General features: G+C 37.5%; 5 protein-coding genes across 7 annotated transcripts; 3 read left to right on the top strand and 2 right to left on the bottom strand.

Annotated features, from left to right (window-relative positions):
- The first annotated feature begins 5,043 nt into the window (after nucleotides 1-5,043).
- On the top strand, nucleotides 5,044-8,443 carry CHIL (Chalcone-flavanone isomerase family protein). The gene is made up of 5 exons (XM_090000381.1): nucleotides 5,044-5,108; nucleotides 5,293-5,376; nucleotides 5,736-5,894; nucleotides 6,738-6,964; nucleotides 8,135-8,443. Coding segments are annotated over exons 1-5 (633 nt in total). The 5' UTR covers nucleotides 5,044-5,107; the 3' UTR covers nucleotides 8,297-8,443.
- Nucleotides 8,444-32,511: 24,068 nt separating this feature from the next.
- LOC149844191 (RING-H2 finger protein ATL74-like) lies at nucleotides 32,512-33,621 on the bottom strand. The gene has a single exon (XM_090002086.1). The coding sequence runs from the start codon at nucleotides 33,360-33,362 to the stop codon at nucleotides 32,805-32,807; it is 558 nt and encodes a 185-aa protein (XP_089858212.1). The 5' UTR covers nucleotides 33,363-33,621; the 3' UTR covers nucleotides 32,512-32,804.
- Nucleotides 33,622-40,843: 7,222 nt separating this feature from the next.
- On the top strand, nucleotides 40,844-91,380 carry LOC149844190 (transcription factor RF2b-like). 3 transcript variants are annotated; one of them, XM_090000389.1, is made up of 4 exons: nucleotides 40,844-41,399; nucleotides 42,934-43,066; nucleotides 43,680-43,764; nucleotides 90,569-91,380. In XM_090000389.1, exons 1-4 carry the CDS (start codon nucleotides 40,855-40,857, stop codon nucleotides 90,916-90,918), a joined length of 1,113 nt encoding a protein of 370 aa, XP_089856515.1. In that variant the 5' UTR covers nucleotides 40,844-40,854; the 3' UTR covers nucleotides 90,919-91,380. The 3 variants fall into 3 exon arrangements, with proteins under 3 accessions (XP_089856515.1, XP_089856517.1, XP_089856516.1); XM_090000391.1 differs by lacking the exon at nucleotides 90,569-91,380 and adding an exon at nucleotides 76,384-76,595 and having other exon boundaries at nucleotides 40,850-41,399; XM_090000390.1 differs by lacking the exon at nucleotides 42,934-43,066 and having other exon boundaries at nucleotides 40,850-41,399; nucleotides 43,637-43,764.
- Nucleotides 91,381-92,821: 1,441 nt separating this feature from the next.
- LOC149844189 (non-specific lipid-transfer protein-like) lies at nucleotides 92,822-94,175 on the bottom strand. Its single transcript, XM_090000388.1, has 2 exons — nucleotides 93,787-94,175; nucleotides 92,822-93,023 (listed from the first exon to the last, which is right to left on the bottom strand). The coding sequence occupies exons 1-2, from the start codon at nucleotides 94,149-94,151 to the stop codon at nucleotides 93,014-93,016; spliced, it is 375 nt and encodes a 124-aa protein (XP_089856514.1). The 5' UTR covers nucleotides 94,152-94,175; the 3' UTR covers nucleotides 92,822-93,013.
- Nucleotides 94,176-114,536: 20,361 nt separating this feature from the next.
- LOC149844188 (uncharacterized) lies at nucleotides 114,537-142,693 on the top strand. Its single transcript, XM_090000387.1, has 7 exons — nucleotides 114,537-114,739; nucleotides 116,719-116,799; nucleotides 116,914-116,979; nucleotides 141,047-141,109; nucleotides 141,233-141,299; nucleotides 141,369-141,481; nucleotides 142,370-142,693. The coding sequence occupies exons 1-7, from the start codon at nucleotides 114,554-114,556 to the stop codon at nucleotides 142,508-142,510; spliced, it is 717 nt and encodes a 238-aa protein (XP_089856513.1). The 5' UTR covers nucleotides 114,537-114,553; the 3' UTR covers nucleotides 142,511-142,693.
- Nucleotides 142,694-144,179: the final 1,486 nt, after the last annotated feature.

Below are 144,179 nucleotides of genomic sequence, written 5' to 3'. Positions count from 1 at the left end.
TTTCTTTTTTTAACAGTCATGGTCAGGTAAAAAATGATGAAGATATCAAGCATTAAATTCAATCCATTAACATCCCTATAAAAATGTCACATATTTTTACGATATTTTAGATATACCACGGATACTTGAGAGTCTCACGTTGTGAGAGGCGTACGCCTCAGTACCTGAGGCGTACGCCTCAGTACCTGAGGCGTATGCCTCAGAGGCGAAGCCCAGGCTCAATGCCTTGCTTCGCCTCATCGCATTTAACAACCTTGCCTAAAATCCACAACTGAACCGTTTCACTTATCTCAAACAACAAAAAATGGATTTGCTAAAACCACAAATTTTAGGGATTTCATAACTGTTTCTTTAGCTGCCACAGACTAGCAGTTTCCAAACAGGGGCGTAATGTTGTAAAAATGTAGTGTCGGTATGGGGTTGCCTTAAACATTCTCTAGTAAATGGTATTGAAGTATGGTATTAGGTTTGCAAACTCTACTTGAAGGTAACGTTTTGACAATAAAATTACTTCTGAAGTCGACGCTCAGCATAGGCCGTAGGGGTGAGAGTCCTAGCCTGAAATTTTCTCCCTAAAGGGTTGATCTTTGATATACCTGCCACCAGGCTCTGAATTTCTCTGTAACTAAATCAACACAAAAAAAAAATATAACCACTCCCAAACAACAACAGGTATTTGGAATTGCTCCCAAAATGCAGAGGGTGTTGGGGAAGCCATGACACACCTGTAATTCAAGGCTTCTAAATAGACTAGAGGCTCAGCCAGGCTCTGTTCAAGGTTTCCTTGTCAGCTATATCCCAAGCTAGAGGAAACAGGTTTATCTTGTCTAATCTCATATTTTTCTCATCTCTTTTTTTTTGTAGTTAAGTCGGGGTTAGCCAGACCTCTACCATTTATATAATTGGGATTGGAACTTGCAACGTCCCAACACCAGGTGACGTTCCCTACCTGCTCCTACCAGACAAGCGGAGTCCTGTTGGTAATGTCTTTATATTTTTCATTGACAATGTTCCAGGTCAGAGCCTCACTATAAACTTAGTATCAAGCCCATACGCAGCAGGTTATATGTTCCCCCCGGAACATGCAGGTGTGTGTTCTCGGGTCTGAATGAGCGCCACGTATGTAAGCACGTAGGGCTCGTTTTTCCGTGTGTGTCAACATGACTTAGCATCGGAGTCCGGTTTGTTTGCAAAAGACTTAAGTACTCTTTCCCGCCATTAGTGTCATGAAATGATGTTTCGAGTAAAGGACAAAAATGTTCTTCCATCAAAAAAGAAAAAGGGTTAAAATCATCATTGTTTTCGCCCTAAGGAGTAAATTCCTCTGCTTTAACAGGAGCTCCTCGCAATATGTCGCCCTAAACTTTCTGTCTCACCCTTTGACGGTGTACCATTTGCTGTAACAGGAGCTCCCTTTGAACAACCACTCAAAGGTTTTCTTGGTCTGGTCATACAAAAAGTGTTGCCTAATATGCAACTCCGTGAGTGATAGTTCACTCCGACAAACTGCGCAAATGACCATTGTTCTGTATTAATCTTCACTGTCGTATATAAAATAAGCACATCATTGAAGCATTCATAATCTACTATTGACTTTGAATCTGCCAAAAACATATTCACAGCATACCCATCTTCATCCAGTTGCATTGCACTAAAGAAACCAGGGGCAATGTTTGATTTTTTCTGTAGGTAATCAACCAAAGAACATATTCATCAATTCTTCATATTTTCTGACATCTTCCTTCTCAAGTGGTTTCTTAGATTCATAGGTGTGAATGGTACATTCTCGCAACCACCTTCTACATGCGCGCACAAATTGTATGTTATACTTGGTGCAATGCCGACGTTATCAACTATTTCAGTAATTACAGCTTGCGCTTCAGTTACTTTATGACGTGACCTTAACATAGGAGTCATAAATGAAACAGCTAATTCATGATTATGATCATTGATTAAAGTATAAACTATATATTTCCCATTTGAAAGTTTTCTTAACACCATTCTCGCTTGACAACCACAACTTGAATCTGGCTTGTGCCTTGTTGGATTTTCACTTGACTTCTTCCAACCTTGCTTAGAACAAACATATGCCTTTCTCACTACGATACTCTGTGCATTTTTTGCCCAAGAATACCATCTAACACTGAAGCCAAGTTTTAAGGCATAATCATTGTAAAATTTGTATGCAACTTTCTTATTATTAAACTGCATTCCCGCTACGAAAACATAGTCAAGTGTACTATCATGTAGACTTGAGGTGCCTGCACCTTTGTCAAGTGGACTGTCATGACCGTCTACCTCATTATCGAATTGTGTTTCGTCTACTGGAATATTCAAGTCAAGAGTGAATCCAATGCTTGCACCCTTCTAATCATGTGCATCATTAGTGCACATATTCAATTCTTCAGGTGCGTAGATAGTACAAATGTTCGTTGCTCCATGACTTCCCAATGATTGAGATACATCATCTTCACTATAACTAGTTGATCTGCTCAACACTGTCATGAGCAAAATATCAATTTGTGTCACATACGTTTACTACGATTTATTCAAGATGCATATAACAATGGCTACCGATTAGTTAAGCAAGTCAAAGAAACGATTGAATGAATCATGATATCAAAGATTCAATATAATAGCTTATAAATCAATATTAACAAACAAAACTATATCTCACAAATCGACACTAGAAAATACATAATATCTTACAAATCGATATATGACAATTCAGCATAATATATTACAAATCGGTATACGATAATTCTGCATAATATCATATAAATCGATATACGATAATTCAACATAATATATTATAAATCGATATTAACAACTAGTTATCATATCTCACAAATTGATACTAGAAAACACATAATAACTTATAAATCGATATACGATAATTCAACATAATATATTATAAATCGATATTAACAAACAAAACAATATCTCACAAATTGACACTAGAAAATATATAATGTCTTACAAATCGATATACGATAATTCAGCATAATATATTACAAATCGATAGTAACAAACAAAATAATATCTCATAAATCGACACTAGAAAACACATAATATCTTACAAATCGATATACGACAATTCAGTATAATATATTACAAATCGATATTAACAAACAAAATAATATCTCACAAATCGATAATAGAAAACACATAATATCTTACAAATTGATATACGGGAATTCAGCATAATATATTACAAATCAATATTAACAAACAAAATAATATCTCATAAATCGATAATAGAAAACACGTAATATCTTACAAATCGATCTACGATAATTCAACATAATATATTACAAATCGATATTAACAAACAAAATAATATCTCACAAATCGATACTGGAAAATACATAATATCTTACAAATAGATATGCGGTAATTCAACATAATATATTACAAATCCATATTAACAAACAAAACAATATCTCACAAATTGACACTAGAAAACACATAATATCTTACAAATTGATATACAACAATTCAACATAATATATTACAAATCGATATCAACAAACAAAACAATATCTCATAAATCGATACTCGAAAATACATAATATCTTACAAATCGATGTACGGCAATTTAGTGTAATATATTACAGATCGATATTAACAAACAAAATAATATCTCACAAATCGATATACATATTACTACAACCGCGATTTGGTTACATATACTGAGTGAATGGACAATACCGGATGGGGTAGAGACTCTTGCTCGCATCTGTAACCAAGCATTCTTGTCAAGAGATCCCACCGCCTTACAAATATCTTCAAGTTTCCAACCGTCGAAACGATAAAATCTACCTGCAATAACAAAACAACGCCTTAATGACACTCACGATGACATACGTTCTTCAACAATAGCATGATAGCATGGAAAGGTACTCACCACGCTTTAACGGCACTTGTTGGAATGTTTGTGCATCATTGTTTTTTTCCATACTGCCTAACGAAAACGAAGAAGAAGATAAGACTGTAAAAAGAGATGGCCGACAAATCCCCCTTTGACGCCCACCAATGATCGAACCAGTCATTCGATTTATAGTTATCTCCACGAGGTAGGAACGAACCAGGAAAAGTTTTCTATCTAACACAAGGCAGGAACGAGAAGGCGGCCATGTGTTGTAGCACAAGCTAAAAACAAAGACGGAACGTGCAAATCTATATACGAGGAGTGGGAGGACATTTTCGTCCAACACATATCTATCTTACGGGAGGACATTTTCATCAAAAGCATATCTACCTTTTTTATATGTTATTTTATTATAAAGTCATCGTGGGCAACATTGGCATATGAATTATCGCGGGTCCCAAGATATTCATCCGTACACACCGGAACATGCGAATTTGTGTTCCGGGGAGAACATACAACACCCTCCCCAAGCCCATAATGCCTTTACTGAGTGTAGATTGTCATACCTGGATCAGAATAATCATTTTAAACAATTTTATCAGATTCACCAGAGTTTTGGCATGGTGACTATCAAGTCAGTTTGGCACTTGCTATCCTGTAAAGTTTGCTGCCCCAACCCCAAAAAACTTTAAGCCGGGTCGGATCTCGTTGAGCTCATCATCCCCACATCACTTGTAGTTTCCAAGTGAGCCGCATTAGAAGAGGGAGTATCAGTCGATCAGATGTAATGTAATTGCATACTTTTAGTGTGCTGCTGCACCTGATCTTCACTCTCCATCTTTGAGATACAGCCTGTCAGCTGTGGGGCGCACCAGCAGATGGTGGGTGATCAGGTGCAGTAGCATGCCAAAAGTGTGCAATCACATTGCACCTGATCTTCCCTGTATGTGACAGTGGCATTCCTCAAAACCTACATGTAAGAGGAGGGTAGATAAGAAAATGTGCAATCTACCGGTCAAAAAGTTTAGACAAAAACAGGTGGATCACAAGGTGCCACAACTACTCACAAAGAGTTTGTTGTTCAAAACTAAGCCCCATAAATGAACCTACCCCAACTTAACTCACGCCCCCAGCTACCATGGTAGTTCCATATAAGTCCCCATGCATGAGCATAGTACCCATTAATTCCCAAGAAACATTTCAACCAAGTTCCTCAAATTCAGTGGGAAGCCACAAAGTAAGCTTCTTGATGAACATGTTTGAGGTTTTTTTTTTTAATCTTTCTTTCTTTGGTTATGCTTTGTGAGCCATTGTTTGTGGTGCCATTACTTCTATGGTTGATTCAGTGGCTCCCATTTTGAAACCACCTTAGAAATATATATGGTTGTTTTCTTATTTGATTTGTTTTCATTTACATGCAGTGGGTACAGAGATGGTCATGGTGGATGAAATTCCTTTTCCTCCTGAGATCATAACATCCAAACCCTTGTCATTGCTTGGGCATGGTAAGAGAGACTCATAATTCGAAGGGGAATGGCAACAAGTCCTTTATTCTTAGCTTACCAATTAATGTTCAACCTGACAGATCACTTTTATCACTATGCATTATAAGGCTGTGAGGAACCATGTTTCCCTGGAAAATGAATTCCTCCAAATCTGGTCTAATTGAGGGCTACCATCTTGGTGGAATTGTACCTCAGTGCTCGTTGGATCATCTGCTGGGTTTGAGAAAAAAAATCATAATTTTAGACCAATAATCACCCACTCTACATGGCTTCAAGTGCACTCATTGGCATAGGAACTTGGTTTGCATCACATTCAAGATATGGTGACTCGCTTGGTGTTGATAATGAATTTGCTGCAGGCATCACAGACATTGAAATCCACTTCCTGCAGATAAAGTTCACAGCCATTGGGGTGTACCTTGACCCTACCGAGGTTGTGACCCACCTGCAGGCTTGGAAGGGCAAGTCAGGTGCTGAACTGGCTGCAGATGACTCCCTCTTTGAAGCCCTGGTCTCAGGTGAGTGATGGTCGAAAGGTCATATCGTCAGATTTTTTACATGTAACCAGATTCGGATATCCATCAGTTTTGGTAGCATCAGATCTGATTTTGGCTTACCAAATCCGACTAAGCTGAGTTAGATTCCGTCAGATATCAAATAAAATCCGATCCTTAGGCATCTCTGGTCCCGATGAACCATCTCTCTTGAGATGGATGGGAGTCATTGAGTGAATGGCACAGCCAGCATTTTAATTGCTCTAATCACGTGTCCAGCTGTCTTGGTATGGGCGGTGCAATAAAAACGAAGCATTATATTACTGATTTTCACAGGGACACGGCCCTGACAAGGACCTTTTTTTTATAGTTTTAATAATATTTTCAACAATAAATATACCTTCCATTCCGTTAGGGGTAGGGGTTAAATATTAGGTACTAATGACAGTACCACACTATTTAGTAGTTTGTTGCAGGTGTTATCTGCTTAATTGGACTCTAATGATATGATTGTCAGCTTTCTTTTCTTAGTAGAAACTTGCTTTGGATCGAGCTGTTTCAACATAAAATCTATTTTTTTTGTATCATGAAATTTTGGTACATTTTCTGCCATTAATTAAAAAAAAACTGTTTAAACATAAAAAAATTATAACCTAAAGCGTGCTTATTCTTTTCATTAAACAAACTATATAGATAAATCTGCAGGATTTGATGTATGAAGCACTCGAGTGTTGACAACTTTGGTATTTACCAATAGGCCATGCTATATCATGCAAACTTACCAATAAGAAGATCATCATCTAAAAATATTAGCGCCCTTATATCTTATTTAATCTGATTTTGCATTGCATTTATTTGTTTTTACAGCTAAAGCGGAGAAATTCTTGAGGGTTGTTGTAATAAAAGAGTTAAAGGGAGCGCAGTATGGTGTTCAGTTGGAAAGTGCAGTGAGGGATAGGTTGGCTGCAATTGATAAGTATGAAGAAGAAGAAGAAGAAGCCCTCGAGAAGGTGGTAGAGTTTTTCCAGGGAAAATATCTTAAGAAAAATTCAGTCATCACCTTCTTTTTTCCTTCCTCATCCAACACTGCAGAGGCAAGTATCAAAAATCAAGTATTCATATCAATGTTACACTGTGGTTCTAGGAAAATCCAGAGCTTCCTTGGATTTCAAATCTTCTATCAGTAATAGAAACACTGAAAATCCAGGAAAAACTGGATCTGTGAAAGTATCCAAGTAAAATCCAACAAGGAATTTGTGTTTCTTTACATAATTAAATATGATTAGAAGAGCCCTTTGCTTTAAATTATGATGAACCCGCATTGTGGAGTTTTAACTGGAAGTGAAAAATGGGTGGATATGGGCCATTTTCTACAACAAAGCAATGGGTCCCAGTACATTTCCAGGATGCTAAGGGAATTCCCTCTCATAAACAGAGAGTAATTGCCAGCAACTAACATGACCTTGAGCTAATAATTTGAAAAAGTGTTATTCACCAAAAAAAAACTGGCTTTTCTTTATAATTCAAATTCATACTAAAAAACTTATAGTTCAAAATAATACCTAGTTTTAGAGAAATGTGTAGCTTCCGGACCATTTATCTCCCATACCATCTTAAACTTGTGTTTATTGTTTAATCCAAACCTATAGATGTGTTTATCACTGTTTATTCACTAAAAACTATGCTTTTGACTGAATCAAGTTAACAAGAATTGATGATTTTTAGTTAGTCAAGTTTTTGGTGCAATATGATCCGTTTATTTCTTAAGTTAAAAACGTATCTAGAACATGAAAAATGTTCAAACCGATACATGTTTTCTACTAAATAAACCACACATATCACATCTATGAGTTTAAATTACGCAAAAAACACATGCAAGTATCTTTTCTAAATGCATCTAGAACAGTCTAGGAGATAAATGGTCCGGAAGCTGCACATTACTCCATACTGCTATTTTTATTCTACCCATAGTTGATAGTTAATAAATTAAAAAAAATACCAGTTTAACTCTCATAAAATGTTATCTTTGCCAAGTTTACCCCATCTCTCTCTCTCTCTCTCTCTCTATATATATATATATATATATATATATATGTGTGTGTGTGTGTGTGTGTGTGTGTGTGTGTGTGTGAGAGAGAGAGAGAGAGAGAGACTTTTTTCTTAAGGGTAAAATCATGAATTTATGAGAAAATAGGACAGGCCAACTAACCCTTAATTATGGGATATGATTGATATAGTGTCAGTTGACTTGTGGCTAAATGCAGATTGGGTTTTCAACCGAGGGGAAAGAGGAAGTGAAAATGAAAGTGGAAAACGAGAATGTTGCAGGAGTGATCAAGGCGTGGTACTTGGGAGGGAGCAGGGCAGTGTCTGCCACAACTGTGGCTTCTTTGGCTGATGGCTTGGCAAAACTACTAGCTCAGTGAACATGTTGATCTCTATTTTTGTTACTCATGCTGTTACCATGTGAACCTTGTCATGCTAACGTCTGGGGTAATAACCAGATGCGGACTTTATTTGATCGGAATTAGCTGCTATGTATGGCGTTTTAAGAAGCATTACTTTCTTTCTAACTCTTGGCACCTAGCTTTATGCACACAAGCAAGTGTTATCATGTTTTAGCAACAAGAGCCATGAAGATGAATGTTGCCGTACGATGATGACGGCTAACTAAGGTGGACGCCCACAAGGGCTCGCATTTCCGGCTAGGAGCAACCCTGGTTTGTCACCTGACATGAAATGACCATAGTTCAAAACCGAGACATGGTCAGTGTTCGGCGGGGGTGGTTGGGCAGAACACTTATATCAGTCTTCTGTCCAAAACACTGTACTTGCTTCCTTCAAAACCCTTAGGAGGTATCCTGTGATGTATGGTCGTAGCTGGGTGTACTCTTCAGTGGACTGGGGCGACCTCAAGGGTTCTAACAACTGGAGGCCTGACAATGTGGGGTTGTTGATGAGGGAATTCTCACAGATCAAGTGAACTGCCAAATCACTTTTACAAAAGTGATTTAGAATCAGCAACGATCGGTGAAGATGTGAAATTACTTTCTTAATGTGATTTGACAGATCACTTGATCTACTCTCCCCTCCACACATCAGAAAAGATGAAAGGATGGATGACCTTTTTGGAAGATATCTGTCATCCAAGTGTCACAAATCTCATTCTCCAGAAAATGTTGGAGGGGAGGGGGTGGGTGGGGAGGGGGTGGGTGGGGATCTCATGATACATTGAAATTCTATTTTTCCTTTGTAACCTTAGAAAAACGTTGGCATATATATAATATAAAATATATATGCAAAAATATAAAGGAAATATAAATAGTATACAAAATATTACAAGTGTTTTATTGTGTTACTATGGCACTAAAAATTTAATTGATGTGTGATATTTGACAATAATGTCATATCTGCTTTTGAAAATATCATGACAAAATCGTTCTATTTTGAAAATATATATCACTGACATTTGTTACATGGCCTTAAACCTGTCTACCAACTACAGAAGACATCAAACTCAATCCTTTATCATTCTTTCGTTGAGTTGCAAAATTGTGGTTCAGTATCTTCAGTTGGCACTAATGCAGGAAATGCTTCAAGGGAGATTAAATGCTGATATTATTCGACAAGATGGCACTAGATGGAGAACAAGACTGTCTCAACTCAATCATTAAAGAAAGTTATTCATAATTGAAATCTTTTTGAAAAGTGGGAACCTTATGTTTGCAACTTGTGAGGGCTTTAACCTATCATTAAAAAAAGATAGGCTTTAACCTCCCTTGTGGGAAGACCAAAATGATGATTTCCCAAGAATATTGAAGCATTTCAATCTATGTGATCTTATATTGATGGTTAGGCTAAGCTCTAAGAAAGAAGATAGAATATCAAGTTCTTAGGCATCCAAAATATTGGAAAAATGAGCATGAACATTGCTTTATACTGTTAAGATTCTGATTAAAATGCAACAAAACGTGGATATCATTTGTCATGCATCCTAGATAACATATAACTTTTTAAGAAAACAGATTCAGCAACTAACATCAACAATTTGCCACTTTTTTATCTTTACAAAGCCAACGGCAATTCCCCATAACTGATTTAATTGAGATCAGGTGCAATGTGATTGCACACACTTTGAGTGTGCTGCTGCACTTGATCACCCACCATCTGATGTTGGGCCCCACAACTGACAGGCTATATCCTAAAGATGGAGGGTGATCAGGTGCAGCAACACACTAAAAGTGTGCAATCACATTGCACCTGATCCTCCCTCACTGACTTCATGATGCGATACAATGGGTGATCTAATGCGGGTGTCAAACAGATAAGCATCCCATATGATGCAATAAAGACCTTTCAGATCACGTATAACATGAGGTCATACTTAATTAATACCTATCTTATAAGTTGCTGTAACTGTTGGTTTTATCTCCTATTATTAAGGGTTTTTTTTGTACATCGATTGTATATAAATACTTCTTCATAATCAATACAGATGTGAATTCAATTCCCATGTAAATCTAATTTCACATGGTATCAGAGTTGAAGCCTATCGTCTGTGCAAACGAGCCTTTGTGATCGTCGGTTGAAGACCCTCATTGTTTGTTCTGCAACACCATTGTCTCTGTTGCATTTCACATTGTTGGCATCTCTTGCCAGTCATCGTCTGTTCTGCAGCACCACAACAGAACACACCTTTGGCCGAGTTTGTGTCGATCCCCTCTCTAATGACACTGTCGATCCTCACCGTTGGTCAAATATTTTTTTTCTGATGATCCATTTTTTCACCCTGTTGCACTACCACAGGAGCACTGTCCAGAGATCTGCGTTTTTTTTATCATACTTGGCATCATAGTAGCAGAGATACCAAGCAAGAAATCCACGCCTTCTACATCCCTATATCAACTTTACCATTTAGATAATTCGGCCATGGTTATTGTATCCACCCCTCTCATGGGTGACAACTAGTCTACCTGGAAATGAGCAATGAGAATGGCGTTGAACACAAAAAATAAACTTGCTTTCGTAAATGGCTCATTACCGTAGCCGGAACCTTCCTCGACCGAGTATCCTCTGTGGAATCGATGCAATTATATGCTACTATCATGGATTCTCAATGTCATTTCTAAGGATATCACAAATAGTATTATCTATGCGGATCTTGCAAGTGAAGCATGAAAAGATCTTGCAGAATAATTTTTTTGAGGTAACTCTACTCGTATTTATCAACTTAAAAAATTAATATGTGATCTACGCCAAGACCAATCTCCTTTGACCACATATTTTAAAAACTTAAAAACCTACAGGGAGAAATTAAGCTCACATTCTATAATCCCAACCTGCACATGTGGTGCATTTAAGGAGTACAATGAATGCCAATAGAGGAAGAAAGTATTTGAATTTCTCATGAGCCTTAATGAATCCCTCTCTAGGATTCATAGTAATATTTTAGCCATGGATTCTTTGCCCAATGAGAGTCGTGTTTACTCGTTGGTAAGCCAAGAGAAGACTCAACGACTCTTGACGCCATCCACAAATGTTGTCTCCAACTCGACCGCATTAATAGCCAAAGGCATTGGCCAACGCACTGGTCACCAAATTGATAATTGAAGCGTTGGGAGAGGTTGCAAACGCCCATGATGTGATTATTGTGAGATGCTTTGTCATGTTAAGGCTCTATATTATAGCCTTGTAGGCTATTCGACAAGCCATCCCAAAAGTCAGACTCAAGTGAATAGTAAGATAAATATTGTCAATGATAAAGTAGATGCCAATGAAGAAACCAGTGCAACCACACATTTCACCAACTCAAACCATGGGACGTCTGCATTAGCACAACTAAATATGGATCAACTTAAACAGATAGCTGAGTGGATTAATTCAGACTCTAAACTGGCTTCTGCCAATCTTGCAGATAACACATCATATTCTCATTCATTTTTCTCTTTGTCCCATGCTTCTTGGATTATCGATACAGGAGCATCAGATCATATGACTCCTCATTTAAATTCATTATTTGATGTTCAGTTTATGTTTAAAGAAAAAACTGTTAGATTACCCAAATGATCAGACCATATGGATAGCCTATTTCGGGAAAACTCAACTATCACCAGACCTAATCCTCAATAATGTTCTTCATGTTCCTCATTTTTATTATAATTTATTATCCATCAAAAAACTAAATGAATTATTGAATTGTGTTGTCATGTTTTTCCCCTCATTCTGTATTTTTTAGGACCATTCAACGAAGAGGCTCATTGGAGCAGGTAAGCTTTGTGATGGACTCTACCATTTTGACCCTCTCTTTTAACTTAGTTGTGCCTTTCATGGTACCAAATTATCGGATAATCAAATTTGGCTTATGATACTTGCACATCCCTCTTATGTTTGAATCATACATTTGTCTAAAGAACTTGGTGAATTGTCTTCTTATTTTAATTATTTATGTGATGTATGTCATCGAGCTAAACAAACTCGATTTCATATTCCATTCAATTCTAATAGTAGCAGTGAATTGTTCTCTCTTGTGCATTGTGATACATGGGGATCATACAAAACACTAAAACACACAAATGCATATTTTTTTCACTCTTGTAGATGATTTCTCAAGATGTACATGGGTTTTTCTTATACGATATAAGTCAGAAACTTTCTCTTTTTTTTGACAAAATTCTTTGTCATTGTCAAAAAGCAATATAAAAGCCAAGTACAATGCATTCAATCTAACAACGATGCCGAATTTCTGTCACAATATATGCACAAATGTTTTCACCAAAATGGGATTGATCACCAACGGTCATGCGTGAGAACTCCTCAAAAAAATGGCAAGGTGAAACAAAAGCACTGTTGTTTCCTTGAGGTTGCACGAGTTTTACGTTTCCAAGCCAATTTATCTATAGAATTTTAGGAAAATTGTATTCTCTTAGCTACATATTTGATCAATCACATCCCTACCTATATTTTACACAACCAAACTCTTAATGAAGTTCTTTTCAAAAGAAAATCACACTGTGATCATTTACTAGTATTTGGATGTTTGTGTTATGCTTCAAATTTAAGTTCTATTCGTGACAAATTTTCTTCAAGGTCCCAAAAATGTATTTTTATTGGATATCCTTACAATAAGCGAGGATACCATCTTTATGATATGGACACTCATGAAATTCTTAACGGTCGAGATATCTTATATTACGAAAATGAATTTCCTTTTATTACCCAACCTCAATACGAGCCTACTCACATGACATTTGTCATACTTAAACCCATTAAGGATATATTCACCAATCTTGCACCCATTGTTGTCGATGATCATAATGACCAACCATCATCACCAACCCCACACATATCTGTAAAACCCTATCCCATTGCACACCCAATAGCTCACGCTCCATATGCGCATACACATACCTCCCCAACTCTTATTTTCAACACCCACCATTCTACCAGAGTTTGCACCCACCCCTCCTACTTACTCGACTATATATGTTTCTTAGCCATGGTACCAAAGCAAATCTTACCCATGCCTCCTGATCATGCTTCTTCAGGTAATCCCTACCCCATCCAAAATTCTCTTTCTCTCTCTAATTTTTTTTTTGCGGAAGCAAGAGTATGCGTGTGCACAAACACGAGAGCAAAGAGACAAAGATGCAAAAAGCTTCTTTATAAATACTTGAAAGCAAAGTACATCAAGAGGGGAAGAGAGGGTCCGAATACACGGGGTTCTTAAGCCGTAAGGCATTGTGGGGCACTCAAGAGTGCCAAAGAGGTATATACATCAAAGCAAAAAGGTGAAAAGCCTGGCAGTCCGGAACACGCTCCCCCACCTAAGTTGGCACCGTCCTCGACACCAATTGCTCATGGTAGTCTTCTACAAGTTGTCGATGTTGAAACATGTTGTTGGCCTTCTCCCAGGTGACTTCACATTATGGCAATCCCTTCCACTGCACTAAGTACTTTTTGACTTCCCCTAGATAGTTGTTGGAATGGTTGAGAATGACTTCTGGTTCTTTGACTGTTGAGGGTGCTCGCTATGGGATCAGAGCACGTTGAGGCATGCTCCGTTGAGGGTCTCCTTTATCTTCATGGAACGACTTCAGGTTACATATGTGGAATACAGAATGCACTTGAAAGTTTGCTAGCAAGTCCAACCGGTATGCCAAGTTTCTTATGCGTTTGATAATGGTGAAGGGACCATCATACTTGCGGATAAGGTCTTGGTGGTGGCTCTGAAAGATAGTTGTGCGGTTGGGAAAGAGCTTGGCCAACACCTTGTCTCCAACATGAAATTTTGTTGGACGACGCTTCTCATCTGCCCATTTCTTCATGCGCTTGGTCACCTTGTTTAGATATGCCTTCGCCAACTCTGTTTGATCTTGTCAGTTCCTGACGAACTGGTATGCATAAGGTGCTTTGCCACATCTTCGCGTAGCAAGAGAGTGCGGAGTTTGCGGTTGTTGTCCGGTTGTGACTTCAAATCGACTGTGACCGGATGACTCGCTCGTTTGAAGGTTTTAGCAGAATTGAGCCGCATCAAGTAAATCAACACAATCCCTTTGGTTGGCACTGATAAAGTGTCGCAGGTATTCCTCCAGCATGTCATTTATTCTCTCTATTTGTCCATCAGTTTGGGGGTGAAAACTTATGCTGAAATGCAAGTTTGTCTCCATTAAGTGAAACACTTCTCACCAAAACTTGTCAGTGAAATGTGCATCACGATCGCTAACGATGCTCTTCAGAATTCCCTAATGCTTGATTACATTCCGCACAAACAACTTTGTCGTATCTGCAACTGAGCAGGTGGCAGAGGCAGGCACTGTAATAACCTTAATTTTTAGGTTTTTATTTAAATATATTATGATATATATTTCATAACAATGTGATTTGGGCCCGGGATCCAAGTCGCGGATCCGGGGCCCATAAAGGGATAATTATGCCTAAATATTTGCGTTATACTAAAATAATATTAAGATTAGTAATAAAAGAGAAATATACATAAATACATATGTATATATATAGCAAATTCGAGGATCCATAGTTGGATCCACTTGGATCCAACTTACGGATCCATATTGATGGGGGTTTAAAATTTTATGTTTAGTGTGAAATTAAAATTTTATAAATTTTTTTTTTACCTATCCGAGGATCCACAGTTGGATCCATTCGGATCCAACTTGTGGATCCATGTAGTTTGGGGCCGGGTTATGGGTCCCGGGTTCAGACCCGAGCCCCACCCCCATGACAACCCTTTTAAAGAAAGGGGCAACCCGATAAGGGTTGCCTGTTAGGTCTTCAGCAAAGCAAGAAAGGGGCAAGAGGGGGGGGGGGTCGGCATTAAAAAGGGAGGTGGAAGAGGGGGTCTCACCCTCTTCCCTCATCTTTCTTTTCTCCCTTCCCTCATCTCTCGCCCTCGATCTCTCTCTCCCTCTATCTCTCTCTCTGTCGAGTTGGGTGAGAGGAGGTCGTCGGTGAGCTGCGGCAGCCCACATCCACCATCGCCGACCTCCAACGAGTTTCCTTTGTCACGGCATTAAGAGGAGCATCACCAGCCGACCCTCTGCTTTGCGTTCCCAGCCTCCGATCGCCGGAAAAACTTAAAAGGTATGGGCTCTCTCTCTTGAAATCGGGTGAGAAAGGGGGTATAAACTGGATCTTATGTAAAAAAAAAAAATGGGAAATCTCATTTTGATATTCTGTGGTTTTTGGCTTTCGGTGGGACGAATCACAAGGAGTTAAAGTGCGAGTTTTTCACATGCTAATATTTCACATGCTTGAAGGATTTATTTTCAGCAAGCAAGGGAAGTTTCAGCTCGAATGGGTTTAGGGTTTCAGGATGGCTTTTTGAAACCATTAAGAATCGGGTTCCTGGGTGTAAAACTGATTTTTAAATTCGATCGGTGATTTAATATGAGTTGGGTATCACTTGTTTTGTTGGGAGTTCATGATTAGGTTATGAATACATTGATCTTTCTTGTTGTATGATGTCCAAATTTGTGGATTTACCCTGATTCCAATTTAAAGCTATTCAGATTTTTTAGCATGTCTCAATATACTTGTATGGGTTCACGATTTGAGGTGGTTCAACATACTAAAATTTTATTTGTTTGTTCACCTGTTAGTTTGAATCCCTTGTGCATAATGGACTTAGGGTACGTATGAGTAAGGTCTGCCAAGAATGTGAAGTAATAGGATGCACGCATGGTAGGATCTTGTTATGACAGGATATACTGATTCTTTTTATCTCATGTATTCGGTACCAAGCTCTTTACCCAGCAGGGTGATCTGTGGTTTTGGTAATGGAGCGATTGTTGTCATAATCTCTCTACCCTAGCAAGCTACAGTGATTGTTTCATCTAGATATGCAGGTTTATCATACTTAATGAGCATCCGTAGGATTTAAATTATGCCTTCTTGCTAATACCTTCATTTTATTGTTTAAGATGCATACAGATCTATTTATCATCTTCATATAAGGGGTTCTCCAGTAGGTGTTACTTAACACAAGCATGTAATTAAATTGATTCTTAACTTTTGTCTATGGCTATATACATTGACGTGGAGTTTTGAGGGGAGTTTTGAGGGGGCGACGGTGTCATGGAAGTAGTCATTCATTGTGTCCTTAATGATCTGGCGTACATTATCACCGGAAAGAATAGGTTGTTGCTTGGATCTTATGTCGGCGGAAGAAGTCTGTGAGCCGTAACTGAAAGAAGCAATAACTGGTGAAGTGTTCAGATTACTCCCAAACCCGAACACGCGACCTTTTTTGGGTTCACCTGTTGCAGTCACCCATGCTGCAGGATCAAATGATGGATGTTGAGTAGCGTCATTGCCATATCGCTCTACCATCTGTTGCTCATATGCTTCCTACAAAATAATGTTTAAAGTATGCATTAATAATTAATAATAACACTATGATAACTTGCATATTGCAATGATTATTAATAGAATAAATGCATATTGTTGTCGTTCTCACCTTCTCTGATACAAAGACTCCCGTGGTTTTACGTTTATATGTTTCAACAAACACATCCTTATATGGTACAATGTCTCCTTTTTCTGCTTCCTGCAAAGTTAAATAACAAAAGATTTAGTTCACAAGTTTGCAACAATACTTATAAAATTAATATTATATATTGATGAGTTAGCATTTTCTTCAGGTGGCTCCCAAATGTCTTAGATTCACCTGTGTCTAGATGGGCTTCGGGCATTTTCGCTCGATTTTGTACAGCCTTCACAGAGCGATTTCGAAATGCATCTCCCACCCACTTATTGCACATTTCATCCCAATAATCTCTCCTGATAGTAATAGGGCCATGGCCCTTCCACTGTAGTGGATCATCTATTACGCCAGATGATTTTTTTGCTGCAGTCTTCATATTGTGCAGCATATCTGCAAATCGATTGGCAGCCACTTTCTGCCACATCTTTCTTGCATCATTTTCTTCCACCATAGTTGCGAAGTGATTCGAAGCCTACAAATATTTTCAGAAAGTTAGTAGACATTACTTAAAAAAATTAAATATGAAACACATTAACTATGATGAACAACTGTATACCGTGAATGAGGACCACAATCTGTCTAACACATCCTTTGGGTACTCTTTCCATTGAGCAACCGGTCCTGGTAGATGTTGAATAAGTGAATTTCTAATCTTCCGTACTACTTATTGTGGCGCAAACCTCGTGCTGCACATGAATTGGTACACAGTAAATATCAATATAAAATATTTATAAGAAATGCAATAATTGAAAACGAAATACTTACGGTCGATTATCGATATACACTATTCGAATGAGTCTTCTTGTGCCAGACTAAGAAGACCCTGCTTTTTGTGTTGACTCATGACTTGTGTGACCAACTGGTGTAGGTGGGTCGTGTACAGGCGAAACATCATTTGTAAAAAAATACGTTAGAAATTCTCAGAATGCGCATTTGAACTAATCAAGCATCAAATTAGTTAAATGATATACCTATCACAGGAGCCCGTGAAGATGAAGGCTGGGTCTGGCTACTACTGGATGAGCGACCACTGTAACCTCCACGAACCATATTTTAACAAATAACATATGTCATACAATACATTCAAATAATTCACATCAAGTATTACAATACATTCAAGTCATTCGCATCAAGTATTACAATAATTCAAATCATTCGCATCAAGTATTGTAATACATTCAAATGATTCACAACAAGTATTACAATACATTTAAATCATTCATAGCAGGTACTACAATGCATTCAAGTCATTCACATCAAGCATTGCAATGCATTCAAATCATTCGCATCAAGTATTACAATGCATTCAAATAATTCAAATCATTCACATCAAGTATTGCAATGCATTCGAATAATTCGTATCAAGTATTAAAATACATTCAAATCATTCACATCAAGTATTACATTGCATTCAAATAATTCGTATCAAGTATTACAATACATTCAAATAAAATTTTTAATCATTCACATCAAGTATTGCAATACAACTCATTCATTCGCATCAAGTATTACAATACATTCAAATAATTCAAATCATTCACATCAAGTATGCCAATGCATTCGAATCATTCGTATCAAGTATTACAATACATTCAAATAATTCAAATCATTTACATCAAGTATTGCAATACAACTCATTCATTCGCATCAAGTATTACAATACATTCAAATAATTCAAATCATTCACATCAAGTATTACAATGCATTCGAATAATTTGCATCAAGTATTACAATACATTCAAATAAAATTTTTAATCATTCACATCAAGTATTACAATACAACTCATTCATTCGCATCAAATATTACAATACATTCAAATCATTCACATTAAGTATTGCAATGAATTTAAATAGAAGTTTGTATTACAAGATTTTGCATACTAGCTTGAGAATTTTTTCTCGTCACTTGTTTGACTTTCTTCTTCTTTTTCTTCTTCTTCTTCTTCTTCATTGTTTGCCCATCCACTTGGTACATCATTTGGATCACATTCCTCTATGGATGTTTTATCGGCCAATGGAGATATGAAATGCATATCATGCGCAACATCGTGACCATAAGCGAAGTCATAGACATCATTTGATTGATAGTAATCGTTGTCTTCAGCTAACTCACCTTCCTGTAACTGATCATACTGAGGGTATAGTTTGGACTTCACCTTGCAAACTGTCCATCGTTTATTTCTATTTGACTTTTTTATACTCGGATATGAAGTATAATAAACTTGTTGAGCTTGCAAGGCTAATATGAATGGTTCATATGTTCCAAACCTGGATTTATGATTCACTTCTACAATGCCTGAAGCTTTGTCGAGTCTTGTTGCAGTTTGATCAAACCAATGACACTTGAATAAAGTTACCCTGTTATTTATGCCTAAGTAAGTCAACTTCATTATTTCCTCTATAACACCGTAGTAATCATGTTCATTTTCACCGTTGCTGCTACCGCTGATTTGTTTATACCATAATCATTTGTATGGAATCGATAACCATTTACAATGTACCCATTATAGCATTGCACAACTTTGGTCGGACCATTTTCTAAATCACATATTTCTTGATCTTTAACATCACCATGGCGGACCTACGCACAGACATAAACAATGATTGTGATCACGATCAATTAAGTACCTTAGTGTTGTTTATAAGTACAAAATTTATGTTAGCTTCTTTACCAACTGTTTCAACCACTCCACAAACTTAGTTTCACGTTCTTTTTGTACTTCTGCATCAGTGAGATGTGAAACTTCTCTTTGCAACTTCAAATCAAATCGTCTGCAAATCACAAATACTTATATTACCGAGCCATGTATCCACATATAGAACATAAAAGGATTTATAATTGTGTTGCGTCTACATATACTTACTCGAAGTATGGGTCGATCGCTGAGCAATTAAAAAGAATATAGATGTATGTCGTGTCTTGCTCTCGATCTGTCAAGCGCCTTGATCGGCAACTACCAAATGCATGCCCAAGTGGTTGAAATATCGATAGCTTGTCAGCTATAGTTACTTGTTCTCCATCATTGTTACGAGGCGGGCATGTGTAACGTGTTGGAATATGAGGTTCGAAGTACATAGATGAGAAATTTGAAATCTCTTCTAAAGTGTACGCCTCACAAATAGAGCCTTCTACTATTGCTTTATTACGAAACTTTTTTTTGAGGTCGAACATGCATCTGACAAAAATATACATTTCAAATTTTAAATATATGTCATTAAAGAGACAAATATAAAAAAATATATATCTTTCAAATGGGTACATTCATCGATATTACACAGGGCCACCAACCCTTAGTTCATATGGCAGATGTATGATCAAATGTTTCATAACATCGAAAAATGCTGGCGGAAATATCTTTTCTAGCAGACAATGAGTGGTGATGACAGAGTCTTCGAGATTCTTTACATCTGATACTACGACCTCCGATGTGCACAATGTTCTAAAAAATTCACTCAACTCAGACAATACCCCCCATATAGGTTTGTCTAACATATCATGGAATGCTAGGGGTATCAATCGTTGCATAAAGATATGACAATCATGGCTCTTCAACCCATATAATTGTCCATCGTCAATCTTCACAGCCCGAGCAATGTTAGAGACATATCTATCTGGAAATCTCAATTGTCTCAACCATTGACATACATGTTTTATTTGATCAGGTCCGAGCACGTACTTTGCCTTTGGTTTTAGTATTTTGCCATTATACTCTTTGAGTTCCAATTTTGGTCTTTTACATATTAATTTTAAATTCATACGGACCTTTGAATTATCCTTCATTTTTCCTTTAACATTCATTATTGTATTGAACACATTATCAAACACATTTTTCTCCACATGCATCACATCCAAATTATGTCGTATCAATAGGGTCGACCAATATGGTAGTTCCCAAAAAATAGATTTCTTCGTCCAATTGTGATCCTTCCCAAAACCACGGAAGGGTGTAGGACTGCGGGCATCTGTTAATACATCTGGAAAGTATCGCAATCTTCTTAGAATCTCTATGCCAGACAATCTTGAGGATGGACCTTCCATTTCAGTTGTGTCTGCTTTAAACGCATTCTTTTGTCGTCGGAATAGATAATCGTTGGGTAGAAATCGACGATGGCACTCAAACCAGCGAGGCTTCCTTCCATGCCTCAATCTAAAAGCTTTGCAATCCTCCATGCAGTACGAACATACCAACCTCCCATGTGTGCTCCAACCAGATAACATACCATATGCAAGGAAGTCACTGATTTTCCATAGAACAACGACCTTCATGTTGAAATTTTGTTTTTTGTGGGCATCATACATGGTAACACTGTCATCCCATAGTACTTTTAGTTCATCAATCAATGGCCTTAAATATACATCAAGATTTTGGTCAGGTGAGGTCGGACCAGGGATCAACAGAGACAAAAAAAAATTTGGATGTTTCATACACAAGCTTGGTGGAAGGTTGTATGGAGTTACAAATACTGGCCAGCATGAGTATGAAGTTGATCTACCCCCAAATGGATTAAATTCATCTGTACATAGATCGAGTCTAACATTTTGCACTTCCATTGCGAAGTTCTGATGAGTACGATCAAAGTGCTTCCAAGCTTCAGCATCAACAGGATGTGCGATCTTGTTTTCATCGTGTCGAACTTTATTTGCATGACATCTCATGTGTTTAGCTGTCCTTGAAGACATATACAATCACTGCAATCTAGGAGTGATAGGAAAGTAGCAGAGCGACTTGTATGAAACTTCCTTTGATCTCGTGCTATCATTGCCTCTTGTCTTTGGCTTGAATCGAGGATGCCCACATGACGGGCATGATATGTTGTTGTTCTACTCCTTGAAATACAACATTCAGTGATTTGGACAAGCATCAATCTTTTTGTAACCCATACCTAGACCGTTGACCATAACTTTCGCACGATAGAAATTTTGTGACAATTTCTCATCTTTAGGCAACATACTCTTCACAATCATGCACAAATGGTCAAAATATGATTGACTCAAATTATACTTAGACTTCAAATTCATTAGTTGAAGAACTGCAGACAAGATAGTGTGACTCTCGCAACCGTTCCAAAGTGGCTTATCAGCATCTCTAAGTAAATCATAAAATCTACTAGCTGCATCGTTTGTAGATTCTTCATCTACGACAGTTCTTACATCACTAGAACTCATAGCAGAACCCAGTTCTATTTCTGCGGCATCAAATATCAAATTCGTATATGGATTATTGTGCACCACATTCACCCGTGCATCAAAATCGTTTCTAAATTCTTCTCCATGAAACGTCTAGTTCTGATAATCACTCACAAAACCCTTCCTATATAGGTGATGTCTAACGCTATGAGGTTCTACAAATCGATTGTTCTTACAAATCTTGCAGGGACACCTAATCTGACCTCTGGGATCCACTGTACTGACACTTGCCATTGCAAATTCAATAAAATTGTCAACACCATTTATATATTCATGCGATAACTCATTGTCCACTATCCTACGGTACATCCACTCACGGTTTGCAGTCATTTTCTTATGATGTTACAAATAATAGCCTAACGAATTAAAAGAGAACAATCAGAATGCTACGATGAAGAAAATATCAAATTTAGCATGCAATATATGATGTCATACAATAACAAGAATTTTGATGCATGCATTGATAACTTAATATTTTCATGTGCAAACTATTAATGACACGATACAATCATTTGAAACATGCTTTCATTATACAATTTCACATGGAAGTCATAATCAAATTGAAAGTAACTACATGCAAGCATGGATACAATTACATCAAACATTGCAATACATCGTAATCATTCATATCAAACAAATGGCAAACATGTACCTGCAGCAAACACACTTCAATATCTCACTAACTACTACCATGCCTAGCATGGACTCCGTACTCTAAAAATAAGAACACTTCAATATTCATACATTAAAATCATGCTCAGCATGATCTCCGAACTCCAACAAAGCAACCCTAAATATCAACAACTAAGTGAGTGTGTGAACAATAAAGTGTTACATCTAACAAATTAAATCACATGTGATACGCTTGCATCACTTACTCACCACGGGTATTTACCCGATTTGCATTATTTTTGTCACTTACTTACCACAGGTGGCTGAGCACGAGTTGGTTCTGTTAAAAAATCTGCACAAAAAAATGTTTTAAAATGAAGTCACCACGAAAAAAAAAGGTTGTTCCGGCAAGGAGTCAACTCCCCTACTGTTCCGGCAGGGGGTCGACCCCGTTACGGAACATAGGGGGTTAATTGACCCCCTGTTCGGGCAGGGGGTCGACCCCCAGCCTTTCCGCCAGTGAGTCGACCCCCTGCCAGAACAGCAGGGGGTCGACCTCCTGCCTGAGCAGGCAGAGGGTTAACCCCCTGCCGGAAAGGCAGGGGGTCGACCCCCTGCCAAAAATCGTGAGGGGGGGTCCTTTACCTGTATCCGGGTGGTGGGGCCTGCGGACAGCGGGAGTGGGACCTGCGAACGGCGAACGACAAATGGCGGGAGCGGCGAACGGTAGGAGCGACGAACGGCGGGAGCAGCGAAAGAAGAAAAGGAAAAGTTGTTTGGGATTAGGGTTATTCGAAACTTAGCGACGGAATTAATCCGTCGCTAAGCCAACGTAAATCAAATTTATGAAACGAGCGACGAACTATATTCAGTCGCCAAGTCCGTCGCTAAGTAGCGATGGACTAGATTTTGTCGCAAACGTCGTCGCCAAATGGTGTGGTCGTAACGACAAAATAGTATGTCACACAATCCGTCGCTAAGTAGCGACAGACTGGGCGACGGACTATATTCTGTCGCTATTTTTGTAAGCTTCATTAATTATAGCGACGGATGTTTGTCGCTCGTTAATCTGTCGCTAACTAGCGACGAAATATTTCCGTCGCTAAAGTCCGTCGCTAACAATGTATTTTCTTGTAGTGATGTTGCTTTATCGAGTCGTTGTATACCACTATGTCGTTGAAGTACACTATGACAAACTTGTCAAGGTACGGGTAGAAGATCTTATTCATTAAGGTCGAAAAGGTAGCGGGCGCGTTCGTCAAGCCAAAGAGCATGACAAGGAATTTAAATGCCCTATATCACGTTACACAGGTGGTTTTTGGCTCATCCCCTTCTGCAACTCTGACTTGCCAGTAGCCAGATCTCAAATCCAACTTAGAGAAGATTTTCGCCTTTCCAAGCTGATCAAACAAGTCCGCGATCAAAGAAAGTGGATACTTATTCTTTATCGCCATTTTTTTCAGTGCCCTATAGTCAACGCACAACCGCTTTGACCCATCGTGCTTCGCTTGAAACAACACAGGCACTCCAAAGGGAGCTTTGGATGGTTGGATGATCCATGCTTCGAGCATATCATCCAGTTTTTTGCGTAATTCCTGCAGCTCAGAAATTGTCATGCGATAAGGAGTCATTGCGGGTGGTCGTGCACCCGGTACCAGTTTAATCTGATGGTCTACCTCACACCTCGAAGGAAGCTTCTTTGGCATCTTGACGGGCATAACATTGTCAAACTCCTTCAATATTGGCGCTAAGGCCTCTAGGACACCCGCGACTTCTTTTTCCTCGTCCGTAGCATGAATTATGACAAGAAAACCCTCATCACCGCTTTTCATGCCTCTCTTCAATTGGAGCGCTCACAAGGCTTCTTTGATATCGCAGTAACCATGCAAAGTTGATTCTCACTCTCAAAGCTGACAACGTTGAGGCGAGGCATCGACACTGCCTTGCTGCTTCTCAAGAATTCTATTCTGAGGATGACCTTGAAATCATCCATATGTGTGATTGATAACGCGATCCTCCCCAACCAGTTGTGGATTCACACTGGTGCATCATGGACAACATCGTAGATGGCCTTGGCCTTCGAATTAACCGCTTTTATGTGGCTCTCTTTCCATTCTCACTGTAGTCCCAATTGTTCTCCTTTTTCACGCAAAATAAAATTATGTGTGCCCCCTGTGTCTATCAATGCCTTGGTGAGTCTTTTGTTGAGCAGAAGTTCCAAATATATCAGTTCTTTACATATGCTCGATTATGTAGCAGTTGTCACCTTCACCGCATTCATCATTTGCATTGCGCCAACTGTTGGCGTTTCTACAGGTTGATCATCTTCCTCACCCTGGACGACATTCACAGCTCGGGGTGCGCGATTATCTTCATTCCCTTGACCACGATTTCTGTTGGGACATGTATCCTGCCAATGATCCCCGTGGCAGATACGACAGTCACGATGACGGTAATTGTCGCTCTGAAAGTTATTTTGATTTTGATTATTGTTTTGGCCATCCTATCGGCCAGCATTCTGTCCCTGGTCTTTCCTTCGGTTGTCCCTTCGATTGTTGTGATCATTTTCTTGTTGTCTGTCTTGAAATGCAGGGTCATTTCTGTCAAGATCAGTAAGTTTCTCTGCAACCACAAGTGCCTCAACTAGCGTTGCAGGGTCATGCCGAATGAGCTCTTGGTTTTCCCATCCTTGCAACCCGTTGTCAAAATAGAACAACCGATCATGATCATTCATTCTCTCAACTTTCAACATTATCAAAGAGAATGCCTTGACATAGTCATGCACTGACCCTGTCTATTTCAATGCTGGCAACCTTTTGCAAGTCATTTTCTCTTGATTTTTAGGTAGAAAGTAGTCTCACAATTTCTTTTGGAGGTCCCACGAGACTATACCAACCAAACCCCGTCGAACATCACTCAGTCGATGTCTCTACCAAAGAGTCACTTCATCTACAAAGTACATTATTGCAGTCTGCAACTTATCTGCACCGTCCTCTATTCTCGCAGCTTCTAAAAACAGGTTCATCTTGTAAATAAAATTCTTGAAATCCTTTGAGTCTCGTGTGCCTTTATACTTTGCGGGTTCAAGTAGTCTGTAACATGGTCTATCCACGTATATCGTAATGCCGCCAGCTGAGGCAGTCCTCAGCTGCCGCTCCAACTGTTCATTCTTTCGTCGAACAACATCCAATTCAGCAGCCATGATGTTGAACCGACCCAACAAATCATCAAATCTAGTGGCAAAGTCCTCCACCGAGTAATTAAGTTTAGTAGCATGACTTTCTACTGAGTCTTTCACTCCCTCTACTGCTGTTTTGATCTTAGTGTTGAGATCCTTAAAAGCCATACAAGTCCCATTAACCAACTTCTTCATGTTTGTCACTGTCACTGTCAGCTCTGCAACATCACGCGAGATGGCTGACACTTGATCATCGTCCATGAAATCTTCTTCAGCAGGAACCATGCTGCTTGAAGGAGTCATGGCATTCTTCTTTGGTGTCATTATCACTACTAATGTTGACAAGGCTCTGATACCAACTTGTCATGGACTTAGAAGCAAAGTCTCTCGCGACATAGCTTTGGGCAATCACAAACATCGAAGGTAGGTCTTTTTGCGCACAAGCAACGCATAACACATGCGCACGAGCAAAAGCAAGAGTACATGTATGCACAAACACAAAGAGTGTAAAGAGACAAGGATGCAAAAAGCTTCTTTATAAATACTTGAAAGCAAAGTACATCAAGAAGGGAAGAGAGGGTCCGAATACATGGGGTTCTTAATCCGTAAGGCCTTGTGGGGCACTCAAGAGTGCCAAAGAGGTATATACATCAAAGCAAAAAGGTAAAAAGCATGGCGGTCCGGAACAGGCAGACCCCTACCAGTTAAACAATGATACCATTGGAATTTGAACTTGCAACGTCCCAACACAAGCTGACGTGCAATAGCTGCTCCTACCAGACAAGCGAAACCCCGTTGTAGGTACCTCATTTGATTTTAAATGAATATTCAATGAGATGCAAGGGAATAAACCCTTCCAAGTAATACAATGTTTTAGTCTGCAAGTTAATGAAATATAATAACAAGGCCCTAATGTTTAACTTTGTCAAATAACTTATGGCCATCAGTCATGAAGATGTCAACGTTAGTTTTTTGGGTGTTGGGGTAGTTGTTCTTAGGTAATCAGCCAACCCTAACGTGATGTAGAAGCAGCTACAACTTTATAATCAACCCTGGTAGGTTCTAGAACCTGAAAAAGTTAAGTCTAATTACCCTGTCCTTAACCATAATATGTCCCCTCAAAGAAAGAATAAAATGGTGTCATGCAACTCAAAAAAAGAATTTTTTGTGACCCACAAGTGGTGCTTTTCGGCTTATTCTTTCCACCAAGCATACAATACTTTTTTAACTTTCCAATGGATGAACTCCCAATCCTTTTAGGGCATGCCAAAAGGTACTTATGATGATGGTCCGTGGTATATGTGCAACCTCGATCAACACCCTGCACTAGGTGAGACTTAGCAACTCAACACAGACCACTTCGAACCCTACGCTCAACATGACCAAAACCAAAATGAATTGAAACCCAAGTTCAAGTCCAAAGTTCAATTGATATAAACTTTTTTTAACTTTTCAACGGATGGACCCCCAATCCTCTTAGGGCATATGATGGTCCGATCAACATCCTGCACTAGGTGAGGTAGACCCCAACATGACCATAACCAAAACCAAAATGAACTGAAACCCAAGTTCAAGTCCAAAGTTCAATTGAAATGCCCCAATGCACCTTACCTATAAATGCATATTTACACTATATAAAGCATGTGAAATTCCCTCAATTCTTTTGGGACTAAACATTTGAAAGGTTTAATAAAACTCACTAAAATAAATGTAAGAAAAAATAGACAAAACTAAGGTGCAGAGACAAAAACCCAACACTAAATACATGAAGAGTCAGATCCTAATCGGGTAAGAACAACCAAATTAACTCACAAAACCACCATCCTAAATCCGACTTATTTGCTCCCCTAAGTTGTAGGTCTCATGTGGAACACAACCAAGTTCATGGTCTCCAAGTAAAAGTGTTGAATTTAGTCTCTCATTGGGAACCTGAATTTGGGAGATGAGTGGAGATGGCTTCCCATCTCTCTATTTCAACCATGTTCTCACAAGAATGCTGTTAACAATTTACTACTATCACCCATCGCATCTTGACTCCCATCATCATCTCCACTCCAACACCAGCTCCCCAAACAGACTCTTATGAACTTCACACTAATTAAGGGGTTCATCAACTTGGTTGGAATTCATGTGATTCCTGAACGTGCAATAAAAGCTATGCTGGTGCCAAAGTAATACAGGTCCATCTATGGGTAATTGGAACTGCCCTTTGGGGCCCACACAAATTCCCCTGGCAGGCAGTGCACATAGCCAATAAGGTAGTGCATGTATCTCAAAGTAGTGGAATTCACTACCAGATAATGCATATTGAGAAAAGGTTTATGGGATTCGATTCTTATTAAATGTCTCCATGAAAGTCACCATGTAATATAATATGGGGTGCTATTTTTGTACTAACATTTCTAAATTAAAATCATCTAAAACACCAGAGGTATGACCCAGTAGTCGAGCCGAGGGCTTTGTTAAGTACCCAGCCCACCTTTCTTCTTAAGGGGTGTGCCCTAGTCCACAGGAAACCTGCCAATGAGATGAAGAATGCTGGGCCATAGTTACCAGGAAGCGAAATGAATATGAGAAGCGATGCATGAAGTGGAAGCGGAAAAGAAAGTATTAAAAAGTAGTACGAAGCATTAAACGAAAGCGTATGAGAAGCGAAAAAGAAAACGTGAAGAAAACAAACGGGAAATGAGTAACGAGTGAGACGCAAAGAAATAAATAATAACATGAAAAACACAAAAAAAATGAGGGAGAAATGACGGTTAGCAATTTGGGAAGCGAGGGGGAAGTGTGCTTCCTCTAAATGGGAAGCAAGTTTCTCTCATGCTTCCGCTTCCTACTTTGGAAGCGTGCTTCCCCTCTTAGGGAGGCGCTTCCGATAACCATAGGCTGGGCCCCTGCCTCAGGCTATGTGCGAGACACCTCGAGGAGGGGTGGACCCCAACCCCGTGACTAGCACAACTTCCACTGGGACTGAATATTTTGCCAAGTATTAGGCCTCAAGTACTAAATCTACTCTCAAAACACCATCTTTTTCTAAAAGTTAGATATTCAATGGATAAGAACTAAGGATGTGGAAGGAGAGGAATGAAGAAGACAAATCACCTTATTGGTCCACACAGGAAAGAAAGGAATCAAAATGCAATTTGTGGGGTCTTTTCTTATATATGAAAATGCCAAACTTGCATTAGGGTTCATGCTAATCTAAAGCTAGGCAGCTTTTTGGATTTTATCTGAAGCCAGAAAGAAGAGTGAATCTATCCAAGTAGGCCAAAAGGGGGCAAGTAACTCAGTTTATCATTTTCTAAATGATTTTCTGTTAGCTTTTACCTTGCTGGTACAGATACTTCTGTACCATTAGAGATGACAATGAATTAGATCCACACTACAAATAGAGTACCAATCAAGTGCTTTATCTTCTTTTCTGTTCTTTTTTTTTCTTTGATATGGAAGCTGGGAGATAGCCTGCATGAGATTAGAACCTGAGACGCCTCCGTTATAATAGTACAACTTTACCATCCAGCTATGAGATTGGATCCCCAATCAATTATGATAGAGAATTGCCAATTACCTTCCCTGTGGAAAAGTTGGTGAGTGGGAAATTGGCAATTCCTTCTGTTGTCTCAACTCCCACAATAATTAGATGCAAATGGAATAAAGAAGGGGGGCTACATGGGTCCAACACCCAACATGCATATTGCCATCTTTTGTCATATTCATAACAGTGACGAAATTAGGGCTTCCTAGTCTAATCTATAGGCATTAGTTGCTTTGTTTAACTATGAAAGCATATACATATTATATGCATATAACTGCAGTTTCAACTAGACATACTGTAAATGGGTTGACATGGTCTTAATCAAGTCTTTGGATTTGATCTCACTGAGGGTTACTTCTTCACTTGCCAACAACTCAAAACAGCATATGAGAAAAGAGGTAAACACAGTTTAGCACTAGGTTAATCGCAATTACAAATACAGTAATGTTAATCAAGACAGCTAGAGATAGGATTATATTAGAGCCCCTGGAGCGCCTACAAAAGCGATAGCGGAACCCGCATTTCCTGCATATCATGCGAAAAAATGACAAATAAAGGGCATCAGATTTTCATGATCCAACGGTCTACATTATGTGTGTAACCAAAGCTACGAGTGCACCATGCGTGGTGCATGTGATATATATCAGAGTTCAAACGCAAACATTTCATCCACAGGTACTCATGAGATGTGTATGATATGAAACTGCAGACAACATGAGGAAAGAAATGAAATTAGCTTCAACTATCTAATAAAAAGGTAACTAGAATACGCAGGAGCTATAGTAGTTTTCTAGATATGGTGTGCATAGTGATTCATTTATTAGTATGGCAAGAGTTGTTCATGGAAGACCATTTGGCTCCTCCATCCTTTTTTGGGTTGGTTAAGGACAATCTTGGTGCACCAAACAGGATTAGGAACTATATGGTCACGTCTAGATGTTTCTAGAACTAGTGAAAAGGAAGAGAAAAAAAAAGTTCCCAAGGACTCATGGGGGAATCATATGTACATGTAAAAGAAAACTTCTTAGTGAAATCTCTTTTTACTTGGCCTTGGAATCTCTCATTTGCAGTTTTTGACACTGTAGTCTTGGACTAGAGACAGAACACCTATGTACTTGAGACCTTTTTGGTTGATTGAGGAATCCACTACCAAGGAACACAAAAGGTTGCCTTTCACAATAGGTATGGCAGGCTGAGCCAGCACGACCAGGTCTTCGGGTGCGGTTTCTTTATCGGGTTATAAATCTAAAAAAACCAAGCCATTGGGAGGAATTGCAAGGTCCCGTTTGGACATCATGTTTGAAGCAGGCTCATGGATTCAGATGGGTTCACTTGCATATTTTATGACCAAGTTCAAGAATTTTGAAGATTCTGAACTGAGATGTTGGCAGCTAGATTAGCGTATTCAATTTTCTTAAGCTAGTGCCACTTTCTAATTTGACCATGTTCAAAGAGTCCTAAATTCTCACGAGCAAAGAAATATTGGAGTTCATGAACTTTGTCGTGTTCATAGTTACAAACATTGGCACCATTTGTAATTTCTTCCTCCAATTCACAAGCTGTGAAAATTCTAATAAAAAATCACAAGAATTTTTTTAGAAAAAGGTATCTTATTTTTAAATTATTATGGTAAAGTGGCGATATTATCTCAATGTTATCGTGTTTTTTTATTGGCAAACAGGGGTTAGGCAGACCCCAACCAGTTATACAAATATATGCAATTACAGGTATTCAAAACTTGGAACCAATCTAGATGTTTGTCCTTCCAAATTCTATCCTGTTGAGTACAGCGCAACCAAGCAAAGTTGCAGGATGCTAAATTATGATCTTTATCCACCGAGTGACATAGCGTTTTTAATATTGATATTTTCATTTGATTTTCATGTTTTCCATTATCTTCCTGTACATTGTTTTAGATTGTCAAGATTTTCCATTTTACAAAAAGAAAAAAATAAACCCGGGTAGGAAATTTTTCACATTATCAATCCCTTAAGATCCTGACTTTTGTGCTTTGGTGGGTCGTTCGATATTCTTTCCATGACCTATGTTGAAGGGATATCTATATGATCCAATTAATTGCGCAAGGTCCACAGTAGCAACGGAACCGGGGAAAGTATATAGAAAAGACACTTCTTTTTATATTATCTTAGTATTAGTTAGTGATCCCGACTTGATGAATCCTTTCTTTCGTGATGAACTGTTGGCACAATCCTACATTTTGTCTCTTTGAACCGAGGAGAAGCATCAAAAGGTGGTGGAGGATATCTTGAAAAAAGCTAAGGTCCCGACAAAGCCAGACAGTTTTGTGAGGGTTTTCATTCACTAGTTGACTGGTCCTAGCATTCACACTTGGTTCCCGGCATCTACCATTATACCAAGAATGATCCGCCATACAAAAGCCTTTGTCCATTTGAAAAAATGACTGTTCATAAACTCCAAGACCGTGAAAATTATTGGGAGTTCAAGATTTTGTGTTTCAAGTCCCACCTCACGCACGGATGCCATTAGAAATAGAGAGTTTCGTCCGTTTGAATTTCTTGATAATCAAAAGGAATTTAAAAACAAGTGAGATTGCAGATTAATGGTGATAATGAAGCATTTGCGCCCTTTGCTTAGAAGAAAAAACCATAATTTGATCAGTTTGGCCTGCTCTTGCAGCAGGCTCAGCGAGCTTGAGCTCATGACTAGTCTGAGCTATATGAGCCAAGCACGAGCTGGCTCATTTACAAAAAGGGTCCTAGCCTCGGAGTTTTACCTGCCGGCATGACTACCATAGGTATGGCAGGCTGAGCCAGTGCGACCAGATCTTAGTGTGGGTGAGTAAATCCAAAAAAAGGTGCACTCCATGTGAGTGCACCTTTCAGGGGTGCACTTCTTGTGAAAACATGCAAAGTCTCTTTAGTGCATAATTTCACATGATCCCTTCCTTTGTTTTGTGAAACAAGAATCATAAAAGCATAAAGAGCATTTGATATCAATACTCATGAAGCATATCTTTGCCAAAAGAAGTTTACACGCCAACATTAATCAACTTTGCATATATCATAAGCTTGATACGCTATATTTGTCCCTAAAGCAAAATAATAAAAAGAAAAAGAAAAAACATTATTGTATGCCAATTGCCAGTTACTAAAATGGGAAGATTTTCATAAACCACATTCATTTCTTAAATGCTCATATTAGAAAAAAGTAAAAAAAAAAAAGACAATTCCCCTCTCTTTTTTCACTTTTTACCTCATACAACAAGAAGATGAAAGAGAAAAACCAAATTATGAAAAAGAAAAATTGGTTTCCTTTGTCCATCTGTACATTATACGTATATTTATACATTTTCAAATATCACCAAGATTTTTAAATTAAAAAAAGAGAGAGCGGGCTACCGGAATTTGGACCAAATCGGGGAGGCTCAGGCTCTAACCGAGCTACCGAACCGGGGCTCCATCGACCTCAACGACGACCGGTGCCGGGTCCGGCGATTCTCCAGCCGGCCTAGCGGGCCCCACGTCCGGGGAGAGTAGGGAGCTCCGGCAGGTGGGGCAGGACGAGTGGGAGCCGAGCCACCTGTCGATGCAGCGGACGTGGAAGCCGTGGTTGCATTTGGGTAGGACCCGCACCTTCTCCCCCTCGGCGAACTCCCCCAGGCAGATGGGGCACTCCGTCGCCGGAATGTTCGCGCAGGAGTAATCCGTCACCGGAATCGCCCGGAGCGCCTTCTTCTTCAGCCCCGTCGCCGTCCGGATGGCCGCGGCCCAGTCCCCGCCGGGATCCGGCGACATCCGGCGGCCGCACCGCAGCGCGCACCGGACGATCGAGTTGAGGCCGAGGGCGCAGATGAGCGCGCAGAGCAGCGCCGCGAGGATGATCACCATGTTGGTGTCGAAGTTCGCCTCGCTCGAATAGGGGATCTGCCGCCTGCTCCCGTCCGTCGGATGGGCCCCCCTCGGGTCGGGGTCGAGCAGCAGCCGCCGTCCGATCCCCATCACTCATCAATCGGAGAAGAGGGGAGAACAAAGAACTAGGTTTTTTGCTCTTTTTTCTACAGATCTAGGGTTTTGTGGGGGAGGGGGTGATTCGAAGCGGCGGGGGATTCTGAGATGTTGGTTTTTGCTGGTTTTGCGAGATCTGAAATGGGTAGCTGTCGGGTTGGGGGGAGGGGTCGAGGAATTTGTAGACTCTTTCTCTCTCTCTCTCTCTCTCTCTCTCTGGGTTTGAAGATGAGGTGGTTATTTCTAGCCGGAGTTGCTACCGGGATTCCTGGTAGATGGGGACGTCGGTTGAGCATCTATTTTGAGTCATTCGAAAGGGATAAGGGAGGGAGATAGGGACCATGGTCACCAAATTGTGTGTTAGCAACTCACCGGAGTTGTTCTGGGGAGGAGGGATCCCGTCGTCCTCACAAGTTTTTCCATGGCTTTGGTGATGAGAGAGAGAGTTGTGGGGGTGGTTGATTTTTAATGTGTCCGGTAGTGTAAGAAGGTGGTACCGGTACTAGCATATGACTTGCTACTAACTCTCCTTTTTTTTATGGGGGTCATGGTGAAGTTCAGAGGGTTACCATGTGATAAGAAGGAGACTGCGCCCTAATGAAATCAAAGCCATGGAAGAAAAAAACACTTGATTTTGCTGATTCACTCTCTCTTCTTTTTTTGGAGAATGATTTCACATTTATGATTTGCTTTGACCTAGGTAAAATAGTTTATCCCACGTAATCATGATTGAGAGTTTTGAATTGTTAGTGGAATGGGTGATCATTCATAGGGATGGCAGTCGACGGGGGCGAGGGGCAAGGTCTTCACCCCTGTCCCATCTAAAAATCCTGTCTTTCATCTTTGCACGGATCTTGATTTTAACTTTCATCCCTACCTTCGTTCTTCTTTCATGTCCTCCGTTACCGGTCCAAACTGAGAGGCAAGCAGTGGACCTGAGGAAACCGGGGCCCCGCCCCGTTTGGCCTGGGGATGAAGGGTATGAAACAGGGATGGAGGCGGGGACGAAGGTTAAAATCCATCCCCATTCGGGGATGGGCGTACCCTTTTCCCCGCCCCGGTCCCCACCCAGCCCTGTCCCTGCCACTTTTCTCCGCCTCATTCCTGTTTGAACCCGGGATGGAGGACATGAAACGGGGATGAAGGCGGGGGTGGAGGTTAAAATCCATCCTGGCCGGGGATGGAGGTGGGGATAGAGGTTCTAATCTTGAGGGGGGAGGGGGACCTTGTCCCCCACCCTACTTTCATCCTATCCTTAGGCAGGACCAAACCCCATTTCTCCTCGGTCCACTGTCATCCCTAAAGAATGATCGAAGATGGGGCAAGATGGGGAAAAGAATAAGTTCATCCCTGCATGGGTTTTGATTTTAACCTCCATCCTCGCCTTCATCCCCGTTTTATATCCTCCATCTTCATTCCAAACGGGGCGAGGCAGGGCGGGGCCTCATTTTTCCCTGGTCCACTGCCATCCCTAGTGATCAAGTCCGATGGCAACATTGATGAAAAGCTCATGAAAGCATTTGGGACCAATGTTGTTAGCATGGTTGCCAATTGGCCGTTTCTTATTGTATCGGTAGAAAATCAATATGAAACTGACATGAACTTTAAAATAGTTAAAAATATGTTTTATATATTTTAATATTTTTTATACATGTCTTTACTTGGTTAAAAGTTGGGCGATTCAGCCCTCAGTCAATTTGAAAATCGATTCAGGGTCTGAGACGATTCTTACAACATTATTAGGGACTAAAGTTGGGAAACCAGACCATGCTCGCACAACTCAACTCGGAAAGAGCTTGTTCAAACTTGTGAAATGGCTCCCCAAAACAAATACAAACAACAAGTGTTTCAGTTGGTTTTTAAAAGGCAAGCTGGGGCTAGGTAGACCACACCTGTTATTGTTCAACGTACCACTGGGGTTTGAACCTGCAACGTCCCACCACAAAGAGACTTGCACTAACAGCTCTTACCAACCATTACAAACTTTACATCATAAAGTCAAGATGGCTGAAATGTTTGGCTTGCAAGCTATAAGTTTGCCATTCCCATTCAAGTCCTGTGACTTTAGAACAGTGACTCATTTTCTTAAGGAGATAGTTTGAGCTTAGCTCACTAAGAGGTGGCCTGGTTGTTGGGTCTGTGATAAATTGAGATCAGGTTCAATGTAATTGCACGCTTTGCTGTCGTACCTGATCGCAACAGCTGGCAGGATTTATCCTAAAGATGGTGGGTGATCAGGTACATCAGCACGTTAAAATTGTGCAATCACATTGAATATGATCCCTCCTCGCATGTGGCCCCTCTTTAAAAATCATCTAAGATGGGATGTGCAATCACATTGCACACTTTAGTGTGCCGCTGCACCAGATCTGCCCTCCATCTGGGGCCCACAGCTGACAAGCTATGGAGAGCACTTTCATCTTATGTAGGGTCCAGTGTGACAAATATCGCGAGATTTATGAAAAAACATACATATCGTGATATTTACGTTTTAAACGGCTATTTATCGCAAAAAAAATCTTATATTTTTATTTTAAAATAATTGTGATTAATATTTTCTTATAAAAACTAATTTTTATACTTTTTAATTAAATTTTTATTGCCAAGATTTTGTGGAAAAAAATGAGGAGATTTATAGAATTTTTTCAATTTCTCACAAGTTTTTGAAAAACGAAAAATTGCCAATAAAAACTTTTGTCACTATGTTAGGGTCTCCATAGCGGACGGGCTGTATTCGAGAAATGGAGTTTTAGCAGCACACTCAAAGTGTGTAATGTGATTGCACCTGATCTGCCCTTACCCCCGGGTGACAATGGTACCTGGTGGGTGTGGCCAACGTGTTGTCACGTAGAGTAGCAATCAATAATGAGTTGGGTTCAAATTAAGGCCTCCCATTGTTGTCACTTTCTACTTGGCTGGGCTAAAAAGGGACTCTTCAACCAGGCCAAGAATCAATGTTAACATCCAAGGCTGCATCAGTTTAAATGCTTTGTATCCAATTTTTTAATTAACCCTGTGACTCTACACTTTGAGAAAGGAGATCATGTTTTACCAACGTCAGTATCTTTACCTACATCCTTGCATCCTCTTTCAACCACCCCCTACTGTTCCAATCACATTTCAAAGCTTCCGTAAAGCCAACGTTTCAGAACTCGGATCTCATCGTTTGAAATAGGATGGGTTTCGTCATACATTTAATCCTAGCCATCCAATGTAAGATGAAACCCATCCGATTTCAAATGATGAGATCCGCGTTCAATATTTAAAGGGCAGATCAGGTGCAATGCGATTACACACTTTTGGTGTGCTGGTGGTGGGGGTGATACAGCCTGTCAGTTGTAGGGCCCAATAACCGATGGTGGGTTATCAGACGCAGCGGTACACCAAAAGTATGCAATCACATTGCACCTGATCCTCCCTCGTTTGCAAATGAGTTATCTTTCGAGGTACTCACCCACCCAAATCACAACATGCATTCCCCTAGACCGCGATGCTAATTTTGTATTAACAATGCCTTTTGCAGAAAATCATTGAACAAACCAGTGATTTTACTTTTCTATTTCTTTCCATGATTTTTTCGTGAAAGCACTGGATAATTAATGATTTTTAAAAGAAATTTGCTATTATATTTAGCATTTTAAATTTGTTTTTTTTTTTCAAGAATATGTTTTCATGATCAACTGGCACGTTTACTATTTTTTTGTAAAAGACTCTATTAACATAAAACTTACTATGCAAGTGGGCAAGAGAGATTACGGGTGGCAATCGGGTCGGGTTGGCGGGTCAGCATACCTCAACACGAATCAGACTTGTTTATTAAATGGGTCGGCTGTGGCAAACACGAACCTGACCCATTTATTAAACGGGTAACCCAACACGACTCGATTAACCCGTTTAATAAACGGGTTGGGTCGGGTAAACGGGTTGGCAGGCTGGCGGGTGGGTCAAGGTCGGGTAAACAGGTTGGCGGGTCGGGTTCGGGTAAACGAGTTGACCTGCATGCCTAACTCGTTTATTAAACGGGTCAGTCGGGTTGACGGGTTGGCATACCCCTAACACGAACCCGACCCGTTTAATAAACGGGTTAGGTGGGTCGACCCGTTTATGACACAAACCCGTTTAAGCCAAATCCGAACCCGCCTAAGAGGCGGGTTGGCCGGTCCTGTCAGGTTTTGCCACCCCTAAGAGAGATGTGAGTTGTATTTTCGGTACCTTGGTTAAGTTACTGGATCTTGCCCTAGCTCAAAGCATATGACATACGCTTAATGCTCATAAGCAATGTTGTCAGTATCGGCCCGTCTCGTTTAGCCAACGATTCAGGTGAATCGGCCCCGATACCAATACTCAAGTGAATAATTCTGAATTGGCAAAAAAATAATAATAAAATATTATGTGCCAATCAGAATGTGACACTTGTTAAAGTCATTAAAATAATATTAAAAAATAATGTAACTATTTTTCGATTCAAGGGTGAAGAGTATCAATTTTCTGCACACTGATAACATTGCTCATAAGTACTGGGGGTGAACTTTAGTTTCATTAATTAGGGATGGCAGTTAACCTGGGTGGAGACCGTCTCAAAATCCTGCCCTTCATTCTCACCCCCATCTCCCCACGGGTCTGATTTTAACCTCCATCCCCGATTTATGTCCTCCATTCCCGGTCCAAACGGGGCAAGGCCCCCTTTTCCCTGGGTCCACTGCCATCCCAAAAGAAGGATTGAAGATGGGGTGGGGGCAGGTCAAGGCGGGGATTGGGGCGGGATGGGGCTGGACAGGGAAAAGTGAAAGTCTATCCCTGCATGGGTTTTGATTTTAACCTCCATCCTCGTTTCTTATCCTCCATCCTTGATCCAAATGGGGTGAGGCGAAGCCTCGTTTCCCCTTGGTCCACTGCCATCCCTAAAGAAGGATTGGAGACGAGGTGGGGCAGGGCAAGACGGGGATAGAGCGGGATAGGATAAAGTGTAAGTCCATCCCCGCCTCCATCTCCACATGGGTTTTGATTTTCCAAATGGGGCTAAGCAGTGCGGGGCACCGTTTTCCCCCTTAGCATTAATCTTATTTATTAGGACACATACTTTTGGCCATCTCTCTCTCTAATCCCATCCTACGACATATGATGGCTGGAGGATCTTATGTCAATCCTAGCCATCCAACACATTTGAATGATCATAATTAATACTGATGGATGGTTAAGATCAACATATGATGAATCCTATCGTATGCCTTATGACGGGATCTGTGTTCCGCTCTCTCTCATATTGGGCATGTGACAAAATAAAGTATTAACGTGCCTGCCTACTGATTCCTAGTTGGAACTGAATTCTAAGGAAACTTAATTCCTCTAGATCAGGATGAACCACCAAACAAATTGAAATCACATTGATGGCCTCACCTTAGGGAGTGGGTTGGGAATACGTCCAAATCTTGGGAAAAACAGGTTTCCTATAGCAGATCCATTTAGAATGATGTAAAGTAATACAATTACAAAGATAATCATCTTAATTGAGAATCACTTTTCCATGGAAAAGTTTATAGATAGGATTGAATGTAGGCATTAATCAAATTCACCTTTTCTTGTTCTATCTCACAGTATCCATTTTCTCAAAACTCCTTCACTTCCCTTTTCACTTTTCTTAAGCTGAGTCCATGTTTTTTCACGCTGCTCAACAGCTTCTCCACATAGTTCTTCTGAATTGCGCTATGCAAATCACTTAATGAAAGTAGATTATCTCCCCCATTAAATCCACAACTTTCTATCATATTTCAAATGATGGGTTATGTGTATTCTTTGCTACAAGGGTCCCGCCTTCATAACCAGTTTCATGTCGTCAATTCTTTTGAGTTTCATTCTTGCGAATGTATTATTCAGATGGGATACTTAACGCGTTAGCTACAGCACTGCATGTGTACAGTGCCTAGTATCCATCATTTATAATTAAGACTACTAGAGTATCTAATCACATTCGCTCAGCCAGCTTTCATATCTAAGTGTCAATGTCGGCTCAACAAAGTACTTTCATCGTTGGTGTTCTTTTCGATCTCTACGCATCTCACCGCTCCATCAAAAATTCCTTTCTTGGTTTGATAAAGAACAACCCATTATTACAAAAGTAATACAATTTACAGGAGTCTATTTTGATATAGGTCTAGAAAGAACTGATCCTTTGAAAGATGAAGTCAAAATCTAGGCTTCTGCATGTCTAATCCATCTGTGTGGAAGAAACATCAGGCACTTCATTCATTCATTGTTCTTTGTCACAAGTCCGGTTATCAGGATTTTCTTGATGACAAAAATTTGTTTTCTCAAACATCGTGAAAATAACGGATAATTTCATGAATTTTAGATACAAGTGATATTTTGTAAAATATTTTCAAAATATCATCGATGTTTTGTGATCATGAATTAAAAGTAGTCAACTTCTTGTCATGCATTACTCACACATGGGCCACTAAAAAGGGCAACTTCTCCTGCATATGGTGGTCATGATGTCATCATATAATAAAGTAGTTAATTAAATGGATATATATTTTCTACTAGAGATGCAAACTGTTCGGATCCCAAACAGCTAAAATACATCGGAGAGTCAGATCCAGAATAACAAAAAATTGCAAAATCTTCATTCTGAATCCGACCCATTTGTATCTCTAAACTATTTTTTATTGATAATTTTAACCATATAGATATGATCCACATGCTCCATTTAGTAGGTGCCACAGAATCCAACTTTTTTTTTTGATAAAACCAAATCCAACATTTGTACAAGTTCTTCTTCTGATGCAAAAGTCCGATGCACCAAAGCTTTTAAACTAAAAAAAAAACTTATTTTTTATTGAAAATCAAAAGTATCATGAGATCCAAGCAGTTGTGTAATCATGCTAACTCAAATAAGTCAATCTTCTCTTTTATTTGAAGGGAAAATATTGGCCAGTATAGAGTTTACCATACTTTCTAGTACAAATAACTCTTTTTCACATTTTTGTGGAGTTTTTTAGATCAAGCCTCATGGGTATGATCTAGATGTTTTTTTTTTGTTTTTTAGAGAGTACATGGTTTGCCTAGTTAAGAACATGTTTTAGTTCACTGCACTACGTAAATATATTTTTTAAAACTTCATAAATGAATGACCAATAATTTATATTAAAATTTTATGATAAAAAAATCAAAATTTTACATCGAAGCCACTTGATCCAAATCATTTTTCTTAATAAATAAACGATGATGAACACATCTGTGGAGTTAGAACAAGGTTGCACATGTGAATCACTATAAGAGGGTACGGTACCCTAGAGTGTAGCCAATATTTTGGCTTAACACAGGAAGTTAGGAACTAAAAAGGGCAAGTGCATGCCTGCTTGGGCACCGTCCTCAACCAGAATGATCCAGCACCCTAGCATGATCCTGCAGCCTTTCTTCCCCCCTCTTTTCGTGAGTAAAATAAATGTGCGATAGCCCTTCACCGTCCTGTCCCCAAGATACCGAGATGCACAGAAGATCCCAATCGGAGGCCGCGCTTCGGGTCGTCTCCGACGACCTCGCCGGGTTCGAGCCGGAGACCGCCTTCTCCGCCACGCCGTCCGGTGCCAACTTCGTTAGGATGACCGTTGGTGGCGGCGGCGGCTGTGGTGGTGGAGGAGAAGGTGGTGAGGAGGAGGAGGAGGAGGAGGAGGAGGAGGAGGAGGAGGAGGGGGAGGACCTCTTCTGCACATTCATGGACCTAGAGAAACTCGGATCTTCGACAACGAGCAACGATTCGAAGTCGGGGGATGGGAAGAAGGGGGCGGAGATCTCGTCTGTGGATTGTGGGAATGTGGGTGCTGGTGGAAATGCCGGTGGTGGTGGTGGAATGGTTTCGATGACGATGGTGGGGCCGGCGAGGAATCCGCGGCACCGGCATAGCAATTCCGTTGATGGGTCGTCGTTCTTGAGAGGGGATGGGTTGTTTGGAGAGACGGTGGAGGTGAAGAAAGCGATGGCGGCCGACAAGCTCGCTGAGCTCGCCGCGATAGATCCGAAGCGAGCCAAGCGGTGTGCTTTCTTGCTCTTCCTTTCATTCTTAGTTGATTTTTTTTTGGTTTTTGTTGATCGGATTGGGACGTTTGTTCTCCTTTTGGTTTTGCGGCAGTTGATGGAAGTCTTCTTGGTTTTTGTTTTAGTGGTTGTGAAAGTTTTGATGGATTCTGAAGAAGGACACTAACCTGACTCTTGATGTGATTGCCTTCACTATCTTTTGATGTAGATCGAGGTTTTGGACTTTTGTTGTTGTTGTTGTTGGTGGTGGTGCTGTTACTAATAAAATGAGATTCATCCATGTCGGAATCTAATAATAATAATAATAATAATAATAATAATAATAATGTACTTCTATTAGTAGTATTAGTAATGGTTGAGCTGTTGTTGTTGCTGTTGTTCTTATCAATATATCAAGATTTGTCTAGAGAAAATGGGTTTTCTGAAGGATTCTATACGGTGCAAAGAAGTCTATGTTTTGAAATAAACCGTTAGTAGTTTGTGTGTGTATATAAGTTGCTATGTTATATTATCGTTTGAGATCAATGGAGTTGCTTTGTGATGCAGAGATAGAGATGTCAAAATTAAATTCTAAGATCCTCCTGTGGCTCAAATATGGTGCTAGCTCCTTGCTAATGTTTGGAAAATAGGTCTCTTTCTGATAATCATCTCACCATCCATTCCAATTTTCCCATCATTTCTAGTAAGTTTCTGACTTTTTTTGGCTGCTATATGAAAATTAAAACGGATGATATCTCCAAATTTCGTTGTCCTCTGATTGTAAGCAGATTAGAGGTTGAGTTAGAGCAATGCTACCACGAAAGTCAAGGCTGATTATTTGTGGAAGCTTCCAATTAAGAAAAGAACGTAGAAGCATCAAAATATAGAAAAAGGGAAGGGGATACAGCTCTGGAGAGACTAACCGAGAAGTTATGAGCAGCACTATGACAGAGTAATAGGAAATAAGAGGTTGGTAAAGGAGCATTGTGGGGAGATTTGTGGAACATGAGTGGATATCTGTAGTTAGAGAAATAAAAAAGGAAAAAGGAGAAAGTGAACAATAGTGAAGAGCATGAAGGATTAATTATAATGAAGTTGTCAAAGACATGACTATGCAAGGTTCTCCTTGGAGCTTTGTGACAAAAGACGGGAAACATGTATTAGCTAAAGAAAAAGAGAGGATACGTTGTCGATATGTCAGAAGATTTATAGTAGATGACCTGATTTTGGTGTATTTTTTGTGGATGTTTTTTGAGGGCTTTGGAAATTTTCAGATAAAAGAATTCTTCTTCTTTTTGCTTAAAATATATCTCCCTAAGTTACTTCCTTAGGGGCCTTGACAGGCACACCCACTTATCGAGAAAAAGTGAGATAAGTTGGGACATAATATTGTTCTCCATGATGCAGTGTCAGCTCATCCCACTTATGATGAAATGTCTCCATCAAAACACACCCTTGACGTGTTTGATATTCTAACTGCTTTCAAAATAAAATGACCAAAGCTTTGCGTGGAATTTTTAATTCTTGGTTTCGTTCTGGATGTTGTTTCTAGGATTCTGGCCAATCGGCAATCTGCTTCTCGCTCAAAAGAAAGAAAGGCTCGATACATGTTGGAACTTGAGCGCAAAGTTCAAACCCTTCAAACGGAAGCTACTACTCTTTCGGCACATCTCACCTTATTTCAGGTTAGCTACAACTTCCGTTTAGTTTTCAAATCTAAATCAAAATTGGCACTGCACTTGCATCTTGGAGTTTGTGTTTCAATCCTTCCAAGATGGACTTTTTCTGCTAGTAGCAAAAAAGTTTGTTTGCAAAGATTTAAGTTCACAAGTATTTACAAGCATTTATATTTCAGCATTTCTCACATGAATCAAGCAAAATGACTAATAGAGTGCACCAGAAATCATCACTTTCAGCATGGGTATAATTAAGTTCGACATATGGTGGAACTTTTGTAGTGCATGTCAGAGTTGCCTATACATGTCTTAAAAGGCCAAGCTTATGAACGTTAAGAGATTTTCAACTTGTTTGACTTGGCTATCTAACCGTTCTGCATATATTTTTCTGAAGTTTAGCATCTCTGATGGACAAATATGTTAGTAAAGTCTGCAGGCCATACCTACAGAAAAGAGTTTGCATTTATAGTTTATCTTTTACAGAGAAGCATGGTTCTCTATTTGAGCAATTAGTTCCATTTGATTTCATTTTTCATTTGTTGTGTGACTTGTGTCTATTCATCTTGGAATTTGTTGAAGGTATAATAACCTTTCATATTATTGGATGTGTATTGGGCCACAGCGAGATACAACAGGGTTGACAACTGAGAACACAGAACTTAAGCTACGGTTGCAGGCAATGGAGCAGCAGGCTCAGTTACGTGATGGTATGTATCATTTCACTTTTAGAGATTCTCTATAGTGGTGCCAAAATATAGTAATGGAACAACAGGCTCACTTACGTGATGGCTTGCTTTTGTAATGAAACAAAAAGAATACAAAGATTGCCTCTAAGGGCTACAAGAATGCACAAATACAAAAGGACCACTTATTGGGCCAAATACAATCTCTCAAAGGAGATACACATAAACAAAGGGCCACTTATGGGCCTAATACAATCTCACAAAGGAGATACACGAACACTTAGAACAACAAAGTAAAAAGTGTATGCTTGTATTATCACAAATATGCTTAGCAAAGCATAACTATTACAATGGGGGAAGATCCCCTTGTATAGAAAAAAAGAGAAGACAGAAGAAGACACAAGGGCTAGTCTGACTAGCCCCAACAGCTAGAATCTAGCTGTTGGGACCAGCCCAATGGCTAGTTGGGTTGTCCCAACAATTACTTAATACAAAAAAAATGCAAAAAATATAAAATATAAAAACCGATTTACAAGTCTGCCCCTACTAGGCAGTCCTTATTACAAAATAGAAAATAATCGACATATTTCATACATAATATATATAACAACAAAGTACACTAACACCCCCCTTCAAATTTACAGTGTAAACACCAAAAGTTTGTGAAGGGGAAAGTGAAATCTAGGTGACAGAAGCACTTTGGTAAAGAAGTAAGCTAGATGATATTCGGAGGTGACGTAGGGCAAGATGATAGTCTTCTTTAAAAATTCTTCGGGTACACAGTGGTAGTCAATTTCAATATGTTTAGCCCTTTCATTAAATGTATGGTTGTCGGCTATGTATATGGCCCTCTTATTGTCACAACATAGTTTGGAGTGTATCTACAAATGAACCCTCATATCTTCGAACAATTTTCGTAACCAAACAATTTTCGATGTTGTGGTAGTCATTGCACGGTACTCAACTTCAATAGATGATAACGATACTTTTTGTTGCTTCTTGCACTTTCAAGATACCAGAGAATCACTTAAAAACACACAATCAGAATAAGCAATTAACTCAAGAGAGGAAGAAGGCAATAAAAACCTCCTAGAAGAATTATGTAAATATCGATTGGTAGATAGGTCATTATTTGATTGATGCTAAGGCTATTAAAGTTCTAAGACTCGTCATCGTTGCAACTACAGTCAACGTTTTTTCGTAATCAATTCCATATTCTTGTGCATATCCATTAGCAACTAACCTAACTTTATATCTTTCTAATAACCCATCACTTTTAATCTTTGCTTTATAGACCCACCTACAACCAATAACCTTTTTACCTAAAGGAATAGTTACAATTTTTCAAGTGTCGGGTTGAGTGCTTCTAATTCTAGGTGCATAACATCTATCCAATGTGAGTATTGCTTAACTTCTTTAAAGTTTGAAGGCTCATGATAAGAATGGATCATCATTAGACAAGATCTATAATTTGGAAAAAATGAGTCATATAATACAAATTTTTGAGGAGGTCTAATGCTCCTAGAGGATCGTTGAGGTAAGGATTCCTCAACTTCGTCATTTAAAGGAGATTTTGTGAATATATGTCAAAAGCATTTTGATGCTCATTTCCCTCACGTCGAGTATATACATAAATATCATTAGGATTCTCAGAGGGAGAATCATCTCTTTGATGAGAATGGTTATCACAAAAATTCTCATTATCACAATCAATCTTACTATCCTAAATTGTATCATTAGATTTTTTAGAGTCATCTCTAGGAAGTAAGTCAAATAAAAAAGAATAATCAAGATCTTCCTTAGTTTTTTGATGTTGAAATCCATTTTGATCTTCAAGAAAAAATCACATTTATTGAAATATAAAGTTTGTTGTTTTTAATATCATAACACCTATATTCTTTATTATTTTCACCATAACCAATAAAAGCACATTCAAAAGTTTTTGGTAAGAGTTTGTCTTGTCCTTGAAAAAGAATATAACATTTACAACCAAAGATTCTCAATCTTTTGAAATTCTGAGATATTTTATATAATTTTTTAAAGAGAGAAACATTTTTTAAAGACGAGGATGACATCCTATTTATAAGACATATTGTGAAAAGAGCAACTTAGACCCAAAAAAATTTTGGAACATTTTTAGAGATGAGAAGAGTTTTTGTGGTTTCAATAAGATGCCTATGCTTTCTTTTTCCAAGGCCATTTTTTATGAAGTTTTGGGACAAGATCTTTGATGAATAATGTCATTTTGTTTAATATAATTTTGAAATTCTTTTGACATGTATTTCCCTTCGGAGTTGGATCTAAAAATAGCTATATTATGTTTAAATTGATTTTGAATAAGGATATGACATTTTTTGAAAATAGAAAAACATCAAATTTGTTTTTAAGAAAGTAAACCCAAGTATATCTGGTGAAATCATCAATAAAGACAACATAATATGAATATCCTTCTTTAGACATGACAGGTGTCGGTTCCCATACATTTGAATGCACTAAATCAAAGGTTTTTTTTGAAATGAAGTTGCTATGTTGAAAATGAAGATAATGCATTTTTTAATGATACAATCATTGCATGTAAATTCCTTTTCATTACAAAATTTCTCAAAAACAGGAAAGAGATACATCTTAGAGAGACTAGGATGACCTAGTCTTTTGTGCCAAGTGACAGCATCTTTTGTTTTAACATGATTGCAAAAGGACTTAGATGATAATGACAAAAAATTTATATAGTATAAGTCTCTTCTTCTGTGTCCTTGCCCAATCCGCTTCCCAAACCGAAGATCCTGCACATGGAAATTTGAAGATGAAATATAGACACTGCTGTTAAAATGTAAAACTGTACATATATGTATATATAATAATATTATATTATATTATATATATATATAAATACATTTTTCATTTCTTTCTTTTCTGTAATTTTTTTCCTTTATTTTTATTTTTTGTTTTTATGTCATCTAGTTCAGTTTGAACTAGAATGACTGTTGCTAGTCAAGTCCTGTCCAGACTTGACTAGCAATAGAGCTCTTGGACTGACACATTCCAACCGCTCTAAATAGAGCTGTTGGACTGTGTCCAACAGCTCTATTGAGTCCTCTTTCAGTTGTGTATATAAAGGGGTGCAACCCCTCTTGTATTTTATTCCAATGCTTCTTAAGCAATTGGTTTTTCATATCAATAAAGAATACATTTTTATTTTTATTTTCTTTCCAGTTATACTCTTTTTAAGGGTTATGCTTTAGTGTCATTCTTGACACTTGCCCTTGTTAATCTAAGCTCGTGTTTCGAAGATCCTCATTTCATTTCATGGTATCAGAACCGCGGAAGTACTAAATCTTGAGGAAAAGCTGCCTTGGTTTCCGTGCCCGTTTGCAAAAGTGTTCGCCACTTGAAGAGAAGTGTTTTATCACTTCATTGGAGAAGATTTCACATCTTGTTGTATTGTTTTTTTTTCTCTTTCTTTTTCATTTTCCTTCTTGTTTCTCTTCTATCCCTATTCTTTCTCTCCTTGTAATCGATGGATGACAATGATAAAGTCACCATCATGCCTATGAAACTAAGCGATACGAACTATGTAACATGGGCTTCAATCATGAAGCACTATATATGGGGAGAAGGCTTATGGGGGATTGTGGATGGTTCCGATTCAGAACCTAAGCTATCTCTTACTAAAAATGAGGGAGATAAAGAGGTCCCTCTATCGGAAGAAGAGAAAATCAAGGCTATTGCCTCATACGAAAAGAAATGAAAAGAATGGAGAATATCTCATGCGAAGATAATGTCATGGCTTATCAATAGCGTTGACATTAAAAAATGCTTAAGTCTTGCCAAATTTGATCATGCCGATAAGGCATGGGAATACCTTAAGAATATGTATTCCCTTAAAGATATTGCACACGTGTGCAACCTCCAAGAAAAAGTTCGAATGATGACACAAGTAGACAAAACTATTAGTGAATATTACAATGGGTTGTCGGAACTTTGGGAAGAACTTTCCCTTTTAGAACCAAAGTGGCATTGTGCCGAAGACATCGAGCTTCGTCAGAAACAACTCGATGCTGAACATTTTTACTAGTTTATCACTGGATTAAGGCCGGAATTTGAAACCACTAAATTGTCTCTACTTCACTAGGGAAAAATTCCTTCTATTGTTGAAACTATTGAAGAGTTAACAATGGAAGAAAATCGTCTCCGGAAAGGTTGTTTAAAAATTGAAGATGATTCCGTTTTAGCCGTGTCTAGACCAGAGAATCATGTTCGATCATATAGGCCTCCTCACTTTAACCGACAAAATGGTGACTATGATAAGAAGAAAGTTATTTGTCATCACTGTCATGAACCGGGACACTACAGGCCACAATGTCTCAAACTTAAGGATCTGAGAGAAAAAAGAGTTGCAATTGCTGGATCGGAGCCTAAAGATCAGGATGCACTAGTTTCCCTGGCCCAACTAATGGAGATTCTTCAGCCTCTCATCAAAGGTGCCTCTTCCTCATCTGAAGCTTCAACCGGCGCAACAGCCTCATCTTTTTCTGATCTAGGTAAAATTTCTTGGCTTCTTGACTCTGGTGCGTCTTTTCATATGACCCCAAATAATCAAAGTCTATCCAAATGTGTTAAAAATAAAACAAGTGTGTCAAAGGTCTTTACTGCTGATGGGACTTCTCTTGAAATAGAAGGAATATGAAATTTTGAAAAAATTTATAAAACAAATTTTTTTTTATTCCAGAAATTAGACATGTTCCCAAATTAAATTTAAATCTTTTATCTGTATCTCAAATTTCTGATTATGGGTGTAATATTTCTTTTTCTTCTCATGATTGTTGGGTACAAGATCGCCAGTCAGGCAAGCTGATTGGGGAAGGCCATAGAGAAGGAGGACTCTATTACATGGATTTTTTGGAAATGCCGAAGAAAGCTTTTTGTTATAATATTCAAAAAATAGAGTTGGAACTGTGGCATAAGAGACTTGGTCACCCACATATAGCCAAAATCCAACATTTTTCAAATCTCGGGAAATTTTATAACTCTGAATCATTTGATTGTAAATATTGTATTCTCGACAAAATGAAAAGATTACCATTTCAGAACAGAACCTTTTTCTCTTCAAGATCACTTGAATTAATACACTCGGATGTTTGGGGTCCTGCACCAGTAATTTCTAAAGGAGGATTTGTTTACTATGTTATTTTTGTCGATGATTTCTCCCGACATACGTGGATGTACTTTCTCAAACATAAGTCTGAAGTATTTTCATACTTTCAAACTTTTCATAATATGGTTAAAAACAAGTTTCAAAATGATATTACTATTTTTCGCACAGATTCAGGGGGAGAGTTTTTATCCACAGATTTTCAAAATTATCTTAAATTGCATGGCATCACATATCAAAGATCTTGTCCTTATACACCTCAACAAAATGGACTGGCAGAACGAAAACATCGCCATATTATAGAAACCACTAGGACTTTATTAATAGCAAATCAAGTCCCGAAAGACTTTTGGGCAGAAACTGCCTTAACTGTCACCTATCTCATTAATAGGATGCCATCTTCTTCGTTACAAAATATCACTCCCATTGAAAAACTTATGAACATTTCTCCAGACTACTCTAGACTAAGAATATTTGGGTGCAAATGTTTCATATTTACTGACAAAAATGATAAACTTTCCCCTCGTGCGATTCCCTGTGCCTTTTTAGGATATGCTGAAAACCAGAAAAGTTATAGATGTTTTGACTTCAAAAATAATAAACTATATGTGTCTAGAAATGTTTCCTTTCTTGTAAAGGAGAGCTTCTTTGATTTTAGAAAATTAAAAGACGTCACTGAGTACTCCTTTTTGCTAGATCTAACATCAACATCTGATGAATATGACCTTGACTGTAACTTTGATGATGATCAAAGAATTATTGATCTTAATGTTGAAAATGAAGAAGTTCATAGAGATACTAGTATTCAATATTCCAGGCGACAAGAGTCTAATCCTCCATGTGCACTTGAGAAATATTCTAACATTCCAACTAGACAATCATCCCGAATCTCGAGGCCTCCAGGAAAGTTTGTATCATACGAGTCTTTCTCACCCACATATAGGGCAGTTATTGCATTAATTCACTCATATGAAGAACCATCCACATATTTTCAAGCAAAAAATGATATCAAATGGATAGAAGTCATGAAAGCTGAATTAGATGCACTTGAAAAGGCTTCTACATGGAATATTCAAGATCTTCCTCCAGGGAAGAAAACTATAGGATGTCGATGGGTTTATAAAATTAAAACCAAGAGTGATGGTACTCTTGAAAGATATAAAGCCCGTTTAGTAGCCAAAGGTTATGCGCAAGAATATGAGATTGATTATGAAGAAACCTTTGCTCCGGTGGCTCGTATGACTACTGTCCGAACCTTAATTGCCTTAGCTTTTATCAAAAAATGGTCTATTTTTCAAATGGATGTCAAAAATGCTTTTTTAAATGGAAAGCTAGTTGAAGAAGTATATATGGAACCCCCTCCTAGTCTAAGTATTCCTAAGGGTAAAGTCCTTCGCTTAGAAAAAACTCTTTATGGACTTAAACAAGCACCAAAAGCTTGATATGATAGGTTTAGTCGTGTTATGATTGATATTGGTTTTCAATTCTGTTTAACTGACACTGCTTTGTTTATTAAGAATTCTGATGCAGGGATCATTGTGCTTCTTCTCTATGTGGATGATATGATCATCACCGGAAGCGGTAAACAGGGAGTTGAAACAATCAAAACACTTCTTAAATCTCATTTTGAAATGACTGATTTGGGCTTGTTGAGATATTTTTTAGGCATTGAAGTTGCTTATTCTCCTAGAGGATATTTATTATCTCAGACTAAATTTGCTTTTGATATTGTTTTCAGGTCTGGTATTACTGATGATAAGAAAGTTGACACTCTAGAAGTTGTTAATGTTAAAATGAAGATTGATGATGGAGAACTTCTTGCAGACGCTACTCCTTACAGACAGCTTGTCGGGGCAGTTTCCTATCTATCCATTACCTGACCAGATATAGCACATGTTGTTCATACAGCAAGTCAATTTCAACATGCTCCTACTTCTGTTCATATGGGAGCAGTCATGCGTATTATCAGATACATCAAGTCCTCTCTTTCACGAGAACTTTTCTTATCTTCCTCCTCTTCTTTTGATTTAATTGCATATACTGATGCTGATTGGGGAGGTGATCCCAATAACAGACACTCAACCACTGGCTTTTGTGTCTTTTTAGGGGAATCATTGATCTCGTGGAGGTGTAAAAAGCAACAGAAGGTATCTCTCTCATCCACCGAAGCTGAATACAGAGCCATGACAACCACGACCATGGAAGTAGTTTGGCTCCGACGACTGCTTGCTAACATGGGAGCTAAAGCAACAAAGGCTTCACAAATGTGTTGTGACAACAAAAGTGCGATCTATTTGCCAGTAACAGAACATTCCACGAACGCACCAAACACATCGAAATGGATTGTTACTACGTCAGAGAGGAATATCTACACGGGATAATTGATCTGCCATATGTCACTTCAGAATATCAGTTAGCAGACTTCTTTACAAAGCCTCTCGCTGCTCCTCGATTTCACTTTCTCTTAGACAAACTTTCGCTCATCGTACCGTAAGTTTGAGGGGGAGTGTTAAAATGTAAAATTGTACATATATGTATATATAATAATATTATATTATTATATATATATAAATACATTTTTCATTTCTTTTTTTTCTGTAATTTTTTTCCTTTATTTTTATTTTTTGTCTTTATGTCATCTAGTTCAGTTTGAACTAGAATGACTCTTGCTAGTCAAGTCCTGTCCAGACTTGACTAGCAATAGAGTTGTTGGACTGACACAGTCCAACAACTCTATTAAAAGCTGTTGGACTGACACATTCCAACAACTCTATTGAGTCCTCTTTCAGCTGTGTATATAAAGGGGTGCAGCCCCTCTTGTATTTTATTCCAATGCTTCTTAAGCAATTGGTTTTTTATATCAATAAAGAATACATTTTTATTTTTATTTTCTTTCCAGTTATACCCTTTTTAAGGGTTATGCTTTAGTGTCATTCTTGACACTTGCCCTTGTTAATCTAAGCTCGTGTTTCGAAGATCCTCATTTCAACTGCAACCAAGATCGGATATTTGAGAAATCGAAAAAAGGTTTAAGTTAAGTTTTGGAATAATTCTAATTTTTGGAACAAAGAACTTTTTGTCGTTGCTTAAAGTGGTTTCAAGAGTTCCTATTCCCTTAATATCCAAAGATGTACCATGAGCCATAGAAAAAAAAGTTTTGAAAGAATTAGTGCTTGGTTTAGATAAAAGCAATCTCTTTAGAGTCATATGAAATGAAGCACCTGAATCAAGAATCCAAGAAGACACACCGAGAGTTGATGAAAGCACGACACCAGAAGTAGAAGGTGTGGAAGAGTTGTTCTTTACAAATTGTTAAAATGCTTTCGTAAGTTGTGCAATGAAGTCCTTGATATCTTCATCCATTTTTTTATCTTCATTTGAGTTGCTTGAGTTCTCTCTAAAGGAAGCCACTTTTCTCTTAGGACAATTGAGTTTAAGATGCCTCATTTCATTACAATGATGGCCCAATTTTTCTTCGACCACCATTGTTGTTATAGTTGTTTTTTAAAAGTGAGGTGGCTTATATGTCCTCATATTATTGCCTGGTGTAAATACCGCATGTATTTAATATCCCTTTTTAGTGCCAAACATGTTTCTTCTTGGCATAGATCGACAAGAATTTCACTAAGAGGAGTTGATGCCCTATGAAGTAGGGATCTTCGTAGTTGTTCAAATTCGGGCCTAAGCCCATGAATGAACTAAAAGAATATATGTCTCTCCATTTGTTCTTAACTCATCCCCCTCCTTGTGGTTAAGGTAATGATTTCGGGCATGGCTAGCTCCCATAGTGTGACAGGACCCAAGGTGGCAAAGCAAGATGTGTCTAGTAAGATCTCTTTTAGTGCACACCTTTCATGAAGAACCATGCTTCATTTGCCTTTTTGAATTTGGCTAGATTAACACAAATTTTGAGCTTCACATTGTTCATGAACGGTGCCAATATTTTGGTATGCTTACTTTTTCAATCTTCAACTTTGAATTGGTATTCATCAATGACCTTGTCTTTTTTTTCATTTAAGGTTTTTTCTTCATTTTCTTCCTTCTTGGTGAGCTTTAGTTGGGGTTTCAGAACTATACCACATACAAATCCTCAAAGTTTTTTTACCTTTGAAGTTGTTTTCCATAACGGCCACCCACATTCTATAGTTAGTTCCATTCAATTTGAACGAGAGATCAATCTTTGCATCCTTGTCGGCCATTATGGAAGAGAAGAAGGAAGGAGGATAACAAGTGTGCAAAATACAAGCACACAAAAAATAAAATAAAAGAAAGTCCCAAGAGCTCTCAATCACCTAGGGCCTCTGATACTATAAAATGGAACACTAATGCAAAGAACAATGTCACAATGAGAAAAAAACTAATGCACAAACACATAAACAAGAGGCCACTAATGGGCAAAATACAGTAAGCCACAAAGGGCTAGGCACCAAACACACACAATGTGAGAAAGAGAGCTTGAAATTTAAAGAATAGAATATTGAAATGCTATAGAAAGCATTTGAGAGGAGTGGGGGCTGTTAAAATATGTGTATTATCGTCATTTGTAATCTCGTATATATTTATATTCATATATATATATATAGATACATATACATATATATATATGTATATGTATATGTATATATATATGAATATAAATATATATTCTTTATTCACCCAAAAGGGTATTTCTGTAAATTCTTGTTTTGCGCATATTCCACTTTGGAATATTGCTTGTAATTTTCTATTTTTATTTTTTATTTTTCTTCTTTTTTCCCTTTTTATTTTTCGGCTTTTGTGCCACATAGGGAGGCTCCCCAAAGAGTCGTTGGGGAGCCTCCAACGGTCACATATGTGACCGTTGGGGGCTCCCAACGACTCTCTTGGGAGCCCCCTTTGTGGCTCCTTTTCTTGCTTATAAATAAGGGCTCTCCCCTTTGTATTTTTTCAATTCTTGAGGGAGCTTATGCTCCATTGTAATGGGGTTTTCACCCCTTCTCCATTATTCTTCAATGATATGTAACTTATGACTTTAAGTCATATTTTTCCCTTTTTATGGGTTTTATGTATTGGCACATTATGTGCGTGTGTTGTTTCCCTTTAAATGGGTATATTTGCACTTTACGTGCATAAGTATGGGTTCATTATTGAACCCAAGGTATTTCAAGTCATTTTCTAACATGGTATCAGAGCAAGGTCTCGATGGGGTTGTCTCTTGGTGCAACGGAAAGCGTATCGCTCAAGAAATGGTGAAGTATTCATTGCTCTTCCTAAAGTATTATGCTTTTGAAGTTATTCGGTATGTATCCCTTTTCTCAAAAAGTATTATGCATTTGAAAGTATGTTTCTTGCATATAGTTTGTTCGTTTTGATGGTCTTGATAGTTGAATTATTTCTTTTCACATTTCGTGTGCTCATATATTTTGAAAAATATGTCCTTCTAAATTTGGTGAAATCGTTTGTTGTCCAAATATAAAATTCGTGTCTATTTATCGAACTACTCATAGCATATAATAGTAATTTATGTTACCTTCAATTATGTGAGATTTATAGTTCTTAAATAAGTATTTCATGATTGACCTATAAGTTAACTTTTAAAATTATATATGATCTCTTGCTAAAATAATGATCTTTGCCTAAAATTTCTTAATTCTCATATGAACCCTAATTTGATTTGAGTTCCTCTCTTGATTATGGTTTTTAGTGCATTTTTTGAAAAATTTGATATAATCATTATATGAGAATCTCTCACATCTAAAATCTTTGTTGAATCCTAAAGTAGTTCTTGTTAATGATAACTTATAAGAACTCCTAAAAAGTTTTTCAATGTTTCTTTTTTGAAAAATTATTTATGATAAACCATTAGGAAAGATTGTTTTTAAAAAAAAAAAAGGAATTTCCCACATAGAATGCATAGTTCATCTATTGCATCCTTTTTTGGTATAAATGATTTCATTTTTCATCCTTATAAACTTGTTGGTTTGTATTCTTCATAAGGTTTCGAAATCTCTTAATAATATCTTTAAAAATGCCTACATTGGCCATAATATAGTTTTAGTTGTCCTCAATTGCACTTGTCAAGCATGTAATTACATAATTAAAACTTGAGAATTTCAAGCATTGCTCCTTTTATAAAGTGCATACTTGCTCACTTTTGTGTATTTTTGTATTTTGTGCACATTTGCTTCTCAAAATATTTGCGCTTGTATGCATTCCCTCTTTTTTTTATGATATACATGCCTTAGTGCATGTTTGTTTACACCTTGGTGTGTATTTGTTCAAGTATTGTATGAATGCTTTCGTGCACATCTTTTATAAAGCCTTGTGTGCTTACATGTGTATTGTCTCTTCGTAGACATTTTTGCATTATGGAGCCTTTATACACATTTCTTATTGTGAAAAACATAATGAATTTAGATATTGAGTCCTTTTTAAATCATTGTAAGTGCTTATAGCACTTTGTACGTTTCCGCATATCTCATCTCAATCAAAGAATATTTAAAACTTGTTGTATGGGATTTAATCCCAAATCTATAAATTTTCAAGTACTTTTTTCTTGAGTATTGTGTTAAAGCCTTCTTTGTGAACCATTACGGTCTTTATGATTTCTTTGATTAAAAGCTTGATTGTCTTGATGAATTCTTTATGTTTTGGTCTTTTTGATACAAGACTTCTTTTAAAGATTAGGCATAATTCGTGTTTATGCAAAATTGTTTTTGATGGATTATATTGGACCTTTGATTCAATTTGTTAATCGGTCCTCTTTGTAAAAACTTTTTGGAAAATGATTCCTTATGTGTTTATTGCCCTTTTGTGGCATTTATATTTGTCCATCACATGTTATTTAATGCATCATTTATTTGGCCTTATTATTGTCATATTAGAGATATTTGTCGAGGTGAGTTATGGGCACCTTGGGACTCTAAAATGAGTTGTTATTTGATCTCTAATTATGAGTGTGTCACTCAGTTTTTCTCTTGTGGCCATTGATATTATGGATGCTTCTATGTAAATGTGATGGACATATGGTGTTTGAAACCTTAAATGCTTTAAGGTATATTTAAAATCAAGGTGTTTTGGGATTATAGCCCAACCTTTTATTTATGAATCTTATGAGTGCATTTGCACATTTGTGATTCCGAATGTTGTGCTTATTGTGCACATGTGTTCTTGTGTTTTTTCACAAGTGTTCTTGGTGTGTGTATGTTCACACATTTGTTCTAAAGAATATTATTTTATCATCTTGTTGAAGATTCTTTTACATGCATTTATTCCAAAATGTTATTGTTATGAGTATTCATATTTTAAAAGGAATATTGTTTCATTCGAGGTTTATTTTCATTACAAGTTTATTGTCTCAAAAGTCTTTTCCTTTTATGCCCATTATCTAAGTGTCATCATATGTAGACAAGAATTTTATTACACCTTCGTGTGTTTTTAGCCCTTTGTTGGCTTTTGCTCTCTTGGCCTAGTAGCTGAACACACTTGTCTTGAGTGTTTTTATATGTAGACAAGGCACGTTGATTCACACCATGGTGTGTGATTTTTAGCCTATGTTGGCGTTTGTGTCCTTGTTTTAGTCGCTTAAGATGTATGCCCATGGTTGACTTATTTCACTCATTTCAAGTGCTATCATACGTAGACAAGAGATATATTATGTTTTAGCCCATAGTTGACTTATTACTCTTGTTCTAGTAGCTAAACATACTTGGTTTTAAGTGTATTTTTTACGTAGACAAGAGATACTTTTTAGTCCATGTTGGCATGTATTCACTTGTTCTTGTCGTAGATGCACTTATTTCAAGTATTATTATATGTAGACAAGAGGTTCTTTTACACACTTTTGTGTGTGTCTTTGGCCTTTAATGACTTTATATTCTTGATCTAGTAGCTTATACACTTGATTTATGGGTTTTGGAGGACTAATGAGGAAGATGTTTGTAATGGATAAACTATTGTTGAAATTTGCAAAATTTCATTCATGACTTGTGTTTTTCAAGCAAATCATATTTTTGATATGCATATCAAGTTGATTTCTTAGCATTTAATCTATATCTTAAGTGCTTATGGTTTTTGCCACCCTTATATGCAAAATGAGTATTATGTATGTCTTTCATAAATGATTTTAAAACCTTGTGAACTCTTGGGTTTATTTTGCCTAAAGTATGCTTGGAGACTTTGTTTCTCTTGTTTGGCACTTCATTACATGTTTGAAGCATGTTCATTAATGAGTTCTTTGAGTATTAATTCATTTCATGATAAGTATATGCATATGCTCTTTATGGCCTTTTTGGGCCCTCATTCAATAATGTTTATGTATATCATGCCTCTTCATAGGCTTATTGTGGTGTCCCTTAGTGGACCATTTTGTTATTCCCCATTATGGGGTTATATTTGTCCAATGTTGGACCTTATGAATGCATTATGCATTCTTATAATTTATTTTTGCATAATTTGCTTCCGCTCAGTTTGTTTTAACATGATGTATGATTTTGAAACTTTAAGTGTCATTTCTGCATAATTTGCATAATTTCTAACATAGGTCATCCATAATTATGCTAGTTAGAAATGGTCCATTTGAGTAAAGTGCAAAGATATGTTTTACTTGTTTCTTTGTTGATTCTCTACAGGATCACTAAAGATGTGGAACATTAGATGCATCATGGATTCGATTGATGGGGAATTGGACTTGAAGACCTAGCTCAAACTGTCATGAAGATGTAGTTTTTTCTTAAAGACTTTTGAAGAATTGGACTTCGTCTCAAGACTTCCCTTTGATTTTCCAAACTTTCGGGTTTTTTCCCCGCAAAGTTTGAGGGGGGATGTTAAAATATGTGTATTATCGTCATTTGTAATCTCGTATATATTTATATTCATATATATATAGATACATATACATATATATATATATATATGTATATGTATATGTATATATATATGAATATAAATATATATTCTTTATTCACCCAAAAGGGTATTTCTGTAAATTCTTGTTTTGCGCATATTCCACTTTGGAATATTGCTTGTAATTTTCCATTTTTATTTTTTATTTTTCTTCTTTTTTCCCTTTTTATTTTTCGGCTTTTGTGCCACATAGGGAGGCTCCCCAAAGAGTCGTTGGGGAGCCTCCAACGGTCACATATGTGACCGTTGGGGGCTCCCAACGACTCTCTTGGGAGCCCCCTTTGTGGCTCCTTTTCTTGCTTATAAATAAGGGCTCTCCCCTTTGTATTTTTTCAATTCTTGAGGGAGCTTATGCTCCATTGTAATGGGGTTTTCACCCCTTCTCCATTATTCTTCAATGATATGTAACTTATGACTTTAAGTCATATTTTTCCCTTTTTATGGGTTTTATGTATTGGCACATTATGTGCGTGTGTTGTTTCCTTTTAAATGGGTATATTTGCACTTTATGTGCATAAGTATGGGTTCATTATTGAACCCAAGGTATTTCAAGTCATTTTCTAACAGGGGCAAAAGCCCCTTTTTATACACTTGACTAAGGAGGCTCCCATGAAGTTGTCGGGAGCTCCCCAACTGTGACCGTTGGGGAGGGTCCCAACGACTCTATGAGTTGGACCCCCTTGCCCCTACACAAATGAAAAAAGAACAAAAGAAAGAAAAATAAGAAAAAATAAAAATGTCCCTAGTGGACATGTCTATTTATATAATAAGAAAAAGACTAAATTCCCCTAGCAGGCATTACAAAAATAATAAGGAAATAATATATATGTATATGATATACATATATTTTAACAACTACAACTATGAGAGTTCTAACAAAGGTCATTCTCTCTATAGGAGCAAAACTTTTATCACAATCTATATTGTATTCTTGAGAATATCCTTTTACTACTAATCTATCTTTGTATCTTTCTAAAGTCATGTTACTCTTGTTTTTAACTTTGTAAATTCACCCACAACTTATGGTTTTCTTTCCTTTAGGTAAATCTTTTAATTTTTAGGTTTTAGGTTTTTCAAGTGCTTCTAATTCATCATTCATGCCCCCACTCCTCTCAAATGCTTTCTATAGCAAAAAAAAGAAAAATAAGAAAAAATAAAAATGTCCCTAGTGGACATGTCTATTTATATAATAAGAAAAAGACTAAATTCCCCTAGCAGGCATTACAAAAATACTAAGGAAATAATATATATGTATATGATATACATATATTTTAACAACTACAACTATGAGAGTTCTAACAAAAGTCATTCTCTCTATAGGAGCAAAAGTTTTATCACAATCTATATTTGTATTCTTGAGAATATCCTTTTACTACTAATCTATCTTTGTATCTTTCTAAAGTCATGTTACTCTTGTTTTTAACTTTGTAAATTCACCCACAACTTATGGTTTTCTTTCCTTTAGGTAAATCTTTTAATTTTTAGGTTTTTCAAGTGCTTCTAATTCATCATTCATGTCTCCTATCCATTTCGAGTATTTCTTTGCTTGATTATAGGTAGCTTGTTTAAAATAAGATAGGATTTTGGCTAGGCAGGTTCTGTAGAGAGGAGAGAATGGATCATATGAAACAAATCCATCAGGAGATCTAAAGACTATGTCAAAACTTTTTTTCTAAGTTAGAATAATTTTCTAAGACACTAGGTTGTCTCTCATTTACACGTTTACTATATTGAATTACTACAGGCTCAGATTGGTCAAGGTTTTCACCATCCTGGATATTGAGCGGTCTTCGTTAATAACATCACTAATCATGCATATATATACACACACACCCAATAGGTGTATTTTAGTCATTTTATATAGTTGTTTTTAGAAACAACTATTTTAATAGGTACTTTATTTTATCTTTTTTATTTTTTTTCTTTTATTTTTATTATTTAATATGCATTGGGGGTCCCACATTATAGTCGTTGGGACCCCCAACGGTTATAAATATGACCATTGGGGGCTCCCAATGACATAGTGGGAGCCCCCAATGGCTCCCCTTTCCCCCACTCTCTTTGTGTATAAATAGGGGTGTTCTCTCCTTCTTTACTTTTTTGTGTGTATAGCCTTTTAAAGGCTTTTTGTATTGTCCCTTAGTGGACTTTTTTAATATCTCTCTCTTGTGCCTTTGTGCTTGTCCACTATTGGACATTGTGAATGCATTAGCATTCTTGTATTTCATATTTGCATACTTCATTACATGGTATCAGAGCCATACGATTCTTGGAGTTGAAGTTGTGACAACGCTCTCTCTTCTCTTTTGTTCGTACAATGAAATCCAAGATTGATCTCCATTTCACGCTCAATGGCAAGAATTACATGGTGTGAGCGTCTGCAATGGATAATAATCTCAAAGAAAAAAAACTTTGGGGTTATGTAATGGATTTTATTCCCGAACCTCAACTAAAGCTCACTAAGATAGAATGAGGTCAAAAAAAAGCTCTTGAGGGAGATTCTCGCCTCAAGGCCATTGAAGAACACAAAAAATGGATAGAAGATTGGGAGAGCATCATACAAAGATCTTTGCATGGTTCATGAACAATATAGAACTCAAGGTATGTGCTAACATTGTCAAATTTCGTAAAGCCAATGAGGCTTGGTTCTTTATGAAGGGTGTGTATACCAAAAAAGATCTTGCAAGAACATATTTTTTGCAAGAAAAAGTGAGAAGCACCAAACAAGGTAATTTAAGCATTCAAGATTACTTTAGTGCTTTAAATCCTCTATGGGATGAATTAGCACTTTTAGAGCCTAAGTGGGTTGCCATTGCGGATGTGGAACTTAGGCAAAAGCAAATGGAACAAAAAAGGTTTTTTCAATTTCTATTTGGCTTTCGTCCCGAGTTTGAACAAGTTAGATCCTCCCTTCTACATAGATCTACTCTTCCTCCTTCGGAGGATGCATTGTCGAAATTATTCAAGAAGAAACTCGGCTTGGCATGAGTAAGAGTGTTGCTGAGGTCTTAGCCATGTCTAAACCCGACAACAATGTTAAAACATATAAGCCTCCACATTTTGGTAGGCAAGGTAACTATACCAACAATAATAACTATGGTGGAGGTAGAAAGATGATCGATTGTTATCATTGTAATGAGTCGGGTCACGTTAAACCCAAACAACAAACAACAACAACAACTACGCCTTCATCCCAAAACAATTGGGGTCAGCGATATGAACCAAAAAAGAAATTCATTTTGGGTCTTCCACATGAATCCTTTTCCTCCAATCATTTCTATCCAACGCCATGTCCTCGGTGAGGTTCAAAGCATTCATATCCTTTCCTATCATCTCCATCCAAGTCTTCCTAGGCCTACCCCGACCTCTTTTAACTAATATATTTTCCCATTTCTCCAACCTTCTAACTGGAGCATCATTAGGCCTTCGCCGAATATGTCCAAACCACTGTAAACGATTCTCTCGCATCTTATTTTCAATGGGTGCAACATCTACCTTCTTACGTATCTCTTCGTTCCGAATCTTATCTTTTATTGTATTTCCACACATCCATCTAAGCATCCGCATCTCAGCTACACTCATTTTTTGAATATGATGTCTCTTGGCAGCCCAACATTCCGTACCATAAAGTAAAGCGGGTCTAATAGTCGTCCTATAAAACTTTCCCTTCAACCGCAATGACATTCTACGATCGCACAGCACTCCAGTAGCACTTTTCCATTTCATCCACCCAACCTTTATCCTATGATTTACATCTCCATCAATTTCTCCATACTTTTGAATGATGGATCCCAAATATTTGAAATAATCATTCACCGATATATCTTGCTCACCAAGCTTCACTACACTCCCATCACTACTTCGTTGCTTACTAAACCGACATTCCATATATTCAGTCTTACTCTTACTCAACTTAAAACCTCTAGCTTCCAATGTCTGTCTCCATAATTCTAACTTAGCATTAACCCCAGCTCTAGACTCATCAATCAAAACAATATCATCAGCAAACAACATACACCACGGTACATTTTCTTGAATTGATCTCGTAAGCTCATCCATCACTATCGCAAATAGGAAAGGGCTTAAAGCAGATCCTTGATGTAACCCAACCGTTATCGGAAAATTGGTTGTCACCCCTCCACAAGTGCGGACATTGGTTACTACTCCTTCATACATATCTTTAATTATACTAATGTACTTGAGAGAAACACCTTTCTTCATCATTGTCCACCAGAGAACATCCCTAGGTACTCTATCGTATGCCTTCTCCAAATCAATAAAAACCATATGCAAATCTTTGTTCCTCTCTCTATATCTTTCAATAAGTTGTCTAAGAAGATGTATAGCTTCCATAGTTGATCTTCCAGGCATAAAACCAAATTGATTCTCCGATATCATGACAACCTTCCTCAACCTAGACTCAATCACCCTCTCCCAAAGTTTCATAGTATGACTCATGAGTTTTATACCACGATAGTTTGTGCAATCTTGTATATCACCCTTATTCTTATATAAAGGCACCAAAGTACTCTTCCTCCACTCATTAGGCATCTTATTTGTTCGCCAAATCAAGTTAAAAAGATTTGTCAACCATTCTAAACCTTTCTCTCCCAAGCATTTCCAAGCCTCGATAGGTATACCATCTGGGCCAACTGCCCTTCTTGATTTCATTTTCTTCAAAGCCTCTGCAATTTCTTTCTTTTGAATCTTGCGCATGAAGTCACGATTTATCTCATGAAAAGGAATGGAGAAGTCTCCAAGATCTTGAGCATGACTATCATTAAATAGCTTATCAAAATAATCTTTCCATCTCTCCTTAATCTCCTCATCTTTGACTAAAACCCTTTGCGTTTCATCTTTGATACATCTAACCATACCCAAATCCTTCGATTTCCTATCTCTCATCTTTGCAAGCCTATAAATATCCTTCTCGCCTTCTTTGGTATCCAACTTGTCATAAACCTCCTTATATACCTTAGCCCTCGCGTTTCGAACAACTTTTTTAGCTTCCTTCTTTGCTATCATATACTTCTCCAAATTCTCATTATCACGACTCTTACTTAGATTTCTATAACACTCTCTTTTAACCTTAATAGCTAATTTGACATCCTCGTTCCACCATGATGTATCCTTACCTAGTGGTGCACCGCCTTTAGACTCACCCAATACCTCCTTAGCTACTTTTCTCATACCACCCGCTATCTTATTCCACATTGATTCTGAATCCTCCTCGAGACACCAATCAACTTCCTTAACTACCTGCTCTACAAACATTCCTTGTTTAGCTCCTTTCAGTGCCCACCACTTAATTCTAGGATCTATCCTATGTCTATCCCTTTTGCGGCATTGTCTAATTCTAAGATCTAAAATTAAGACTCTATGTTGTGTAGCTACACTTTCTCCTGGTATAACCTTACAATCGATGCAACAACCCCTATCTCTCTTTCTAAGTAGGAAAAAATCTATCTGACTCGTATTAACCCCACTTTTAAATGTTACTAGGTGAGACTCCCTCTTCCTAAACCAAGTGTTTGCTAAGATCATATCATAGGACAAACAAAAATCTAAAATCCTTTCTCCACTTTCATTTCTTTCTCCTATACCATAGCCTCCATGGATATTCTCAAATCCATCCCTACTAATGCCTACATGTCCATTAAGGTCACCGCCGATGAAAAGCTTTTCTCCATAAGATGTCTCTTGTACTACTCCATCTAAATCTTCCCAAAATTGATGCTTAATGGAATCATCTAAACCTACTTGAGGTGCATAAACACTAATAATATTAATAATATCCGTACCTAATACTAATTTAATAAGTAAAATTCTATCACCCTTCCTACGGACCTCAACTACATTATCTATAAACTGACGACTCATAACAATCCCTACTCCATTCTTATTCCTATTTATTCCTATATACCAAATCTTATATCCCCAAGGTTCTATCACTTTAGCTTTCTCACCTACCCATTTGGTCTCTTGAACACATAAAATATCAATCTTTCTCCTACACATAACATCTACTAACTCTACCAACTTACCAGTTAAAGACCCTATGTTCCAAGTGGCTAACCTAATTTTATGGTCTTGGACTAACTTCTTTACCCCCACCCGTCCAACAAAGCGAGGGAACCCTTGCCTATTTGACACCACACCCGGGCGCCGGTGTGACGCGTCGCTTCTGGGCGACGACCTAGCAACCCTTGCACATTTATCACTGCCTCCGTGCCTAGAGAGTACAGCGCGTCGCTCAGTAGGGAACGCCCCAACGAAATTCTCATATTGGTTCATTTTCATAGGATATGACAAAGTTTTTATGCTGGCTGTCACAGGCCTACCGCAACCCTCCTCCTTTATCCGGGCTTGGGACCGGCAGTGTATAACTACACAGGCGGAGTTGGGTCACGTTAAACCCATTTGCCCAAAATTGAATGGAACTTTCAATTATAAGATTGCTTTTGATGAAGAATCAACTACCAAAAAGGAAGATGAAGGCAGGTGTGGAGATCTTAAAGATACACTTGGACAAATTTCCATGGCTCTTCAATAAATCCTCAAAGTTACCTCCTCTACATCGGGTGCCGCCATTGCCTTTACATCACCACCCGATACATATTCTTGAATTTTAGATTTTGGAGCATCTTTTCGTATGACTTTCCATGAAAATGCTTTAATCGATTTGTGCACCAATTCAAAAATATCTTGTGTCTCTACAGCCGATGAAACCTTTTTAAAAATAAAAAGTATAGGAACACTAGATTCCAAAAATTCTCAAAAGTTTTTTGTCTCAAAAGTTAGAGTTCCAAAACTAAACTTAATTTTTTTTCTTCGATTTTCTAAACTGCCGACCATGGATGTGAAATATCTTTCTCATCTAATGGATGCTTTGTGCAGGATCTCTAGTCCAGGAAGCGGATTGGGCAAGGTCATAGGAAGGGAGAGCTTTACTTTATGGATTATTTGACTCTTCCTTCCAACTCATTTTGTACATATGTCTAAGACAAGAACATTGAAACTTTGCATAAAAGACTTGGACATCCAAGATACTCAAAACTGTATTTTTTTCTTTTTGGGAACAAATTTTGTAAAGAAAAAGATATGAGATGCAAAGGTTGTAACATTTACAACTAAAACCTTTGTTTTAACAAGATCTTTTGAATTGGTGCACTTGGATGTATGGGTCCATCTCCGGTTTTGTCTAAGGGTGGGTATTCATATTATGTAACATTCATTGATGACTTTACTAGGTTTGTATGAATCTATTTTCTTAATTTTAAATCGGAAGTTTTCTCTTTTTTCAAAGAGTTTTGTATAAAAGTTAAAAAATCAATTTCAAAGCAATATATCTATTCTTATATACGATTCGGCTGAAGAATATCTATCTAATAATTTTCAAAATTACTTAAAGATAAATGAAATTTGTCATCAAAGATTGTGTCCTAGAACGCCACAACAAAATGGGTTAGCGGAAAGAAAACATAAGCATATTGTAGAAACCGCTAGAACATTGCTTATTTCTAAAAATATCTCCAATTTTTTTTGAGCCGGAATCGTTTTAACCTCACCCGACTTCAATCGCTTACGCATTTTCGATTGCAAATGCTTTGTACTTTTACATAAAAGAGATAAGTTGTCTCCCGCGTTTTCCTTAGATACGGTGAAAATAAAAAAAAGAAGATATAAATGCTTTGATTTCAAAAATAACAAACTTTATGTTTCCAAAGATGTGACATTCTTAGAAGATGGAAATGGCCTATATATAAAAAATATGGTATTGACTACGTGGAAACCTTTGCATCCGTGGCTAGAATGACTAGTGTTAGTTGTGACATCAACTAAAAAATTACCTATATATCAATTGGATGTTAAAAATGCCTTCTTTAATAGAAACTTAAATGAAAAAGTTTATATTGATCCTCCGCTGGATTTAACATTGAACAAGAAAAAACTCTTAAACTTTTAAAAGCATTGTATGGTCTTAAGTAGGCTCCCAAGGTGTGGTATGATAGATTTAGTGATGTCATGACTAGTCTGAGTTTTCATTTTTGTTATACTGACGCTAATCTCTTTGTGAAAAATGCAGGAACTAGTATTGTTATTCTTTTATTCTATGTAGATGATATGATTATGATAAGAAATGATCAAATTGGTGTTTGTAATGTTAAAAATATGTTAAAAGATAATTTTGACATGTCTGACTTAGGATTCTTAAGATATTTTTTAGGAATTGAAGTTACATGCTCTTTCCGCGGAAATATACTTTCTCAAATGAAACTTGCTGCAGATATATGTACTAAATCTAAAATTTCAGATGATAAAAAGGTAAAAAACTCTTGAAGTGATCAATGCTAAATTAAGACTGGAGGATAAGACTCTTCTGGAAGATCACACACCCTACGGACAACTCATTGATTCTCTCATCTATCTGACCATTACCAGACCAGATATTGCTCATGTCATTCACTCTGCTAGTCAGTTTCAGCATGCTTCTACAACTATCCACTTTTACAACTATCCACATGAGTTCTGTGCTAAGAATCATAAATACCTCAAGAATATCATCACTAAAGGGCTATTTCTATTCTCATCCTCTTCATTAAATTTACTTGTTTATACTGATGTTGATTGGGGAGGAAACTCTAATGATAGAATCTCAACTACTGGTTTTTGTGCCTTTTTACGAGATTCTCTGATTGCCTGGAGATGCAAAAAACAATAGAAAGTCTCGCTATTCTCTATTGAAGCTGAATATCGGATTATGACAACTACCACTATGGAACTCGTTTGGTTACGAAGTCTTCTCAAAGATATGGGTGTAGACATCTTCGGTCCTTCGAAGTTATGTTGCGATAACAAAAGTGCAATTTATATTGCCAGTAATCACACCTTCCATGAGGGCACCAGACATATAGAGATGGACTGTCACTATGTACATGATGAATATCTGAGAGGAACGGTTACCCTGCCATATGACACATCAAAGTATCAGTTGACAGACTTCTTCACTAAAGCTTTTCCTGTTTCTTGTTTTATTTTTCTTCTTAGCAAACTTTCGATCATCTCTTCGTAAAGTTTGAGGGGAGGTGTTAATATATATATATATATATATATATATATATATATATATATATATAATACTTGATAGGGGTATTTTGGTCATTTTACATAGTTGTTTCTAGAAACAACTATTTTAATAGATAGTTTATTTTTATCTTTTTTCTTTTTTCTTTTTTTTTATATTTTTATTATTTAATATGAATTGGGGTCCCACATTATAGTCGTTGGGACCTCCAAACGACTTGTGGGAGCCCCCAATGGCTCCCTTTTTCCCCATTCTCTTTGTGTATAAATAGGGGTGTTCTCCCCTTGTATTTTTAAGCTTGTGAGATCTCATTCAATAAAGCTCTTTACTTTTTAATGTGTATAGCCTTTTAAAGGCTTTTTGTATTGTCCCTTAGTGAACTTCTTTACTATATCTCTCTTGTGCATTTGTGCTTGTCCATTATTGGACATTGTGAATGCATTGGCATTCTTGTATTATATTTCCGCATACTTCATTATACAATCCTCTTTGCTCTTAGGCAATAATTCAAGTAAAACCGAATATTTAGTATTTTTCTTAGGCTCACCTTGATCAAAACATTTTAATAAACATTTCTAGAAACATAAAGCTTGGTTCTTTCAAAATCATAACATCTAAAGCTTTTTTGGTTTTCTTCGTACCTAAGAAATACACAAGGTATGACTTTTGGAAAAAGTTTGTCATTTTTTGTTGGTAAGAGCAAAGCATTTACATTCAAAAGTTCCTAGTCTGGGATAATCTGTAAGGGTTTCAAAGAGTTTTTCGAGAGGAGAAATATTTTGAAATTTACTGGAAGAAATTCAATTGATAAGATATACTGCGGTTAATGATGTTTCACCCCAATTTTTTTTTGGAACATGTTTTGAAATTAAGAGTGTCCTAGTGGTTTTGATAATGTGCTTATGTTTTCTTTCGGCCAAACCATTTTGTTGGAGTGTGTAGGTACAAGATCTTTATTGAACAATCTCATTTGATTCAAGTTATTCTTTGAAATGTTTTGACATAAGTTCTTCCCTAGAGTCAAGCAAAAAATATATATATGGGTTTTAAATTGATTTTTGACAAGATTATGAAAATTTTTGAATATTTTGAAAACTTCATGTTTGTGCCTAAGAAAGTAAATCCAAGAGAATCGAGAATAATCATTCGAAAATATCATATAGTAAGTATAACTACTTTTAGAGGGAATGAGAGTGGAGCCCCATACATCCAAGTGCACTAATTTAAAAGGTTTAAATGAGAAAAAAGGTTATTTTAGGAAAAAGAAGAGCTTTTATTTTACTAAGAATACAATTGATATAATGAAATTCTTCATTACAAATTTTTTTCAAATGTGGTACTTAGAATAATTTAGATATGCTAAGATAACCTAGTCTTTGATGCCACAAAACAATGTCCACATTTTAAACATTACAAAAAAAAGTTTTTTTGGAAGAACTAGTTGGTTCATGTAGTAAAGATCTCCTTCTCTATGGCTTTTTTCCATACGCTTCCTTGACAGGAGATCCTACACCCAACATTGTTTTAATGAGAATGAGACATTATATTTATGGTTGACAATTTGGGATACGGAAAGAAGATTTAAGTTAAGTTATGGAGCAAATTTAATTTTTGGAATAAAAAAGTTTGATTTTTTTTTCAAAATTCTCAATGCTCTTAATATCAAGGAAGGAACTATCGACGGTAAAAACATGTGTTTTTGTAGAATTAGTATCACAATCGAAAAGTAAAGATTTATTTGGGGTCACATGGAAGGAAGCTCTGAAATAAAAAAGCCAAATATCCTTATCGGGAGACGATGAAGTAGAGACTGCGACTCCTGAAATAGATGATGAGTTTTTTAGGAGTGGTTGTAGGGCCTCCACTAGTTGAATCGAGGTCATGATTTCAATGGATTTGAGATCTTCTTTGGTTCTATGCTTGTCATCTTGAGAGGCTCCTACGTATGCCACCTTTTCTTCTCTTCCTTTGAATTTTGGGCAATAGGGCTTAATATGCCTCGGTTCTCTACAATTGTGACATGATTTTTTTATCCAATCATCATTGTAAGGTTTTCCATAATAAAGTTTGTAAGTATAGGTGTTGGCTTTTGCGAGGTTCAAATCCCATGGGCATCACCCCTTGCATAAGCCGAAGTTTGGCGAATTTTTGGGGTCGAGGGGTAAGCCCTCAACGTTTTACGCCGACATGGTCAGAGATCATAAGTACAACAGGTTGAGCCAGTGCGGCTAAGTCTCTGCGCCTGGGGCAGTTTCTCTGAGTAAAAAAAAAGTATAGATGTTGGCCCCGGGTCTAGATACGACCAAAACATTATCTTTTGGTTCTTTGGATTTATACATGGATTTTAACCTTGTCTCTTCCATACAAACTTCAGCCAACACCTCATGCAAGGAACGGGATTTTTTCCTATGAATGATATTTACCCGAATTTGTTTGAATTCGGGTCTAAGGCCTCTCATAAATTAGAGAATGTGCTTTTCAAGAATTTGCTTTTTTCTTTGGAGGGCATCATTTGGAGTCTCCCATATTGGTTCTAGTTTGGCCATTTTATACCAAAGCCTTTTGAGAGCAGTATAGTACTCTCTAACCGTCTTGTTACTTTGTTTGCAATTATGAATACGATCTCTTAAATCCCATTTATGAGCGACGTCTTTTTGGGTACAAGTTTGTTGACAAACTCCCATGCTTCATCCACCCTTTCAAACTCAAGAATGTTACAGCATGGTTCTTCATGCATGCTACCCATAAAAAAAGAGAGGACCTTTTCATGGCCCACCTCCCATTCTTTGTATACTTTCTTATAGTCTATCAATGCCTTTTCTCTCTCATTTCCTTTTAAAGTTTTTTCTTTTGCAACTCCATCTTCTCTTATAATAGTTTTTGTGAGAATAGGTTGAGGTTCCAGCACGAAACCATCAATATATCGCCATAATTCCTTGCCTATTATGATGCTTTTAACTGTTGTGGCCCACATGTTATAGTTGCTCCCATCAAAGTTGATAAGAACAACAATGACAATCTCTTTGTTGGATATTGGCGAGAGAGAGAGAGGGAGAGGTTGATGGTGATTCCACCAAGAGGCTTAAACACAAGCACTTGAATCTTCAATCATAAGCACGATCTTGGGTCCACAAGCTTTAAGTGCTCAAGCTTTGATACCATGTAATGAAACAAAACGAATACAAAGATTGCCTTAAGGGCTACAAGAATGCACAAATACAAAAGGATTACTTATGGGCTAAATACAATCTCTCAAAGGAGATACACAAGCACAAACAAAAGGCCACTCATTGGCCTAATACAATCTCACAAAGGAGATACATGAACACAAACACAAACACTTGGAGAGCAACAAAGTAAAAAATATATGCTTGTATTATTGCAAATATGCTTAGCAAAACATAACTATTACAATGGGAAAGATCCCTTTAAATAGACAAAAGAAGACAAGGGTGTAATGAAACAAGAGTGCACAATTGCAAAGCCAACGAAGGGCTACATAAATGCACAAATATACAACAACAACAACAACAACAACTACGCCTTCATCCCAAAACAATTGGAGTCAGCGATATGAACCAAAAAAGAAATTCATTTTGGGTCTTCTACATGAATCCTTTTCCTCCACTCATTTCTATCCAATGCCATGTCCTCGGTGAGGTTCAAAGCATTCATATCCTTTCCTATCATCTCCATCCAAGTCTTCCTAGGCCTACCCCGACCTCTTTTAACTAATATGGTTTTTAATGGACCGATTACAATCTCATAAAAGCGGTACACAAAAAGTATGAAATCCTAAAGGCACAAAGCTCACAAGAGCACAATAGAAAAAAGGATCGTATTAACATACCTCAAATGCTTTAGAAAAGCATAATTTACATGGAGAAGTGAGGCTCTATTTATAGAGCTTCACATACTTGTAGAGGGGGGCAGTCCAACTAGTTGTTGGACTGTCCCCAAGGGTCATAAATATGACAGTTGGGGGCAGTCCAATGACTAGTTGGACTGTCACCCCAACAGTCATATTGACTTTATAATAACAAAAAATAAATAAATAAACAAAAAGGCTTTTCAGTCCTTAATGGACTGTACTAAAATACATATTATGAAATGACCAAAATACCCCTGATATACATATATTCTATAAATATACATATATTCTATAAATATACATATATCAGTTAGGTATAAATATATACACATTATTTTAACAAGGGGCTAGTCCAACTAGCATTGGGCTAGTCCCAACGGTTAGAACAAGCCCGGGTCTGGTATGAAATTTCACAAACCATACCCAGCTTCATATATTAATCGGACCCTTCGAGTTCTACCTTGATTCTAATAGGTTCTTATTTATCACACCCTAACCCTATAGGGTTGAGTTTGGTACGGGTCGGGTCCGGGTCAAACCCTATCATTTCGGGTTTCAACTAAAGGGTTTGGAACCCACAAAAGGTAGCACATGTTTCCCCTTCCAAAACAGGCATTTTTTAGAACATTTGTGATTATTTATTTTTCTAAGACCAGATCGTGTTTTTATCGCTGATATTTGTGGCTGTGTTCAAACTCAAGTTTTTTAACGTTATAATTTTATTTAAAAAAATTCCATCCTCCTTTACAGGGGTTTCATAGAGTGCTGGACAGCAATGGCCAGCTATCAAGCACTGCTGTGGCACATGCACACGCTAGAGCTGAGCTGCCCAAAAAGCAACGCCTCAACAAAGTAAAAAATATATGCTTGTATTATCACAAATATGCTTAGCAAAACATAACTATTACAATGGGGAAGATCCCTTTAAATAGACAAAAGGAGAAGACAAAAGACAAGGGCTACTCCAACTAGCCATTGGACTAGCTCCAACGGCTAGAAATCTAGCAGTTGGGACTAGCCCAATGGCTGGTTGGGCTGTCCCAACAGCTACTTAATAAAAAAATGTAAATAATAAAAATATAAAAATAGATTTACAAGTCTGCCCCTGCTAGGCAGTCTCTATTACAAAACAGAAAATGACTGAAATACCCCTTATAGGTATTTCGTATTACATACATAATATATATATATATATATATATATATATATATATATATATATATATATATATATATATATATATATATATAACAACAGAGTACGTTAACAGCTTTCAGTTACTCTTTTACAATAGTGCCAAAATATAGTTTCTTATTCTTATTCGAGGAGAGAAATTATGTTAGTAAAATGCTTGGATAGTTTTCTACATTTTTCTGTATTCATTTTCAACTGACATTCATTTTCTTGTTCTTTTTGCTTAATCCAAGCAGAAAGCTATATCTTCTGTTACTTTATGAGATGTTTGAATTTTACCTTCTATGGGATCAGCAATTAAGAAAACTGCATAAGAAAAATGCTGGTTGTGTGTGTGTGTGTTGGTGAGGGGACAAAGGATATTAACTATTAAACTGTTTATGATCTCCACTACTTTGAGTGTTAAAATGTTTTTTCAATTTTAGCTAGCCTACTCAGTTAATAAGTGATGATTGCAGAATGCAGTTGCATTGCTTTGTGGCGAGATGTCAATAATTGGTCAACCACATTAATTGTCAGACGTTTATTTTAACACTTATGAGCATTCCAGGCCATAACTAAGCTTCCATTTACAAGTTGCTGTGGAAGTAGACAGAAAACTGTCTGTATGCAATGTGAGCAATGAAAGCAAACATAAAATGTGCATTATTTTGAAGAATTGACTGGTTCAAAGTAGAATCCAAATCAGATTCATTATAGTTTTTATCTCATATCAGATCCATCGAGTCGGATGCTGCCCTTGCCTACCCACCTGTCGCCATAATATCTGAACCATCACTTATGTGTAACTTATTGCACTTCGTAAGGTTTAAGATTGAATTAAAGATGATAAGTTGCTATTTGAATGTCTCTTCACTGGTAAGGTTATTTAATACTTTTATTTAAAGCATATGAATTCTTTATGATTGATTGCATTCATGGTTTAAATTTTTATTTGGTGTGAATTTAAACATCTTAGTGTGATTGTATGAAAGTAATTTGTTCGAGATTTATCCTAAGGGGGTAGGGATGTAATATCACATTTTTGATCCATTTTCGTTTTGAGTATGGGTTTGGATATTGGATTCAAATCTAGATCCAAATCCAAGCCCAATGTTTTATCAGCTTTAAATTCAATATAAAGCCTTAATTTGGAGTTTAATAAGGTTGATTGAGATAGCTGGTTATGAATTTATAGATTTCACTTTCTGGTGTAGAACAATTAGAGAATTAGATCTTTATTGCTCTTAGATCTTGATATGAGGTTATGCTTGTGTCTTTTGAGAAAAGATGGGGCTATTATGAGAATGACAACTTAAGCGAAGTCATGACAGCTGGCCGCATAAGGCCTGGAGATATAAGAATAAGTTAAGGTTATTTCGGACAAAAGAGTCTATTAGAAATAGCAAGGACAACGAACGATAACTTGATTTTGATAAAATGCAGAGATCTCATTCAAGAAACAAAAGTTTATTAAGGAAATCACACATATATTTTGTCCAACTGAAACCTTTCTCAGTAACTCATTATGAGCCGTCTTGATTACTTTAAAAGTATACGTGTTTGGGACCACACACACATGTTTGCATGTTTGTCAGTATTGATTAACTCAGACTTCGATCTCTATGGAGAGTCATTCAAGGAAATTTCACGGACGAAATTCTTTTAAGGGGGGTAGGATGTAAAACCTATATTTTTTTGAAAAAAGAAGAAGTCTTTTTCGAACTCGAGCCGGACTGGGACCCGATAACCTTTTAGGGTTATAACACCTGATGCAGGGGGGCGATGGTTTTTAAAACCCTCTTCCTCACCCGCGCTGCTCTCTCTTTTCTCCTCTGCGAGGAAAAAGGAAACCCCTTCGGGGTTTCCCGAATCTCCCCCCCCCCCATTCTGTGCCCTTTAAAACCGTGCAAAGGGGAGGGAGAGGGAGGGCTCTCAACTTGCGCCCTCCCTACTCCCTCACCCTTGCGCTCTCCTCCTCTCTGCCGCTCTCTCAACTCGTCCTGCGTTCGACCACCTACCGCTAGCAGCCCAACGACAGTTCCCCTTTTCTCGAGCACCTTCTCTGGTCTCTCCCTCTCTGTGCCGCATCCCAGCCATCACCGCCAGTGCTCGTCGTCACCGGCAACCACCCCGGTTTGGCGGCCCCTTGTGAGACCCTCCGAGGAAACCCCCTTTGTCTCCCTCTTCTTGTGTTCGACAAACACCCCCGTCTCGTGTCTCCTTCCCTTGCTGTGTAGCCGTCGACGATTGAAGCTGTCGGCGACCTCCGTGAACACCCGATTGTCGCCGTCGGCGATCGTTCGGCCACCGCTGCCTCGCTATCAACAGCCCATTGCTGGCCACCTCCACTCTCCTCTCGGTCCCTCGCTGTTTGCCGGAGGCCGCCTTATGATCGGTTACCTGGCAAACCCTCGACGACCTCAGTCTGGTAGCCTCTCTGCCAAACCCCTCTTCTGATCGACACTCCCATCATGCCTGAACCCCTGTGCACCACCTTTTGCCGACGATACCCTCCGCGTTTGGCCTCCGCAGGTATCTTCCTCATTTTCTTTAGTCTTCTTTTTTCTCCCCGTCTTCGCAGCGGAGGGGTCGGGCCCCTCCCTGCTATCCTAATTGTCATATAGCGTGTCATTCAGATACTCTCATGCATAATTGGCGTGTTCAAATTTTGCGAGACTTGAACACTTCTTTATATCCACACTATAGATTAGCCAAGACATGATCTTGGCGTGACCCATTCTCCATTCTTTCCAATTTTTCTCATACGTGGAGATAGCCTTATTTTTTTCAACTTCCAAAAGAGGTACTTCTTTACCTCTTTCTTTGGTGAGAGTTAGTTGAGGTTCCTCATCGGTTCCATCAACTAAGCCCCATAGACCTTTTCCCCAAATGAGGTGCTTGATGATAGAAGCCTATGTTACATAATTTGAATCGTTTAATTTTATGAGCTTAATGGTGACATTATCATCGTCATCCATTTTACAATCTTGAGAAAGAAAGGGGAAGAAATAAATAAATAAGAAAAATGAAGTACTTTTACCACAAAAACAAGAGTGGGTAGCCTTCCAAGCTTTTCATGGCTACACACAATCAATTCTTCAAAGAGCCTTCACTTTCTTGAAGAAATACTTGAATGACACTCTTCTCAATGGCTCTGATACCATGTAAGAAATTGAAAAATGCACTACAACAAATGTTTTTCAACAAGTTCTCACAAATACACCACAAGAACCACAAGGGTTCACAAAGAGAATTCAAGAATACACACTACCCGAAAAGGGTATACAAAATAAATAACTTTATTGAGTTGGGATAAAAATCCCACACAAGAGACAAATTTACACGGGGAATAGCCCCATATTTATAGAGAGGTAGAGAGGAGCCTTAAGGGAGCTGTTGGACTCCCCAACAACTCTATTAGATAGAGTCGTTGGGGGGTCCAACGACTCCTTTGGATTTATCTTTTTGACTTGGTCAAAAAGGTACCTTTTTGACTAGTAAAAAAGGTAAAGGCCAAATCAGTTCAATGAGAGACTGGTTTGGCTAATTCTAGTGGTATTTCAACTAGAACTAATTAAACTAAAACTCCTAACTAGAAAGGAGATAAAACATTACATGTCTATGCGATTACATATTTTAACAATATACGTTCTGGAATCTCCCATCGGAAGAATGAGAATCTTAAAGATTCGGTTTTGGGGGACTACGATGATACAAAAACTTCGTGTACTTTACTTTGACCCCTGAACTCGATATTGAGGTTCTTTCTCCTGGTCACGATTTTAGGGAGAGTCCGCCACTTTACTTGGGGGTGGTGTGTTCGACACAACTGTTGTTTTGGTATATTAAGGAAATGACATTTGTAGGCGTGGAGTGTCCCTAGTGTCTTCGACATTAGACGTGGAGGTCTAATGTTCCGAAGGTGATTCGGTCGAGGGCTAAGTTTGAAACCCAATAATAAAATACAACTTGTGTACTAAAGTACCCTGATGACCTAACTTGACCTCAGAGATTTTACCCGTTTGGTGTATCCATGGGCAACGGTAATTAAAAAGAGGAACTTTAATTGTATGCATTTAATAGAGCATGCATATGGAAAAAAAAAACTTTAAGGAAAGATAATAAAGCGTTCATGCATTGCACATAGATCATGCACATTCCTGTTATGCATTAGAACATGCATAATTTATCTATTTCTTTAATTGTTACATGTTGGTGGATGCATGGTGTTTAATTTCTAAAGCATGTTAAATATCTTGCTTATTTAAATTGAAATTCTTGCTGTTGATTAATGTTCTTTCATGCTTAATAAATGTTTTCCTGTTGTATGAATGCTTAATTGGATTATGTAATTGTCATAATTGCATTCCTCTGCATTATTGCTTGAAATCGTATCTGTGTTCTTTATGCTCATTTATTTCATTAGAGGGATTTGTACGCAGAATTCTTCTGATTTCTGACCTCCTCTTTCTTTAGTTTTTCGCAACCGTAGGTGATTAGTGAAGCGACTGACTTATGGAAGAGTCATGGGTGTCACACTTGCTAGACAGATCGCAGAGGGACATCGTAACTCAGTCTTTTTCGTTATTTAATTTTATATCATTTAAATAACTCTGATGTCCCCTGCAATCATTGCTTAAACATTCTTTCTTTCAAATAAATGAATAATGACTTGGTTTGGTTTGGTATGGACGATAAGTGTAAGCTCTATTGTAGTGTGTGTGGTTATCCAATTAAGAGTGGAACTGCAAAGGCCTCGAGTCTTTTAAAAAATTTACGCAATGGTTTAAAAAAAAATCTGCATTTTCAAGGGGTATGAGTTGGGGTGGTTACAATAAGGTTTAAGATTGAATTAAAGATAAGTTGCTATTTGATTGTCTAGAAAAGAAACCAAGTTCCAAATCAGTCTCAAGTTGGTTTCTATGCTACATTAGCAACATCAATTCCATCAACACATCAAAAACGCCACTTTTGTTTAACTTATTACCAAGGTTGTAAGTATCATATTGTTACCCGTATCGGTCAGGCCCAAAGTAACACTGTATCGTATCATAAACGTATCATAAAGTTTTAATAAAAAAAAATCAAAAAAAAATCTAGAAAAATAAAAAAATTAGCACAAATTCTAAAACAATTGTATCATATAAAACAATGATGAATTATACAAAATGCAACCATAAAATCACATAAGAAGGCAACTACTTAATTTAAATTAATAACAAATCATATCACATAAAATAATTAAAGCCTTACATTTAACCAACTAACTAATAATATTAAATTCACATCCAAGTTGTACTAAAATGTCATAACTCAACGAGTCATAACTAAACTACTAAGAGTTCATGATAACTAAAAACATTATATTTAACCAATGTCTTATATTCCAATCTTCATCTCTAAAGTTCTAAACTATAAAGATCCTAAAACTAAATTATCTTTTAGAGCCTATTTGTCGGACATCAGGACAATATTTACTCAATTCTACATCCAATTGCCGCTCGACGATCTCTTTATGTTGGCTATTTTTTTGGCAAGTGGGTCATCATCATCATTATGAATCTTTATCTTTGCATTTTTTGCAAAATTCTTCTTCGAATTTAGTTCAACAATAGCATCAACACGAAAAATTGCAAGAATAGATAGTGAATCACATGGACACACATTTTGATCTTGACATGCAATATGTTGCTTAAATCTATGCAATCCATCTAGTCGTGGTACATCATCAATGCTTCTGCAGTATTGCCATGCAAGATCATCTCTAATATAACATGAACGTGAAGACGACATCGAAGGATCTAAAATAAAACAACCAATTAAAAACCTCGATAAGAAGCAAAGAATAAGAAGCATTAAATACACCTTTCCCCCAAAAACACTCAATAAAAAACAAAAAATAGGGATTTTATAGCTTAACCCACTTGAGAAAAAAAATGGTGGAAATGCACTCATACTTGATAAAATCACAAAAGCTCCTTCTGTAACGACCCCAACTCATATTCGTTGAAAAGTGCTTTTTTTTAAACAATTACGGAAACAATCCCAAAGACTCGGGTCTTACAGTCATAACCACATCTACAACCACAAGGGATCTTACACTATCATCAACGAAATCAAATAAACTTTATTCATTAAAACCATAATGTCTAGGAACAATGAACATGAATAAAAACAAGCCCCAAAGTAGAACCTCTCTGTGCAAATTAAAAATTGTCAAGCAATCGTGTAGCCCTCGTAGCTCCTTGAAACAACAGGTCTCATCACTAGGTCTTAGAGATTGTGAAAAACATAAAAAGTAGCATATGAATTCTTCTAATAATTCAAATAAGTAAAAAGAACATAAATTAAATTTAAGTAATATTTTAGAGGGATGCAAATAAAATAAATTCATAATTCAAATAATCATTCAAACACTAGAGAATATTTATCATGCAACCATCAATATAGCACAAGTAAGAAAGCATGTAAATATGCACGATCTAGTGCAGAACAGAAATATGCATGAGTAAATTATTATCTTTTATCATAGTTTTCTTTTGTATGCATGTCCTTATTAAATGCATACAATTTTGGTTTCACTTTTCATTAAAACCAGCGGATACTAAAAAACAAACACAACAAATTCTCGAATTCAAGTTAGGTTTCTAGTTGTAGCTCAAGACACATTTTTTATTTTATTACTAGGTCCTGTTAAAATGTAATGTAATACCGTTAGTTATATTCTAGTTAGATTGTAATTAGGTTAGATTTTATTTTTGTTTTTTAGACTTTTTTAGACCGCTTTAGTAACATGTGTTTTTTGACCAAAGTCAAAAAGCACCTGTACTTGAGAGTTGTTGGACCCCCAACGACTCTTAGTAGAGCCGTTGTGAGTCCAAAAACTCCCTCCTGACTCCCTCTTGTGAGCATTATATATATGGGGTAAAACCCCCTTGTAAAATCACTTTTTTGTGTGGGTTTTATCCCACTTGAATGAAATATTATTTTTGCCTCTTTTTGTGTGCATTCCTTTGAGCATTTTGGTTGTTGAGTGTGTTTTGTTCATTGAGAAAAATCCTTTGTGATATTCATTTGAAGTTTCGGTTGTGGACTTCATCTTTTTTCATGGTATCAGAGCAAAGGTTGTGATTAAGTTTTTTGTCCTGTTGCATTGGGAAGCATGCCACTCAAATTTTGGAGAAGAAGAGACGTTCTCCTTCAAATATATATAAGGGTGTACTCGTATATATCATATGTGGTAGAGTATATCCCTTTTCTCTACTCTTATTGTTATTTTCTTTTTCTTTTTTTTCCTCTTCTATTAAGCCTTGTAAAATGGATGACAATGATAATGTCACCATTAAATCCATCAAGCTCAATGATTCTAACTACGTCAGATGGGCTTCGATTATGAAGCACCTTATTATGGGGAAAGGGGTTGTGGGGATTAGTAGATGGAATCGATTTGAAACCTAAACTAATCCTCACAATGATCGAAGGAGAAAAAAAATTACCTCTTACAGAGGTAGAAAAAACTAAAGTCATTACCGCTTATGAGAAAAAGTAGAAAGAATAGAGAATGGGTCACGTCAAGATTATGTCTTGGCTTATAAGTAACGTGGATATAAAAAAATGTTCAAGTCTTGCAAAGTTTGAACATGCAAATGACGCTTGGGATTATCTTAAGAGAATGTATTCTCTTAAAGACATTGCACATGTGTGCAATCTACAACATCAAGTTCGGAATATGGTTCAAGGGGGACAAAAGCATTAGAGAATACTACAATAGCTTGTCCGAATTATAGGAAGAGTTGGCTCTTCTCGAACCAAAGTGGCATTGCCCACAAGACATCGAACTCTGCCAAAATCAAATGAATGCGGAGCACTTTTTTCAATTTGTCAATGGACTAAGATCGGATTTTGAAGCTACCAAGTCCATTCTTCTTCATCGAGGAAATGTTCCTTCAATTGAAGATATTATAGAAGAATTAAGCATGGAGGAAAATCGGCTCAAAAGTAGAATTGCAAAAAATGATGATGACTCGGTTCTAGCCGTATCTAGACCAAGGAATCATGTTCGCACTTACAAACCTCCAAATTATGGAAGAACGAATGACATAAATGATTTTGAGAAGAGAAAAGTAATTTGTTACTATTGTCGTGAGCTAGGACATGTAAAAACTTACTGTCCAAAGCTAAAGAAACCATATGAAAAGAAGATTGCCTCTGTCGGACCTCCGCAAGAATCTAATGAATCTTCCATTGGAAGCATGTCTCTAGCACAACTGGTCGAGGCACTTCAACCACTGCTCAAGGGGGCGTCTTCTTCTACTGGAGCCGTAATATCTTTCATTAGCACCTTAGATCCATGTAAATCTCTTTGGCTTCTTGACTCTGGTGCTTCATTTCATATGAATCCAAATATTAATGTCTTATCTAAATGTCATAACTCAAATGGGTCAAACATGTTTACTGCTGATGGAACATCTCTTGAAATTAAAAGAGTAGGAGATTTCGAAAACTCAAAAAGGTTTTACATTCCACAAGTTAGATATATTCAAAAACTCAATTTAAATCTTCTATCTGTTTCACAATTAACTGACCATGGATGTAATGTTTCCTTCTCTCGTGAATGTCGAGTGCAAGATCACCTGTCAGGGAAGCTGATTAGGGAAGACCATTAGAGAAGGAGGCTTGTACTAAATGATTTTTTTGGACATACCTAAGAATACATTGTGTTATAATGTTCAAAAGGTTGACTTGGACTTATGGCACAAGTGGCTTGGACATCCTAGTGTATCCAATCTCCAGTTATTTCCAAAGCTGGAAAATTTTTGTAATTTTGAGAATTTTAAATGTGAAAAATATATTTTGGAAAAAATTAAAAGACTACCGTTTCAAGCAAGAACCTTTGTCTCTTCTCGACCACTAAAGTTAATAAATTGAGATGTATGGGGCCCTACACCTATTAGCTCAGAAGGTGGTTTTATTTATTATATAATTTTTGTAGATGATTTCATAAGACACACTTGGATTTATTTTCTTAAACACAAATATGAAGTCTTTTCACACTTTCAAATATTTCATCAGTTAGTTAAAAATTAATTCAAAGAAGATATTTCAAATTTTCGCACTGATTCAGGGAAAGAATTTTTGTCTAAAGAATTTAAGGATTACTTAAACTTGCATGGCATTATACATAAAAAAATCATGCCCCTATATCCCTCAACAAAACAGGATAGCAGAAAGAAAGCATAGGCACATCATAGAAACAACAAGAACCTTACTTATTACACATCAAGTACCAAAGGTTTTTGGGGTCGAAGCCACGTTAATCACAGTTTACCTTATCAACAGGATGCCATCATCTTCCTTAAACCATATATCTTCTATTGAAAAACTTTTTAAACAAATCCCAGATTACTCCAGGTTAAGAGTTTTTTGGTGCAAATGCTTTGTTTTTTTAAACAAAAATAAATTCTCTCCTCATGCTATTTCATGTGCCTTTTTAGGGTATGCAAGTCATCAAAAAGGCTATAGATGCTTTGATCTCTAAACAAGAAAATTCTATGTTTTAAGGAATGTATCCTTCCTGAAAAATGAAAGTTTTTTTTTGAAAATATGAATTCTAAAGAAATAAATAAATATTCTTTTCTATTGGATCTAGTTCCAAAAATTGTTGAAGATGATCTAGCAAAAAGTCTAGAAGAACAACTTGATATAACAAATTCAGAAGCTTTTAGTAACCCTTCTGATTGCATTCGGTACTCTAGGCGAGGAAATTTAGAGAAACCCTATGCTCTCGAAAAATACACTAAAGAACATGATCAAGTATCCACTAGGAAGTTATCGAGAGTCTCTAAAGTTTCAGAAAAAATTGTGTCATACGAGTCTTTTTCACCAAAGTATCAAGCTTACATTGCCTTGATGCACTCCTATGTAGAACCCTCTACCTATGATACATCAAAAGAACAATCTGAATGGGTCGAAGCAATGTCAGTAGAGTTAAGAGCCCTAGAAAAAGCAAATACTTGGACTATACAAGATCTTCCATCAGGAAAAAGGCCTATCAGATGTAGGTGGGTGTACAAAGTGAAAACCAAGAGTGATGACACTCTTGAAAGGTTTAAGGCTTGTTTAGTTGCCAAAGGATATTCTCAAGAATACAGAATAGACTATGAATAAACATTTGCTCCGGTTGCAAGAACGACCACAATTAGGATCTTGATAGCTGTAGCATCTTCAAAGAAATGACATATATACCAAATAGATGTTAAAAACACATTTCTTAATGAAAACCTAGTTGAAGAAGTATATATGGAACCACCACCTGGTATTAATGTTCTCAAAGGAAAGGCTCTTCGATTAAACAAAGATTTATATGGACTTAAGCAAGCCCCAAAGGTTTGGTATGATAAATTTAGCCAAGTTATGATTGATTTTGGTTTTCAATTTTGTCTTACTGACACAACATTGTTTGTTAAGAAATCTAATGCAGGTATCATCATTCTTCTTTTCTATGTAGACGATATGATCATCACTGGAAGTGACAAACAGAGAGTTGATAACATTAAAAAATTTCTCAAAACACATTTCAAAATAAGTGATTTGGGTTTCTTAAAAAATTTCTTGGTATAGAAGTTGCTTATTCTTTTGGATGCTATTTACTAACTCAGTCTAAATTTGCCTTGGATATTGTTGACAAGTCTGATATCACGGACGAAAAGCAGGTTGACACTCTTAAAGTTGTCAACATCAAAATGAAGATTGATGATAGAAAATTACTTGAAAATCCAACTTCCTACAAACAACTTGTTGAAGCACTGTCTTACCTCTCTATTACTAGACCTGATATTGCACATGTCGTTCATACAATGAGTCAATTTTAGGCAAATCATTAATTTCGTGGAGGTGTAAGAAGCAACAAAAAGTTTCTCTCTCGTCAACTAAAGCTGAGTACAGAGCGATGACTACAACCACTATGGAAGTAGTCTGGCTAAGGCGTTTGCTTCATGACATGGGTGTTGAAAGTACAAGAGCATCAAGACTATGCTGCTACAACAAAAGTTCTATTTATATTGTCAGCAATCGGACATTCCATGAACGCACCAAGCATATTGAAATGGATTGTCACTACGTACGAGAGGAGTTCCTACATGACACCATTGATCTACCATATGTTTCCTCATAATATCAACGGGCAGATTTCTTTACCAAACCTCTTGTTGCTCCTCGATTTCACTTTCTCTTGGACAAAGTTTCAGTTATTCAACCATAAGTTTAAGGGGGAGTGCTAAAATGTAATGAATACAGTTAGTTATATTCTAGTTAGATTATAATTAGGTTAGGTTTTATTTATGTTTTTTAGACTCTTTTAGACCTCTTTAGTAACATGTGCTTTTTGACCAAAGTCAAAAAGCACCCGTACTTGAGAGCTATTGGACCCCCAACGGCTCTATTAAGAGTCGTTGGGAGTCCAACAACTCCCTCCTGGCTCCCTCTTGTGAGCATTATATATATGGGGTAAAAACCCCTTGTAAAATCACTTTTTTGTGTGGGTTTCATCCCACTTGAATGAAATATTATTTTTGCCTCTTTTTGTGTGCACTCTTTTGAGCATTTTGGTTATTGAGTGTGTTTTGTTCATTGAGAAAGATCCTTTGTGATATTTGAAGTTTCGGTTGTGAACTTCATCTTCTTTAAGGTCCCACGTTAGGAATCAACACCATTCATTAGAACATTAGAAATCAACATCTAATGTCGGGACATTAGGGAGATCAACATCCACTAATGTCACTTTTTTGGTATACCAATAACAACAGTTGTCTACACCAACCGTGACCGAGAGGTGAACCACCATATCGGGTTCAGGAAAACAATCGCACACGAAGTTTTTCTATCCTCACGGTTTCTCAAAACCGTCATCCAGGATTCCCACACTGTGGAAGAGACATCATGAAAAAAACTCTTTTATCTTTTTATTAAAAGAATGATTCATTGCACAATATTCGTTTTGCAAATCAACATGGAAAACCCAACAACAATATTCGTTTTGCAAATCAACATGCAAAACACAACATGGGATCTTAGCCCGTTACAATATGGAATAGTGCAATTAATTCAGAATTTCAATAAATATCAAATGGATTTTTGCAATATATGTAACAAAATATAGAGAAACACCTGCTCGTGGCTCACATGACCTATAGCGGTTTACATCAGACTACTGATGCATTTTATGCAAAAACCACAGGGAATATGTGACTGCAATCATTCAACATACTCGCAAATGCACATTCATTAACACACCATAGGAATGCACATGAATAACAAATTTCATATGCATATGAACACATCATGTTTTATCTCGTGCATATATGCACTATATTGATGCAACATAAGACACTTCCAAAAATTCAAGTGTTCATAATATGCACATCTATGCCATTATTGTATTAGATTTGCATGATCATGAATGCAACTGTTACTTTTGTCAAAATCGGGCAACTCGGCTATAACACATAGTTACCGAGCCCGAAACTATGCTGCCTACACACGGGACGCCCTTGTGGTCACATGAAAGTATTTTCAGCAATTACATGGAAGCATGCCTAAATCCTAATAACCATATGAATACATGAATAACAGTCCAGTCATAAAAATGCATAATCTGGATATGGGTACACACACTCTAAACATTCAACATGTAAAAATTTGAACCTTTAACATATGTAAATTTGGACATTTATCACGCATACACATGAACACGTAAATCTGGACATTAACAAGCATATTTATGTTTTTGAAAATTACCCAGCCGATGCTGTCGGCTAGGTTCAGCAGGGTGTGAATCTGCCCGAGCTCAACAGTCTTAGAAACTGCCTAACCGACTGCAGGTCGGCTGGGCTTAACACCTATTAAGATCTGCCCAGCTGATGCAGTCGGCTGGGCTCAGCAGTCTTAGAAACTGCCCAGCCAACTGCAGGTTGGCTGGGCTTAACACCTATTAAGATCTGCCCGGCCGATGTAGTCGGCTAGGCTTCACAAAAGCCCCCCCTTTTTTTAAACCGTGTAAGAATATATATTGAATGAACCAGAAGAATGCAGTCACTTAACATGTTTGAGTATGAGGGTTAACAGTTGACGAAAAGCTTATTTATAAATGCTTGTCTGCATTTTTCAGGATACACATCTAACTGAACTAGAAACAAAGGCATGAGCACACGACACACCAAAAATCAACAGATAAAATGTTCACAAAACTTTAGTTTTTTCAACTGCTACAAGACTGAAATAAATTAGATTTTGTTAAGTTTACCCAAGACAGGAAAAAGAAATGACACACAGACCAACTATGTTTTCTTTTTATCAATGAACACATTCCCGACAACATCAATAGATTTTTTTGGTAAACAATGAACAAACACTAACAACATTCAACATGGCACAAATAGAAAATTGCTCCAATAGTCATGCTAATTCAATGGCGACATCAACTACATTCGGTTTATGAACAAGATATGAAAACATTCAAATATGTTCACAAGGATAGCAGAATTTCTCAATAGCAAACAATGTTGCAGCAAATTCTGGAAATCAACATTAACAATTCTCACTTTCGAACACTAGAGTAGGACAAAACTGAACCGCAAAGAGGATCAGTGTTAGCTGCAGTCGGCGGGCTTAACAAAATATAACTCTGCCTGCATTGGCTGGGCTCATCAAAAGCCCTTTTTACTATATATATATAATGCTGCGGCAGACCCAGTTTGGGTCGAATCTGGCCCAAACCGTGTCTGTGATTCACATGGGCAACATCTTATATATATATATATATATGTGTGTGTGTGTGTGTGTGTGTTAATACACATATATGTGCATTGATCATAAATAAAACATGCTTTTGCCATGAGAAAAGGGTTTAAATTTGAAATATACATTTTCCAGCCATGCATATATCGATTTTTTTTCTATAAGATGAACATGGGAAACCAAATCAGTTTCATGGTTTCGTTAAAAAATATCACCTAAATCTGATTTAGGCTTTTTTTCCTATCCGAATCAAAAGAGAAGCCCGTACCTTTGTTTGGAGTTCGAAAAAGATCAGAGAAAACGTTGAATGACAGGAGAAGGAAATGGATGTTCTCCTTCTTTTTCCTTTTCTTCCTTTGTCACGTTCTCTCCTCTCTCACTCTCTTTCTTTTCTTTTCTTTTTTTTTTAGTTTTTATAATGAGGCCTCTAGAGGGTGACGCCCCCCTCTAGGGATTCTCAAATGTGGGCTAGAGATATAGCTTTCCCATATGGGACTCTATCTCCAACCGCCTTTCCTAATCCATATGATTTTGTTGACTTTTTTTAACTTTTTTTTTTATCTTCTATAAATATTTTTTTTAAATTATGTATTGGGTTCTTCTAGAGGCTGATGCCCCTCTAGAGTCCCCTTTTTAATAGGTAACTGCCACATCAAAACAAATTTTCGAAATTTATTAATTTTTTAATATTAAAACAATTAATAATTAATAGTTTATTATTTAATAATTACTGAAATTTTTTCAGTGGGTGCCTTATCCCTCTGGGAGTCTTTTTAACATTAAATATCTTCAAATTAAACCTTTATACTGATTTTTAAAACTTTAATTTCGTTGGATCTGAGTTTTGGGTTTGGATCTAGATCCAAGATTCAAATTCGTATCTAAAATCCATATGAATCTTAAGGTGGATCAAATCCTAATTAATATGGGTCTTGGATTGAGTTCAGATTCATATTAATTTGGATCATATGGATCAGATCCAGTCCGATCTAATTCAGACCCGATCTCATCAAAGCATGCCTTTTTTGAAAAAATAGGATTTTCGGGCCAATCGTAACCCAAATTTAGAAAAATTAAATACCGTTGAACTCGGAATTTTGAGGTGCATCTAACAATATATAATTTGATTTTTGCCTTCGAATTTTGCTTGAATTTAACCTGAAATTCGCTTGATTTTAAAGGTTGAAAATAAAGTTTCTTATCACCTTTTTAATTGGCTCATTTTGGTCTTGTTGATGAGACTTGAGCCGAGCCCGAACTCAGATATAATAACCTAACATCGAGTATTTTACCGATGTTTCTACAACACAGCCAAATTTTCAGAAATTTCTAAGTCTAACGCATTACAAAAACTTGATATTACACTTTCCCTTGCACGCAAATCGATCTCAAAGAACCTGGGGTTCGTGGGTTCCCTTCTAACGGACTCTAAACATACGAAGAACTTGGCCCTCAAAAGGCTTTTTAAACCCAAAATAAAAAAGACAACTTTCAGCCTTTTTTAAGTGCACCGATAATGTATCGTACAATGCATGAGTGTATCGTACAATACACCCGTACGAGTGTGTATCGTATCGCAAAATCCAAAACTAATGATACATATCATACCGTATCACATGGTACGTACAACCATGCTTATTACACTGTTTCTAGGGTTTAAGATTGAATTACCGCTTTTTGAATGTCTATAAAAGAAACAAATGAAAGATTTGGAAAATAGACCACTTGGATGGATAGTGGGACAATAGTGGGATGGTGTGTGATGCACTTTCTCAACTTCTTCAATCCAGTTACTGGGAGCAATCTGCTAACTGCTGCAACAGTTCTTGACCTGGGCCGTGTTAGGCTATCAGATCTATCTGTAACCTCTTACCTATGTGGTAATGAATAAGTCAAAAAGAGACCTGATATAAATTGGTTTGTGATGTGTGGAGGTTAGTTATTTTTAATACCTTGTACTTTGCATTTGGGATATGGTCAGACCTCATTATCTCATGCTTAGTTTCTATTGAAATGAAAGTCTATCTTTCCATCCAGAAAATGATGTTGTGATTAGAAACAAATAAATTTTGAATAATCCTTGGTTTCTCATTTTGGAAGAGGTAAAAATGTACAACTATTTACATCTATTTTAACAATGTTTTATCCTTTATTTTTATTTTCTTCAATTTTTCTCGTCTTGAATATTTTTTTATAGAATTTCTTTATTTTAATTTTTAATTTAAGATGCTGGTTTTCTTGCAATTGATTCAAAATATATTCAATTCAGTCTGATTTACTAAATCCTTTGGAAAATCAATTCATCATTTTATAATCGATTTTATTGGTCCATTCTTTAGGAAAAAGTCTTTCTCCAACCTGGGGAGAGTGATGTAGATTAGGGTTGATATGCAACCCAAGATTGAAGATGTAGACTTGTTTCAATCCGTTAGAGTAATTACTATTTGTAATCAAATACAAAAAGAATAAAGAGTGCCTCTTATGAGCAACCAAGGATCACTTATGGGTCAAATACAACATAAGTGCAAGAGTCATTTAGGGGCTAGAATATAACAATCACAAGCACAACCACAAGAGTCTCTTAGAGGCAAGAAAACATAAAAAATATATGATTTATTGAGGTTAAATTGCTTGAGAAAAGCATGACCCATCTAAGGGGAAGCACCCCTATACATACATAAAGGAGAGCCAATATAGTTGTTGGGAGCATCCTAATAGCTATAAATATAGTTGTTTGAATATGCCAACTACTATATTTTAGCAATGACAATATTGCTCATTTACAAAACAAAAAAATAAATGAAACAAAAATTATACAAAGACACTAATGCCCCTAGTGAGCATAGTCTATATAGTGAAAAGATTGAAATACCCCTACTAGGTATTACTTATTATATATATTTATATATACAACTTAACACTCTCCCTTAAACTTATAGTGTAATCATCGAAAGTTTTTCAAGCAAAAAATGAAACCAGGGAAAAAAAAGAGCTTTCATAAAGAAGTCAGCCAACTGAAATTCTGAAGCTACATAAGGCAAGATGATAGTTTTTTCCAGATTTCTTTTAGGAACACAATGACAATCTATTTCAATATGCTTGGTGCGCTCATGAAATGTGTAATTGCCAACTATGCAGATGACACTTTTATTGTCACAACATAACCTTGAGGGCAATATGCACCCCATGTCTTTTAATAGTGTTCTCAACCACACAATTTCAGATTTTGTGGTGGTCATGATGCGATACACTGTTTCGGTTGACAATAATAAACCATTCAGTTGCTTCTTGTATTTTTAGGGCACTAACGAGTCACCTATAAACACACAGAAACCCATAGTTGAGTGTCTATTATTAGGATTTCTTCCCCAATCAGAGTCAGTACAATTAATTCAAGTGGAGAAAGGATGATAAAATAATCTCATTAGAGACAAAATTTTATAAATATCTAATAATACTCATAACAACACTCATATGCACAATGATTGGAGAATGTTGGAATTAACTGGTTGTGTGGACTACATAAGAGATGTTAGGTTTGGCGATAGTCAAATATGTGAGGACCCCAATCATCTGGTGGTAAAGAGTGAAATCATTTAGATCTGTGCCATCATCTATCTTCAATTTTGCATTGATCACTTCAGAAGTGTCTACTCTTTTCCATCTACAATTCCAAATCTGCCATTAATGATGCCAGAAAAAAACTTGAATTGAGTTAGAAAATAGCCACGAGGAGAATATGCAGCCTCAATCTCCAAAATGTATCTAAGAAAACCTAAATCAGTCATTTCAAAACTTTGTTTTGAAACGTTTTTATTGAAACTAATTCTTTGTTTGTCTCCTCCAATGGTGATCATATTGTCAATATAGAGAAGAAGAACAACAATACCTGCATCAGATCTCTTAACAAACATAGCAGTGTTAGTATAAAAGGAAGTAAAACCAAGTTTATCCATAACAAAACTAAATCAATCATACCAGGCTTTAGGCGCCTGATTAAGATCATAAAGTGATTTCCTTAAGTGAAGCACTTATCTAACAAAAACCTCATATCCAAGTGGTAGATCCATATAAACTTCTTTCTTTCTTGATATTCGTGTGATAAATAGGCTAATATCTAATGGCAGCTACTACTATAAGAGTTCTACCGAAAGTCATCCTAACGCAAAAGTTTCGTCATAATCTATTCCATACTCTTGAGAATAACCCTTGACAACTAATCTAGCCTTATGTCTTTTTAAAGTTTCATCATTCTTGGTTTTAATTTTAAACACCCATCTAAGCTTATTGTCTTCTTTCCATGAGGAAGACTTTTTATATCCTAGATTTTAGACTTTTCTAAGGCTTGTATTTCATCATTCATAGCACTCATCTATTCAGGATAATTGTTGGCCTGGTTGTACGAGGGTTGTACGAGGAGGATTCAAAGTAAGAAAATGTCTTGGCTAGACAAGCTCTATATTGAGGAGTAAAATTTTCCTTGGATCAAATATATTTGGAGGTGTATGTGTTCTTTCTGATTCCCTAAGAGTGTTTGATTCTTGATTTTCTATTTTAGAATATTGTTCTAGGGCATTTGGATATCTATCACCAGTTCTTCTATATTGAATAACTAGAGGTCCACCATCTAAAAGCATGCCTCAAGGCCCCTTCTTAAGAAGATGAAGAATATATATATATATATACACACACATACACACTATTCAGTTATAAGAATGACCAGAGATCATACATCTTAGCATTAATCTTTTGTTTTCCATAAAGATTCTTTAGTCGTTCTCAAAGCATTGAGTTTATATAGTGTTCCATTCTATTCATTTCATTTTCCTTATTAAATAATGTGCAATTGGATGTGTATGCTTTGCAGCTCTAAATGAGGCCCTTAGAGAGGAAGTCCAAAGACTCAAGATTGCCACAGCTGAGGTGTCACCAAATTCTGCCGAAGCATTCAACATTGGGGGCCAGCATATGCCCTTGAATCCATCATTCTTTCCAGGCCCACATCAAGCCACTCGCCATAACATACTTCCACAGCAGTTCCATCCATCTCAGTTTGCCATAAACAACCAAATGCTTGTGAACTCTAGTGCGCTCTCTGAAAACATGCAACATGATCCCCTGGGCCACATGCAGGTTATTGATCTTAGTAGAGGTGGACATGCTATTAAGTCAGAAGGATCTTCAATATCGGCTAGTGAAAGCAGTACCATCTTTTGAAGTGGTTATTTGCCGCCAAATTGCTGTTTTGTGCATAATCTCATGCCCATCGTCTTTTTGCCTCGTAAACTTAATTGATTTGTTTCATTGATTATTTATTCCCGGATACTGTGGTTGTTTCCCAGATACCATTCTCATTGGTTGATGGCGTTTATCTTGCCTAGATTGTGTTGCTAACTTTTTTCTTCTGTTTTCTTTATGTTTATTGCATCCCTTCAACTTGTAACTGAAATGATGGGAAAGCAAACTGTAGCAGACTTTTTATTTGGCAGCCTCTTTTCTTGTTTCAGTTTTGTTGTACTGTATGAACATTTGGAGGATAGAAACAATTTGCTGGTCTTACCTAACTAGTTTGGATGCCTTTGGAAAGGCGAAGTTCAGAAAAAACATGCTTTGAAGTGTGAAAACCTGTTTCTTTTTTCTTTTTTTGGTTATAGAATGATCCCCTGATTTTGTATTATGTAATACATCTACTTTTGGATTGCATGATCAGGAAGTGCAGAACTATCATGAGTTTCTCTTGTTTATGAGTATCTATATAATACTATATTGAGTGCATTGCTTGCGGCGTCAGCATCATGTGTAAGATATTGAGCTGGGTGTGTTTGAATTCAGTAGTCAGAAGGGTTACTAATGTATGGAATTTTAGGCAATAAAGCAATAAATCAGCATAACTGTTGTTGCTGGAAGCCTTACATCTGCTGGAATGCCGACTGTGCATGTGCGCGTGCTTGTTTGTTCTTTACAAGCTGTAACCAATTTTTATGGACTAGGGTCAACTCTTTGGATCTGCTAAGAGAACTGTTCAGTTCTTGGGTGTTCTTTACGATGCATAACCTGACTCTACCTGAAACCAAACCCAGTTCATACCCAAGCGCATAGTATGTCTGAGCCTTTTTATAACCCAAACCAGTGAGGACCTGAACTGTTTACATTTGAATGGATTAAAACTGGAAAAATTTATACTCAAACTGATTTAGACTCTGCATGAAATTCAACTGATTGGCATCCTAAAGGATCTATATGCACATTCAGAAACAAAACAAGTCATTCAAACACGATCACGATCATTTATTACTGTAAATCATGAAATTTTGGGCAACAAGATAAAGAAGGAATTTGAGCAATCCCATATTTATATGAAAAAGTAGGATTCGCAGTTCCTTGTTTTACTGGACTTTGCTGTATCTCAAACAGGTTCTGAAAATTCTTAAGATTTTAATTAGAATCCTGCTTAGAAGATCCTATTGTCAAACAGGTCATTGGATACCATTGTGACCTTTTTTTATTGTATTGGTTGTTTATATGTGCTGCTTTGCATAAAAAGTGGCATTTTCAGACTTAGGGCGCCTTTGGATGTAGCGGAAGGATGCTCTGCGCCGCAATCAGCGTGGAGGGTCCTTCTGCAGTAAATGGATCGGACCCCTCCCCAATGGGAAACGTTTCCGCTGAAAAGGGGGGGATCTGTCGTTGATTTTGGGTGACCCTTTCTGCAGAGCCCTACGATTGCGTTTGCATTGCCGTTGCCGTTACCATGGTGGGGCCCCATTGAAACGCATTGAATGCTGTGTGTTTCTGCAGCATGCAAAACGGCCCAATGGTGGATCGATCCCAAGTAGGGAACCATATCAAATTTCTAAGAATCAACCAAACCTGAGCACAAGGGGATCCAAACAAGAGTAATCACATATGCAAGCTCATAACACCGATCACATGGCATTGATTTTGAGCAGGTCTTGCATTAATGTACAGTAGGCCCCACGCTATGCTGCTGTTGCTATGGCGTATTTACAGTGAGTTAGATCCCAGAATTTGTAGGTTGTAATGGATGTTTCGTTTGTGCAGCCGTGCAGATCGGTGCATGAAACTTTGGATGCTATAATTCCAATGCAGAATGTGCAAATTAACAGCAACAACAATTTTATTACTAGAAAGCATTTAAAAAGGAACATAGATGGTTCAACATCAGAACTCTCTCTCTCTCTCTCTCTCTCTCATCGACACAGACATACTAACTAAATTCACCATCACCATCCTTTGTTAATCAAGGCACCTCCCCACCACCGCTACCATCACCAAGCGTGGTCAGCTCTGTTCAGTACACCCTGCAAAGTACATGCACCAATTACTATCAAAACCATGAAGGGCTACTTCATCTTTGCCAGAGACAGAAGACACAACTCAAAAAACCATGGGTGTGTCCTTTTCTGCAAGGCTAAATCTGGGTGTACTTCAAGAATTATCCAGTGATCAGTGATTGGACAGAGAATCTTGCAATATATTGAGTCCATATCGACGGACACCTTGCATACCTTTTGGATGAAGGGAGGGGAAAGCAGGGATCCATGGCATTCACACACATAGCCAATTACCTTTGCAAGGTACTCAGCCGACTACTGGATCCACTCTCGTATACTTTCTGGTGGGCAAAGGGGACTTAGGCCCTGATTGGAAATTAGTAGCAGGGATGGAAAGTGGCAGCTGCCAAACCCTGGATTTGGCCGCTGTCAATTCCATGTTTTAGTGTAAATACAACGTCATTTTTCATCCCAGATGCATTAACTCCTATCCCAGCAACCAATTTTCAAACAGCTACCAGGTGGTAGTTTGACCAACCTTTTGCCAAATGCATTAACTCCTATCCCGGTTCTTAGATTCCAAACATGCCCTTAAGGTTTTTCGCCCATGAATTCGGTTATCTAAAAGAAATTTGATCACCATCCATCTGTCAAAGATGGACGGCTGTGGAAACAGCAGACTGTATCAGTCGACTACTGTACCATTGAATATATCAGAAATATAGATGCATATAAGAGATGAAACTAGTGTGTTGTATGATAATATAATACAAGAGAGGCATAGATATACCTGGAGCAGTCGATGGAAGGGGAGATGGTGTAGGGGAGGTTGACTCCACACTTTGTAGGCAAAGAGCCGATGATGCCGTAGTTGACGCCGGAGTAGCCGGAGGCAAGGTTCTTGAGGCAACGGCAGGCCGCCTGGCGATCATCCCGCATCCTGAGGCTGGAGTTTAGGCCCCTGATACCGCCGCAGCACGTAGGAGAGGGTGGGACGAGCCCTCCCCTGATTATGTAATCTATGCAAGGCATCAGCGGCTGGTACACTGCCTCGCATGTCACAGCAGCTCCCGCCTTCGGCACTGCTACCACTATCACCATCACCACCACCATTATGGAAGAGGACAGTCTAACGTAGGAAGTAGTAGCTGCCATGAAGTGCAGTAGTATGAAGTGTAGAATTAGGGTTAGGGTTTAAATAGAGAAAGAGAGAGCGGTGGTTTGGTGGGAGTTAATGGTAGTATTTAATGGAGCGAGGTATTTTACACAGGCCCATGAATGGACATCCTTTAATTTTCTGCATTCTGTTTCAGGAAATTACTAAAATGTCTTGTTCCTTTTAAATAATGAGTTAAGTTTTTTTTTTTTTTTAATGAAGGGATGGCAGTGGACCAGGGGAAAGCGGGGCCCCGCCTCGCCCCGTTTGGACCGGGGATGAAGGGCATGAAACGGAGATGAAGGCGAGGATGAAGGTTAAAATCCATCCCCGCACTGCAGGGATGGAGGTGGGGATGGACTTACGCTTTCCCCTGCCCCGCCCCATCCCTGTCACGATTCCCGCCTTGCCCTGCCCAGCCCCATCTCCATCATGATCTCCACCTTGCTCCGCTCCGCCCCGCCCCATCCCCAATCCTTCTAAAGGATGGCAATAGACCAAGGGAAAATGAGGCCCTGCCCCGCCTCATCCCCGTTTGGACCGGCGATGGAGGACATGAAACGGGATGGAGGTGGGGGTGGAGGTTAAAATTCATCCCCATGCGGGGGTGAAAGCAGGGGTGGAGGTTCAAATTTTGAGACGGAGCAGGGGTGGAGATCTTGTCCCCCGTCCCCACCCCGGTCCATTGCCATCCCTACCTACTTAAGAGTAAGAGATCTGGCCACGCTAGACTGTCCCTACCATCAGTTATTATTCAATCGTACCACTGGGTTTTGAACCTACAACTTCCTACCACAAGGAGACGTGCACTGACAGCTCTCTACCAACCACACATAGCCCCCCCTTTACCCCCAAGGAGAGAGCCTTGCTCCTATCCAGTATGCCAAACCCCTTTGGTGCAAAAGTTGGTTAGGTTGAGAACTCTCTAACAAAATATCGTGAGATTATAAAAATCTTGCGATAATATCATGATAAATTGCCTGAAAGTTTAACACTATAATTTCTCGTGAGATTTTTGAACCATGACAAATATCACAATATTTATGGTTTTAACAGATATTTATCGTGAAAACCCATGAGATTTTATTTTTAAATGTGTTTTATTTATATTTTCTTATAACATTTATTTTTATATTTTTAATTTATTTTTTATTGCCAAGATTTGGCCGAAAAAAAACTCAAGATATATGAAAATTTTCAAAATCTCCCAAGTTTTTGACTCTCGAGATTTTGCCATTTTTTACTTTTGTTAGAAAAGGCAATGTCACATATCTCCTTCTGAAGAAAATCTCGTGATATTTTAAAAAAATTGTTTTTTTTTAATTTTTAGAAATTTATTGGTATAATATGTATATAATATATATAAAAACATCTCAAAAAAGTTTTCAATTTATTGTGTTAATAACACAATCAAACATATTTTCCAGAAGATATCATTTTTTAAAATCAAGATATATAGGATGGCGATATTTTCAAACTATCAGCAATAATTATGACAGTGAAGAAAAGGATAGATCATGCCGGGTCATTAGATTCAGTTCTGATCCGGGTGAGTCATCGGTAATAGAATATGACGTAATCGGATTTGGTGTCGTTACGAGATTTGGATCCTATATCCGGTTCTGAGTTTGCATACGAATGGTTTGGATCTTTTAACCAATTGGGTTATGAAAACCCAAAACAGGTCCATCTATTTTGGCGAATGGGACCTGGAAGATGCTCCGGAAAATGTGAAACAGTAACCAGTGAGTTGATCCTACCAAACCCATTCTGTCTGTTTCCCTGGATATGGTTTCAAGTACCCAACTGAAACATGCTCTGGAGCTTCACATTGATATCAATCATAATATGGGTATTCACATGTGTATGTGTCACAAAAGACCCAAACACGTGTGAATATAGTTAAGGTTTGCAGCACAACGGTTAAATCTATCAAAAGTGTTGGTCCATTATATTTTTACAAATTTTTAAATCTTAAATGCAAATGGTTCTAATATGGATTCAAACATGGGTCCAATTAGATGCACCTATATCCCATGTGAAATGTGGATCTGAAGCAGACCCAATCAGAACCATATTCTAAACTAGAGAGCACGTATTGGTAGGGGTGTCAATGGGTCGGGTTTGGCCCGGACCCATCCCGTACCAAATCCTATAGGGTCAGGATTTGGTGATAAATAAGAAGGTCCGATTACAATCCTAGTCGGATCTGAAGGGTCCGATTAATATATGGAGTTAGGTATGGTTTGTGAAATTTCATACGAGACACGGGTTCCACCCAAGTTTCGACTAAGATCTGCGATTCTTCAATGTAAAAAGGATACAAAATATTATTTTACGGGTATGGTTCATGTAATCCTTATAGGCTTCAGGTATGGTTTCTCTTATGGTGGGTCCGATTGAACTCGGGTCCAGACTTTATACCAGTATCTCAAATCAGGTCTGGGTCTGGTTTCACCTGGATCTGAAGCAAACCCGACCCGTTTACACCCTAACATATTGGAACCTGACAGTAAGGTTGGAAATGGACCGGATTCATTATGCCACTTTTATGATTTTTTGTTTTTTGCTGTCCTGAACCGACCTGGAACCGACTTTTTATGTATTTAGCTGATCCAAATCCAATCTGTTTGCATCTTACCTGACAAGGGCATTTTTGTCATACAATTTTTGAGGTCAGAGGTGATTTGAAGGAGCATGGAGTCTGCAGGTGGTTGGTTGAAATTAATAAATTAAATTAAATTCTAAGAAAAAGACATAAAACTATTACTAGTACGTGCATTTATTGCACATATTTAATGTTACGGAAGATCTGTGGACGTAGATTTTTGCCCTATCACGATGATCTGATGCCCACCCGCCATGCCCTGGAAAACACGCAGCCTATATGAACTGAACATTTGCAACATTGGGAATATGATATGGCTGGATATTTGATTCCAGTTCTAATTTTATTTAGGGATTTGGATCTTTTAAGTAAAATCCTATCATATATTAAGGTAAGATTTGGATCTGTTCAATTGGATTGGGATAAATATTTTGTTACAGACCTGGAATTGATCGAAATAAAATCCATTCATTTGCATTTTTCACAAGTAAATAGCTTGTTTTTTTATCGATTTTTTCTGGATCCATTATGATCAGTTGTATTTCGGATTTGGATTCAACCTTACCTCATCCAATTTAATTCAGATTCAGATTCGGATCTACTGTTTGTATTTTGCATTCAAATTCAGATCTGTCAGGATCCAGCTCGAATCCAACCCGTTTGCACCCCTAGACCCAACTTGGACCTCACAGCAAATGACGCGCACCCATGCGGTTTGGAACTCGCGATGTCTTGTCAACTTGGTGACATTCATAAAACACTCTTAACTAGTTAAGTTGGAGTGACCTTTGATGGGTTGCCGATGTCATGCTGATATCTTTCATCCATGCGATGAACGGCATCCAAAATATCATTGTTGAACTCTACAATCTGCATTTCTTAGATGGGTCTCACTTTTTTTTGAGCCGTTGATGTCCTAGATCAATCGATAGGACTAAATGTCCCATCAAATTTAAAGCCATGTTCTTGTTATACCCTTTTGTCAGTAACCAGACTTTATATCGATCAATGATGCAGTCCTGTATTTAATTTTATAGACCCACCGACACCCAACTAAGTTCTTATTGTTGGGCCTGGGTATTACTTCTCAATCGACATTGCTTTGGTTTTGGGGCTGCCAAACCCTATATCAAATCCCGTTGGCGCACGATGTGTTCGTAGCTTTCAATGGTAAGCCATGTAAGGCAAGGTGGTCATGGGGCCGCAACCTCAACTGGGTTTTTCCTGGCTTCAGTGAGGATTCCTTATCATAAAAAAAAAAGAATCTGATACCGGATCGGATGATTCAATACCAAATCCACCCAATTAAATGTTTGGATGTGGAAGGTATTACCAAACCCAGTCAAATGGATTGAGTCGATCGAATATGTGACCCAAACTCATACCGTTAACAGTGGATATTTTGGAAGTAACTTGTTAGAAGTCATACCTTGGATCAAGTAAATTTGACATAAAAAAGTAATTTTTTAATATCACGTGTTTTTATACTTAGTTAAATTTAAAGACTTCTGAAATTTGACAAAGTGTCCTACAAATATAGGATAGACCTTCTATGTTAGGAGGTGATATTTGAGTCTGGGCTTGGCCCAGGTCTCATTGGCAAGACCTAAACGAGTCAATTAAAAGGTGATAAAAAGTTTTATTTTCAACCTTTAAAATCAAGCAAAATTCAGGTGAATTTCTGAGGTAAAATTTAAATTATATACCGTTATATGCGCCTCAAAATTCTGATTTCAACAGTATTTTACTTTTCTAAATTCGGGCTACAGTTGACCCAAAAATCTTATTTTTTCAAAAAACAGCCCATCTCAATGGGACCGACTTTGGATTGGATCAGACTGAATCTGATCCATATGATCTAAATTAATTTGGATTTGAACTCAGTCAAAGACCCATATTAATTAGGATCCAATCCAGCTCTGGATCCAAATAGATTTTGGATATGAATTTGGATCTTGGATATGAATCTAGATCCAACGAGAATAAAAATTTAAATTCAGTATACATGTTTAAATTAACGGATTTTAAAGTTAAAAAGACTCTCAGAGAGATAAGGCACCCTCTAAAAGTTTTTGGATATTTATTTATTAATAAATAATTAAATTAACATTTTTTAACTTTGAAAATTAGAAGTTACCAAATGGTGGGATCTCTAGAAGAGTTCATAATGGTTATGAGAAAAGATGGTAAGTGAATAAAGAAAATGAAAGAAAAAGAAAAGGTGTGAAAAAGTCAAAATTGGAATTCTTATAGAATTAGAAAAAAGAGTTGGAGATAGACTCCCATATGGGAAGATCTATATCTAGCCCTTTTTAGAAAATACTAGAAGGGAGGGTGTCACCTCCTAGATCTCCATATATAAACCCAAGAAAAAAAGGGAGAAAGAAAGAAAGCAAAAAGAGAGAGAGAGAGAGAGAGAGGAAAAGAAAAGAAGAAGAAAGAGGAGGAGTTTTTCCTGTTTTTTGAAGTTTTTTCGGTTTCTTTTCGAACTCAAATCAAGGTATGGATTATCTCTTTTGATTTGAATAGGGTAAAATAACCTAAATCAGACTTAGGTGATGTTTTTGAAGGAATCCATAAAATCTGATTTTGGTTTCCTATGCTTGGGTTATGAAAAATCAATTCATACATAGTTGTTTATGTGTATTTCAGATTTAGTAATGATTTTATGGCAAGTTATATTCGATTGATGCACATAAATACATGTTTGTTCATGCGTATGTGCATGTGTGTGTATATATATACATATAAAAGTAATTATCTTAAAAAAAATTAATTATCTATTTTTATTGCTTATTCAAACCCATTTGATACAATAGAGGGTATAGACATCCAAAAACAACCATATGAGTATTATTCTATATATTTTTTATCGTCCTCTTATGGCTTAACTGGTTCTTTCTCGAGCGATTCAACCCTACAATGCAGCGGTTGGAAGAACAAACCTATGGTCCAAGGTCTTGGCTTACGTAAAATCAAAATCATCGATGAAAAATTTGGGCATGCATCCCTAACTCTATAGAGTTGTGGTACTACCATCTAGGACTCATTGGTAGACCTGCCCCGTAACCTTTGTGGGACGAAAATAAGAAGCTTCTTCAACTCTCGAAAACATATGTCCCACGAGGCTTATACCACCCTTCCCTCTCCTGGGAGGACACGAGATCAGAACAGATTCATCTATCTCAGAGAGCTCGCCCTTGCCAACGCCTAAAATAGACCCATGGTCCAGGGTTATCTTTATTATTAAGTCATAGGTCAGAGCCAAGCATTATATTCTCACCAGATATCTCTCTCATGCCCTCATGCATAAATTCAAAAGTTTATGCCACTTGCATAACTTAAACTTACATGCTCTCATGCAAGATACCAAAGTCTACACCACTTGCATAATCCAAACTTACATGCTCTCATGCATGTTCATAACAAATTGGTATTTACTTTCATGCATAACTCTATCTTGTCATCATTTAACTTTACATAATCACATGCATGATTCGCTTCTAACATGCTTTCATGTATGATTTAATTTCAACATGATTAACACAAGATGCTCTCATATGAGTTATTATGTGTGTATAGATAATTCTATTATGTCATACGCAAAACACATCACATCATACTTGCACATATTATCAGGATATACATAAAAATGCAATCATATTCATAAGCATGATACATTCATTTTAGGCATGTTTTCATGATACAATTTTCACATGCATGGCAAGCTAAAAAAAAATTTAATGTCATGCAAACACTTGTTGCAGTCAATTGAAATACGGTAATACATTCAACTATTCATTTTACAATAATGTCAAACATGTACCGGCATCAAACACACTCTAATATCCAACTAACTACAACCATGACCAGAATAGTATCCCAACTACAAAAATAAGATCACTTCTATTCACATACATTCAAATCATGTTCAGCATGATCTTCGAACTACAATTGTCAACCGTCATAGATATCCACAAGTATATGAGTGTGTAAGAAGGAGAGTGTTGCATTAAAGAAGGTAATTAACCTGTGATGTGCTTGCACCACTTACTTCCATGGGTAGTTACCCGATTTGCATGCTTTTGCATTTGCATTTTTCTTTTCTTTTTGCATATAATTTTTAGCAGCATGCAATGCTTAGCATTAAGCATCGCGTAATTTGCTTAGCTACACACCTGCAATGCAATTTTATATAGACAATAAAATAAAATTCTAACATTTTCTAGCAATATGACTATGCTACGAATTCAGTGTGCATGTTAACTAACTTTTAGATTCTATTATACACCATGAATAACATTTTAAAATTTTAGTTTAGGAATCCTACCTTTTTGATGTGACGAAAAGTAAAACATAACTCAGGATCCTGAAGGTCCAGTGCAACTGCCATGCGACACGATCTACTCGTCCCTCTCACAATGAGAGAGTGCTACAACTGCACACACACACCATGAACACTTATCAAACTTCGCTCTAGTATATGAGCGACCAAAAATCAAGATGTGAATCGGTAACCCGATTGCGAACATCAAAAAGTGATACCCTGACAAGTCCAAATCAGATTGAACAACCATGTGGTGCAGCTCCACGGGCTGCACGCTTCGCAGTGCATCACCCCAATGATGACACAAACATCGAGGTATTCTATGTCAATAAAAAAATTTATATCTTCTTGCAAAATGAAACCAAAACATGGAATATACATAGAAAGAATACTTGCACACATGGACACCTGTTGTCATGTAATAGCAACTCTGCACAATTCCCAATACTATGAATCAACACGCAAACGAGACATTCATTGAAACACAAAAGCAAAAACAAAATCAAAAGAGAGTTAAAGAAACTAAACAACAAATAGGAAATCAAAACTAACGAATATATATAGTTCAACACGAAAAGAAAATGATTCTGATAAGTTGAGGTTTCAGTTTCTAAGCTGGGAACATGCAAAAATTTGAGAAAACCCTGATTAGGGTTAGGGGGCAAGAAACAGGAAGAATCTAGATAGAATTCTACTAAACAGTGAAGTCCCTCCCTGTGGGAGTCATTTTCCTGAAACAAACGAGGATCCGGCCACCTACAATGGCTTAGATTCTGCGTAGATGGGGAAAATTGAACCCCAGACAAAAAAAGAAAAAGAAGAAACAAACATGATTACGACGTGCATTGCTGAACCGAGGATAAAAAAAAAGGAATTCGAACAAGGTGTAGTGACTCACCAAAAATTTTGGCATCGGTGGTGGAGGCTCAATAGTGTAGATGATTAGGGACAGCCGATTGAGGGTCGATTACAAACAATATTTTGAATGGATGTGGTTCTCAAACCAGGGGAGGCACCTCCGATGGTGCTATGTGAGAGAGATAGAGAAGGGAGAATCCGATGAAGGATGGGGCTCGACTAGGTCAGCAGGTGATGACAGTCTGTCATTGTCCTCCGACGATAGGTGCCCGAACAAAGGATGAATGAAGGTGGCGACGAGAGATCCAGGCGACAGTGATGAGACATAGCAGTGCTTCTGGCCGGTGATTGAATGGAGGAAGATTACCGACGAAAATAGAGAAATAAGACGGGCTGAAGAAAAGCAAGAGAAAGAAAAGAGAAGGGAGGAAAAAGGGAACGTCGGCGAGGTGGGGGTCGATGATGGCACCCGACTCTGGCCAGTTTTCGAACGGGGAAAGGAAGGAGGAGGAAGATGGTTCAAAGGTTGTGCATAGTGGAAAACAAAAGAATGGGGAAAAAGGGGTTCATATTAGGTTTTACGAGGGTGAAACGTTGGGTCCGGATTGAACCGATTCGGGTTCGGGTCGGCCCAACCCGAGAAACAAAAAGGAAAAGAAAAACAAAAGCAAAAACATGAGAAAAGAAAAAAACTGTTTGTAAATTAAACCTAAATTTTTTTATAATTTTTTTATAATGAAATGGTTAAAATAAAACTAACTAATCACTAGGATTAAATTATTTGGTGGCTAATAATCCTATTTTAGAAAAAAAAAATGGTTTTAAAGATAATACTTTATTCCATTAAAATATTTCTAAAATAAATTTTATGACTAAAATGCCCTTTTTACGAAATTGTTTCAAGAACCATCAAAATATGTCCCGTTATATTCAAAACACCTAAAAAATGCTTAAATGGGTTTGTGATTCGTTAAAACAATTAAATTGGATATTTTACTAATATTTTATTTACAACAATTATTAGAATGACCATTTTACCTTTATTTGTCAGAAAGATAAAATTAAACTTATAAAACATAAAAAATTGACAATAAAAGATTAAACATATTTTTAACTTGAAATAAGGCAATTCGTTTATTTATTTTCTCTTAAAATTTTACAGATTTTATATCCTACCCCCCTTAAAAGAAATTTTGTCCTTGAAATTTTACTTGGATACAAATAATTGAGGGTACTTTTCTATCATTCCCGCTTTGGGTTCCCAAGTGCACTCCTCAGTACCATGATACTGCCAAAAAACCTTGACAAAAGGAATGGTTTTGGTTCGCAGAACCTGTTCTTTCATGTCAACAATCTGAACTAGCCTCTCGTTAATAGATAGGTTCTCCTGAATATCCACATCCTCGTATTGAATGACATGCGAAGGGTCATGAACATACTTCCTAAGCATTGACACGTGAAATACGTCGTGAATCTGTGAGTACTGCAGTGGTAACTCCACTCGATAGGCTACCCTGTCAATCCTTTCTAAGACTCTGAAAAGACCAACATACCTTGGACCGAGTTTACCCTTCTTGCCAAAATGAAAAATGCACTTGGTAGGAGAGATCTTGACGAACACAAGGTCATCAACCTTAAAAGTAAGCTCCCTACGTTGACAATCAATGTAACTCATCTGACGGCTCTATGCTGTGTGCCAACGATCACGAATAATCCATACCTGAACTGTGTAATGTTGAACTGCCATAGGAGACTCCACAATGTGGTTGCCGACATCATCCCAGTAAACAAATGATCTATATGGCCTTCTATAGAGTGCCTCATATGGTGCCATGTCAATGCTCGCATGATAACTATTGTTATATGAGAATTCTGCGAGAATCACGTGATTATCCCAATCATCTCTCCAATTTAAAGCACATGCCCGAAACATATCCTCGAGGGTTTGAATAGTCCTCTCAGACTCACCATCCATCTCAGGATGAAACGCCATACTAAACTTCAACCTCATACCCAAAGCTTGTTGAAATTGTCCCCAAAAATGGGAAGTAAAACGAGTATCATGATCTGATATAATCGATATAGGTACTTAAATGAACTACCTCCTTAATATATAGATCTGCAAGACTCTCAGGAGTCCGAGTCACACGAATAAGCAAGAAATACGCTGACTTTGTCAATCTATTAATAATTACCCAAATTACATTGTGCTGATGATGAATCCTGGGTAGTCCCATGACAAAATCGATAGTAATATCTTCTCATTTCCACTACAGAATCTCTATAGGCTGCAATAAACCACCAGGTCTCTAATGCTCGATCTTGACTTGTTGGCAAGTTAAACACTTCAAAACATAAACTATGATATCTTTCTTCATACCATTCCACCAATACCTCTTCTGAATGTCTTTAAACATTTTGGTCGAGCGAGGGTGAATGGTATATCAGGATTTGTGAGCCTTGTCAAGGAGCTCACACCTCAAATCAAGATCGTTGAGTACCCAAATACGACTCTCATACATATACCTCCATCCTCTCCAAGGTGAAAAGATGTGTCACTCACCAGGGTAAGGGCCTTCAGTCTCTAAAACTAAGGGTTCTTTTGCTGCATTGCAATGATCCTGTCGAAGATATCTGGTTACACGATTAGGCTAGCTAGCTTAATCGTGCCCTGACCCACAACGAAGAGCTTCCATGCAATAAAATCTTGTAGTAGCTTCCATCTCCCACTAAGGCAACTGGATACTTTCTACTAAGCGCATCAGCTACCACATTTGTCTTACTTCGATGATAAGACAAAGAAAAGTCATAATCCTTGAAAAATTCTAACCATCTACGCTGTCACATGTTTAGATGTTTCTGAGAAAAGAAATACTTTAAGCTCTTGTGATCCGTGAACACTTCGAACTGCTCGCTATACAAATAATGTCACCATATCTTCAATGCAAAGACTATAGTGATCAACTCAAGGTCATGGGTAAGGTAATTGCGCTCATGCACTTTTAACTGACGTGATGCTTATGCTATCACCTTGCCATTCTGCATTAGAATACAACCTAAACTCGTGCCAGATAGATCCGAGTAAACCACGAAACCACCACTGCTTGATGGTAGAGACAAGACTGGAGCTTCTACTTAAGCATCCGAGAGAACTTGTGGGAGAGAGGAGGAAAAGAAAAAAAAAAGGAGGAGGAGTTTTTCCGGTCTTCTGAAGTTTTTTCGGTTTCTCTTCGAACTCAAATCAAGGTACGAATTCTCTTTTTGATTTGAATAGGGAAAAAGAACCTAAATCAGATTTAAGTGATATTTTTTAAGGAATCCATAAAATATGATTTTGGTTTCCTATGTTTGGGTTATGAAAAATTGATTCATACATAGTTGTTTATGTGTATTTCAGATTTAGTACTGATTTTATGGCATGCACATACTTTATATTTGATCGATGCACAATATAGATACATGTTTGTTCATGCGTATGTATATATATATATATATATATATATATATATATATATATATATATATATATATATATATATATATATATATATATATATATATATATATATATATATATATATATATATGATGCTACTGCATGCCCGGTTTGGGTCAAATTTGGCCCAAACCATGGTTGCGACAATGATGAACGACATCTTATGCAGGCTCGGTTTGGGTCAAATTTGGCCCAAACCATGGTTGTGACAATGATGAATGACATCTTATATATATATATATATATATATATATATATATATATAGGGATGTTGACAGTCACATAAATTGTCACAATCCAACCGACTGTATCGGCTGGGCAGGTGTATGTATTGCACAACCCCAGCCGACTGTCTCAGCTGGGCTGATCCATGAATATTTAAAAAAAAAGTGTTGTGCATGGCTTCCAGGGTCTAATCCGTTATGAATCAAACCGAAAACTAGACTTTGAAATAGATCAGACAAGCCCCTATTTGCGATTGAGTCTATCTAGTAAGTTTTTTTACGGGAGTTTATGAACCCAGATTTTTGTTCATCATTAAAAACCAAGACTATATGTTGCCACCCTTCTGCATCTCAGCATTTGAATTAATGATTACTTCTTCACATAGATTTTCGTTAAATAATGCATGACACTTTTGAATACTAATCAGTTATATGTTTGGATTTTTATGATCAATTTTCAACCTATGGCCTATGGCTTACAACAGACTGGGGTGAGTCTGTCCCAGCTTGTCAATTGGACCTGAGCGACCAGCAATATGTACCCCTTGTTGTTGCACTTTGGGCCAGGTTGCAGCAAGATGCAAAATTGCCCAAGCTAGTCACAACCCAAGTGCAGCCTCAAAGTGTGTGTATATATATATATATATCTCTGTGTGTGTGTGGTAAAATGAAATATAAAACAAATTGTGCATTTATTTGAATGATATAAAGAATGTGTAGGGCTTAAAAGAACAATATACATATTAAAGGTGTAAATGGATATGTATAAATACATATAGCCAAACCGACTGCGTCTCTCTTTGCCCAACCGGCTGCTACTATGTATTGTGGACCATAGTGGCTCTGACCAATACAATACCATGGTGGTTGTGCTGACCAGAGCGTTTGCTCAGCTGCACCTGATGAAGTGCAGCAGACTAGGGTTGATCAGACCTCAATCTACCGGCTAACCTGTATGGCCAGCAAGGTGTGGCCTTGCTGGTTCACTCTAGCATAATGGTAACAAGTGTAAGTCTGCCCTGTGCTTGCCACATATCAGAAGTGGTCTGGCCCTAAGAGAGAAAAATACATGCAATAGACATATTTTATTTATCACAGCTGCTTTAGATCATGAATGGTTTTGGTGTCAAAATAAAAAATCTGAATAGGCTTGGAGATCAAAAAATCTCTGGACAGTCACTTGGTTGGACAAATTCTAAGAATTTTTTTGGGCAGATTCATGACTGTTTAAAAAGAGTTAAAACCGGTACAACTCAGGGCAATTTCAAAAGAAAAAAAAGAATATATGTGTATGCTAATAACCAAATTCGCATGCATGTGCAGATTTATACATGAGTGCAAAATTATAAATATGTTCAGATTTAGATGAATAGTTAGATCTACATGTTCATATGCATGTTTCGAATTTACATGTTTACATGTATGAATAGATTTAATGCTCATGATGTAGACATGTTTGTATCCATATTCGTATTTGTTAAATGCTCGTAGCTATGTCCAGACTTACATATATAAATTGCTCATATTTATTTTCAGATTTACATATGATAAATGTTCAGACTTCATGCATGTTAAATGTCTAGATCACACATGTTTATGACTAGGATGGTTATGCATGTCTTCATATGAGCATTGGAATGATTGTTTGTGACTACCAATGATGTCCCATGTGCGGGCAGAAATGATTTGGCTTCGGTGGGTAACTGTTGTACCCCAAGCTTGCCAAAAAGGCAAAAGAATTGTTGGTTATGCATGATTCTGATATTTAATGTAATGCTTACGTTCATATGCATGAGATAAAAATGTGAATACTGGAATCTGTGTTTATAGTTGTACTAGTATGATCACGTGTATGTTTGCGTAGTATGCTTGAGATGAAACATGAAATTAAAGATGCATTTTTGCAATCATGTGATCATATGCATATATGAAAGTGTTATGCATGTGCATTCTTTTTGTAGTTGCGTGAATGTACATGTGAGAGCATGTTGAATAATTGCATAAGTGACATGCTCATTGTGGTTTTTGTATAGGGTGCATCGGTGATCGAAAGTGAACCACTGTAGGCTGTATGGCTACAATCATGTGTTGCTTCATATTTAGTTTTTATGCATCACAACAATCAACTTAATGTTTATTGAATTTTAAATTAATTGCATTGTTCTTGTTATAACGTGTTGAAGTCTCGTGATAAGTTTCGCATGCTGATTTGCGAAATGAATGATGCTGTGTTTTACATGTTGAGTTGCAAAATAAGTATTATGAAATAAATTATTCTTTTGATAAAAAGATAAAAAGAGAAAACAATGTAATTAATGTTTTTCCTAGATATTTCTTCTTTAGTGTAAGAATCCTGGATTGCAATTTTGGGGAACCGTGATCATACAAAAACTCTATGTGCATTTATATTCCTGAACTGAACTAGGTGGTTCACCTTCCGGCTATGGTTTTAGGAAGATTATACCACTTTGCCTGGGGTGGTGTGTAGACACAATTATTGTTATTGGTATACCAAGAAAGTGACATCAGTGAATGTTGATTTTTCTGGTGTTTCGACATTAGATGTTGTTTTCTAATGTTCTGCTGGATGGTGTTGATTCTTGATATCGGTCAAGGGAAAAGTGTGAAACTCAGTAATAAAATACAATTGTGTGTTAAGCTACAACTAGGAACCTAACCTGAACTCAAAAATTTGTTGCGCCCATTTTTTAGTATCTACGGGTTTTAATAGAAAATAAAACTAAAATTGTGTGCATTTAATAGGGACATACATACAAAAGAAAGCTCTAATAAAAGATAATAAGTTACTCATGCATGTGCATTGATATCATGTATATTCGTATTCTGCATTAGATAATGTTTCTTTATTTGTTCTCTTACTTGTGTTATATTGATGGTTGTATGATGAATGTTCTCTAATGCATGAATAACTGTTTGAATTATGAATTTGTTGTAGTTGTATTTCTCTAAAAATATTGTATAAATTTGATTTATGTTCTTGCTTATTTGATTCATTAGAGAAATTTGTACGCAAAATCTATGATTCTGACACCGTATATTTTATATTTTTCACAGCCTCTGATACCCAATGATGAGACAGACTGCTATAGAGAGCTACGATGACGACGTGACTGCTTGACATTCTATTATAGGATAGAGTGACTCTATATTTTGCTTGAATAAAATTATTTTTGTTTGGATAATGGTGGTGTAAGATCCTTTATGGTTGTGGATGTGTTATGACAGTAAGGCCTCGGGTATCTGGGTTTGTTTTCACAATTGTTTTAATTTTTTTTTTTGCTTTTTCAAGAGTATGAGTCGGGGTCGTTACAGCCCTGTGTTTAATTTTATAGACCCACCGACACCCAACAAAGTTCTTATTGTTGGGCCTGAGTATTACTTTTCAATCGACACTGCTTTGGATTTGGGGCTGCCAAACCCCATGTCAAATCTCGCTGGTGCACGGTGTGTCCGTAGCTTTCAGAGGTAAGCCACGTAAGGCAAGGTGGTCATGGGGCCGCAACCCCAGCTGGGTTTTTCCTTGCTTCGATGAGGATTCCTTGTCATAAAAAAAAAGAAATTGATACCGGATGTGATGATTCAATACCCAAATCGACCCAATTAGCTGTACGGATGTGGCAGGTATTACCAAACCCGGTCAAATGGATTGAGCTGATCGGATATGTGACCCAAACCCATACCGTTAACCGTGGATATTTTGGAAGTAATTTGTTGTTAGAAATCACACCTTGGACCAAATAAATTTGACATAAAAAAGTAATTTTTTAACTACAATTTTTTGGTGTATTATGAACAGTTGGTTTTCTTTAATCTGATAAAAAAATTGGTTATTCAACAAGTGGGATGGATAGAAATGCATTTTTGACTGAAGAAACTGTGTAGATCATAACCATAAAGCTCGATCCTAGTTTAACTCACTTTTTAAGGCTAGTCATTGTGGGAGCAGGGATCCAGGGAGCAGCTATGTGTCATATCCAATCACGTGACAACATTTGATGTGGGGCCTGAACTCTGAATCTGTGGGCCCCATTCAATATTGACATGTGATTGGCTATGACACTTAACTTTCCTTTGATCTCAACTCCTTGTTGCGGAGGTGATACCTTGTCAATATCATTATGTATTAATCTTTATGTAAATCCTTTATTTACTGAATTAATGAATTTTATTTTTATAAATGATCCATAAAAAAGTAAGAATTGATAAAAAAAAGAGTTTCTAAAAAAAATAGTATAAAATATTATTTTAGTTTAATAATTTTATCTGGTAAAAAGTATCTTTAATTCAGTCATGGTTCTGTTGTTCATTTAAGATAAATAGAAAAAAACTCATAGCTTGAATAAAAATTGAAGCAAAACCAATTTGGAGAATAACATGATGAAATTGACGGATGTGAATTGAAGTTAAAGGCACGTTGCAACAATGTTATCACAGTCGATTTTTTAATCCAATTAATTTTTCAAAAAAAAAAATCCTGAATTGGTTTGGATTGAATCGATGCATAGCATGGATCTATTAAAAGAAGCTTTTCAAAAAAGGTTAAAAAAAAACATGCAGATTCAACCCCAATTCAAGTCATATCGAGTTTGAATCAGTCCTGACATCTAATCAAGATTTTTTTTCCATTTACAGGAACCCTGATCCAATTGCCTAACTAATCAAATCAAGGAGGGACATATATTGGTACTCCATTGGTTGAATATTCAAACCATAGTTACTGCTCTTGCTACATAGCAGGGCCGTACCTGTGTTTTATGGGGCCTGAGGCGGAGGGAAAAAATGGCCCCCCTATTAATAGTAGGAGTTCGGGGGCAGGGCCTCGAAATTTTTTGAGCCCCTATTAAAAATGGGCTCCCTAATTAAAATAGCCCCCTATTAATAGTAGGAGTTCGGGGGCAACTCCTCGGAATTTTTTAGCCCCCTATTAATAGTAGGAGTTCGAGGGCAGGGTCTCTAATTTTTTAGGGGCCCCTAATGAAAATGAAATCCCTATTAAAAATGGGCCCCTAAAAATTTTTTTGGCCCATGGGCTCTGAGGCCCAAGTCTCATTGGCCTCTTGACAGGTCCGGCTCCATAGGAAAACTCGCTTCCTTGGAAGCTTGCTTCGAAAGCAATTAACTCTCGCTTCTCCAAAATGAAGGGAAGCTTTGAGAAACCTACTTATAAAATATGAGAAACTTGATTTGTTTTAGTGGAAAGTCCTCGGCTTTTTGTTTCCCAAATTAATTCACTTTTGCTTCCTTGAAGTTTTTCTCTCATTTCTTGTCACTTTCCCCTCTTCTTACATTGTTCATATTAAAAAAGTATTATTTTTTTTTATAATGAGCGTGCATGTTGGTTTTATATTGTATTATATTTGTGTTCATGTCATTTCTTGTTTACTTTCACCTCTTCATATTGCTTTAGATGTTTTTACTTTTCATGCACTTTCATAATGACTTCGTAACCACATCACACTTTACGCTTCATACTACATTTTAGCACTTCTCCACCATTTCTTATATCACTTTTGTTTCTTAGTAACTAAGATTCAACTCAAACCCTATTCTTTTACTTTTTTTTATAATTAGAGGAAAAACACATTGCTCAAGTTCAATTGTTAGACTTTTGTATGGCCTTGCATAATTTTTAATGAAATTTATGAATATTTAAATGAATAAATTTTGTTTGGTTCATAAACAATTTCATATTATTGCATGCAAATTATGACTTATACAAGATTCTACTGTGGTACTAACCAGTTGTTTACAGGATAAGTTTATATAAAAATTAAATATGAATTTTATCAATTTTGATATGTAAAAACCCCAACCTTAAAACTTTTTAGATATACAAAATTTGATGTCTTACATATCAAGTTAAAGGTAAATCATGAGTGAGTTGGGATGATATAGTGTGTCTATCTTTTATTTTTTCATAATAAGGTCTACTAAAGAAGAGGCCTTTAAGAGATGTAGCTACTCACGATATACAAAAAATCATAGGGCATGCAACACATGCTTGTAGGAGACCCATTGTCTCTCTATTTATGTTAGTCATTTCAACGTGCGAAGGGTGGGTAGTCCTCTGCAGAGACAATGATTAGTAACTACACTCATTGGTGACCTTCATGCTCGAATTGGCTAAGCGAACTTTGGTCTTTGACAATTAATATACCAACTATTGGCTCGCATGTCCATGTATTGGGTAATCCACACTATACCTATTATGGTTCCCATCGTGAGCACACCATACAATCAAAACTTCTATGTGTCTTTCAATATAACTTATGTTAATATATAATAATCATTAAGTATATTGAGTCAAAATCATACAAACATGTTTTTTATAAGTCATGTTTTGGGAGCATGTTTGTAAAAACTAGAATTATTGGATATTATTTTGGTATCCCTAAAATCTATACAATAATTTTTTTAGAAGTCTTAATTTATTAATTAATATTACTTAATGAGAATTTGACTTAGTTTTTGAAAAATATCAGGAGATTTATGAAAATCTCATGATATTAGCACGAGAAATTACTTGAATGTTTTAAATTGTAATTTCTTGTGACATATTCAAAATAGCATAATTTGTTCATCAAAACATAAATATCATGATTTAAACGTAATATTTATGTTTTTAACAACTACTTATCATGAAAAAATGTATGATTTTTATTTTTAAAATTTTTATTTATATTTTCTTATAAAATTTAATTTTTATTACCTAGATTTTGAAGAAAAAACATGTTTAAAAAAAAATCAAATTCTTTTGAGTTTTTGACTATTGATATTTTATCATCTGATTCTCAGGCTTAATGGGAGAAGGGGTCCCCAACACTATAAATAAAGATTTCACCCTTGATGGGGGCATTGAAAAATCCTTTTGGTTAGCCTAGTGCAATTGAGTCAAGAGACAAGCCCGAGGTCCGTCCAATTCAGTTTACTTCCAAACCAAGGGTGGACACAAAAACCTTGAGCCTGAATAATTCTTGACACTGGATTGAAGGAAAAGTGAGTTGGTTTTGTCTTGTGCTTCCATTTTTTCTTTATTTCAATGTGTGTGATGAAATTTGGTCAGTGAAAGGCATCTTGTAATCTTTACTCAATTTGTTATTGTCATTATTTTTTATGAGCATGTTAGTTATCATTTCTTATTTTGAATCTTGCCAATATGAATATCATTTTTTTATGACCAAATTACTTGACTGATTATGTGTGTAATCGGGTGAGCTCAAAGTTATAGGAAACTTCTTAAATAGGTGAAAAACTTACTTCAAAAGTGTGATACTCCTTGCTTCCAAAACTTGATGAGAACCTCGATTTTCTCATGGTTCTCCTATGCTTTCCACACACTTCATCTATTTTTCTTATATGTTCTCAACTTTTCATATTTTTTGTGTTTTCTCTCATTCTTAATCACTTTCATGTGTTTTTTCTAACTTGGTAGTTATCACTTTTAGATTTTATTAAAAATTTAATTTTTACACTACAAAATCATGAAATTTAATATTAGCCGCTTTTATTTTAGTTTTTATTTGTGTTTCATTTTGATTCTCATTCAATTCTTATATTTTTTTTCTTATTCCTTGATTTCTATACATTTTAAAATGCATCGCTTCTCGCTTTCGCTTTCGTTTTTTGCTTCCGCTTCCTAGTCTAACAAACTTAGGTGAGCTACAAATCATGGGCCATATATGCTATGCAAATCAAGAGCCATTCATGTATGCTTCACAAATCAATAGTCATATAGGACATTTTTTTCATACCCTTTTTTGTAAGAGACTCTTTCATAAGATATAGGGCTTATTTCCTTACAAAGGGTGAAACAAAAACCTCTCTCTCAACAGTCTAGGATACTATGTTCAAAATATTAGTTGTTTTATTCAAAGATTCTACCCAAACTTTTACTCACCCTGCACCACCCATAGATGGTGGTGTTGGAGTTGGTTCAATGCGTTGCCATCACCATCTATTGTTTGGGTGCACTTGTATTTACCCAATATGAGAGATGGATGAGAGTTGGTCCTTTTATTTTCAAAATCTAGCTACATCTTGGAGAGGATGCATGGTTGTCAATTTGGAAGGCTCAAACATTAAATATTTAGCCTTTCTATCTCCTAATGTCCTAAGGTCTTCTTATAATTAAAGATTTGTTTCTTCCTTTTTGAGTGCTCTTATATAGCAGTTTGATAGCTGTAGTTGGGAAGAATAAGTTCAATGTAGTTAAAATCTTAAAATAGACCCCCAAATAAATGAATGATTTGATAAATCTTGTAGCTTTCAGATCATGAACTAAAAAGTACAGATTTAGCATTTCAGCACTAAATACAAGATTCCAAACAAAGCCTCTTGCATAAACGAACACAAATTGATGTAAATTCCTATGCACACTAGAGAGTATACCAGCGTCAGCCTCACAGCAGAAAGACAAATAGTCGTGGGTTTTGAACTCGTGACGTCTGTCAACTTGGTGCCCTCTTGAGCTAAAGCCTTCACATTCTAGTGCAAAGCCATGGCCAACTTTCACAGCCTACCAGGCTGCCTATCACCCTCATTCTCTTTTTTTTTTTATGACGACGATCATTCTCATTCTCATTCAGTAAATGTGGCAGCAGAATACTGCAGACTTGATCTTTCTGAAAAACCAAAACGCCCTTGCCCATTCACGATCTTTGGAATATGCCTCAAGAAATGCTTTCTTGCTAGAATCAGAGTAAAGAATAAGCTCTGCAAAATCCTACGGCCACGTGTCATGAATAAAAATTGTTTGACCAATATACCTCGATCTCTTCACACTGTTTACCAAATTACCCTGGCAATACGACTGGCTGAGCAAAATATGAGAGAGAGAGAGAGAGAGAGAGAGAGAGAGAGAGAGAGAGATGGGAATGAAGGCCGTGCTGTTCGATCTGGACAATACCTTGGTGCACACCGACGCTGTTAATCAAGCCGCCTGTGCAGTGGCGATGGAGCTTCTCCATTCCCGCAACACGCTCGTCCGCGTACAGAACGTCGCCGACCACTTCTGGAAGGCCTTCATCTCTCAGCCTTGGGATCCCCACAACCAGGTTCCTCTCTGATCCCATCCAAAAAACCCCACTAGATCCCCACTAAAACCACGTCTTGATCCTTTTCCTGCAATGCCCACATTCTCAAATCGCCCATTACTGTCATCACCATCACCACCATCATCGATATCTATTGAATATGTTGATAGTTATATGGTTTCACTGCTCAATATAGTTATTGTCTGTCTGCTAAAACAAAATAAATATCGTGGTTGTGATTGATTGTGTTCCTCCATATTTCCATCTTGGTGAAACTGCGGTTACTTGGTCGCTTTTTGCAGGTGGGTTGTGATTGATATGTGTCAAGTCATGGTGACAATGTTTCTTCGTGCATATTGTGGTTGGCATAATGGCAGTGGTTGTGGTGGTGGGATTTGAAGTGATAAGAATTGGATGAATAAAAGTGGTTTACTAATAAGGATGCTCATGTCACTTGAATGATTTCCATGGTTATTTGCTTGTGCATCTTTTTCACCCTTGTAACTCATTTGAAATTGTGGGGTCTGTATGGCTTTGAAATGTTTCCATGCCACCTTGCCTGCCAGAAGCATTTCAGGTTGACATTGAATCCCTTAGTGGTTTATACCATTTGTGATTTAGTTCATGATAAGATCTGCATGTATGCTCTACAAGCGTTATTTGTTATATTTGTTATAAGCTCTCATTTGAGAAGGTTAGGTCTGCTCTGTTACAAACCGTAGGTGGTTTTAGAGAACTTGGTTGTGTCAGATTATGTTGTCCTTCTTGCTTTTATGTCTCTCTCCTTGTTTTCATGCTCCTAAATTGGAAACTTTATGATGACTAATGGTAGTTATATACTTCTTAATCTTGGTTTGAGTGGCTCAACAATGAAATTGGAAGAAAAGGAACACGAATTTGTGTATGCATGTGTTAAAGCGGTTGCACTATGTTGTGCTTGTTCAATCATATCCCAATGGCACGATGCTGGGAGATGATCACTGCATAAAGAGGGCTGCATGAAGAAACATATTAGACTCCATAAAAAGTATTGGAAGATGGATTCCCACGGTTAGGGGGTATAGTGGCTTCTTCTTATATGCTGGTCGGACTGAGGTATGATTTTTTTTTGCTTATAGAGCATGGGACTGGACCAACTGGTGGAGCATGGTAGTACAGTCTGATCTGATAATGCCATCATTGAGTTCTCAAGTACAGACCTAGTTCGTTTGATGAACAATCAAAGTGAAGGCTGTGGAAGGCAGAGTCTAATAGAGCAGAATGCTATTCATTATCAGTTTAACAGAATTAAAGGTTGTTTAGCATTGAATCAGGCAACTTTATAGCAAGAGACCTAGCATACCTTGCTGTGGTGGGTCATAACCATACGTGAAAAGCTAAGCCTCCAGATTGGTACCAAATGAATCAGAATTATAATATTTTCACGTGAATGATTGCAATCTACATGTATGTTAATGAACTGGTAGCGGTCTGTGAACCCCAGCTTGCCTAGCAAGTAGCAACACAAAAGGAAAAAAGGTGTTGTCTTGTAGCAGGCTGAATGTATGCCCTCTCATCATGGTAATTAACACCAAGGTCAAAAGGTTAAGTAAATAGAAGGATCAAGCCCTTCTTTTGAACTTCATGCAGAATTACCCCATCAGCATTCTGCATCTCTTGCTCTATAGGAATAAACATGTCATTGATGAAAATAAAGGTTATTCTTACGTATGATCTGAAAGCATATTAACTTGGATTTGATGGTTTTGATATCTTCATATTATGTTGAACCCCAGTCCTTGATGACCAATTCAAAAAATTAGTGTTAATACTTATCAAAATGATGGATAGATTGGTCAGGGTACATGGGTAATTGGTATATTTTGGTTTTGCAGTTGCTAACCAGTTGGCAGACCTTATGCTTAATATTCAGGGCAACCACCATCAATCTCTATGCAATTTTTCTGCCAGTCATAGTTCTTTTGACTCTTTAACATCAGCACTATTTTCATTGGTCTCAGGTTGAGGTCATGGAGTGGCGGGCAAGATTGTGGCATAGCGCCCTTCGGGAGCAAGGTGTTGACGATATTGTGCTTGCTAGAGTAATATATTTAGATATTGTTGTGATCATTTGTTTTTTCTCAAATAACATTATTATATGTTATTTTTGTTGTTAATGAATTGATTGATTTTTGTTTCATAATTTTTTCAAAAAGGATGTGCAAGCTTGTTTTGACATGACAAGAATGGCTTCTTTCAAATGGGTGCCAGGTGTTGAAGAGGTGACTTTGTCTCCAGTTTCAGATTTTTCATGAGTTTGCGAATCACTTTCATGATGAATCTACAGGAATTCTTGGCACTAAGGTGTCCTTTTTTTTAATTGTGTAGCTTTAGTTTGCTTCACAGATGGATAATAGTTTAGCTAGAATAAAAAGTGTTCGACTCAAAATTCATTGGTACTCTGGAAGATGGAAACTTATAATCTGCAATTTCTGTTGCTTTGTTTTCAATTTCATCTGGAGAATTCATTGACCATTTATACTACAGGATGTTCCACTGGTCGATATATTTAATTATGTTATAATATAAATCTCTTACCATCTGCAGTCCTAGCTTCCCAATATCAGTGCTTCTATGCTACATTGATGATATAGACCTTATGTATGTGAATGCCTTTTTTGAATCAATGGTATATTGTTATTCTTGAGTTCCAAGTTCAACTTAGGTGATATGAATCTTATGTTGTTTGTAGACCAATATTGTTGGGAATCTATGTAGGTATTCTATGCTAGCAACTTTATGTGCTGAATTTTTAATCCAGATGGCATTGTGCATCACTTATTTATCTGATTGGGTATCCTTGTGTGCCTAAGAAAAACCCAGGCCTTAATTTTGTTATATCTAGTGCACAAGTGTTATTCTTGTGTTAGAATTAAATTCCTCGTTCATAGGGGGTCCCAAGCCCGGATAAAGGAGGAGGGTTGCGGTAGGCCAGTGACAGCCAACATAAAAACTTAGTCATACCCTATGAATATGAACCAATATGAGAATTTCGTTGGGGTATTCCCTACTGAGCAACGCGCTGTACTCTATAGGCTCGGAGGCAGTGATAAATGGGTAAGGGTTGCTAGGTCGTTGCCCAGAAGCGACGCGTCACACCAGCGCCCGGGTGTGGTGTCAAATAGGCAAGGGTTCCCTCACTTTGTTGGACGGGTGGGGGTAAAGAAGATAATTCAAGACCATGAAATTAGGTTAGCCACTTGAAACATAGGGTCTTTAACTGGTAAGTTGGTAGAGTTAGTAGATGTTATTTATAGGAGAAAGATTGATATTTTATGTCTACAAGAGACCAAATGGGTAGGTGAGAAAGCAAAAGTGATAGAACCTTGAGGATATAAGATTTAGTATACATGAATAAATAGGAATAAGAATGGAGTAGGGATTGTTATTAGTCGTGAGTTTATAGATAATGTAGTTGAAGTCCGTAGGAAGGGTGATAGGATTTTACTTATTAAATTAGTATTAGGTACGAATATTATTAATATTATTAGTGTTTATACACCTCAAGTAGGTTTAGATGATTCTATTAAGCGTCAATTTTGGGAAGATTTAGATGAAGTAGTACAAGAGATATCTTATGGGGAAAAGCTTTTCATTGGCGGTGACCTTAATGGACATGTAGGCATTAGTAGGGATGGATTTGAGAGTATCCATGGAGGCTATGGTATAGGAGAAAGACACGAAAGTGGAGAAAGAATTTTAGATTTTGGTTTGTCCTATGATATGATCTTAGCAAACACTTGGTTTAGGAAGAGGGAGTCTCACCTAGTAACATTTAAAAGTGGGGTTAATACGAATCAGATAGATTTTTTTCTACTTAGAAAGAGGGATAAGGGTTGTTGCATCGATTGTAAGGTTATACCGGGAGAAAGTGTAGCTACACAACATAAAGTCTTAATTTTAGATCTTATTAGCTATTAAGGTTAAAAGAGAGTGTTATAGAAATCTAAGTAAGAGTCGTGATAATGAGAATTTGGAGAAGTATATGATAGCAAAGAAGGAAGCTAAAAAAGTAGTTCGAAACGCGAGGGATAAGGTATATAAGGAGGTTTATGACAAGTTGGATACCAAAGAGGGCGAGAAGGATATTTATAGGCTTGCAAAGATGAGAGATAGGAAATCGAGGGATCTGGGTATGGTTAGATGTATCAAAGATGAAACGCAAAGGGTTTTAGTCAAAGATGAGGAGATTAAGGAGAGATGAAAAGATTATTTTGATAAGCTATTTAATGGAAGTCATGCTCAGGATCTTGGAGACTTTTCCATTCCTTTTCATGAGATGAATCGTGACTTCATGGGCAAGATTCAAAAGAAAGAAATTACAGAGGCTTTGAAGAGAATGAAATAAAGAAGGGCAGTTGGCCCAGATGGTATACCTATCGAGGCTTGGAAATGTTTGGGAGAGAAAGGTTTAGAATGGTTGATAAATCTTTTTAACAAGATTTGGCGGACAAATAAGATGCCTAATGAGTGGAGGAAGAGTACTTTGGGGCCTCTATATAAGAATAAGGGTGATATCAAAGTTACCAGAAGCGCCTAGGTAAAAGGGGAAGCGTGCTTCGGAAGCGCGAAATGCCGTGCTTCCGAAGCGTGAGGGGAAGCGTCCCCCTTTTTTGGGAAGCGCGCTTCCCCCACGCTTTCCCCGCGCTTTCCACTCGCTTCCCCATTTTTTCCATTTTTTTTGCTTCCCCCTCGCTTCCGGTTCGCTTCCTAGGTCGCTTCCGGTTCGCTTCCTATGTCGCTTCCGAGACGGTTCAGAATTTTCTTCTAAGTAGTCCCACACTTCCCCGCTTCCTAAAATTTTGAAAGTGCCTCGCTTCCCGCTTCCCGTATCGCTTCCCGCTCCCGCTTCCTCGACTGGTAACTCTGGGTGATATACAAGATTGCACAAACTATCGTGGTATAAAACTCATGAGTCATACTATGAAACTTTGGGAGAGGGTGATTGAGTATAGGTTGAGGAAGGTTGTCATGATATCGCAGAATCAATTTGGTTTTATGCCTTGAAGATCAACTATGGAAGCTATACATCTTCTTAGACAACTTATTGAGAGATATAGAGAGAGGAACAAAGATTTGCACATGGTTTTTATTGATTTGGAGAAGGCATACGATAGAGTACCTAGGGATGTTCTCTGGTGGACAATGATGAAGAAAGGTGTTTCTCTCAAGTACATTAGTATAATTAAAGATATGTACGAAGGAGTAGTAACCAATGTCCGCACTTGTGGAGGGGTGACAACCAATTTTCCTATAACGGTTGGGTTACATCAAGGTTCTGCTTTAAGCCCTTTCCTATTTGCTATAGTGATGGATGAACTTACGAGATCAATTCAAGAAAATGTGCCGTGGTGTATGTTGTTTGCTGATGATATTGTTTTGATTGATGAGTCTAGAGATGGGGTTAATGCTAAGTTAGAATTATGGAGACAGACATTGGAAGCAAGAGGTTTTAAGTTGAGTAAGAGTAAGACAAAATATATAGAATGTCGGTTTAGTAAGCAACAAAGTAGTGATGGGAGTGTAGTGAAGCTTAGTGAGCAAGAAATACCGGTGGATGATTGTTTCAAATATTTGAGATCTATCATTCAAAAGTATCGAGAAATTGATGGAGATGTAAATCATAGGATAAAGGTTGGGTGGATGAAATGAAAAAGTGCAACTGGAGTGTTGTGCGATCGTAGAATGCCATTGCGGTTGAAGAAAAAGTTTTATAGGACGACAATTAGGCCCGCTTTACTATATGATACAGAATGTTTGGCTGCCAAGAGACATCATATTAAAAAAATGAGTGTAACTGAGATGCGTATGCTTAGATGGATGTGTGGAAATACAATAAAAGATAAGATTCGGAACGAGGAGATATGTAAGAAGGTAAGTGTTGCATCCATTGAAAATAAGATGAGAGAGAATCGTTTACGGTGGTTTGGACATATTCGGCGAAGGCCTAATGATGCTCCAGTTAGAAGGATGAAGAAATGAGAAAATATATTAGTTAAAAGAGGTCAGGGTAGGCCTAGGAAGACTTGGATGGAGATGATAAGAAAGGATATGAATGCTTTGAACCTCACCGAGGACATGGCATTGGATAGAAATGATTGGAGGAGAAGGATTCATGTGGAAGACCCAAAATGATTTTCTTTTTGGTTCATATTGCCGACCCCAATTGTTTTGGGATGAAGGCGTAGTTGTTGTTGTTGTTGTTTGTATAGGGGGAGATTGTATCCCATCAGTCATAGAGCCTACGATGCTCATGTACAAATGGCTAGCGAATTCACTTTGTTTTAGTTGATTAGCATGTTACCTGTGGCATCCATGTATGCTGAGGGTCACCATTAATTGCTTTAGTCTGTTGTATTAACATTGGTATGCAGATTGAGTTTGTTATTTTACCAAGTGGGATGGATTGGACAGGAATTCTTTAGAATGTGCGATTGTTGTCATGAAATGCTAATGAAAAGAAATAATGTCTCAAAGAGACTAGTAAATGCACACACAACCAAATAACCACTAATGGGCAAGATTACAACAACCCACAAAGTGGCAAATGAGCAAAAAGAGAGAGGATCTAGAAAAATGTATAACATTCACTTAAGAATAGCTTCAAAGAAGCTTGAAATACAAAGGGGGATATCCCTGAAAGAAAGGAGCCTTCGATCTCCACGTTTGCCTCTCACACAGAGAGAGAGAGAGAGAGAGAGAGAGAGAGAGAGAGATTTCAGAGAAAGGGGTTTAGTCCAATGATCGACTGACCCTATCATTCTATTAAATGTATTAAGTAAAGTAAAACTAGGGTACAAAAATACCCCTTTTGTACATGTTAATTACATATACATCGATTGGGTCTGGACCCGATCCAATATATAAATGCATCGGGTCAGACATATACACGGTGATGACTTCTTTTTCAGCCTCCCTCAAGTTGTGCATGGTGCTGAACCATATACAACTTGCTTTTCAGAAACCAAAATCTGTCCTTCGTCAACCCTTTAGTGAGAATGTCAACAACTTGTTTTTCAGTTGGCACATACATAGGCTCAATCTCTTTATCTTCAACCTTTTTTCTAATAAAATGTTGATCTATTTCAATGTGCTTTGCTCGACTATGGTGGATGGGATTGAAGGACATGTTGATGGCACTTTGATTGTCACACAACAACAGTGACCGAGCAATCGGTTCTCCCATTTCTGTCAGGAGATGTCTTATCCATGTAGCCTCGGCCGTGGTAGTGGCCATGGATCTGTATTCAGCCTCAGTGCTCGATCTAGCAACCGCCTTTTATTTTCTACTGCTCCAGGATATCAAGTTTGGCCCAATGAAGCTGCAATAATCGGATACTGATCGTCGTTCGTCTGGATCACTCGCCCAATCAGCATCAGCATAAGTGACGATCTCATGGCCCTCATGGCCCCCGCCTGGATCTAATTCCCTTTTCTTGTATATCGGCCCATCACCAATTGTACCCTTCAGGTAACAAAGTATACGTTTGACTGCCTCCATATGTGACATACGAGGTTCATGCATAAACTGGGATACCTGATTAACCGAATATACTATATCAGGTCTAGTAAAAGTCAGATATTGCAACATGTCAACTAAGCTGCGATACTTAGTGGGATCTTCATATATGTCCCCTTCTTTTGAACTCAGTTTCTGATGAATGACACTTGGAGTTGTCAACGGCTTACAATCTGTCATGCCTGCTCTGCTGAGAATGTCCAACGTATATTTGTGCTGAGTAAGAGTGAGTGTATCATTTCTTTTATCAACTTCTACCCCAAGAAAATATCGCAGCTCTCCCAAATCTTTCATCTTAAATCTCTGATTTAATAACTTCTTCACCTGCTCAATGTGACTTTTACAGTTCCCTGTGATGATGATGTCATCTACATATATTAATAGGAAAGTAGTGACTCCTTGTTCATTGTGAATAAATAATGAGTGATCCAGAAGGGACCGAGAGAAGCCATGCCGTTGTATCTCTAGAGAAAAACTGTCGAACCAGGAACAAGAGGCTTGTTTCAAACCATAGAGTGCTCTCTTTAACTTGCATACATATTCTTTGGCTTCTCGTTCTGCATATCCAGTGGGTTGTTCCATGTAAACTTCCTCTTTTAAATCCCCGTGCAGAAAAGCATTTTTTACATCCAGTTGGCTCAATGTCCATCCATATTTAATGGCTAGACCCAACACAATGCGAATGGCTCCCATTTTAACTACAGGATTGAAAGTTTCATCAAAGTCTTGGCCTTTCTCTTGTGTAAATCCCTTGGCTACAAGTCTAGCCTTGTACCTTTCAATGTTCCCGTCTGGTTTATACTTTATCTTGTACACCCATTTTGACCCAACAACATTTCTGTTTTGTGGCCTGGGTATAATCTCCCATGTTCCACATTCATGTAAAGCTTCCATTTCTTCATTCATTGCTTCTACCCATCTTCTAGAGCTCGCAGCTTGATAGAACATGAGGGGCTCTTCCTCTTTACTTATGGATGTCAAGAACAACTGAAAATCCAATGAATTTTTTTTATAACTTATCCACCTGTCAAGTGGATGTCGAATCCGTGAGGATCTTCTGATATCCATTGTCTGTGAAGATGGATCCGTACTCGTACAAGAGACAAATGAGGGCTTTCTCTCGCCGGGTGTACACAATACCTTTATACCTTGCTGGTTCCAAGACATGTGGAACCGTTTCTTCCGTTTGAGTTCTATTTGCTGATTCCTCATGTGTCTCCTTCTGACTGCAATTTTCTGGACAATCTACTTTACCATTTGAAAAAAGTTCTGAATTTAACCATGGGTAGTATACCTCAATGCTGGGGCTTGAGTTATCAGCATGAAGGGTTGAATTAGCATCCTGAGCATCAAAGTTCATCTCATCGAAAATTACATTCCTTGATATCTTGACACGCTTACTCAGAGGATCATAGCACCTGTACCCTTTGTAGTCTTCTGCATATCCTATAAATCTGCATTTTAAGGCTTTATCTTGGAACTTGTGTCTGTGTGAGCTGTCAATGTGAACATAGCAAACAAACCCAAACACATGTAATGCATGGTAATCAAGTTGTATGCCAAAAAGAGAGAAATATGGTGACTTATTTTCTAAGATACTCATGGGCAATCGATTTATCACATGGACTGTGGAGTGAAATGCCTCAGTCCATAATGATACAGGAAGATTGCTCCCGTGCATCATGCTCATTGCAGTCTCTATAATATGTCGATGCTTCCTCTCAGCAATCCCATTTTGTTGAGGTGTATGCGGGCAAGACACTCTTCTCTTTATCCCATTATGTTGAAGGAAACCAACAAAGTCATTCGAGGAGAATTCACCTCCTCCATCACACTGGAAATTGAGAATGTTGGTAGAAAAATGATTTTGAACAAAAGAATGAAATCTTTGGAACAATCCAAAAACTTCTGATTTGTGCTTCATAAAAAATATCCAAGTATAACGTGAGTAACTATCAATGAAAATAAGATAGTGTTTACTGCCAAAAAGAGAAGTAATTGGGGCAGGACCCCAGACATCTGAACAAATGACCTCAAATGGCCTTGAAGCTCTTTTATTGATGGAAGCAAATGGTAAGACATGATTCTTACATAAAAGACAACTAGAACACTTTGTATCAACGACCTCTGAACTCAGACTGAACTTAGGAATAAAATTATTCAAGACAAGTTTTTCAATAAAATGACGACCACAATGGCCAAGACGACTATGCCAAAGTCTTGGCTTATTACATTCAGAAATATTAAATATAAAATCAGAATAAAAAAATTGACGTTGGTGAGGCTTCAAGGATGAATAGTTGGAATGAATGGAGGAAGGATCTTCTTGAAAGATATACATGTTGCCCCATCGTTTTCCTTCAGCGAATGTCTTCCTCGTGCGAAGATCCTTGACATAAACAGAAGAGGGAGTAAATTCAACTGAAGCATTGGCATCATCAACAAGTTTTGAGACAGAAACAATGTTCTTTTGAATATTAGGTGCATGGATGACACTTGGAAGTTTAAGAGAGGACTTTGACATTGGTATAATGGCATTTTCAGTATGTGAGATTGAGTGATGAGATCCATCTCTTGTGACTATGCTATTCTTACCAACATAAGGAGTAAGAGTCAAGAGTTTACCTGCATCACCTGTGACATGAGTAGCTGCTCCAGAGTCGGCATACCAAATTCCTTTATCATTTTGCTTCATATTCAATCCTGCCAAGGCTGCCAACAACAACTCCTTTACTTCTCCATCCTTCCTAGCCTCTGCTTGTGGAGCTTTCCCTTTGTTTTGAGGATTAAATCAACAATTTGCTTTAATGTGTCCTTTCTTATTGCATAGAAAACAAGTGGGAATTGGTCTTTGTCTTTGTATATTGGGTGTCAGAAGTATGCCACGACCTCCATAGGTGTTTCTCCCTTGGCCTCCTTTTCCTCGAAAAGAACTTCCTCGTCCTCGGCCATAATTCATTCCCATAGCCAACACATCTTGTGTTCCTGAATTCCCATGAGAATCTTCAGAAGATCCTTTCAGAGTCATCTTATATTGCAATAATTTCGCACGAAGATCTTCAAACTTTGGAAGTTCTGGTAAACATAATAAGGTAGTCGTCATAACATGATAGTCTGACCCCAATCCACTTAAGGTTTGTTGTACTTTATCCTTTTCACTGACAAGACACCCAACAACAGCCAGCTGGTCCGTGATGCCTTTCATTTTGTTCAAGTATTCCATAACAGACATGAAATCTTTCTTTAGCATTTGAAACTCTCGCTTAAGATACATAATTCTTGCCTCAGAAATTTGTGAATACGTCTGAACTAATTCATCCCATAGTTCCTTGGCCGAACAATCATCAGGAAGAGCAATAAGGACTTCCTGTGAGAGAGTTGAAGTGATGTAGGCCACTAACGATTGATCCCTCTTCATCCAAGTAACATATTCTGGGTTCTTAAGAAGAACAACAGATTGTTCTCCTTTATCGTCCGCCTTTTCCTGTGAGAGGAATTCTGGAGGCGGTGGAACAGATCCATCCAGATGACTAGAGAGGTCCTGACTCTTTATAAATGGAATGATCTGTCTTTTCCAGGTTAAGAAATTGGAGTTATTCAATTTTTCAGAGACTAGTTGACTGAGAAAGCTTGAGGGCAGACATGATTGTCCATAAGAGGAATCTATGAAAACCTGGACTGACACTTAGGTATATCACAACAGAGGACTCAACTAACAGGGTTTTAGGTATATCACAGCCGAGGTCTCGGCTGACAGGGCACTCGGCTAACACTTAGGTATAGATCAGCATAGATGGGAGATACAACAGTTCTTGAACCCACGAAAACAACAGTTTTAGAATCACGCACAACAGTTCCAACATGAGAGATAGAGCAGTTCCAGAATCCACGAAAACAACAGTTTTAGAATCACGCACAACAGTTCCAGAACCCATGAAAACAACAGTTTCAGAATCACGAACTCAGAAATATATTTTTCAGAATCACGAACTCACCGTGAATACTTCCAGAAAGGGTCGATTTCCAGAACCCACGAAACAACAGTTTTAGAATCACGAACTCAGAAATATATATTTCAGAATCACGAACTCACCGTGAATACTTCCAGAAAGGGTCGATTTAGAATCACGAACTCACCGTGAAAAACTTTCAGAAAGGATTGACTGTCACCGTGAAACAGTCACCGTGAAAATGATCTGTCTTTTACCGTGAAATCGAGCCACCGTGAAACGAAGGCAACTCTTCACGCACAGTCGTCACGCTGCTCTGATACCATGAAAGAAAGGAGCCTTCGATCTCCACGTTTGCCTGTCACAGAGAAAGAGAGAGAGGGGAGAGAGAGAGAGGGGAGAGAGAGAGAGAGAGAGAAGAGAGAGAGATTTCAGAGAAAGGGGTTCAGTCCAATGACCGGCTAACCCTATCATTCTATTAAATGTATTAAGTAAAGTAAAACTAGGGTACAAAAATACCCCTTTTATACATGTTAATTTACATATACACCAATTGGGTCTGGACCCGATCCAATATTTAAATGGATTGGGTCAGACATATACACGATGATGACTTCTTTTCAATCCCCTTATTTATACACAAGAGGACCTTGGAGGGGCTCTCATACGAACGTTGGAGCCCCGCCAACGGTCATAAATATGACCGTTGGAGCCCCTCCAACGTTCATACGTGGGCCCACTTACATGAGAAAAAAGAAAAAGAAAAAAAGAAAAGAAAAAGGAAAAAAAATAAAAAGAAAGAAAAAATATTATATACAAGAATGCGTGAAAGTATAAAAAGACACATTTACCCCTAGAGTATATATATATATAATATGTATAAATGTCTCTCTATATATGTAAATAGATATATACATATACTATAATTTAACACCCCCCCTCAAACACACGGTGAGATCACCGAGAGTTTGCTGAAGAGAAAGTAGAAGCGTGGCGAGGGCAAGGCTTTGGTGAAGAAGTCCGCAAGCTGGTACTCGGAAGTAACATCGGGTTGTTGAATGGTACCTCGAAGGTATTCATCTCGAACATAATGGCAATCCATCTCTATGTGCTTTGTTCGTTCATAGAAGGTGTGGTTCCTAGCAATGTAGATAACACTCTTGTTGTTGCAACACAACTTCAGAGTATAGAAGATGATTCCCATATCTTTAAGCAAACTTCTTAACCAGACAAGCTCAGTAGTAGTGGTAGCCATCGCTCGATACTCTGCTCTTGTGGAAGAGAGAAAAACTTTCTGTTGCTTCTTACGTCTTCAAGAAATTAGTGACTCCCTAAGAAAAATGCAATATCTTGTTGTAGAAATACGATTTTCAGGGTTGCCCCCCCAATCAGAGTCAGTAGAAGCAAGTAAATTAAGAGATGAAGATAAGGATAAGAATTGTCCTTTTATTATTGTGCCCTTCAAATATCTCATAATTTTCATAACTGCTGCCATATGTATTGAAGTACGAGTGGTCTGGAATTTACTTACACTATGAACAACTTGAGTAATATCTGGTTTGGTGATAGATAAATAAGTTAGAGAACCAATCAATTGACGATAAGGGGTAGGATCTGCTAAAGGAGTTTCATCATTGGCTCTCATCTTGACGTTGATTATTTATTGAGTCTCCACTTTCTTGTCGTCAGTTAACTCAGACCGAGAAATAATGTCTGATGTAAGCTTCATTTGAGAAAGAACATACCCTCTAGGAGAGTATACAACCTCAGTCCCTAAAAAATACCTTAGAAAACCAAGATCAGACATATCAAAATTATCTTTTAAAATATTTTTAATAAACTCAATGCCCGTTTTATCATTGCTAGTGATGATCATATCATCCACATATAACAATAATATTGTTATGTGCTCTCCTGTAGTCTTAACAAATAAAGCAGTATCAATATAGAAAGAAAAAAAAACCATTAGCAAGAACAACTTTACTAAATAAATCATGCCAAGCTTTTGGAGCTTGTTTAAGGCCATAAAAAACTTTGTTAAGTTTTAGAGTATTCATTTTACCAATCTCAAGACCTGGCGGAGGATCCATAAACACTTTTTTACAAAGATTTTCATTTAGAAAAGCATTTTTAACATCAAGTTAATAAATATGCCATTGTTTAATAGACGCTAAAGTGATCAAGGTTCGCACACTAGTCATCCTGACTACTGGAGCAGAAGTTTCTTTATAATCAATCTCATATTCTTGGGCGTATCCTTTAGCAACTAACCTAGCTTTGTATCTTTCTAGAGTTTCATCGCTCTTAGTTTTGACTTTATATACCTATCTACACCTAATAGCCTTTTTACCTAAGGGTTGAGTGTTTGCTTTGTTAAGTGCTTTTAACTCAAGTTTCATAGCTTTAATCCAATGCGAGTGTTTCTTAGCTTCTTTAAACGTGGAAGACTCATAATAGGGATATATCATTATGAGACAAGTTCTATATGTAGGAGAAAAAGAGTCATATGACACAAATTTTTGTGGAGGTCTACTATTTCGAGCAGTGTTGTGAGAGGCGTACGCCTCAGTACCTGAAGCGTACGCCTCAGTACCTGAAGCGTACGCCTCAGAGGCGAGGCGCACGCTCAAGGTACTGAGGCGTTGCTGTGATGCGCAAATTGCCCCTCATCACAGTTCCCCGGTGGCGAACTTCGCCGTTGGCTGCTCAGTCTTCTCCGACCACCGGACCCCCCCCCCTCGCTTCCGTACCAGCTGGGCGCGTGGTCCTTCTCCTACTGCCTCCCCTCCCACCGCTTCACTTCCAGTCCAGTTGTGAGAGGCGTACGCCTCAGAGGCGAAGCGCAGGCTCAACGCCTCGCTTCGCCTCATCGCATTTAACAACCTTGATTTCGAGTGGATCTCCTAAATTGGTTTTCTTCAACTTGTTCTTCTGAGGAGAAATCTTGAGAATATCTTTTAAAAGCATTTTGATGTTCATTTCCCTCATGTCGGGTATAAACGTTAATATCATTACGACTCTCATCGTGAGAATCATCAATAATATGTGACACATCATAATTGTGATGTGAAGTATCATTATAAGAATTGTCACAAATTAAATCATTTTGAGACTTAGTTCTAGGTATTAAGTAAAATAAGAATGAGTAATCAATATCTTCTTTAGGTGTGTGAATTTCAAAACCATTTTGTTCTTCAAGAAAAGTTACATTTCTTGAGATATAAAGCTTATTGTTTCGTATATCATAACACCTATAACCCTTTTGATTTTCACTGTAGCCAATGAAAGCACATTTAAGAGCTTTTGGTGATGATTTATCTTCTCATTGAAAGAGAACAAAGCATTTACATCCGAAAATTCTTAGTCTTTTGTAATTCGGGGATATTTTAAATAATTGTTCAAAAGGAGAGACATTTTTTAAAGAAGAGGAAGGCATACAGTTTATAAGATAAGTTGCAGTAAGAATAGCTTCAGCCCAAAAATTGGAACCCTCTTAGTTGTTCAAACTCGATATGAAGCCTATGACTAAATTGGAAAAATCTTTCTCTTTCTATTTGCTCTTGCCTCATGGCAACAACACTATCTTTCCATTGTGGTTCGAGAAGGGCAAGTTCTATCTCATAACGAGGATAGGGCACTATAATAGTCCCTAATACTCATGTCTCCTTGCTTAGTTTCTCTTACCTTTTCTTGTAAAAAGATGGGTCTAGCAAGATCACGTTGGGTGTACATACCTTTTATGAAAAAACAAGCTTCATTGGCTTTTTTGAATTTAGTAAGATTGACACATATTTTTAGCTCCACATTATTCATAAACCATGCCAATATCTTGGCATGCTCGCTTTCCCAATCTTCCATTTTTTATTGATATTCTTGAATAGCTTTGGCCTTCTCTTCTTCATTTAAGGCCTTCTCTTCATTACCTTCATTCTTTTTAAGCTTCAATTGTGGTTCCGGAATGTTCCACACACATAACCCCAACGTTTTTTTACCTTTAAGATTAATTTTCATGGATGTTGCTCAATATGATAATTTGCCCCATTCAATTTGAATGAGAGATCTATTTTTGAATTCTTGTCGGCCATCTTTGGAGAAGATCAATGATGAGAAAAAGAGTGATACAATTATCTTCAAATATGAGCAAAAGGGGAGCCAATGATGCTTTCACAACCAAAGCTTTGATACCATGTCATGAAATGCTAATGAAAAGAAATAATGACTCAAAGAGACTAGTAAATGTACACACAAACAGATAGCCACTAATTAGTAAGATTACAACAAACCACAAAGTGGCAAATGAGCAAAAAGAGAGAGGAGCTAGAAAAATGTATATCATTCACTTAAGAATAGCTTTAAAGAAGCTTGAAATACAAAGGGGGATATCCCCTTATTTATACACAAGAGAGGACCTTGGAGGGGCTCTCCTATGAACGTTGGAGCTGTTAAAAAATATATATATATATATACTTATATATATACATTCGTATATATATAAGTATATATATACATATATGTATATATATACATATTGCTTTTAGTAAAATACCCGATAGGGGTATTCTTGTAAAACTGCAAATGTACTTTTTATATTTTTGTTTTTTGTTTTTCCTTTTTTTTCCTTTTTTTCTTTTTCTTTTTTGCTTTTTGTTTGAACCACAAGGGGCCCCACTCTTGTAGTCGTTGGGGCCCCAACGGTCAGATTTCTGACCGTTGGGAGCTCCCAACGACTACAAGGGAGCCCCCTTGTGGTCCCTTCTTGTGCTCTCCTCCTCTATAAATAGAGGAGGTGTTCCCCTCTTAAATGTATGGGTTATATACCCCTCTCTTCCTTTCTTCAATAATATCCAACTTATGACTTTAAGTCATTTCCATATTTGAGAGTTTTGTGTGTGCACATTCGGTGTTTGTGTTCTTGGCTCTAGTGATCACTCTTAAAGAGTGACACTTGCTCTATTGGTGCTTCCGCCTCTTTTCATTACATGGTATCAGAGCTCGGTTGGTGATTGGGATTTTTTCTTTTGTCATCTTGGAAAGCGTGCCTCTCAAAGTTTTGAAGAAAGGAAGTATATTTGGTACCGATGGAATGTGACTCTAAAGTGGAGCTCTCTTTCAAGCTAAATGGGTCCAACTATCTCATGTGGGCCTCCGCTATGGAAAATCATCTAAGAGGTAAGAAACATTGGGGTTTTGTTATGGGGACTACTCCCGAACCCTCTCTTGTTCTTACCAAAATTGAAAATGAAGTTGAAAAGGCTTTAGATGGCGATAAGCGCATCAAAGCCATTAATGAACATCAATCCAAAATCGAGGATTGGGAAAGTAACCATGCCAAAATTTTGGCATGGTTTATGAACAATGTAGATCTTAAAAATTGTGCCAATATTGCCAAGTTTAGAAGAGCCAATGAGGCTTGGTTTTTCCTTAAGGGTATGTATACCCAAAAGGATCTTGCTCGACAATTCTTTTGTCAAGAAAAAATTTGTTTCACCAAACAAATGGATATGAGTGTCCGGGACTATTTTAGCTCTCTTACCCCTCTTTGGGATGAGCTTGCCCTTCTTGAGCCCAAATGGGTTGCTCCACAAGACATTGAACTAAGAAGGGAACAAATTGAAAAGGAGCACTTTTTTCAATTTCTTCATGGGCTTCGCCCGAAATTTGAACAAGTGAGGGCATCTCTTCTCCATAGAAGCAAAGGCCTACCTATTGAAGATGCTCTTGCCGAGGTATGTCAAGAAGAAACTCGACTTGGTTTGAGCATTAGGAATGATGAAGTTTTGGCCGTTAATATGCCCGGATCAAATGTTAAAGCATATAGACCTCCCCACTTTAACAAAAATATCAATGGGCCTAGAAAGGGGATCATATGCCACTATTGTAATGAACCGGGGCACATTAGACCGGTTTGTCCAAAGCTTAAAGGAAAGGTTGCCGCGGTTGGAGAAAATTCTCCAAAGAAGGAAGAAAGTACCAAAGAAGGAGATATCAAAGAAACTCTTAATCATATCTCCGAAGTCCTCCAACACCTTCTCAAGTCTTCTCCTTCAACATCCGGAGCCGCCATCGCCTACTCTTCATCACCTCCAGGTATGTGGATACTAGACTCTGGGGCTTCTTTCCATATGACATCTCATAAAACCTCCATTTCCAATGTTTTTTTCGAACCCATGTCCTCCTATGTTTCAACGGCCGATGGAACGTCATTAAAAATAGAAAGTATTGGAACACTTGACTTCAAAAATTCTCAAAACTTTTTTGTTCCTAAAGTAAGAGTTGTTCCAAAAATTAATTTAAATCTTTTTTCCGTTTCTCAAATCACCGACCATGGATGCCAAGTCTCTTTCTCACCTAAAGATTGCATCGTGCAGGATCTCCAGTCAGAGAAGCTGATTGGGCAAGGCCATAGAAGGGGTGATATCTATTTTATGGACTTTTTGACGCTTCCATCTAAGTCATCTTGCAATCTTGTTAAAGACAAAAGTATTGGAATTTGGCATGAGAGACTTGGTCATCCAAATTTTGTAAAAATGTCTCTTCTCCCTTTTTTGAACAATACTTGTAAAGGCAATCACATGACTTGTAAAGATTGCATTTTTGGGAAATCTAAAGCTACTCCGTTTCCTCAAAGAAGTTATTTTGCCACTCGGCCATTTGAACTTGTTCATTCCGATGTGTGGGGACCTTCCCCAATTTTATCTAAAGGAGGTTTTTCGTATTATGTGGTCTTTATTGATGACTTCATTAGATTTATGTGGATATACTTCTTAAGCCGCAAATCTGAAGTTTTTTCATTCTTTAAAGATTTTCATGCAATGGTTAAAAATCAATTTTTGGGAAATCTATCTATTCTTAGGTCCGATTCGGGAGGTGAATATATGTCTAATGATTTTCAAAATTACTTAAAAGAAAATGGAATTTGTCATCAACGTTCTTGTCCTAACACTCCGCAACAAAATGGTCTTGCGGAAAGAAAGCATAGGCACATAATAGATGTGAAAACACGAGAGAGAGAGAGAGAGAGAGAGAGAGAGAGAGAGAGAGAGAGAGAGAGAGAGAGAGAGAGAGAGAGAGAGAGAGAGAAAACCTTTCTTGAGAAGTCGGCAGCCCTTAATCCTTTGGTTGCTGCACTCGTGCCTTTATTAGTATAGGGTTACAATTATAATTTACAGAGACAAAATTGCCCCTTATAAGTAACACATGTTACATTATAATACAGCTAAAGTAAAACTTGTGGATGGATATGGATCCGATATCGGATCCATATCCAATCCATATTCCACATTCTAATACCCTCCCTCAAGTTGTGCATGGGGTTGAACCATATGCAACTTGTTCTTCAGATACCAGAAGCGATGACTTGTAAGACCTTTTGTAAACATATCGGCAACTTGGTCTTCTAAAGGCACATAAACTGGTTCAATCTCTTTGTCGGCTATCTTTTGTCTGATGAAATGTTGATCGATTTCAATATGTTTAGTCCGACTGTGATGAACAGGATTGAATGCAATTTGTATAGACTTCTATTATCACACATAAGTGTCGAATTTGAGATATCCTCTCCCATCTCTGTAAGAAGATGCCTAATCCAGGTCACTTCTGCTGTGGTAGCTGCCATAGATCTATACTCTGCCTCTGTGCTAGATCTTGCCACAACCTTCTGTTTTCTGCTACTCCATGAGACAAGATTTCTCCCAATGAAAACACGGTATCCTGAAACAGACCTTCTCTCATCTGGATCCCCTGCCCAGTCTGCATCTGTATAGGCAAGTATGTCACGTTTTGGTGATTTCCATGAAGACTGAGTGTATGTGAGTCCATCACCCACCGTTCCTTTGAGATAGCGAAGGATACGTTTGACAGCATCCATGTGACCAGTCTTTGGTTCATGCATGAATTGAGATACTTGATTGACAAAATACACAATGTCTGGTCTAGTGAAGGTAAGGTATTGTAACATACCTACTAAACTCCGATACTTGACTGCACCAGGATATAACTCACCATCACAAATACTGAGCCTTTGGTTAACAACACTGGGTGTGGGTAGAGGTTTACAATCTGTCATTCCTGCTTTAGCCAGAAGATCAAGAGTGTATTTATGTTGAGTTAATGACATTTTATCACCTTGTCTATCTACCTCTACTCCAAGAAAATATCTCAGCTCCCCAAGGTCTTTCATTTTGAACCGCATACTCAATAGAACTTTAATTCGCTAAATGTGGTCTGGAGCATTACCAGTGATAACAATATCATCAACATATATGAGTAAGAAAACCACAGTGGTATCGTTCCTATATATGAACAGAGAATGATCAAGTTGGGAACGAAAGAAACCATGTTTATGGATTTCTAAGGAAAAACTTTCAAACCATGACCTAGAAGCTTGCTTCAATCCATACAAAGCTCTGGTTAACTTGCATACATATTCTTTTGGGCTTCCCTCTGCATAACCTTGAGGTTGCTCCATATAGACTTCTTCCTTTAAGTCCCCATGAAGGAATGCATTCTTAACATCAAGCTGACTGAGGATCCACCCATGTTCAATTGCCAGGCCAAGTATAATGCGAATAGTTCCCATTCTCACCACTGGGCTGAATGTCTCATCATAATCCTGACCATATTCTTGAGTGAAACCCTTGGCCACAAGACGCGCCTTGTACCGTTCAATGCTACCATCCGGTTTATATTTAATTTTATAAACCCATTTGGAACCAACAACATTTTTATCTGGAGGACGGCCAACTATCTCCCATGTTCGACATTCATGAAGTGCCTCGATCTCCTCATTCATCGCTTCAATCCATTTGTTGGATTGGATAGCTTGATGAAAACCAAGTGGTTCATCGTGTTTTTCAATCTGGGATAGAAAGATCTGAAAGTCCATAGAAAAGTTGTCATAACTAACCCACTTTTCAATAGGATGCCTTATCCTGCCTGATCTTCTTGGTGCTTCTCTGTCATTAGACAATGCAATGTGTTCTTCAGTAGGTACATTTGTTTGCTCTTTAGATCTCCTGGTATACACATTTCCTTTGTATCTTAGACACTCTGCTTGTGATGCATCATCTGAAACTGTCTCACCATGTATGCTTTCAGGAGGCAGAATAGTATGCTCAGCAGCATGTGAAATAAGTTCAGCGCTAAGCCATGGATCATACCAATTAGCAACTGAACCAGTAGGTTCACGATTGACACCTGTTTCTTTTCCCAGAAAATTATTTTAATCAAAAACAACATTTCTGGAAATTCTGATCTTCTTATTGGCAGGATCATAGCATCTGTAACCCTTGTGTTCATCTGCATAACCTACAAATTGGCATATAGAGGCTTTGTCTTGGAATTTAGTTCTCATGGATTTGTCAATATGAACATAACATGTGCATCAAAAAACTCGTAACTCATTATAATCAGGATGTGCACCAAAGAGAACATAATAGGGAGATTGATTTTCAAGAATAGGCATGGGAAGGCGGTTTATCACATGAGTGGCAGTGTGAAAGGCTTCAGACCAAAGACTAATGGGTAAGTTACTCCCATGCATCATACTCATTGCACTTTCTACAATATGTCTGTGTTTACGTTCAGCGATTCCATTTTGTTGTGGTGTGTACGGGCAAGAAACTCTACGATGCATCCCATTATCTTGGAGAAAATCTAAAAATTCTTTAGAGGAATACTCACCACCCCCATCACATTGGAGAATTTGGATATTTTGAGAGAATTGATTTTTAACATAGGCATGAAAGTGACGGAAAATGGAAAAAACCTCTGATTTGTATTTCATAAAGAATATCCAGGTAAAACGAGAGAAGCTGTCAATAAAGGATACATAATATTTACTTCCAGAAGAGGAAGGATTAGGAGCTGGGCCCCAAACATCTGAACATATTATCTCAAAAGGGATAGAAGCTCTTTTATTTATTTGATGAAAGGGAAGTACATGACTTTTGCAGACCTGACAACTGGGACATATTTTATTTCTCAATAAAGATGAAACAAACTCCGAAAGAAGACCATTGGACACTAACTTTTCAATAAAGACTTGACTACAATGACCAAGACGAGAATGCCAGAGATCTGACTTATTACATTTGGATGTACTTAGGACACTTTTGAGGACGAGATCAGACTGGGGCTTCAGGACACTGGAGGCTGGATCTTCATTAAAGACATACATGTCTCCACGTCGCTCTCCTTTAGCGAACATCTCCTTCGTTTGAAGATCCTTGACAAAGACAGAAGTAGAAGTAAATTCCACAGAAGAATTGGTAGAATCAACAAGCTTGGAAACAAATACAATATTTTTCTTTATATTTGGTGCATGAACAACATCAAATAAAGGAATGGATGACTTAGACAAAGGAATGACGACATTGCCTATGTTCGAAATAGGGTGGTGAGTCCCATCTCCGGTTACAATATTAGATTTTCTAAAATAGGGAGTCATAGTAGAGAACTTACCTGCATTACCGGTGACATGGGTTGCTGCCCCAGAGTCAACATACCATATTCCATCATCATTTTGCTTCAGATTCAAGTTGGCCATAGCAGATAGAAGGAGATCCTTAGCATCCTCACTGACTCGGAACGTACCTGCAATTCCTGATGCACCAACATTTCTAGTGTTTTGCATTCTATTCCGATTTTGTGGGTTGAACCAGTAGTTGGCCTTGATATGACCTCGCTTGTTGCACTGGTAGCATGTGGGAACATTCTTTGAAAAATTGGCATTAGAATTTGGTGTAGGTAGTATCCCACGTCCACCCTGAATTGGATTTCCCTTGCCTCTGCCACGCCCTCCCCGTGTACGATCAGCAAACATCTCTGTGACAAGAATCTCATGCGTAGATGATTGCCCTGCTGAAGCATCAGATATGCTTTTCAAAGACATCTCGTATTGGAAGAGTTTAGCACGTAATTCCTCAAAACTGGGCAACGAAGGCAAGCATAATAAAGAAGTGACAAGTACATGATACTCTGATCCCAGGGCATTCAGTGTTTGTTGCACCTTTTCTTTATCGGACACTGGATATCCAACAAGGGCTAATTGATCTGTGATGCTTTTGACTTGATTTAAAAATTCAATAATGGTCATGGCTCCCTTCTTTAAAAGCTGAAATTCACGCTTGAGAAATAGCACCTTAGCCTCTGATATCTGAGAGTAGGTTTGAGCTAAAGTTTCCCACAATACTTTAGATGTGCAATCATCAGGGATAGAAACCAAAACTTCTTGCGACAGTGTGGAAGTGATATATGCGACGAGAGCCTGATCACGTTTCATCAAAGCAGTAAATACAGGATTGCGGATGGTGCTTGACATTGCTCCATCTTCTTTTTCTTCGGTGGTGACAAATTCCGGAGGTATTTGAGTGGAGCCATCCAAGTGACCTGAAAGATATTGACTGCGAATAAAAGGGGTAATCTGCCTTTTCCAAGTCAGATAGTTATTTGTATTCAGTTTTTCCGAAACCAGTTGCCCCAGGAAGTTGGAGGAAAGACTAGAACTGCCTGAAGAATCCATTTGTAGGCTTATGACAGGAATGTGGCTGAAAACAAAGAATAGAGTGACGCAGCTTATGACAGAAATAGGTACCAGAAGAAACGAATTCAGCCTTCTTGTGTAAACTGTGAATAAATGAAGAAGAAGAAGTAACCAACTATGAAGGAATGAAGAAGAAGGGACCTGCAGTGACTGTGTGAATTAAGAAAAAGAAGTGCATTATTGATTTCAAAAAATATCCCAAAATCCTTTTGGACCGAAGCGGTTCTAACTTCAACATATCTCATCAATAGAATACCCCTATCGTAAAATACTATGTTGATGATATGATCATCACTGGGAATGACAAAAAGGGAGTAAATGATGTTAAGTCTATGCTAAAAGATACCTTTGATATGTCTGACCTTGGTTATTTGCGATATTTTTTAGGAATTGAAGTGGCTTATTCTGAACGTGGATACATCTTATCTCAAATGAAGTTAGTTGCTGAAATTTGTACCAAATCAGGAATATCTGATGAAAAGAAAGTTGAGACTCCCGAAGTTATCAATGCGAAACTAAGACTTGAAGATGGGGTTCTTCTTGAAGATCCAACTCCCTACCGTCAATTAATTGGATCCCTCACCTATCTATCCATCACCCGTCCTGACATAGCTCATGCGGTTCATGCAGTGAGCCAGTTTCAGCACGCACCTACCACGGTTCATATGGCGGCCGTGATGAGAATTGTGCGATATATCAAAAATACCATCTCCAAGGGACTCTTCTTATCCTCTTCCTCATCTCTTGAATTGACTGCTTTTACTGATGCTGACTGGGGAGGAAATCCCAATGATCGTATCTCAATTACGGGTCTTTGTATTTTTTTAGGTGAATCTCTCATCTCGTGGAGATGCAAGAAGCAACAGAAGGTCTCCTTATCATCTACTGAAGCTGAGTATCGGGCTATGGCGATGACAACTATGAAAATCGTATGGCTTAGAAGTCTCCTTGCTGACATGGGCGTCCTCATTTCCACTCCTACCAAGCTCTGCTGTGATAACAAAAGTGCGATATACATTGCCAACAATCACACCTTTCATGAGCGGACAAAGCATATCGAGATGGATTGCCATTATGTTCGAGACGAATATCTCAGAGGGACTATCTCATTACCATATGTTACCTCAGAATATCAGCTAGCTGACTTCTTCACCAAAGCGCTTCCAACTCCACGATTTATGTTCCTCCTTAGCAAACTTTCGGTCTTCTCCCCGTAAAGTTTGAGGGGGCGTGTTAAAATATATATATATATATACTTATATATATACATTCGTATATATATAAGTATATATATACATATATGTATATATATACATATTGCTTTTAGTAAAATACCCGATAGGGGTATTCTTGTAAAACTGCAAATGTACTTTTTATATTTTTGTTTTTTGTTTTTCCTTTTTTTTCCTTTTTTTCTTTTTCTTTTTTGCTTTTTGTTTGAACCACAAGGGGCCCCACTCTTGTAGTCGTTGGGGCCCCAACGGTCAGATTTCTGACCGTTGGGAGCTCCCAACGACTACAAGGGAGCCCCCTTGTGGTCCCTTCTTGTGCTCTCCTCCTCTATAAATAGAGGAGGTGTTCCCCTCTTAAATGTATGGGTTATATACCCCTCTCTTCCTTTCTTCAATAATATCCAACTTATGACTTTAAGTCATTTCCATATTTGAGAGTTTTGTGTGTGCACATTCGGTGTTTGTGTTCTTGGCTCTAGTGATCACTCTTAAAGAGTGACACTTGCTCTATTGGTGCTTCCGCCTCTTTTCATTACAGGAGCCCCTCCAATGGTCTATGACCGTTGGAAGGTCCAACGTTCATATGTGGGCCCACTTACATGAGAAAAAAGAAAAAGAAAAAAAGAAAAGAAAAAGGAAAAAAGAAAAATAAAAAGAAAGAAAAAATATTATATACAAGAATGCGTGAAAGTGTAAAAGGACACTTTTACCCCTAGAGTATATATATATATATCTATTTTCACATATATATATGTCTCTCTATATATGTAAATAGATATATACATATACTATAATTTAACAATTGAGTTTTTTATTTTACTGAGTGGGATGGATTGGACAGAAATTCTTTAGAATATACGATTGTTGTCTTTGCATAGGGAATTGGTGGTTAGAAATAAAGTGATGAATCAAGCTTCTGATTATGGAACGCTGATATGCACCTGGCATCCCAACATGCAGACTGGTGAACTATTCAGACTAGTTGAGTGATGAGGATGTTATATATATATATATATATATATATATATATATATATATATATATATATATATATATATATATATATATATATATATATATATGTGTGTGTGTGTGTGTGTGTGTGTGTGTGTGTGTGTTTATTCTTTTGTACTAGGTCATGCCCTCTAGGGGCATTTTTGTACTTTTACATGGTGTAATAGGTCCTGCCCATTAAGGACATTTTGTATTTTTTTCTTTTTGTTTTTCTTAATTTTATTTTTTATATTTTGTCCCTTTGTAGCTGTTGGGACTAGACCAACTAGCCGTTGGACTAGCCTAACGGCTAGTTGGTCTAGCCCAGAGTTACCGGAAGCGCCTAGGCAAAAGGGGAAGCGTGCTTCGAAAGCGCGAAACGTCGCGCTTCCGAAGCGTGAGGGGAAGCGTCCCCCTTTTTTGGGAAGCGCGCTTCCCTTTTATGGGAAGCGCGTTTCCCCCACGCTTCCCCCTCACTTCGCCATTTTTTCATTTTTTCCGCTTCCCCCTCGCTTCCGGTTCGCTTCCTAGGTCGCTTTCGAGACGGTTCAGATTTTTCTTCTATGTGGTCCCATGCTTCCCCGCTTCCTAAATTTTTGAAAGTGCCTCGCTTCCCGCTCCCGCTTCCCATATCGCTTCTCGCTCCCGCTTCCTCGACTGGTAACTCTTGGTCTAGCCCTTGTCTATTTAAATGGGATCTCTCCCATTGTGTTGTATGTGCTTCTCTTGAGCATTATTGAGATTCTAGCCTAACGGCTAGTTGGTCTAGCCCTTGTCTATTTAGATGGGATCTCTTCCATGTGTTGTGTGTGCTTCTCTTGAGCATTATTGAGATTAATAAAAATATATATTTTTATGTTGTGTGTTAAGCCCATTAGTGGCTTGTGTGTGCTCTTGAGTGTTATTTCTAGCCCTTAGTGGCTTATGTGCATGTCCCTTAGTGGACTTGTGTATGTGCACTTCCTTTCCTTGTTTCATTACAGTGGATGTGATTTATTATGCCAAATAATGGGGCTTCTGAATTCTCATAGGGTCCAACATTGTTCAATGTAGATGGTCAGGGCATTACAAGATCAAGGAATTAAAACTGGCATAATCACCAATGGCCACCCAAAGGTTCATCCTTCTATCTAATTTTTTAACTCAATCATTTATGATGTGAAGTATCCATGGATGATGTAAAAAGTGGAAAACAAAAAGGTGTGCATTTGTGATTTACGTTCAATGTTTTTTCTATAGGTCCAGCGAGATAAGCTTGGAGCTGCTGAAGCCTCAAAACTATTTGACGTTATTCTTGTTGGTGGAGGTATGCAAGTGCCTTTGTTTCTCGAAAGATGCTAGAGAGAGATGCTAATAATTTTTTTGTACTTGATAGAGGAAACACATGAGAAACCACACAAGAGTATTTTCCTAAAGGCATGTGAACTCATTGGAAGCAAACCTGAGGAGTCTATCATGGTGGGAGACAACCTGAAAACTGATATTCAGGTATTATTGTCAGACATTTGTATTTATTATATATGTAATAAGTATGTATCATAACTTTATCTGTGCTTAGCATGTATTGTCACGGACAACACAGAGTACTTGTTGAATGCTTGCTAAAGCACACACACAAAAAAACTTTTTCCTTTATATAATGTCAGCCGCATTCAACTGATTAAAATGACCAAACACTCAAAAGTTGTGGCAATTTTAAAAAATGTGAAGTTGCTTTTTGGAGTAAAAACTAGCTTTTATTTTTCAATCTAAAATTATTAAAGCAGTTTTATATACATTTTGAAAAGTGTATTTGACTTTTTGTTTTCCTCCAAAATAAAAAAAGCTAATGTAATTGTAAAACTGATTTTTATATTTTCAAGATTGCTACCATTCTTGAGGGTGTTTGCTATTTCTGCATAATAAAATACCATGTTGGTACCTTGTATTTTTAGGTGTCCCTATGTACTTAATAAATCTTATGAGAGGTGGAATACTAATCAACTTTTTGTTTGTACTTTTGGAACCTAGGGAATTTCTTAAAATGAGACCTGTACTTTTGCAAGTTTCTTATGGAAAGCAGTCCAACATTCCAATGCAACACCTATTACTTCAATAGTTGTTAGGATGATAGAAAGACTGGTTAACTTATCAAGGAAAATGATTGCAGGATTACAGAATCTTGTTGGAAAATTATTCCCAGGATATTCTTCTACAACCTATAAATTTCAAAGTTTTTCAAAAAACTTGCACACATGATGTTTGCATTTGACTCTTCAAGCAATTTTGGGAATGGTTATGCCACTGCTTGCTTGCCAATGTGTACTCAAACTCCACTGATCTTTGATGCCTCAAATAATCATTTCAATTCATTTGGTTGTGTTACTTTTACTGTAGGGAGCAAGGAATGCTGCTTTCTTGGCTGCTGTATGGGTGAACGTTCATGGGCTTGCTGATATACCAGAGTCTGTTGCAAGACCTGACCATATAATTAGCAGCATCATAGAGCTTCCACAAGTCCTTTCGTTGATCCAGTGATCACATTGTAACATTATGTCAAGATTTTCTGATCATGTCCTCTTTGGGAGAATGAACTTGTGCATTCATATTCTATTGTTTGCAGGATGGCGCGAGCGCGATTTGTTTCTTATTTGTGAAACTGGAATTGGACTTCTCTAATTTTTAACCGTCTCCAATAATTCCATTTGTTGCATTTAACCACATTGCATTTCAAGTGTTCATTTCTCAGTCTAAGGCTGGTTAAAGACGTCTAACATGCCGAGCTTGGGCTGTTCTAACTTGTCTTGTTTAGATTCATTCCTAGCTTGAGCTCAGTCCTGAGCTTGTGACAAGGTGAAATGAGGCCAAACTGGACAAACTAAGCTTGAGCTGACTTGAAAAAAAAGGGTTATTCCCTAGTTATGTTGCAACAATGAGAATCAGATCTCAGACCACCTATTGGTCGCACATTAGAGGGCCTCTGGTTGGTAAAACCCTTGAAGACCTCTCTGCCTACAGGGGCGTACACCCAGCTTTAACCTTGTGGCAAGGGATGCCTTTGGTGGGTTTTATAACCATGGTTTGTCTAGTGTCAAGTGACAAACAATGGTTGCCCCTAACCATCAAGGCAAAGCTCTTGTGGGTCTTTTTTCATATTGGTATGTGACATTTTGTTTTTTTAAGGCAAGCTGGGGCAGTTATACAATGATACCATTGTGATTGAACTTGGAACGTCCCAACACAAGGTGACATCCACTAGCTGCTCTTATGAGACAAGCAAGCCTCTATACCTGAAAATTGCATCTAGTTTGAATTTAAAAAATGATGCCTATATAACTGTCACTAAATGGTGTAGAGGATTTCAATGCACTTCATGATGATCTTCAAGACTTAAACCATTATTTATTTAAACAACAAACTTAAGAATTAAAAAATGCATATCAAAATACAAATAAATAATTTTATTCATAATGAATATTAAAAAAAATATAAAATAAAATTTCATTCAAGCTTCAATACACTCAAAAAAAAAAAATAGATAACCCTAATATCATCCATCATTTTTTTAACTTTTTACACATACCCACCCCCTTTATTTATAGAGGAGAAAAGAAGGAAGAAGTAAAGAAAAGGAAGAGACGACGTTCTCTCAATAGGCAACAAGAAGAAACCTCCTAGCTATTAGAATTTTTAGCGTTTGTTTGACTTAGTTCTTAATATATATATATATATATATATATATATGTATATATATATACAAAATGATACATTTAATGTTAACAATAACTTATAACTTATCTTTCATCTGCCCTTTTTTTAAGGAGATTTAAAAGATGACATCTTTATCTAAAAAACCTGAAAAGCAGTGATTGTAGGCAGATTGATAACTTGTCGTGAGGGTAAAGCTTTCTTTGGTCATGTAACGTACGAAAGTGGAAACCAAACTTTGAAAATCTTGTTATGTGACGATGGTAGTTGACATTCTTTCAGTTTTTATTGCACATTTTTTTTATATGAGAAGAAACCCTAGCTGAAGTGAAGGAAAACCCTGGGTAGGGGCCCACGACTACCGTGCCGCCTTAGGTGGCCCAATTTTATTCCACATTTTATTACACATTTTTTTTTCTTATCAGATGATGAGTAGTAGGTCATTAGTTGCAAGTAGGGGTGGCAATCGTGTCGGGTTGGCGGGTCAGCATACCTCAAC

This window comes from Nuphar pumila, chromosome 3 (assembly GCF_984573655.1).
Source record: "Nuphar pumila chromosome 3, dmNupPumi1.hap1.1, whole genome shotgun sequence".
NCBI lineage: Eukaryota > Viridiplantae > Streptophyta > Magnoliopsida > Nymphaeales > Nymphaeaceae > Nuphar > Nuphar pumila.
The sequence above is the reverse complement of the archived record's forward strand: the minus strand, read 5'-3'. Positions and strand labels throughout refer to the sequence as shown.

Coding starts and splice junctions, on each gene's coding strand:
- CHIL (XM_090000381.1), top strand. Junction 5,377..5,735: donor CTTGTCATTGCTTGGGCATG/GTAAGAGAGACT, acceptor AATTTGCTGCAG/GCATCACAGACATTGAAATC. Junction 6,965..8,134: donor CCTCATCCAACACTGCAGAG/GCAAGTATCAAA, acceptor GGCTAAATGCAG/ATTGGGTTTTCAACCGAGGG.
- LOC149844191 (XM_090002086.1), bottom strand. CDS start 33,362: ATGGGGATCGGACGGCGGCTGCTGCTCGACCCCGACCCGAGGGGGGCC.
- LOC149844190 (XM_090000389.1), top strand. CDS start 40,855: ATGCACAGAAGATCCCAATCGGAGGCCGCGCTTCGGGTCGTCTCCGAC. Junction 41,400..42,933: donor GATCCGAAGCGAGCCAAGCG/GTGTGCTTTCTT, acceptor TGTTGTTTCTAG/GATTCTGGCCAATCGGCAAT. Junction 43,067..43,679: donor CACATCTCACCTTATTTCAG/GTTAGCTACAAC, acceptor ATTGGGCCACAG/CGAGATACAACAGGGTTGAC.
- LOC149844189 (XM_090000388.1), bottom strand. CDS start 94,151: ATGGCAGCTACTACTTCCTACGTTAGACTGTCCTCTTCCATAATGGTG.
- LOC149844188 (XM_090000387.1), top strand. CDS start 114,554: ATGGGAATGAAGGCCGTGCTGTTCGATCTGGACAATACCTTGGTGCAC. Junction 116,800..116,913: donor ACGATATTGTGCTTGCTAGA/GTAATATATTTA, acceptor TTTTTCAAAAAG/GATGTGCAAGCTTGTTTTGA. Junction 141,110..141,232: donor TCACCAATGGCCACCCAAAG/GTTCATCCTTCT, acceptor TTTTTTCTATAG/GTCCAGCGAGATAAGCTTGG.